The sequence below is a fragment of the Arachis hypogaea genome, chromosome 17 (genome assembly GCF_003086295.3).
Source record: "Arachis hypogaea cultivar Tifrunner chromosome 17, arahy.Tifrunner.gnm2.J5K5, whole genome shotgun sequence".
Lineage (NCBI taxonomy): Eukaryota > Viridiplantae > Streptophyta > Magnoliopsida > Fabales > Fabaceae > Arachis > Arachis hypogaea.
Window position 1 is genome coordinate 4801449 of NC_092052.1, and position 141201 is coordinate 4942649.

Below are 141201 nucleotides of genomic sequence, written 5' to 3' on the forward strand. Positions count from 1 at the left end.
AGTAGGGAATGAGAATGCCGTAAAAGTAATGAATTTAATGCAAATAATTAACTTACTTAGTAAAACTATTTTGTTAACCCTTTGAAAATACTTTTACTGCTACTTTAGATAAATAATTACTTTTCTTTAAATTTTTAAACTCAAAACAAATTTTAAATATAAAACTAGTCACATTTTCTGTCTCTCAGCCACATAGTTAATCATCAGTCAAATGTCAACTCGTAATCACTTTAATACACTCACAAACAAATAGTACAAGCAAGAGATTCAATTCAATGTACAAGCAAGTCACAACAAGACAAACAATACAATCACAAAGTAATAAAACAAGTAAGCCCAATCAAATGCAAATGTATGTGCAAACAACATGATACATGTCTATCCCTAACGCAGGCCATGAGCTCATGTGTCGGTTGCCTACTCGCTCCCGACATTACCCGGGCACGAGTCCCAGATATGGTTTTCCAGATGCATCAGTGTGCTTATAAGTCGTACGGCCAGGCCGCATCAGTGTGACTTTAAGTCGTACGGCTAGGCCGCATCAGTGTGACTTTCCAAATCAATAAGCGTACATCTGGAAAACAGTTCTCAATGTGTGGGCGTCCCCACTTTACATTTGGCACTAAGGCCCAAACAATGTCACATCTGCTCTCCTGTGGCAGACACTTCATTAATTAATATATTCTTTAAATCCTTGTTCTCTGCTCTCCTGTGGCAGAGATTCCTTTTCTTAATAAACCGAGCTCAAATCTTTACTTAAAACAAAATCTCTCCTTAAAATATTGGGTTTAAAACATTATGTTTTTCTTAATAAATCTAGTTTTAAAAATAGAATACACCTTTTTCTCAATTAAATAAATCTCAAATAATTTAATTTTCCAAAACCAAATCTTTTTAAAATAATTTTTCAAATAAAACCTCAGATTTTTATAAAATTTCGGCAGCACTTTCCCTAAAACTCGGGGTTAGCCACCCTTTTTCGGGTCCCAACTGAACCATTTTCAACCTCTTTTCAATCAAGAAATCAAATACATATTCATCAAAATTCAGTCACAAACACAACTCAAACTCATCATTTAGTCATTTCAAACAATCATAAATTATTTACAAATACCCACTAGACTTCCATGGCATTCATAGTTTAAAAACAGTTAATTTCAAAACAAAATCCCCTACCTCCGTATGAAATCAAAATCAACAAAAGTTTCGGAAGAGCTTTTTGACCGAGCTGATGAAAAAGAAAACGTCAGAAATCATTTGTGCCTTCTAGAACTCCAGTTGGTTGAATTCAAAGGGAAGAGGAGCTACGTCACCGTCAGCTTCCACCAAACAAAAATGACGCCAATACGTAAAGGAGGAAGATACAAACACTTTTACCAAATTAAATTTTTTATTGGAGTTACAAATCGCAAGAAATCGAAGTCAGAAATTCAGGTTCCATGGTTTCTCAATCTCTTTCTCTCACGGCCTTTCTTTCATTTTCTTATGGTTTCGGTTATGAATGAGAAGAAATGAAGAAGATTAAGGATAATAGTGATTTGTGGTGGTTAAGGTTGCGTTAGGTGTCAAGGTTGGATATATACATATTGCATTAAAGCCACGTTTCATGATTAAGGGAATGGTTATATGTATTAAAGGGTTACAAGCCACGTTCCCCCTATAATGATGATAATGAATTATTATAAGTGAATAGATATATATATATATATATATATATAACAAATCTTTATTTGTTTCTTATATAGATATATAATAAATATATATAGTGGCTTATATGTATAATAATATCCTTCGGCCATTTTTTTTTCTTTTTGAACAATAATAATAATATTAATAATAGTAATAATAATATTTATAAAAATTAATTTAGACCGTAACTATCAATATAGTATTAATATAGTTTCTGATAGATAATTTAAAATAATAGAATAAGTCATAATTAAATTAAATTTTATTTTTAAATTCAAAGTATAAAATTTAATTTTAAAAACTCGGATTGTTATAATAAACAAGAACAATCGTATTATGAGTCCACTTTTGGTGTTAAACGCCAAAAAAAAAAGTGAAGAAAGAGGAAAAAGAACCACAAATGGTATGCAAATTGAACACAAAAATAATTTTTTTTCTTTTACAAATGTGGAATGCAAATTTTGATGTCAGCTCAGTTGTTCCAGTAACAGTAACATACACAATGAGAGCAATATTCTGCAATCTCAGATAGATGCCAAAACACAAAATAAATAATGTTACAATAGTATAAACTGACTAGCAATATTTACAAATCTAGGTATATTACATTCTTTTTCTATTTGCATGAGTTATTGTAACATAATGAGAGCCAGCAGATGATGATAATGCACATATTATCATCTTAATTGCACAAGCACAAGCACATCCTCACCCCTCTTCAGCATCCATGTCCCTCTTGCTTTATACATAAGATCTGAAGAAAAGCATTAATAAGAACAAATACTTCAAAAGTGAAGCACACAGGCTAAACAGCAAAGGGTATTAGAAATTTTAGAAGTATCATAATGCCTGTGAAAATAGTGACAAAAGATGGGAAGGTGATTTTTCTTAAGAATTTCCACCAATGGGGCATTCATTGCATTGGAATGCATGTATTTTCCAAATCAATAGAAGCATAAGAAAAACTGTACCTGTACAATTGGAGATTGAGAACTGGTGCTGAACAGAAAAAAATTGTTGAGATTCTAGTTTCACATGAGAAAAATCAATTGATTCAAATGGACTACCAGTATAATCTGGTATTCATCATGCCAACAGACAAATCAAATGAGATCAACCAGCAAATGAGAGGGTTTATCCCCAACTTGCATAGCCCATATCAACCCTAGAAGAAGGTCCTACTCCCCTTAAAACTCTTGCAAAATAATTTAGCAATATGTACCAGGTGATTTCATTGGGCACGAACCCGTTATCCACACCTTTATACATCATCAAACATGCTTCATTAAACAATCCCTCGTAGCAGTATCTACTGACAAGTGTGTTATACGTGATAGCATCGGGACGCATTCCTTCGGCTTGTAACCTGTTAAAAAGGTTCAAAGCTTCCTGAAGATGACCCATCTTACAAAGACCATTGATCAGACAGTTATAAGTGACTATATCAGGAATCAAACCACGATGAATCATATCCCGAAGAAATTGAAGAGCATCGTTTACCTTTCCGATTCTACAAAAGGCATTGATCAGAATATTGCAACAGTTGGTATCAGGAAATATCCCTTTCCCAAGCATTTCTTCAAAAAATGCCAATCCTTTTTCTACTTCCCCGGCCATACATAGAGCTTTAATAAGTGTCGTATATGTAATATTGTCGAGAGGGCACCCTCGAAATATCATCTCATCAACAAGCTTAAATGCTTGTTGAATTGCGCCTCTCCTAATAAATGCATGAATCAATGTGTTGTATGTCACAGTGTTGGCAATAACACCCTCCATGAACATGTCACGATACAAGCGCAGAGCCTCTTCCATCTTGTCATCGTTGCACATTCCAAATATTAAAGAATTAAATGTATAAATGTCAGGTTTACATCCTTTGCTTGACATCTCACCAAACAATTGTAGAGCTTCTTCAGTCCTCCCATCTTTACACACAGCACTTATCAGGCAATTGTATCCCACTGTGTTTAAACTGAGACCTTTAGCCCACATGGCATTCACGACTTCCACAGCTTCATCTAATCGACCTTGCTTGCAGAAACCATTTATCAATATAGTGTATGTGACCACGCAGGGCTCAAAACCTTTTGTTACCATCTCATGTAAGAATTCAAGAGCCGAGACCAGCCGCCCCTTCTTGCAAAACCCATCAATCATTATATTAAACGTGAAGCCATCGGGTTTGTAGCCTGAAATTACCATGTTATTGTACAAAAGATCCTTTGCTTCGTCAAACCGTCCCCTAGCAACATAGCCATTTATTAATGTATTATAGTGAACAGCATTCAGGTTAGGAATTTTATTCAACAAGGCCCTTGCTTCATCAACGTGTCCCGTCCTGCACAATCCATTAATCAAAAAACCATAAGTCAGTTCATCTGCACTGAAACCGCGAAGCAGCATTCGATCAAGCAACTTTGCTGCCTCATGAATCCTGCTGGCCCGGCAGAGGCCATAAATAACATCATTGAAAGTCTGCACATCAGGTTCGCAACCCATCAGAAACATTTCCTCCAAGAGCTTCATCGCCTCGTTCACTCTATTATTCTGCGAAAGAGTATGAATTAGAGTCTGGTAGATGATCGAATTCGGAACACAACCATGCTTCATCATGTCCTTTAGAAGTGAGCAAGCTGAATCAACCTCATTAATCATACACAATGCCTTCATCACCACCCCAAATGTAGAAACAGTTGGTGAAACACCCCTATTCAGCATGTCATAAAACACATTCGGCGCTACCTTAGGACAATTCCCGGCAACCAGAATCTCCAGCACAACATTGTAGGACTTAAAACTAGGTTCACAATCATAAACACCCCACATATCCAACAAAAGTCGAGTCGCCTGGCCCGGCAACCCAGCTTTCCCATAATACCTCATGATCATGATAAAGATTGATTCCTTAAACACAATACCCTCATCCTTCATTTGCTTCAACAACAAATCTATAGTTTTGAAGTCCCCATTAGAACCAAGTTTATCAATCAAAATGCAGTACACATCAAAGGAGTGGGAATAACCATTTTGTGAACCAGCTTTTTCAAACAACTCCATTGTAGTTGGAATGTCAAGTGGAAGCAAAAGCAATTTGCAAAGCTGGGAAGGGCTAATTGGGGAAAGTGAACTACGAAGTTGTTTGAGGCCAAACGGTTTGAGTAACCTCTCCCATTCATTGTCACTACTCTCTTCTTCTGCACTATCCCAAAATTGATCCTTTTTTGCTCCAAGTGTAGTGGTGGTGGTGGTGCAGAGTGGGAAAGATGCGATTTTGACGGAAAACAATATTGTTCTATGCACATGGATTGTTGAAGATTTGAATGATTTCAACATGAAGATTAAAGATTGAAGGAAAAAATGGAAGAAAGAAACTGACCCAGTGAAAGGAATAGAGTGTTTCGTCGACGGTTCTAGAAGCTTCTCGTCGGAGCTATGGCTGTGCCTTCTACAGACACTGCATACTTCTTTTCGTGAAACTGCGACTGTGACTGCATTGAGTTCTTTTTTTCCCCTCTATTTACAAGACTCGAATTTAAAACCTTAACTAAGACCTAATTGGCAAACACTCAAATTCGTAGCTGAAATTGTCCTTGCGTCTCTATCTCATCTCCAATCTGTTACTCAATTTGGGATTCGTGACTCATTTTTTTTTTTTTCCAAAGATAAATATTATTTTATTAATATAAAATAAAAGTGTTTTTGAAATACAAAAGAATTGGGTATTTCCATTTATCATCAGCTGTGACTGAAAGACTAAGAGCTTAAAGAAGAGTAAAGTAAGAGTAAAGAAAAAGTAGCATCTATCAGGTATGGTTCACGAGTTCACGCACTAAATTGCTAGCTTCTTTCATTATCTCTGGTGCTGGGCTTATTACCTTCTCAAAAACACACCGATTCCTCGCTTTCCAAGTGCTCCAACACAGCGCCGCTATGAGCAGGGTCTTTTGTCTACCGTCGAATTGAGCCGCTGCCCAGGATAAGACTCGTTGCCACCAATTGAAAAAAGTTTCTTCTTCTCTCATCCATAGGTCAGGGGTTATTAAGCTTAGGCTCCATATTATTGAAGACAAGGGGCATTGGAACAAAGCATGAGAAATTGATTCAGTCTTCAACATGCATCTTGGACAAGTGGCAAGAGTGGATGCGAACCGGCTATGAACTTGTTGCAACACCGGAAGCTTTTCATGAAGACTTTTCCATAGAAAAATCTTAATTTTATGTGGTAATTTCAACTCCCAAATGCTATTCCAGTTGTGTATGTTCTGGGACCTCAATGAAGTAGGAGAATGAAAGAATCCATAAGCAATTTTGTATCCTGAACAAGTAATGAAAATATTAAATAAGGTAAATATTGGAGATGTAAGATGTTTATTTCAATACATACTCAGATGATTATGTTCATTATTTTTAATTGGATAGTTATTTTTTTTATTCGATTTATTCATGCACAATTAACAATAACTGGATGTTCAATTTATTAAGTGCGCAGATAATTATCCTAATATTAAAGTTTAAGAAATAATTTAAGGATGAAGTATTTTTTTACTTTATTAGACTGTTTTACTTTTTTATTATGTTTTTATCACCGTTAACCGCTTGATAAAATAGAATGATTAAAGTAAAAAGTTTTCATTATCATCTCAGATAATAGTTAAAAAGTTTAATGCAATAACTATCTGTATCTTAACATGGCGCTAAGGACTGAGAATGAAAGACTAAGATTGTGAAACAGAAATTGATATTGTATTTAGTATAAAATGTATTGGACTGAGTTATGATTTAATATTATGTGTAATTTAAAATAAATATGAAGATTAGAGGATAAATTTAGAATTTGAAAAATTAAATTAAGATATTTTTGAGAATAAATATTATTAAAGTTTCAGTTCCCTTATGTGCTCACTTTTTGGAAATACTGAAGAGACTACAACTTTAAAAACAGAGACTAAAATTTTAATTTCATTCTTTAGCTACCAAATATAATACTAAGTCACAGTCTCCTAATCTTAATTTTAGTCCTGCAACAAAAACAATATCAGAGACCAATATAGATAAAAAAAATACTAAATTAAGAGACCAAATTAAATAAATCGAAATTTTAGAGATCAAATTAATATGCGAAAATAATTTGGAATCAATATAAAATTAACTCAAATGATAAACCAATTAGTCACCAAAAAAAAATGATAAACCAATTATTACCTTATAACACGATATTTACACACTAAATTAAGAATTAACTATTATATATATATATATATATATATATATATATATATATATATATATATATATTCTCATGTGATATTTTATATATTTTTTATTTATATTTTATATTCTAAAACATATTTTATACAAATAATTAATTTTATGATTTTTTTTATATACACATAATATAATTAATAAATAAACGCGTAAAATTTTACAAATCAAATTAAGAATTTAATCTTGATATATTATGTAAACCAATTTTACTTATGTATCTAATCATGTAATATCGTATCCAAAAATAATTATTTTTAACATAACCTACATGAATAGTCACGGATGTAATTGAACAACAAATTGAGAATATATGAAAATTCATTCAAATTAATTTTACCCTTCCAAATGAATTCGATCTAGAGGTTCTTTTCTTCATGCACTCCTGTATAACTTATCAAGATTTTCTTCTTAATCATGTAAGATCCTAAACAAGAATCATTATTTATTATGCAATAAAATAACCAGTTAAGGTGGTCAAGATATAATTGAATATCTCTCAGAACCATCTCCGTTAACGGAAATGTTTGGTAACCAAAGAAAATCAGCCAAAAACAGCCATAACTTGCCTTATTTAACATTCATTAATTGTTGCAATAATTAATTAATGCTAAATAAGGCAAGTTCTAGATATTTTTTTGTTTACTTAGCATTACCCCTTTGTTAATTATGATGAAATAAGAATTAGCAACACATATACAAATGATCCCAAAGTTTCAATTATAAGAGCCTTGAAAAAAAGATATGATTATGATAATAATAATAGTAACTGCTATAAGGAACTAACCATTACAGGAACATGTTTCATTCACCTACTATAATTTACAGTCATTTGCTGTTGATCTGTATTAGGCACTTCAGAAGCAATAATACATCTCAACCATTCATGTTTCATTTGTATAAGAATGTTGTGCATGTCCATACAAGGAAAAAAACAGGTAACATAAAAAATATATATATATTCTGCCACCATAATAATATTCTTAAACTAATGTAATATATTCTATTAGAAGTAGAGAATGTGCTAATAGTGAAGGGACCCCATTGATGCCATACCATTGCTGGAACTTCTCAACTCTTGTTTACCAACACCATAATTATTGTCACAAGAATTGGTAGTAGCAGTAGAAGAAAGCTTTTGAGCTGAAGGGGCAGAAGTAGAAGGAACAACACCTTTCCCCATTTGTTGAACTTCAAGTGGAGATAGTATCTTAATGGACCATACACTGTTCACAAACTCCCTGCAACAACGACGACGAAAAATGAAGTGTAAGTCTTTCGAATATGAAATAAGAAATCGGCAAAATCTCGTGTAGCGGTTTTATTTTTGCAGAATTGATTTAGCTAGAATTGAACTCCGCCTATGTTACACTTGCGGTACATAGCCGGTCCCAAGCCCGGATAAAGGAGGAGGGTTGTGTTAGGTCTTCGGCAACCAACATAAAAATATAGCCGAACCCCCATGACATGAATCAAAGACATTATTGCGCTAAAGCTAGGTCGTTGCCCGGAAGCAACGCGCCGTATGGCTCGAGTACGGTGTCGAAGCAAGAGCCGCTGCATCGGTGCCCGGATGTAGTGTTAAATGAGCAAGGGTTCTCGCGTTTTCGTGAACGGACGAGGGTAAATAAGCTAGTTCACAAAGGAAAAGGTAAAGGTCGAAGCGACAGAAGGTTGAGATTTGGGACATGGAACATAGGCACTCTAACAGGAAAGTCCATGGAGGTGGTGGACACCATGACAAGGAGGAAGATTAACATTATGTGCCTACAAGAAACGAAATGGGTTGGTGCAAAGGCTAGGGAGTTGGATACTTCTGGTTTCAAACTTTGGTATACAGGAAAGGTGAAGAATAGGAATGGGGTTGGAATAATTGTGGATAAGCAGTGGAAGAAAGACGTAGTGGATGTCAAGAGGGTGGGAGATCGGATCATCTCTATCAAACTTGTGGTGGAGGGAGGTGCTTTCCATGTGATTAGCGCCTATGCACCGCAAGTGGGTTCGGATGAACAACACAAGATAAGGTTTTGGGAGGATCTAGAGAGTTTGGTTCAAGGCATACCTTTGGGAGATAAGATTTTCTTAGGAGGAGATTTAAATGGCCATGTTGGGAGAGAAGTGACTGGATATGGGAGTATTCACGGAGGCCATGGTTTCGGGGTGATCAATGCCGAGGGTAAAACTATTTTGGACTTTTCCTCAACTTTTGATCTTCTCATTGCAAATACATGTTTTAAAAAGAGAGACGAACATCTTATAACCTATAAGAGTGGCATGACAAGCTCTCAAATCGACTTCTTCTTGTTGAGGAGAGTCGACCGGAAATTTTGCATTAACTGTAAAATTATCCCGGGAGAGAGTTTGACAACACAACATAGGGTGCTCGTCATGGATTTTCGCGTTGAGCAAAAGTTGAGGAAAAGACATTATACGAAGAACCCAAGAACGAGGTGGTGGCGGATGAAAGGGGAGGAACAAAGAAGCTTCCTAAGACGGGTAGGAGAAGAGGCAAAGTGGGATGGGAATGGAAGCGCGGAAGAGATGTGGAGGGAGATGGCAGAAGTTATTAGAGGAACAGCAAAAGAAAGTTTTGGTGAATCTAAAGGAATAGGACCAAGAGACAAGGAGTCCTGGTGGTGGAATGCGAGTATACAAGAAAAGATAAAGATAAAGAGGGGATGCTTTAAAGAGTGGTCTTTATGCCGCAATGCAGATAACTGGGAAAAATATAAGGCGGCTAAGAAAGAGACAAAAGTGGCTGTAAGTGAAGCAAGAACAAGAGCATATGAGGGTCTCTACCAGTCTTTGGGCACGAAAGAAGGAGAAAAAGGTATATATAGAATCGCAAAGAGTCGGGAAAGAAGAACGAGAGATTTGGATCAGGTTAAGTGCATAAAGGATAAGGATGGAGAGGTGTTGGCCCAAGAGGAGAAGATTAATGAAAGGTGGAAGAGCTACTTCTACGAGTTATTTAATGAGGGACAGAAGACTCTTCCGAGCCTTGGTCGATTATGCACAAGGGAAGAAGATCAAAACTTTAACTACTATCGAAGGATTCGAGACTTCGAGGTAAAAGAGGCTCTAAAGCAGATGAAAAATGGCAGGGCAGTAGGACCTGATAATATCCCGATTGAGGTTTGGAAGGGTCTTGGAGGAAAAGGCATCAACTGGTTAACCAAGCTTTTTAATGAGATTTTAAGGTCAAAGAAGATGCCTGATGAGTGGAGAAAGAGCACCTTGGTACCTATCTACAAGAATAAGGGGGATATACAAAGTTGCGGAAACTATAGAGGGATTAAGCTTATGAGTCATACTATGAAGTTATGGGAAAGGGTGATAGAACGGAGGTTGAGAAAAGAGACACAAGTAACAGAGAACCAATTTGGATTTATGCCAGGCAGATCTACCACTGAAGCGATATACCTATTAAGAAGGATGATGGAGAGGTATCGTAGTAATAAAAGGGATCTACACATGGTGTTTATTGATTTGGAAAAAGCGTATGATAGGGTACCAAGGGAGGTCTTATGGAAGGTTTTAGAGAAGAGGAGAGTAAGGATCGCATATATTCGGGCAATTAAAGACATGTATGAGGGGGCCACAACTAGTGTGAAGACTCAAGGTGGTGTGACAGAGGAATTCCCTATTGGTATAGGATTACACCAGGGATCATCCTTAAGTCCATACCTTTTCACATTAGTCTTGGAAGTACTCACAGAGCACATCCAAGAGCCTGTGCCATGGTGCATGCTTTTTGCCGATGATATCGTCCTTATGGGAGAGTCAAGGGAAGACCTAAATAAGAAGTTGGAGTTATGGAGAGAAGCTCTAGAAGTGTATGGTCTGCGCATAAGCCGCAGCAAGACGGAATATATGGAATGTAAGTTCAGTCTGAGAAGGGAAAACTCCAATATAGAGGTGAAGATCGGAGAAAACATCCTGCGAAAAGTTAAAAGTTTTAAGTATCTTGGGTGCATCATACAGGATAATGGAGAGATTGAACAGGATGTAAATCATAGGATCCAAGCAGGTTGGTCAAAATGGCGGAGTGCATCTGGTTTTATATGCGACAAAAAAGTGCCTTTAAAACTTAAAGGTAAATTCTATCGCACCGCTATAAGACCGGCTATGCTGTATGGTACGGAGTGTTGGGCGGCTAAAGGGGAGCACGAACATAAGTTGAGTGTGGCAGAGATGAAGATGTTGAGATGGATGAGTGGTCATACGCGATTAGATAAAATAAGGAATGAAGATATAAGGGAGAGAGTTGGAGTAGCACCCATTGTGGAAAAGATGGTTGAATCGCGTCTCAGGTGGTTTGGACATGTGGGAAGAAGACCGATAGAACATCCAGTCAGGAGGGTGGATGAGATGGAAGATGGACAAAGGGCGAAAGGCAGAGGAAGACCTAAGAAGACCATCCATGAGGTGGTCAAACGAGATCTACACGTAAACGGTCTCTCTGTAGACATGATACATGACAGAGCACAATGGCGTCGTTTGATTCATGTAGCCGACCCCACTTAGTGGGACAAGGCTTTGTTGTTGTTGTTGTTGTTGTATTTAGCTAGAATTGCTTTTGGAGTAATTTACATGAGTTTTACTTTTCCCACAAACAATTGCCTCTATTGATTTTGAGAAAAGAAAATCAAACATCATAGAAAAATTACAATAAATCAAAAAAATAGAGAAACAATAGTTGAAAAATATCCATAAATTCAAAATTTCAGCAGTCGAACCGACGACAAAAAATGTAATACTCCCTCCATTTCAAATTAACTGTCTCTTTTGAGTTGTGCACAAGTATTAAGACAAACATTAAGTTTTGTAGAAAATATAAGCAATCAAAAGAAAAAGACTAGAGTATCCATAATACTATTTTCGCTCTCTATTAATTCTTTTAGTGTTTTAACTTTCTCTTTCTATTCAATAGTAGAGGGCATAATAGATAAAAGTTAATTAATGACTTATTGAAATTAGAAAGACACTTAATTTGCAACAAAAATAAAAATGAAAAGAGAGTTAATATGGAACAGGGGGCGTAAATCGTTTATCAACAAAACATAGAGAGACATTCGAATGAGGTGACTTACTGCCAGGGATCATCACCAAGAAGGAGAATGTCATTCTCCCGGTCAACAAATACAAGCTGCCAGCCTGATCTCTGAGGATCCTCTAGTTGGCCTTCAAGGCCAAATAACCGAGCAAGTTCACTGCGCAGCTCGTCATAGCTGCTGAACTTCGAAATGTCCAGTGACCTGCCTAAGGACCTTGACTTGTGAACCTGTCAAGATTTCACATTAAAAAACAATGCGAATTTTCTACACATAAAATATAAAAATAAAGGCATAACAACAATAAACGAAAAAAGAAGCTAGTCATCATCACCTTGACAAAGGTTCCAGTTGGAGTATTGGATTGGTCTACATTTTCGGAAGACTGCAAGAATCCCGATTCATCAACACAACTTGAAGTTGTTACGTTTGAACTTAGGGGGAAATCGGAGCCAGGAGCATTAGCACCACCACAATTTGGAGCAGAAAACGTCATTGACAATGAATCGTTCACGTTGCCTAGATTTCTAAGGTTTTGCATGCCATTTTGCAGCATAAGAGAAGAAGGATCTATGTTTATCCCAAACAAAAGATTGCTATGAGGATCAGCTGCACCTTGATATCCAGAATGTTCTCTTCCAGGAAACGGAGGCAAAGCGGTAAGTTCGGACACATTTGATTGTGATGTTCCCAAATTTTCCACCTGAGGCAATACACACTGAGCACCAGCTGATGGTACCTGAGATTCAATGGTTATTTGCTTCGGTAGTAAGGCTCCAGAAGACATGACAGAGTTCGGTCCGTTCCGGTTAAGTAACTGTGATGCTCCATCCTGAGAGAATGAGCCTAGTAGACTTTGCATAGGGGAAACATCAGAGCTTGAAACATGATTCCTGATTGGCTCGGGAAAGCTCTGCTGCTGGCAATGTGAAGCAAGGGCTTGCAAGGATGGAGATTGAGGTTGTGTAGCTGATGCAAAATTAGACAACGGAGAGACTAAATTCTGTAACTGCTGCTGAACAGGCACAGTTTTTAGTTGCTGCTGCTGTTGCCGCTGATCGCTATATGGGTGGTAACGATGCAACTGCTGTGGTGAAATCTGTGACGGTGCAGGAGTTTGATGTTCTTGAAAATTTTGTAGAAGAGTGTTTTGGGGCTGAGACTGTGGTAACACTTGTCTCTGTAACTCAGATGCAAAAGCAGAAGGAACATTTGAAGGCTGCTGAAACTGCAACAGAGATTGGGATGAAGGTTTCGAAGGATCCATCGTCCTCATTTCCTGGAATGCAGCAGAAGTCATTGCTTGGTATAACTCCGGTTGGAGTCCTGGCATGGAAGCATCAAATCTCGGTTGCATCCACGGTGTAACACCAATCCCCTGGAAGTTCAATGATTGCATTCCTTGATCCCCAAGCCCACTTTGGAGCCACATGAAAGGAGAATTAATGCCCATGTCACCACCATCCTTGAGACCTGAAGCACACAAATCGAATGGCAAAATGGTCTTAACAGATACCATGTCATGTACCTCGCAGCATAAAATAAACCATAGCATACTATCGTAAAGATCCGAGCGGATGCCATAATAAATTAACAATCCACCATGTACCGTATAAAGAAGGTAGTCCAGATGGCCAAGGACGCCTCAACCTCAAGGGGAATGGAGATGGATACATTGGGAATGTTGTCAAAGGCTCAATCTCCCACAAGGAGACTCTTGGTTGCCTATCTCCTGCAGTAGACTCATCCCAACCAACCTAAACCAGCAGGCAAAAGTTAAAGAACAAAATTCAACATTATCATTTAGGAAGGTATAAGATACCTCTAATTGTGATAAAATCTATCATGGCAAAATATATTGCTAGAAGAATTAAACAGTTGTAACAAACCTTCACAGAACGCCAGTGTGAATTTGGCCAGCGGACTGAATCTAAATCACTAATGCCTGTTATAGTACCCATATATCTGTTCGATGGTATTCAGTGAGTAGATATATCAATGCATGTATGAACATCATATCAGCAATACATCATTTGGAGCCTACTAAAAAAGAAGGGATAATTATGATAAATAATACTTACCGACGGACACTTGACTCTTCTGTCTCGAAGAGCATCCTAAACCGCATACCAACAGAAACTCGTGTATGATACACTGCTTTTACATACTTGGTCAAGGGAATGACAAATTCAGATGGGCTTGCCCTAAAGCAAATCAAGTAAACTTAGTAAGGTTTGAAATATTATGCTTTTGAACAGTAGAATTATAGCAACCAACCTAGGATTATAAAATATAGTAAAACGGCTGTTTGTGGCAGCTGCATGAGCTGCAGCAGCGAGGAGACCAATGTGCATGCTATCACTTGACAGAACTGATGATGGCATGACAGTCTGCGGACGATTTGCTCTCCGTATACCCAAAAGTAATTGATTTTTTTCATTCCTGTAATAAGGTAAAAGAGAGGTTATGATTATATCTGCTTTGAATAGAATTTCCTTTAGATTTTTGAAACGTATAACTGATGGATGCAGATTGACATATTAGATAATGAAATAAGAGAAAAAGAAGAATAATCTCAGCTAAGGTAAGTGACACAACTAGCTTAATGGCAAGTTGGAATATCACGGTTATAAGTACCATATGAAAAGAACAGAATCACCAGCAACAAGCCTCTTAGCACTGACAAAGACACTCCACCCAGTAGTAAGAAGATGCCTTTTTGGCTGACCTGCAAGAGAAAATTGAAAACTACTAAGAAGGCAGCAAAAATAAATATTTACGTTATAGGTCATAAAGAAACTAATGCAAGGACTTCATGAGCTACTAACCTCGAAATATATGTCTGAATTTCCATTCATTATCATGAAGATCTCTAGCAATCAGTTCTTGAGCAGGAGGCTGCTGTGTGTAATCCTGAGAAACAAAGAAAAGCATCAACCAGATCAACGGTTCTGACAAACTAATAACTGTATCTCAAATAACACAGACAGAATCACTAAGGCAATATGACCTACAAGAGGAGGAAAGACTTTTTCAGCTGCTCTTCGAGGAACAGAAAATCCTCCGTGAGTGCTGGTATCACTAGCAGTTAATGTCTTACAGAAGTAGTTGGTTGGTTGTTTGCTGGGAGTACCCAATTCGGCCGGAAGTAGATACACATCCTTTTGTTCTTGCTACAAAACACAACTTGTCAATATATGATCATGAATTGAAGAAAGTACCAAACAAGAGAAAATTACATACTGGATTTAGAGGTTGCAGAGTCATCTGAGCATATACTTCATCTGTTTCAGCATCAGCCTGAAATCAGCATGCTTTAAAAGGCTTAGTGTAAGCACACAAAATTGTTCTTAATCAGATTTACTTTGAAGTTTTAAACAATTAATCCTACATGCATCGTCACGTTGTGGAGCTGACAGATAAGCTGGGGCGGCAGGTTAGGGTAATTCGGAATATGTGCATCTGCTTCCCTGTTGGTCGAAGCAGCTACCTGTAACAACATATAAATTTGTCAAACAAAGAACAGCAGATAGAAATGAAGCTTTAACAAGCTATCCTGTGGCTACATGGGCATAACTATCACATAATGACTTCACAAATATCAATGAGAAGCAACCAAACGAAGAATAATGAGCTCAATCAAACTTAACGACCGAAATAGCATTACTGACCTGTTCGCTGTGACCTTGAGGAAAGTATACTACACGACTTCCAACCAGTGGTAGAGAAACCAGAGGACCAGCACATGCATGCCATAGTTCAGAATTCAAAGTTTTCTTCTCCCCTACACAATCACAGGTTAAAATGAATGCACACGACTTTAAACTGTTAACGACGTTGGTCATCAAATGATGGAACATAACTCAAAAGGACACCATAGTCCATGAACTACCTACCATGAATGCATACACTGCATAATTTTGCCCAACAGATAGGAACTTTGAAACATCATAACTTATACTCAAAATTAAAAAACATAATGCACAATAACTACGTATAAATAGGAACATGAACCTTAAACTAGAGATGAAAAATGCACATACTTGCAGACCAAGCTTCAACTCATAACAAAAATTAGTGTGAATTAAATGCTAAGTTGGCACATAAATAAAAACTACATCAACAAAATGAGGTAAGAAAAGATTGAAAATTTATTAAAGTAAACAAAAGTGGGGCATCAAATATTAAAGAGCTTACCTTCTTCTTCAGCTGGTTGATTAAACCCAGAGGAAGAAAGCTTCATGCTTTCAGCTACGGATAAAGTTCCAAGCTACTAAAAACAAAAACCCTCCACCCTTTTCAACCCCAAGTCCAATAGCATTCAACAATTAGTTTAGCTTCATTGAATCACAACCCATTCATATTCTGATATCTCATAGCACAAAAGTACATAACAGTAACACACTCCACCCCGCCCCCCCACCCACCACCCTCCCAAAAAGCTCCAAAATTGGAACAAGAAACAAAGCTTAGCTCAGCTACACGAAATCATCATCCAAAGCCATTTCCAATGCAATACCCAACCCTTATGGTTTTCATAAGACAAGGGATCCTCAGCACCAAGCAACAGCCTTTACCACATTCAAATCAAGCATCATCCTGGAAAATGAGAACCCTTCAGCCCCACAACACAAAAAAGCCCTAATTGAACAAGCTCTCAGCACAAAACCCTAGGTGCCCCAGATCTCAAAATTTGAGCTTTATGCAAGAAAAGTGGCATAAACAGTGGAGTTTAACAGGGGGATAACGAAGTTCAGACTTCAGAGCTCAGGGTGGAGAAGGTGTGTGAAGTGAGAGTGACATTCATGCTGGTGGATTTATGAGGACCAGAGAAAGAGAGTGTGAATGTGATGTAAGAGAGAGCAGAGAGAGAGAGAGAATAAGGAGTGAAACCGAGAGAGGAGTACATGGCTATGTCTCAGCTTTTTCTTTTTTATTTCTATTTTGACCAAAGAAGACTCTTTTATTTTTTTATATGAACAGTGAGAGTGGTAATAATTGACTTCATTTTTTACTCCATTTTGGTTACTTAATAACTTAAAATGTGGGCTAATTTTTTTTTGCTATGGAAGTAGAAGTGGTGATATACCTTAATATTGTAATTTTTGGTGTATTTTAAAATTGTGGAAGTACACAAATCAGAGGGTCCGATTTCTGTACCTAAAATTTTTTAATTTTTTTTAAACACAAATCAGACGGTCCGATTTGTGTACCTCTCACAAATCGGACGGTCCGATTTCTGTACTTCTAATAAATCGGACGGTCCGATTTCTACTTTTCTAGTTAAACGATTCCACATTTGAGTATAACCCCCCAACAATCCACATTTTAAAAAAACACCATTACCATTCCAATATTAAAAATAAAAAATTCTAAAATGTGTCAAACAAGGCAAAGAAATTTTGAAATTTTATGTGAAATCGAACAAATAAATTAAATATGTAAATTATAAAATTATAATAAGATTTAAAATATAAAATTTTTAAATTTATTAAAAGTTTTATAAAATTGATTTATTCACTTAAAATTATAATAAATCGATATTTTAACTATTATATGGTATCAAGAATTAATTTAAATTTAAGATTAATAAAATATGGACAAGAGTATTTTAGACTTTATTTTATCGGGATTTTTTTTAAATAAATATTTTAATTAACGAAATATACATTTTAGAATGTTTTTATTGAAAAGTATTGATAAAAATCTAATTAAGTAGCAAAATATTTATATTTGTATTTATTAAATATCTGAGTAAATTATGTTTCGCATAAAATTTTTTTGTTATTTAAACTAAGTTATCAAATTGATGGTGTACCTGTTGGTTATTTAAGTAAATATTTTCACTTAATCTACCATGTATATGAAATGCAAAATAAATTTTGTTATTCACTATTTAACTAAATAATTTTATTTATATTAAACAAAATAGACGTTTATTAGTGTAGTCATTAATTATTTTAAGAGATATTTTTATTTGCATTATATTATACACACGTTTAAGTTAATTATTTTACTAAACATTTTCATTATTCAAGTAAATTTTTTTATGTAAATAAAATTATAATTTAAATGTTTGTAATTATTTACTTAAATAGTTTACTTATAAGTCGAATTAATTATTGATTCGGTATTTTTATTATTTACCAAAAGCCTCGCCTACTGCTTTTGAGGAGAGTGAGTCAGACACTCCCACCACCGAATGCCATTGTCTCGTATATGAGGGAAGCCAGGTTCAGTGACGCGCTGCCACTCAAGGATTTTGTGTTCGACAACTCCTTGATCACGGCATTCGTTGAGTGTTGATGCCCAAAGACCCACACCTTATATCTGTCGTGGGGTGAGTGCACGATTACCCTATAGGACGTCGCATACCATATCGGGCTGTAGGAGTGAGCATGGGTAGCGGGTACCCGATTACCCATCCGAACCCAAACCGAACCAAATAAATTGGTTCTGAAACCAACGGATAATCGGGTCCAACCCAAACCAAACCAATGGCTTTTGTTAGTGATTGGTTCATATATGGGTTTTGGGGGTGCGGAACCCGAACCAACCCGCGAACCCGATCATATATTAATTAAATAAAAAAATAAATAAATATATATGGCTTTTCCATTAGACAATGATTATTCATTATTAATATGTTTGGATTTTAATGAATTTAGTTTTTAATGTATTTGGTGTCTAACATGTTTGGATTATTTCTATTGATGTTACATGTTTATTGTACTTGTTGAATTTTTAAGATAAAAATTTGGTTTTTTTTATGAATTTCAAAGTCATCGGGTACCCAATTACCCGAACCGAACCAATCCGTTCTTAATCGGTTTGGTTTGGTTCGGGTACATATAGAAAAAAATACAAATCCAAACCAAACCGAACCAATTATATTTTGATCGGTTCGGTTCTAATTTTACCATAAACCCGAACCAAACTGATACGTACTCACCCTTATCGGGCTGCACACTAATGGAGAGCCCGTAGGTAGTTGCTTTCGTAACTTTCACACATGGTATGGGACCGGAGTCTGGGAGTTGGTTGAGAAACTACTCAGTGTCAGACCTCCTGTAGTCCAACAGTAGGGAGCACAGAGGAAGGAGTCTTTTTTCCTGAAGTTGACATGACTTCAGGAGCGTGTTCGACAGATGCCAGTTGGTACTGGTGACCCAATCACCTTCCGACAGTATGCGAGGTGCTACATATTGTTGATGATCGGGGGTTACCTGATGACTGATAAGTCCAATAATCAGGTTCATCTCTGGTGGCTCCCATTACTAGACGACTTTAAGAGGTGCCGAAGTCTGTCCTGGGGATCTGCGGTGCTAGCATGGACGTACCATTTTTTATGCTCTGTGGCCCACTGCTCCACCACAGACATCGACGGATACACTCCTCTACTGGTATCTTGGATATACCAGAGGTTCCCTAAGTGGTGTCCACCTGAGCGACAAATTTACATGTTCCTTATGGCTGCAAGGTAACTGTTTAGTTTGGTTTTACTATTCTTCATTTTTCGCATAACATTATTAAGACAGATTGATTGAATGGTGGTTAATGTTGCAAATGTCCACAGGTTGATCGGCATGACACAGTAGAGCAGAGACCAACACGAGGGTTTGAAGTGATAACTCTGTCTAACTGCACCTTGTAGGAGTGAGATGCTGACGAACGGGTTTGATTGTATCAATGGGAGGATGACACGGCAAATGAGACTGATGTCCAACTGTCGGTGGTCTTGCAACATTGTGGGTACCAAACACGTGTGCGCTCCTCCCACCCTACGCACCTCCCTAGCAAAATAGAACAACAGTGGTAAACAGGTTCAACAAGCATGACAATGACAATAGAGAATATAGAACACAATGAATCTTTAACTTACCAGTATCCGAGATTCTGTCGGAGAGCAACACTGAGACTCTAAGGAAAACTTGTTGCATGTTATCGGCAACGCACATGGTACTTTAATCAATCCGACTCCACTATTCGGTATTCAACACTTATGCGAATGCTGTAATTTTTCATATCCTGCATTACTGCATCTCTACTTTTGAATCTGTGGCCAACCCTAACTCCACACCACTGTCCAAATTGTAATCTTCCTCACCCGTGTAGGAAAATGGGTTCTTCTCTTGCATTGCGTCTAGATCCAGCGTACCATAGTGACTGGGTACAGATGACAAGGATGGAATTGGGTGTGGGGGAGACAGAAAATACCTACGTGATGCCTCGATCGAAGGATATGGTACAAACTCTTCCTCATCATCATCATCATCCTCAGAGGAACCGCTCTTGTTGCTATCCACAACATACTCCTCGTCGGAGTCCTCCCCGTCGACCTCTATGTCTTCCACTGTACTAGCAACATGAATCGGTGGTGGTGCGAGAGTTGGGTCATCCTGGACGAAGTCTGACGACTCAAATCCACTGCCACTGACGTCACCAACCCCGCAGAAATCTTCATCACGTGCTCCGCCATGATTCTTCCATGGATGTCAAACATCAGGCGCACATGCTTATCGCCGTAGAGCCAAAATAGACGAAACCGAAAAACTCAATTTCCCATCGGTACTAGCAATCTATACCCCACCCTTCCGATCTCTTTTCTCCCGCTACCATCGATGCCACCTAATATCAGACTCTTCAATTATGCTAATGAGCTTACTGGCTGGATACGCAATAGAATGAGATTCTCACACTCAAATGTCACTTCATTATCACTATTTCTTATACGACAATTCGGATACACACTTACAACCAAGTATCTATTACTACTGGACATTTTGGCTTATTTTCGGAAGGAATAGATAGAAAAGAAGTAGTAAAATGTTTGTGGAGAATACAAAGAGTTGCACATTCTTTTATAGCTATTAAAAATTTGTCTTAACGTATCTCGTTTACAGTGTAAATATCATAATTATTTTCTTATCTCGTTTATAATGTAAACGAAATAAGATAATACGTACTTCGTTTATACTATAAACGATATATGCGCTTCATTTCTTCTTGGCCTTATCTCGATTACACCAAATATGTGATACATTTCGATAAAAATGCTCTAAATGGTATATTTCAATAAATAAAATATTTATTTTATTTATTTAAAAAAATCCCAGCTTATCTTACCTACGTAGCCATGCTATAGATAACTAAAATTATTATTTGCACCTTAAATCAATTATTATAAATAGTTTAATTTATTTTAATACATATTTTATATTTTAATGCGTATTTTATTTTAATAGCTAATTTTCGTATATATCTTATATGATTAATAAATAATCCTTTATGATAGATGTGAAAAGTTCTTTTCAATATTTTGCAGATTATAAATAGGTTAATTTGATTAGATTTAATATATTAATTTAATTTTTAAAAAAATTGTAATTTTTTATTATCTACGTCATTTTTTAACGTCACGTAACACATTAAAAGTCATAAATGACAATTTTATCAAAATACAAATTTAAATGATATAATTAATTTTTAAATACTAAATTAAAAAATTAAATTTTAAAAAAATTAAATTGATTCATGGTAATTTTTCAATAACCAATTTAAATATTAACCTGATATTCATATCCTGTGATTCTAATGTTTGTCAAAATTAATTGGATTTAGTATGACTATTTAAATTTTTATTCTTATTTCTAAATTATATTAGATGAGATGTTTAGTCAATATTTACTTTTAACAATAAAGTTAGGTGTTTAAATTGTTTTTAAACCAAGCCTTCAACTAAATTTATATGCTTTGTAATAAAATTTATGTGTTAAAGGAGTGCAGAGACAAAAACTAACCGATAGACGTATATTTTTTTGGTCAAACTTATATATCGATTTGGTTAGACTTGATTAGTAGAAATTTTGTATATGTAATATTATTGTTAAAATGTTTAAATATATCAATAAAATGAATAATTATTGTAACTAATTTAAATTGGTCGAATAATCAATTTATTTGTTTATTTAAATAAGTGTTAATAATTCAAATTGCATTTTGTGTATATAATAATTTATTGACTAATAATTTTTAAATAAAATTTAGATTCGTAATGAATTAATTTTTAATTTACTAAATTAAAAAATATGGTAACAAAAAAAATGATGGCTGTTGTCTTGGATCTTCATTTACAATTCAATGATTTGAGTGCAAGTTGCGATAAATAAAAACAACTTTCATCTAATTCATAGTTTACAAGTGTTAAAATTAGAAAGCCATATATGTAATATTGTAATAAAGCGGCATATGTGGAGAAGACATTCCTCCTTCTTCTTTAATATATGTATATGGATATGTAATACTGTAATAAAGCGGCATATGTAATATATGTAATTTTTACTCCGTTCTTTTTTCTTTTTTATTCTTTTATTTTGTTGTCGTATTCTTTTAATTTTTTTGTGTATTTTTTTAATTATCATTCTTTTATTATTATTATTATTATTATTATTATTATTATTATTATTATTATTATTATTATTACGTTTTTTTTAATTAAGATTTATTTAAATTTAAAAATAAATTTAATATATTTTTATTGGTGATCAAATCTTTTTGATCGATTATTTAAAACTGAACTAATTTTAATTCATTTGTATATTAATTAAGTAGATAATATATTAGTAAAAATTCACGTACATTTATTTTTATGTAAAGTTAATATTTAAAAATAATTAAATAATTTAACAAATTTAATTAAATTATTATCTAATAATTTTTAATTATTAATTTCACACACAAAACATAACACCTAAATCTTCGCCTATTATATTTAAAAGTAAAAACTTATACACAATTATTTTCATATAAAATTAATACTTAAAATTTATTAAATAATAATTTAATTAAATTTATTAAATTATTTAATTATTTTTGAATTATCTAATTATTTTTAAATATCAATTCACATAAGCACATTTTTTACGCGAGTTTCTACCAATTTTGAAACACACAGAGAGCATTAGATTCTTTTCTATGTGGAGAAGACAGAGCAGAGAGAAAGCAAATGATGCACCACTTTTAATGCTCCCTTCACTCTTCACTCTTCACAACCATCTACCATTCTTTTTCTTCTTCTTCTCTCTCTCTCTCTCTCTCTCTCTCTCTCTCTCTCTCTTCAATTCTCCAAATCTCACTCACAAAAGCCTAAAATGCTTCTCCCAACAACGCTCCTAACCTTACTCTGCTTCTTCTTCTTCGATGCGCTTTCCGCTGAAGAAGTGGTCACGTGTTCCAACATCGTTCCCTTCCCTCGCCGCACCGACAAAATATCCATAACGGACTTCGGCGGTGTTGGCGACGGCGTTACTCTCAACACCAAGGCTTTCCGTGAAGCAGTCTACAGAATCCGTCACCTCCACAGGAACGGCGGCACCGTCCTCTTCGTGCCACCTGGCATCTACTTATCGGAGCCTTTCAATCTCACCAGCCACATGACGCTCTACCTGGCCGCCGGTGCCGTTATCAGAGCCACACAGGTTCCTACTACAACTAACTAATTAAATGCGATACATGATTCTGCGCTTTTTTAATATTTTAGTTAGAATTCAATTTTGATGTGATAGCTAAAATAATTATTTTTACATTGATTTCGAAATATTTCGTGAATGTTCATAAAAAAAAAACGATATGATTGGAGGAATGAGAAAAACATATATATATATATATATATATATATATATATATATATATATATATATATATATATATATCAAAATTAAACTCTTTTAGTTAATAATATATTTCAATTAATAGAAATGAAATTGAAACTTAGCTAAAACTTGAAGAATGAGGATTAAACATTTTTTTTCAATTCATTGATTAGTTTATAGTATTCATTGAAAATAAGATATTTGTGAAGCATAATTATAAAAAAAATATAATGTGATTAGTAAAATAGTATTTTAATATAAAGATATTCAAACAAGTTTAATTGTTCCGTGTAAAACTAAAAATAACCCCTCAAGTTTGATTGACATTGGTGCACTCTAATAGGAGCAAATAAGATATGGAAATCATAAAATTATGTAGAAGATAAAAAATAAAAGAGAGTTTTATTGTTTATGCTGTTATGCATAATGTTAGACTTTAGTGCATCCAATGAGGTGTTGTAACTTTTAACATTACATAGATAAAAGTGGTTTCTCTTTTTTAGATTGGGGTGAAAGGTAATTTAATTACTTTTATTCATAGTAGAATAGTGTAAAAAGAGTTTTACACGTAAATATTAAAATCAACAAATTCCTTTATTTGATGCGATCATTTTTTTTTTAGAAAAAAATAATTTTTCTAATATTTATATTTAAACCGGTATCTTTTATTTTGACTGACATTTAAAAGTTTGTTTAGACTTCACAGAAAAAAAAATATTTTACTTGATTTTTAGAAGTTTTTTGGTTTTTTGTGGGATTTCAGATCAGGTTAATTAAGTAAAATGCTCTACGAAGCTGTAAACTAGTTCAAATTAATTAAGGCTGGATTTAATGTCACACGACCTAACCTATCGTTTAGACATTTTTTTCCCAAAATAAATATTTAGTCATTTATGTTGCTGTTAAACATTTTAGGAAATAGTATCAAGTTTTATGATTACTAAGGTTCTAATTAAAAACTTTGGATAATGACTTTATTGGAAAATATTTGAACATGAGGTTTATCCATATTATTTTAGCTTTAAGCAGGTCCATTTGTAATTTGTTATCTTGTCTGTATGTGTTTATTACATTGCTATGTGAAAACTCTTGCTGGGCAATACAGTGAAAGAAAAAGACTTAAGGTCTTGGTTCTATTCATACTTGACAAGCGTCCATTTTTTGCTACAAGTACCAATGACATTAATAAATATTCTATGGGAAAACACTATTTTAAGGTCACAGATTAAAATTACAGTAGCAATTTACTACAAAGCATTCCTTCTTATATATGGTTATCATGATGGTTTGGGTCCATATGACCACGTTTATTAATATGGTTGGTAGCAATGTACTATAAAGTCATAGATGATTGTATAATGGATCATATTCATTGGAAACGGACAATCTATAATGGCTATGGCGGGTCCCTTTTTAGTATGGGTGAGATTGAAAAAGCATATTGATGGGTCTTTGTCTTCATCACTAGCATGGCAGCATGTGCATGACATTTATAGCCTTTAGCAAAAATAATTTAATGGGGCAGCATAGATAGCTGGCACTGCTGTCTTTTTCATTTGATGAACAAGTAAGTGTGTAAATACTGAATAAGATACTGACTTATAGGAGGTTCCATATATATGGTGGACTAATTTTAGCCACTTCTCATACTTGTTCAATCTTTGCTCATTGAAGCAATTTGTATAATGTGACATTATAAAATTGACTAATAGAATTTGGGAAGGTGAAAAATCATGGTGGGTAGTTATTTGGGATTATTTGACACTAGGTTATGCACTGTAGTTGCATGGAAATTAAATCCTTTATTCTTAGGCGTAGGAATGTTGACATTGTAATACTTAAAACTTAGGCAGCTTATAATAGCAACGTTTTACCACTACTTTGGTCAATTACTTGTTGGAGTACTCCTTAGTTCTTTAGCATTGCTCCTTGCATAAACAATATTGAAGTATCCATTTTTATCTTCCTCATGAATGCATGGTTATCAGCTAGCCAGTGGCTACACACAAAATCAACATATATTCGATCACACTCAACAACATGCCAGGTGGTATAAGTTCCAAAGCTTCTGAGTCTGTTTGGACCTTCAATATGTATCCATGAACCATTATAGTGTTGAATATCAACATATCTTTTTTCAATAAATTAACAAACTTAACAAATGCTTTCTCTGCTAGTAGGTGAATATAATCTCCATTTCTCATAGTTAGAAACTTAACAAAGCCTTTTCCCACTAGATGGGATTGGCTACATGGATCAAAACATCGTTGCATTCTGTCCATGCATTGGGATGCGACAAAGTTTTACGTAAGTTGTCGCAAGCCTAACACAATCCTCCTCATTTTTCTGGGCTTGGCACTGGCTATGTAAACATAGGCCGAGTTCAATGCTCATTGTTAGAGATTAAAAAAGGTTTAAAAGTAAAAGTTCAGATGAACAATGACTTCAATGATCCTAAAACTATTTGGTGCTCTTCTTTGCATTCCTTAGGATTTGTCAACTTGGCCCTTGATTGCACCATTGCCATCTTATGGCAGAGGAAGGGAGCTCCCCGGAGGAAGGTATATGAGTTTTCTCCATGGAGATGGACTTGAGGATGTGATAATCACAGGTTTGTATCTAATAATATTCAATATCTTCTGAGGAAACTATGAAAAAATATGTTGCTAATGCTTAATACTAAATCAAATTTTCATTTTATATAGTTATACCACTGAGTGCACCATATAACTTTCTATAAGTATATAAAGCATGATATCTAGAATAATTAAGAGGAGTGAAAAGGAAATTGCATGCTGGAAAAGCCTTGTATTCCATGGTCATAATTTTATTGATTGCATATGGAGCAGTAAGCTTCTCCGGTTATTTTAAGTCTTTGGGCTATCATGTAAAAACTGGACTGATTCTCTTTCTTATCCATATTTATATGTTCATAGGGGAGAACGGGACAATTGATGGTCAAGGAGAAGTGTGGTGGAACATGTGGAGAAAGCAAACACTTAAGTTTACCAGACCAAACCTTGTTGAATTTGTGAACTCCAAAAATATTATAATTTCAAATGTGATTTTCAAGGATTCTCCGTTCTGGAACATACATCCAGTTTACTGCAGGTATTGGTCAAGTATATAGGTCATGAAGAGTTATCTTTTTCTTTCTAACGTTGGTTTAACATGATTATGGCCAATTCTTTATAAGTTTGTACTATTACTTAATAGTTCATGCTCTTGTTACTTTGTTGCTTGTGGCGGCTTGGACTAGCCATTACCTTGAAATCTGATTCGAAACTTTCTTGCTTCCTTCCAGCAATGTCGTCGTAAGATTCGCCACTATTTTGGCCCCACGTGACTCTCCTAATACTGATGGAATTGATCCAGGTTTGTATATTATAATAAATAATCAAAGGACTAATGAACCTCATTATTGTTGTATTATTGTGAGTTTTACATATTGGTTGTTGTACCTTTTCTTTCTAAGATAAACTATGCATTGTCTCATACAGGATACGAAAAAATATTGGGATTATGAACATTGATTATTCCATGAGTTCAGTTAGTGGATTGTTACCTTGTTTGAAAAGTAAGATTATCCTTGTTTTGATTTAATCTTATATAATATATATGATTCATGTATGTAGATTCAAGTTCAAATGTCTGCATAGAGGACTCATATATATCTACTGGAGATGATCTTGTGGCTGTGAAGAGTGGTTGGGATGAATACGGTATTGCTTATGGTCGCCCTAGCTCCGACATTACCATCCGGCGTGTAACTGGTTCATCTCCATTTTCCGGCATTGCAGTCGGCAGCGAAACCTCCGGCGGGGTGGAGAATGTGCTCGCCGAACACATCAACCTTTTTAAGATGGGAGTAGGCATCCATATCAAGACAAACACCGGCAGGGGAGGGCTTATACATAACATAACAGTGTCTCATGTTTATATAGAGGATGCAAGGAAGGGAATAAAGATTTCCGGGGATGTTGGGGGCCATCCTGATGACAGGTTTGACCCTAACGCCCTCCCAGTTGTGAAGGGCATAACTATCAATAATGTGTGGGGTGTGAAGGTTCTTCAAGCTGGCTTGATAAAAGGGTTGAATAAAGCACCTTTCACTGAGGTTTGTTTATCTGATATCAACCTTCATGGGGAGACAGGACCTAGAACACCACCTTGGCAGTGTTCTGATGTGGTTGGTGTTGCTCATCAGGTTAGCCCTTGGCCTTGTTCTGAGCTGATTAGCCAACAATCTGGATCATGTGGCAATTTTTCATGAGTTTATGTTGATGGAGGATTTTTCCCCTAATCAAGTATTAATAGTGGTAACTAAGTGCTTCTCATATTGATTTATTTATTATCGTGAAAGAAAAATGTTCTCAACTCATGAATATATGATTTATGATAAGCACATACTTGTAACTTGTTCCCATTGGACTACTTGTATGTACATGCAGCAGGATCTCAAGTTCGAGAAATCAAAATTAGAGGATTGAACTCTTTCTTTCAATTAATTTCCGCATTTTTTACTAGATACTAAGGGGAATGAAATTGATGAATTCAAAAGCCATTTTAAGCTATTTTCTTAACAATGGATACTAGTCAAACCATAGTTACATGAATTCACCGACATATAGCATACTAATTCGCGTCTTTTTCACATAAAGTATTTTATAGGAGGGATAATTGAGAGTGATTATCACTCAATTAATTTTTCAATTTTCGATGGACTAGTTACCAAGATATGACTGGAAACAATTGAATTCAAGGGTGAATCTAAGGGTAAAGTATGCTCTTTTTCTTTTAACATCAGTTATTGATATCACACAAGATATAGAGAGATGATTAATGTCATATTTATAAGTGAAGCTAGCACTATATCTCAAAGAAAGTCTTATCACATTTTATATAACAAAAATGCTGCATCAAATGTCATACAATCTATGTGCCAAGGACACTAGTGAAGTGATTGGATGATTGCTTACTTGAATATAAATTTTGGTTTGGTAAAATTTTTAAAGAATATCGTGTTTTTTGAAAAGCACAAAGTTTTTTCATTTTGTATTTGATGAATAAAAAAGATTATATGCTTATATTTGTAATTTTTAAAAGATATGGGTGTTTTTGAAAGTACGGGTTAATACTCAAATTCGTCCCTGAAAGATCACGCGATCTTCATTTTCGTTCTCGAATGATTTTTTTAATCAAATTAGTTCCTGAAAAATAAAATGTAAGTCAAATTAGTCCTTTTGTCAGAAAGTACCACGTGGCATACTTGACATGTAAAAAAGTTTTTAATAGTCAAAATAGTCCTTGAAAGTCCAGACGTAAGTCATTTTCATCCCTCAAATTTTAAAAATTAGTCAAACTAGTCCTTATATAATTTTTTTTATTTTTTTTTCATAATATTAAATTTGAAATATTTTTTGATACTACTAATTTTAATAGAAATGTAATTGACAAACAAAACATTAGTAATCGTATCTTTTCTTCTTAAAAATTTTTTCAATAAAATTATCTCTCTCCTTTAATTCTTCTCAAAATCTCTCTTATTCTTTTCTATTCTAAAACCTTTTTCTTACATTATTACATTTTGCTGGAATATATATATATATATATATATATATATATACTCAAAATTAAAATGTATGTATTTATTAACCTAAACAAAGTTATATGCTCAAAATCAAAATTTATGTATGTTAAACTAAACAAAGTTGTACCACTATTTTTTTTCTACTACATCTTTTTAAAACATATAGGATATAATGGTATAACTTACATATAGGATGTAATGGTATTACTTACATAGGATGTAATACCATAATGGAAAAAAAAAGATGTAGTAGAAAAAAAAATAGTGATATAACTTTGTTTAGTTAAACGTACATAAATTTTGATTTTGAGCATATAACTTTGTTTAGGTTAATAAATACATACATTTTAATTTTGAGTATATATATATTCCAGCAAAATGTAATAATGTAAGAAAAATGTTTTAGAATAGAAAAGAATAAGAGAGATTTTGAGAAGAATTAAAGAAGAGAAATAATTTTATTGAAAAAAATTTTAAGAAGAAAATATACGATTACTAATGTTTTGTTTGTCAATTACATTTCTATTAAAATTAGTAGTATCAAAAAATATTTCAAATTTAATATTATAAAGAAAAAATAAAAAAATTATATAAGGACTAGTTTGACTAATTTTTAAAATTTGAGGGATGAAAATGACTTACGTCTAGACTTTCAAGAACTATTTTGACTATTAAAAACTTTTTTACATGTCAAGTGACACGTGCCGCTGACTTGCCACGTGGCACTTTCTGATAAAAGGACTAATTTGACTTACATTTTATCTTTCATGGACTAATTTGATTAAAAAAAATCATTCGAGGACGAAAATGAAGATCGCGTGATCTTTCAGAGACGAATTTGAGTATTAACTCTTGAAAGTACCTAAGAAGGAACTTTTTAAAGATGACTTGTATTTATTAAAATTAAAAAGTCTAATATAATTTTATATTACTTAATATTTAAATTTAATTCTTATATTAATATCTATTATAGTATTTTTAAATTTTAAAAGTTATTTTATGAAACAAATTTATTGTTATTTGTGTTTATTAAAAATTATTTTTAATTTAATTTATCAAAACATAGATGTTACCATTTTTGAAAATTTATTTTTTAAAAACTAATTTTTAACTTTTTATAAACTAAAAGTTTTTATAGTTCTGTTCAAAGTTCAAACAAAGGATAACAAAATTAGCATCAGGCCAAACTAGAGTAATTTTTATTTTTTATAAGCGTAAGCAGTTATTTCTAAATTGTAAAAAGAATTATGAGAGATTTATATACATGTAATACGAACGTGATTTAAAATACATGCAATAATATTATTTTTCAACCAACAAAATCACCTAGAAAAACTCAAAAAAAAAAAAATAGGGCTCATTTTTTTTTGTTGCTAAGAATAAGCGCGAATCGGGTTGAATATGTCCAAAATTTTGATTCGATTCGCACTAAAATTATCGGATCGAATTTCAGATATATCCGCAAAATATATAAATTATTTAAAAAGATTATTTTTATTAAAAAATATCAATAAAATTATTTTTTTCACTTTTTTAAATATATTTATTCTTAAAATATTATTAAATATATTTTTTTAAATAATAAAAATAAAATAATACAAGATATATGATAATTATTAGTTGAATTTTTTTTGTGTCTAAACAAAAGAGAAAACCAAAACAAACACCTATCCTAAATCAAAAGTGATGATTTGCTGGAGAACATCACTAGGCTTTGACCAAATCACATGATTGAGATTACTTCTTATTCTATATCTAGTCATCCAATTCGCCGTTTTATTTGCTTCCCTAACTATCCAATCGACTTGAACAAGATCTTTATAAAAGCTCATGAATTTTGTGAACTAAATCAACAACTTCAGATGTGTACTCACCACCAGAATCATGCAAAAGGTATAAAACGTCCAAACAATCCGTTTCACACATAATATCTCTCAAACTGCTGTCTCAGGCTAAGACAAGCTTCCTCCAGACTGTAAAAAGCTCACATCTGGTGATAGATCAGGGAGGAGAACTACCAGAACAGTCCGAGATTCAACTCTCATTAGAGTCTCTAATAATACAAACAAAACTAGCCAAACTCAAATCAGGGAATAAACTTGCATTATAATTAACTTTAAAGCTATTACCTACAAGGGGTTCCCAACACCAGCGATTCTTGAAGGTGTTGTAGGAAGAATACCGGTGCATATGAAGTCTCAGGTCCATGATAGTGCTTCTGATAAGAGCTTTCACCTTATGACCCATCCAAAGATTCCCAACATTGAGAACATCATTACACCTATATCTCCACAACCACTACACTCCAGCCCCAAAAAAAACCTCATTACTAGGCACGACTTTTCTAAATCAAGCCTCAATGGAGGTACCTTCAAACGAGTCAATAAAGCGAGGGTCTAACATTTGCCAAAGACTCTTAGATTTAACACAGTTCCGCATGCAATGTTCAATTGTCTCTTAAGCTGCATTGCATCTCTGGTACAAATCCGAACTAGCTAGATGCCGCTTGAATCAGAAAGCCTCCGTCGGGAGAGCGTTATGAAGCCCAATCCACATAGTGAATTTGATCTTTTTCGAAAGATTTAAATGCTAAAGCCAGCTCCAATCACTATTTCCATTCCAATTCACTTTATATTTCAACAATCAACTGTAACTTTCTCTTGTACTGTACCATTTTGTCCTTGTAGGCCACCAACTCCACCCCAGATTAAGGTTCGCCGAATTTGGGTAGTAAATGAATTGCTTAACTGCAAGAGGAATTGTTGTAGCAAGCATATCTACCATCTAAGATCCATCACGCCATAAATCAGCCACTATGAATTCTGACTCAGATATGTGAACATAGGGAACAAGATTACAAAGTCTTTCAAACGGGATCCATTAATCATACTACACAGATTGATGCACATCCCTTATATTCCACTTAAGCCCATATTTAAGAGCCTCATATGTTTTAAGAATGTTCTTTCAAGTGGCCGACGCATTCGGTCCATGACTACCACCAAAACAATTCGAATTTTGGAGGAATTTTTGCATCACAAACTGCACCCACAATTTGTTTTTATTATTGAAACAATCCCAAACCAACCTGCCAAGAAGTGCCAGATTAGCACAGTATGTATATCTTACACCCAAATCACATGCTTTTTTGGGAGTAATAGCTACTTCCTTAACCAATGGCAACCTTCTCCCATTATTATGGCCTCTCCATAAGAACTGTTGCATCAGCGAATCAATCTTTTCACATGCATACTTCGGAAGGAGAGTAACTGCATGTTATAGATCGGAACAGAAGTTATTATTAACTTAACCAAATAAAATCTTTTTGCTTTATTCAGCAGACACCCCTTCCAACTAGTAAGCTTGTTCTGAATTTTCTCATTGACTTCTTGAGTCGTCCTCCTAGAAGACCTTTTATACCTAATATTAACCTTTAGGTACCTTCCCAAGTCCTGACAAAAACGAATACTAGAGACTCACGAGAGCATTTCCATCCTTCTCACAGAAATATTCTTTGAACATTGAACCCTAGACTTACTAAAATTCACCCGCAGGCTTGATGCTTTGGAGAATAAGTCCATGCACTTCATAACTTCCTCTACTTGAGTTTTCATAGCTTTACAAGATACCAGATTACCAGTAGATCATCAGCAAATATCAAATGAGATATTTTAGGGTCATGTCTGGAAACTGATACCGGTATCCACGAGTCTTGAGAAATCTAATGGGTAATAAAACAAGCAAGACACTCCATACAAAGTACAAAGTGATAAAGGGATATGGAATCTCCTTGTCTCAAACTCCTCTGAAAGTTAAAGCTTTCGAATAAAACATAAAAATAATATTTAATTAATTATTTATTTATTTTTGTAGATCTGCAGATATGCAGATACATATATAAAATCCGCAATTTAATTTTATTAGTGTGTGGACTGGATCCAATTCGATAGTCTTGCAAATCAGATTGATATCCATAATTTTCAGATCAGATTCGGATAAATATCGTGGATATACGAATTGAATCCGACACATGAACACGGAACACCCCTATTTTCTTTTCTCTCAACCACATCCTTTTGTTTCTGTTTTTTCAGTTAAAAACGTTCAAAAGTTTTATATACCCAAATATTAAACGTGAAAGTAACTAAATTTTATGTTTGTCGCAAAAATAATAATTCAAAATAACAGATATTATTAAATAATTATAAAAAAATATTTTATGTATTAAATTTAAAACTTAGAAGAAAAAAAAACGAAAAGAAAATTGGCATTTTGGCATATTCGGAATCTGTGGGGAGTAGCAGCAGTAGGTACAGCCGCAATTAGAACACAAACAAGAAACAAACGTAGCTCCAAACTTTCAACTCTGCAACACTTTCTGAACCATTAAAGCTTAAAGCTCACACCTTTCAGTTTTGGGGTTCGAATTCCACCTTCCAACTCCACAAAACGACAGAACCCTATGGCCGTTTCAGCAGCAAATTCACTTTCCTTTCTCAACACTGTCTCTGTCACATAAACAAAACAACAAACACATCATCTTCATATCATCGCATTCTCTCTCTCTCTCTCTCTCTCTCTCTCTCTCTCTCTCTCTCTCTCTCTCTCTCTTCTGATGGCTATTGTTGCCGCTGCAGCTGCTGCTGCTTCTTCTCTCCCCTCTGGTAATTTTTTCCCCGTTGCTCAAAACCCAACTCATCAACTTGAAATTAAAAAAAAGAGTTATTTCTTTTTTTTCTTTGCCCCCCGGGGGGGGGGGGTGTTCTGTGAAATTTGAGATTTGGATTATTTGTTAAGAAAAAAAAGAATGCAGAGCATAGAGAAGGTCATGTAATGTAATGAAATTATATAAAATTAGTTGTGGGAGTGTTAGGTAACTATTGGGGCCGATTTGTTTTGAATGATTGAGTTTTTGATAGTACTTATTGTACACTTAATTGCAGAAGGGATATGTCATTCAATATCATGTGGAAATGGAACCACGAGCAATTCAATGAAATCTCCTATTGATGGTAGAAGAGTGCATGACTTTACTGGCATGAGGTGCTTACATGAGTAACGGTTATCTAATATCTATCCTTATTCACAGAAAAGATTGATCTGCTCACTGTTCTCTTGCTGATATGATTGTAACTGCTCACCCTTGATCCACATGAACACAATATTCATGTGTTATTAACTATATGTTGTTGTCGTCGTTGTTTGTTGCAAGATTTGAATTCTCTCAACCAAGTAATTTTATGGCATTTCACATGATTTGAAGAGGAACCACCTAGGATCATGAAAATAAGAATGTTATAGTTTTAAATTAGTAATATAATTATTGATCATATCACAACAATATTTTCGGTTGGCCTTATTCTCTTGATTCTGCAACCAAATATCCATCCAATGTTATTCAGTGGCAATTGACAAAATCAAAATGTGTGTCTGCATTTTGTTATATCGGTTCATTATCGTCACATTTCTAATCTTAGCTTTAGGAAGTTATTGTTCCTGGAAGATATAACTTGCATTGTTTACTGAAAATCGTTTTGGTTATCTTTAGAGGCAAAAGTTCAGTTTTTGGATCATCACACTTCCTTTGGCTGTCCATGGGTCACGATCTGTGCCTTTCAAAGGTTTGTGTTGCTGCAGACTATTCAGATTCTGTACCGGATTCATCTAATTACATGAATAAACAAGGTTATCATCCTCTTGAAGAACTGAAAGTTTCCCACAATACTCGCCCAGCTAGACTCTCTCCTGCTGAGACAGCAAGAACCACTGTTGAGGTTTGTGGCTATATACTTTTTTTGTCCCCCCCCCCCCCCCTTCTTTTTTCCCCTTAGATGCATAATTTAGTGCATTTCATTTGCTGGACATATTGAAGCATCTGTATGCTTATATCAACTTGACCTTTTTGTATGTATTAGGCTAATAGAAATGCTTTGCTGGTATTTCCTGGAACTGTACACTGTGAACCACATGAACAGATTTCATGGTCTGAGTTTCAATATCTTGTTGATGATTATGGAGGTTTGTATATATGTGTGCGTGTGTATGTGAAATGCGAATTATCATGTGCTTGCATTATTTAATGATTTAACATTAATTTAATCACTGAATGCTTAAGCTTTCTATTGCCTTTTTCTGTGTAGACATATATTTCATAATCTCTGAAGACGCAAACATTTTGGAGGATCGTGGTGCAGATAACCCAGTGGTAAGAACTGTGCAGATACACCTTAAAAGCTAGCTATTAAGGAAGAAAAAACCACTTTCCTTAAATACAACATCAAACATCCCATACTACCTGATGTGAGACTTTGGACATCCCATAATATCCAAGTCTCTTAACAATATACCACCCGTGGAGAACCGATGTCCATGGCAACTTCACTCTATCAACACTGACCACAACAAAAACTTTGATTACATTGTTAAGTATATAAGGAAAGTGGGAAACTACACCTTAAAAGTTAGCTATTAAGGCGGAAGAATCACTCCTTAAATACAACATTAAGCATCCCATACTACCTGATGCGGGACTTTGGGCACCCCATAATACCCAAGTCCCTAAGAGTAGCCTTATTTATTTCATCGAAGTTGTGGTTGTGAAATTGACGTTCAAGATTTGACTCTCTTCAGAATGCTTTGATTGGAATGGACATTCCCATATATGATAATAGAAGAACAGCTAGTCAATATGACCTTTTTGATGCTGGAAGCAATGAGGAATTCCCATTTGATGATGACTATGTTGAGGTTTGCATTTTCAAATGCTTAGGTTACAGAATGTTATTAGTTGTTCTAGCTACTACTTCTATTGTATGCACAAAATTTACAATGTTATTTTCTGGTAACAGGTTCTGGAGATGGAAGAATCTAATTTCCCAGTGAATTGGGGGCTGCCAGATACTACCAGCATTGTTCATCCTATTTACTTTTCCAAGTGCTTAACAAAGGTTCTCTCCCTCCCCCCCACCAAAAACACACCAAAAAAAAAAGGAAAAAACTTTTCTTTCCTCTGTCCCCTTTTTTTTTTCGTGTTGCATGGTAGAACTGATTACTAATAGTTTCAAGAAATGATATTGAATCTTTGTAAAATTCTTATGCAGGCTTTGAACATGGAATATGACAAGAAAATGAACCATCCTTCAAATGGTGTTTCTATTTTGGGGTATCTTAGACCCGCTTTTGTTGACGAAGAGTCATATCTGAGAATGATATGTCACCCCGAAGATGTGGATGGATACAACTTGGAACGTATAGGTATCTGGTTTTTCTAATCTTGATATTCTGGATCATCTGATTTCTTGTTTATAATTTGCTATAAAGTCATTATGGTTTTTCCATGAGAAACTTTTTAAAGTTGTACTCCTTTAAAATTGTTGCAGAAAGATCTTGTGTAGTTGAGTGAAGTTGTGTATTTATTTTATTAAACATTCAAAACTTCATAGAAGTTGGTTGAGTTTCAACCACTCTTTCCTAGGATGCCAATCTAGTGTAGGAATACCTACAATGCATGCTTGTTATTTATCATTGCAATCCTATGAGTATATCACTAGCAAAGGCAGATTCCCCTCTTTCCAACCAGTGTATGAAATCTTACTTTCTGTAATACAGAATCATACATAACTTGTCTTTCAAACTTGATTTTCTTTTTTCATTTTTAAACTTTTAGACACTGAAGAATTACGCTCAAAGAGTTTTAGTGATCGAAGAGACTCTGGGTTGACACTATATCGATTGGAGATCCTGAAAATCAAGTTATATTCTGTGTATGGATGTCAGGCATGTATCTCAAACTGGCTTCATACATATGCTGAATAATGTTATCTCTACAATTTGGAGTTTTGTTTAGAGAACAGAAAATGTACAGAGCCATTCTTAATTACAAGTTATGAATGTTCTGCCTACCCAAAATATTTGCAGTCCGATATTAATTCGCTAGACTTTCAAGATGCTGAACCCGATATTCTGGTGCACTCTTCTTTGGCAATTCTGGAACACTTCAACCAAAACTGTGATGATGCTCTTAAAGCTCTTTGCAAAAAGAAGGGTCTTGATGTTGAGGTAATCCATATTTTCAACATTTTATCCTTATTTGGTTATGGTATCTTTCTTTAAAATTAACATGCAGTTTGAAAGATATAGTGTTCATAAAAGGATGAATAAAATGTCTATATAACATATTGTCATAAAAGTCTTTGAAACAGCTTAATGAAAATTTACACCATACAACCATTATGTTTGAGAAACTAATTTGACTCAAGGTAATGAAAATTAATAGGTTTTTGCTGATTTATTTAGTTCATTTTGTTACTTGGCTTTCAGGGAGCTTGCTTAATTGGGGTTGACAGCCTAGGCATGGATGTTAGAGTTTTCAAAGGGTCAGAAGTTAAAACGCATCGCTTTCCATTCAAAGTGCAGGTAAGCATCTTAGGTTTAAATAAAATGCATATTTTTTCTGGTTGATTCTCTGATGTCATGGATCCTCTTAGTTGAACTTCTTGCCTAACACAAATAACAGTTGTTTAGATAGTTTAGTTACAATCGTTTGGAAAATCTGAGACCACCACGTAGGTTATTATTGCGCACCATCTAATTGACCCTTCTCATATAAGCTTTTGTGAAGTCATGGATATGAGTTTGGTTAAAGAAAAGTGTCTCTCATTCTCTTGTGATCCCTTTTCAAACTCATAAATGGATTTTTTTCCTCTTTCCATTTGCAGGCCAACTCTGTATCTGTAGCTGAAAAACAGATTCGGCAACTTTTGTTTCCCCGATCTCGCCGAAAGAAGTGTGTGAAGTCATGGCGGAGTGCTTAGAATCCGCCAAGAGTAGACTATCCCTAAGCCGAGTTGGTCCTTATTTTCTGATTTTCCTTTTCTTTCTGCCTTAATTAGAGCCTGATCCGGAGCAATTAAGATGTACATTAAGATGTATGAATAGGTCTATAATTTGTACATTATTTCCAGGTTAGTCCTATACCTCAATTTTTCATCTATATCATGAAGTTTAGGCAAAAAGGAAGTTAAGGGCATTGCCCACTTTTTACTAAGGGGGATGACTGTATGCAAGAATCAAAACTTACCAGTCTTTTGATCCTTGCTGGCTAAACCAACCCCCATTGGCCTCTATTTCAGGTTGTAAAAGGGTTAAGGTGGTTGCTAACTTGTTTCCTTTTCACTTCTCTACTTCCTTAGTTCAAAACTCCAAAAAATTGTAACCTCTTTTTCCTGACAATAATAAGAATAATAAGTGGTGCCAAGGGTTTTCTTCTTTACAGAAATTATAGTATGGCTTTATATTATGTTTTCACAATTATAAGAGTAACACTATAGTACAAAAATTGTAATACCCAACCAAATTTGAGTTACTATTTTCATTCCTGATTTCTGTCAGAGTATATTCTAGCCAAATAAAAGCCCTCCTAGTGAAAAGCGAAATGAAGAGTTAACTATTATCTTCTTGTTTAAAGAAAGAATATTGATCAAACGTTAAACTTGATCATTGGAAGATTATCTAACGACTAACTAATTGTAAATTCAGTGCATTGATGTATCCGAAAAGAGTCAATGACTAGAATAAATGAACTTACTCCACAACTGGAAACAATTTTATTTGAAATAGTATGAGAGACTAAATATTGACATTTTTCAATTAGGAGAGAAATAAATAATCCAATTGAGCATGGCTTAGTTGTCCAGCTCCAGCCATGGTTATATTGCTATTGAATTAAATCGCTTAGTAAATTAAATATCATATTTGGAACCAAAAATATTGAATAAAAGTTGAGTATATTTGTACAGAAAAAATGTTAAAAATAAATAAAAATCTCTGCCATCATATACAGATTATATTTCAAAATTATTGTAATGTTGTAGGATACAGTTATACTCTCACTGGGAACTCACCAATAATCTCCACAAGAGCATATACCATCCTTAAAATGGTGGAACCGATTGGTGTCCCTAACGACAATTTCCCGTCCAGCAATCTTGGAGATAAGCTTTGCAGCAATATGACAATCTCCGCAAACACGAAGATTTTTTGTGATTCTGATTGGAGAATTTTGAGTATTCAGCAGAGCAAACACAATGGCTAACTTTTCGCTGTGGACAGCAAGATGGCATTCCTTGTCCTCCTCCTCCACATCATGAAGAGCAGAATCGGTCTCAGGGACATAACCTAACTCTTTCATCTTCCCCACTAGCACACCAAGCTCTTCATAGATCTCCTTTGATTGTGGATGCAACGTGTCACCTGCGAGAAAAGTATGAACCTGATTGTTCAGCTCAACATTGCTGATTCCAGGTGTTTTTCGAATTCTCCTTCTCTTCATTAATGATCGAACAGCAGTAACTTCTTTCCATCTTCCGGCCTTGGCATAAATATTGGATAGCAAGACATAGTAACCTGATTGCTCAGGAACCAACTGAAGTAGGTTGTCAGCTGCTAAAACCCCAATGTCCATGTTGGAGTACACACGACAAGAACTAAGCAGTGTACCCCACACCCTTTCATTGGGCTCCACCGGCATCTGCTTGATGAAATTGTAAGCTTCATCTACTTGACCGGCACGCCCTAAAAGATCTACATAACAAGCAAAGTGTTCAATTCTTGGTGTTAAGTTATATTTCTCTGTCATCTGTTTAAAATAGATTTTCCCTTCATCCAGTAATCCTGAATGGCTACATGCCGAAAGAATTGCGACGAAGGCAATTGAATCTGGGCTCAGACCAGAATTTTGCATTTCTGTAAAGAGTTCCACAGCATTACAACCTTGTCCAGCCATAGCATAAGCAGATATCAATGAAGTCCATGAAGCAACATCACGAAGTTTCATCCTATCAAATACTTTTCTTGCATCATCTAAACATCCACATCTAGCATACATGTCTATTAATGCATTTTCCAATAGCAAATTTGGACACAATTTCTTCCAATCAACATATTCATGAATCCTCCTTCCTAACAATAAAGCTGAGAGATCCCCACAAGCTGGAAGAACACTAGCGCAAGTGATTGCATCAGGTTCTACCCCAGTTTTCTCCATTTCTAAATACAACTCTACAGCTTTGCTAGGCATAGAATTTTTCATATATGTGGCTATCATCACATTCCATGAAACCAAACTCTTCTTGTCTAAATTCATAAACATATCCCTAACATACAAAACATTATTAGATGATGTGTTACTTACAGCTGGCATGAGACTAGCCAATGTACCTGCATCTGGTTTTTGTTTCAAAGCCTCCATTTCCCGACAAACCTCCAATGCATCATCAAACTGCATATTCTGCGCATATCCTGCAACCATTGAGTTCCACGATACAACATCCCTGCTTGGCACTTCATCTAGAGCACGCCTTGCCTCGAGCAAGCAACCACATTTCCCATACATTGCAATGAGACCATTCCCAACGAACACATTTGAATCAAGCCGAACCTTCAGCAGAGCTCCATGCAGCTGCAACCCAAAGCTCAAATTGTCAGAGCACGAGCAAGCCTTCAGAACACAAGGGTAAGTATAATGATCTGGACTAAACCCACCATTAACCATGGCCTTGAAAACATGCAATGCATCATCAAACCAATGGTTATTGACATAACTTCTAATCATGACATTATAGAACACAACATTTCTCTCAGGAATTTCGTCAAACACCTTCCGTGCAAACAAGGGTTCACCACAAGCAGCATATGCTCGTATGAGCTTGATTCCTAGAGATGGGTTGTCATGAAAATTGAGGTAATAAATCTTGGAGTGGACACTTTTCAAGGTTTTTATATCTGGGTATTGGTCTAATGCTTTGCCCAGAAGTTCCTCATAAAAGAAGGGGGTTTGTGGGGATGACAAAGTTTTTATTTTTGAAGAAACAAAGGCTTTTAACTTGGGCAAATGAAGAGGTTTCATGAATTTGAGAATGTTATTTTGTCTATGTTGGATTGCATGGCACTGTACCCACTTGGAGCTTCATTAGCACCAGAAACCAATACAACCATGAAATGGGCTTCAATCTCCATATATATAGCTTTTGCTTCGTTTCAACTTTCAAGGAGAAAATGAAGAGAAAGAAGATGAAGACAAAATAAGAGGAAAAAGAAAATCAAAAGTTTGTAAAATGATAAATATAATCTTATTGTATGTATAATAAGAAAAAGTATTGGGAATTAATATTAATTGTGTACAATGTGTATAATGAATTAAAAAAATGTAAAATTAAAATTAAAAATTAGATCATTAATTAATTATTTAATTTTAAATTTTAAAATTTGAAAATTAAGATTAGTATTTAAATTTAGGAAAAGTCTACGGGGCCAGCAGTTTTGTTGAATTTTGGCCAGCATGTAGCCAGCAGAGAAAGGTGAGTCATTGGATGAAATCTCACACCAATCTCACACCATTAAATCATCATTGATAGCTATTTGATGGCTACCAATCACAAAAGTTGCTGGCCCCCTAGCATTACTCTTAAATTTATTCACACACCATGTACGGTTATTTTTAATATTATCGTAACCTTCAATACACGTCTAAAATCCACCGTCATCTTCTCCGGTTCTCACCTCGCGTCACTAAATTTCTCACCGACCATACCGAGACCGCCGCATCCTCCCACCGACACCGTCCTCACCTCCACCGGTCAGCCCAATGCGCCTCTCCCTCCGACGCTCAGCCTAACGTTGCTGCCGCTGTTTTCGTGCATCTCTTCCGAATCGGCTTTGCTTTCTCCCATTCCTTCAAGCCTCTCACCGATGATACACCATGCTCTTCTTCTTCGGATCCAAGCATGGTTAGCTTCTTTCATTATTTGAGCCATATGCTTTACAACAGTGTCGCTTTTGTCATGATTAATCCTTCAAAATTATGTTTCACTACAATAATAGTTACTTCTATTTATTCATCTTCTTCTTTTATTTTAATGGTCAATTTAGGATGGTCATTTTAGTAGGTATGCGGGTGGTTATTTTATTTTTTTGTAGATTGTTATTTTGATTGGATTGAGTTTAGTTATATATAATTAAAATATGTTAGATGTTCAATTCATTAGGTATGCGGATGATTATTTTTATCCTTAAGTGGATGGTTATTTTTATTAAGTGTGAGTGGCGCAAGCCAAGTAGCGACGGTGAAATGTGATGATTATTGATGAAGGTGGGGTGGCCGCTGGTTGAAAAAAAAGAGAGTATTGAAAGATTTTAGATGGTTATTTTTTTGAAATAATGGATTTTTTAAAAATTTGAAATTTGAAATTTAAAATTTGATGTGAATTTATTATTTCGTGGGTAATTTTTATTTTTAACTCGTATTGGACTAAATAAGTATTGTACACATTGTACAAATACCCCGACTCGTATAATAATATATAAATGTAACCTTTTTTTTGAAATTTAAAAAGATTTTATAAACTATTATGATTATTAGAAAATGTTAAATTAACATAAAAATGTTGTATAAATTTATGTATTTACTTGTTTTAATAAAATTAAGTACGCTAAATAAGTTGCCAATGAATTATAACTCAAATGACATAATCTTTTAATACTCATTTAAGAGGTTGAGGATTAATGTACAAATATTTTTTGGCCTACAAATTAAATATCTTAAATTTATAATTTTAATATAGTTGTGGTAGCTTAAGTTGTCCAACCTGTTATTATTTGACCAGTATTCTATTTTCGTATTAAATATTAAAATGGGATCTATTTTGTTTATTTTATTGTTATCAATGTCATGAAATTTTTTGGTATTTTATGAAAGAGGGGTTATAACTTATAAGAAGTGCCTGTATAGTGGTGGCAAAAAAATTTGGAGTTTGGATTCTACACACATTTTTATTCTTTCTTTTATGATTTTTTTCTCAACAAAACGATAGAAAACCCCATTCTCTTTTCATGTTTTCTTTGTTGATTTTCTTTTCTCTATTTTTTCTGTTGAAACAAAGGAATATTAGTGTGGTGAGAAGTGAGAAGTGAGAAGTGAGAATTCATCGATGGCTATATCGAAACAACCAAATACATGCATGTGCATGGATAAAGTTGGACGTGAAAAAGCTATAATTAATCTTTTAAATAATTTTCTAAACGTTACGACAAATATAATAAAAATAATCATTAAATTAATTATTTAATATTTATATATATTAATTCAAATATTTTTTAACTAAATAATTAATTATTAAAATAATTAAATTTATTATAATAAAATAATCAAACTTATTGTAAATAAACAAATAATTAAATTTATATAAATAGTATAATAAAAAATTATTGAAATGTTAAACACATATATGCACAGTGATTGATTAATAGTTGATTTTTAATATATACACAGTATAATTATTTAGTAAAATAATACATGAAATATTTGTAAAAAAAAGAAGCATATTTTATCAAACTAAAATTATTTTTAAAAAACTACGATGTTATTTCTTTAAGATTGCTTTTGTCAAAAAGAAATTTTTTCAAGCTAAAATATATTAGGTTACTTCACTACTTGTCTTAGAAGGTAAAAATTTATGTACTATTAATTTTATGTGAATTTGATAGTTGAGAGATGATAATTTAGTTAAATTTATTAAATTATTTAACGATTTTCAACTGTTAATTTTAGATGAAATTAACTGCACCTAAATTTTTATCGTGTTAAAATTGTGTTTGGATGTCTTGAGTAAATTATAAAATAGGAATCACTCACATAAAGACACCTAAAACATCTTTTTTTAAGATATTTTTTAACAATTAAAATTTAATACATGTAATCGATTAAATCATATTATTTTTATTAAAATTAGACCGGACAAATCGATTTAGCTAAAAAAAAGTAAAGCAAACTTTAAATCAATCTAAATTAATATTTTTATATAAAAAAAGATTATAATATCCCTATTATAAAAAATGACTAAAATATTTATATTATATATAGAAAAGAATATTTTAATTATTTTTTTATAATAAAAATATTGTAGTCAATTTTTATAAAATAGAATATTAATTTAAATTAATTCAAGATTTAATTTATCGATTTTCAGTCAAAATAATTTATTCGATCTCATTTTGACAAAAACAATACAATTTAATTAATTATATATATATATATATATATATTAAATTTTAAATGTATTTATCTAAATAACTCTATTATAAAATTAGTTACCCTGAATTATGATTATCACTAATCAGATACCCTCTACTTTTTAGTTTCTACAAAAATAATAAAGATATTTCGGATAAAATATATAAAAAATGAAAGAAATAAAAATTTAAATAAGATAATACACAAAAGACTACATTGGTCATTTTCTGAAATTTCTCTTGTGATGTGAGCTGTCCTATTCGCTTGTCCTTATCCACAGTCAGCAAAGAACTATTCAATATTAAATTATTCTATATATTAAAGATACAATAATTAGTGCAACCCCAGCACATATTTGCATTTATGGACTTCCTACCTACTTCTTGGATTTTATTTTATGCAAACAAATATCAGAATCATGGAACATGAGGGCTAAATAAAATGTGCTCCCAGTCCATAAATAAATAAATAAATAAATAAAATGTGCTCATCTCTCCCAATTGAAACTTTACTATGTTAACACAATAACACCCCAACAAAAAACCTATACATTAAGTGTAAGTTTTTATTGACAATTTAATTTCTTAGATTTATATTAGCATTATTAGTGAAGATTTAATTTAATTTAAAAAAACTGTAGTTTTAAAATATTCAAATATATTAATTTTGTTCAAAACAAAAAGTTAATTTTAATGAACTAACCATTACAATTTTGTTACTACGTTATTAGTCAATATCATGAGTAAAAAACATAAGTATTTATAATCACGTGTAGTGTCTTCTATTATTAGAATATAGATTGACTTCAAATTTTTATTCATGTAAAATTAAAATAATTATATTAAATATACATAAAAAATAATTATTAAATTAATTATTATATAAAAAATATATTAAAATACATAAAAATATTATACGTATATGTATATTAAAATTAGTTTTTAGATTAATTATTATATATTTATATATAAATATATATATACATCATTTTACATATTTTTAATATATTTATGTGTATTTTATATAAACCACTAATTTAACGTTTAACTTTTAATATACACATGATAGAATACAAAATATATATTAAAAATATATAAAATAATATATATATTTAGATACAAATATATAATAGTTGAATTAGTAATTAATTTTGTGTGTAAGTACAGTATTTTTAGAATAAAAATTACCAAAATATTTTGTATTTGTATATAAAAAAATAAGTAATTAATTAGGGGGTAAAAATTGGGTGTATTGCGCATAGGACTTTTCGAAATAGTCTTTCTCTCTCTTCTTGTTTGGTGGAAGCTGCAAAAAAAAATTCAACTTCCTCTGGAGAAGGAGTAATGGAGTATAGAGGGTAGTGGCCGTCCAATTGGGACACCCTAAAATCGTTAAAAATTCAATTTTTAATTTTTGTTCACTTAAATTTTAAATTTTAAGAGTCATCTATTTTCTCTCCTTCTCCTTTGTTCTCTTCTTGCTTGTCTTTGCCCCTTGTCCTTTTTTTGCCGTTCAACTTTGATCTCTTTCTTTCTCTCTCTAACGATTTCGATTCAAATAGTGTGTGTGAGTGAGGGAGTGATGACGCCGGAGCAGGAGAAAGAGAAGGAGGAGAAGGGGGAACAGGAAGAACAGGTTTTGGTCCTTGATGCTATGAAGAGGTATAGGAATGGTGAAATTTGGGATTTTGAGGATGACATGGCTGTCTCTGATGGACATGGTGGTGGTGAGAATGGTGTTCTTTTGGGTTTGGATGGTGGAACAACATCAACTGTCTGCATTTGTTTGCCCATGGTTCCTTCTTTTTCCCATTCCCAGCTCCAGTCTCTTCCAATTCTTGCAAGGGCTGTTGCTGGCTGCTCTAATCACAACAGTGTTGGAGGTAATTGACTAATTGGAAGTTGCCTTTTTGTTTGATTTTACTTTGTGGGTTGGTTTCAAAAGTTGATTTTGTTTCTGGCTTTGTTTGGTCTGAGTTCTGCTAATTTTAGAGAATGGTTTTGGTTGTTTTGGTTAGTTAATTCAGTTTACTGTTCAGTGGTCACTGGTTATTTATCATATTCAATTCCCTTTGTGGATTGGGTAAATTGAGGAGAGTAATAGTGAGAGCAATTTAGCTTATTGGGAAGTACATTCTCCTTTACACATTTGAGGGGGATGTTGATAATGGCTTAGGTAGGTAAATAGGTGAAGGAAAATCTATTTTGTATTGGAGAAAGTTGTTGATATTTTATGTAGGTAGAATGCTAGTTTTTTAACTTATATAACAGCCTATAAGGTAGCAATGACTTGTGAGAGACTATGGCCTAGAACAAAGCTCTTGGCTATTGATAGGGAAAGTTGCAAAGTTTTGGTACCTTTTCTTTTGTTTGAGCAGTTTATAGTTTTAAAACTCTGCATTATCTACCACTCCAATGGCTGTGTTTTAGGATGAGTGTTTCTAGTTTTTTCATATTTTGTTGGGAGGGTTGTATTATTTTAATGGTTTTTGAATTTCATATTGTCATTTTTTGTCTTGAGATTTTCTTTTTTCTTTCTTTTTCTCTTTTTTTTAACTCCACTTTGTACCTTCTGTCTTTTCTCAATAATGAATTTCTTATTTTGATCTTTTTCAACTCCACAAAGAACAAAAGTTATTGGTTGTGCCTCCTTGCCAAGGACACACAGCATTTTTATTTGCTCCTTTTACAAGAAAAAATGATGCATAAATAATAGACACAAATTGATGGTTTCAGCAATTTTTTAAAAATTAGAAAAATTATGTGATAAATGAAAAGAAGATCATGTCACAAAAGTAGTTACATTGTTAGTTGTTGCCATGAATAACTTCTTCTACAGAAATTGCTGCAAGGGAAACATTAGAGCAAGTCATGGCAGATGCCCTTTCAAAATGTGGTTCAAAACGATCTTCAGTCCGAGCTGTTTGTTTGGCTGTATCTGGTGTTAACCATCCAACAGATCAACAAAGAATTCTCAATTGGCTTAGGTTGCTCAATATAAGTATACATTACCTTTTTTTTCGGATAAATAAGTCATGTTGTTTGTGTTCTTTAGCTGTTAGAAGAAACTTAACAACTATACTTATTTGATTTGTTGGTTAGTTTTCTCTATGTAATGCATTATTTTTTCTCTGTCTTATTTATAATTTAAGAATACAATTGAGTCTGTTATTTATCATGGTGTTTTTTTTTTCCTTCTATATATTAATTAAGAACAGGAATTTGTTTCTATATCCTGTCATAAATAATAGCCTCGGCTGCTTCTAGTTTTTCTATTTTGTTGTCTTACTCTAACTGATTAATACCGGATATCTTCACCTTTTGAATTTACAGAAGCAGTATGCATAAAGAATTGATATTAGGACACAATGAAATTAGGCAGCTTATCTGTAAATAATTGAAAGTTTAAATTAAATAGTTACTTGTTTGTGCATTTTCCGGTTCAGTTTTTAAAATATTTTGTGCCTTTTAGTTTCCATAGCAATAGTTTCTCCACTGCTTAATGAAGATGTGAACTATCAATTAAGATATGTTGTGACTTGATGTAACAGGGATATATTCCCAAGCCACGTGAAGCTGTATGTTCGGAATGATGCTGTGGCTGCCCTGGCAAGTGGAACAATGGGTAGGCTTCATGGATGTGTATTGATTGCGGGCACAGGGACCATTGCATATGGATTTACAGAGGATGGCAAAGAAGCAAGGGCTGCAGGTGCTGGACCTGTCTTAGGTGACTGGGGCAGGTAATCTGCCGTGATTATTTCTCTGTCTTTCATGATCTCTCTCTCTCTCTCTCTCTCTCTCTCTCTCTCTCTCTCTCTCTCTCTCTCTCTCTCTCTCTCCTGTGCCGAACATAGGCACAGACTAAGAGTTCAATTAGCTAGAAGAGGTTTATAGTTTCTAAGTTAATCTGGCCTTTTACTTTTTCTAAAAGCCCCTTCGCTCTATGCTGGCATCACTAGTAATATGTCCTGGAGAGCTACAAATAGGGACTCGGGGAAGGTCTTTCTTTTGAATTTCGACTTGATCACTTGATTTCTGCCTACTATTTTGTTGAAGGTATGCATTTTTTTTCTCTGCAGTGGATATGGAATCGCTGCACAGGCCTTAACTGCAGTAGTAAAAGCGCATGATGGTCGAGGTCCTAGTACAAGGCTTACGAATAGTATTTTACAAGCACTCGGTCTTTCTTCCGCAGAAGAATTAATCGGGTACAGTCAAATGATTCCACATTTCATATGTTTAAGTAAACTAGTACATTTTTTGCTCATTTTGTGGAGACAAATGATGAGGTCCTTAAAAATTTGGTATACATTAGTCCCTTGCTTGTCTGTAGGATAAATGCAGCAAGTTTTTAAAATTTTATTTCAGAGAACCAAACTTATAAGTCAGAAATAATTTTCTGATTGATATATTGGTTATTTTATGTTGTTGGATTGAATTTTGAAGTCTACAATTATATGGCTTCATTTGGCTTATTGATTATTGTCTTCTTTCAATGAAAATTTATCCATCCATACAATTGAGAGAGACATTGGATCACAAAATCACAGTATCTTTGGTTGTCACGTTGAAAATCAGGTGGACCTACGCAGATCCATCTTGGGCGCGCATTGCAGCACTTGTACCGCTTGTCGTGTCCTGTGCAGAGGCTGGGGACGAGGTTGCAAATAAGATTTTGCTAGAATCTGTACAAGAGCTGGCTTCAAGTGTCAAAGCTGTTGTAGAGAGACTTGGATTAAGTGGTCAAGGTTAGGGGTTATCTTACTTCAAATACTTGACTTTTATACCCATTAGATAGGTATATATAGGGACGAAAAAAAGGTCTGGGAATCTGGTTTTCTAATGTAATCTATATTAATAATACTCGGAAGATATTTATGAAGCCTGTTCGTAACTCTTTTGAGGTAACAGTTTGATTTTAGGGTGATCTTTCAGCAGTAACTCTACAACAAACTCATGTTTAGTCGTAAAAGCAATTCAGGAAACGTTATTTAAAATTGCATTCGATGCTGCGCGTGGAGTTTAAAATGGAATATACCAAGGAAATTTAACTCATTGACTAGGCCTCAAGAACGTCCTTTTAAAACATGGAAACATTGAAAGCACGAAATGTTGGATCATTAACACGAGCTCTAGATTTTTCCTGTCTGTTATTGACATATGATGAGAATTTTGGCAGATGGCAAGGATGCTTTCCCGCTTGTGATGGTTGGTGGTGTTCTTGAAGCGAATAGGAGATGGGATATCGGAAAAGAAGTAGTAAACTGCATTTCTAAGTACTTTCCCCGGGTACTTCCAATTAGACCAAAGGTCAGTATAATATGTCACTTGTTTTTATATTTCTGCACAGTCCTGCTTTTATATTAGAATTTATTCTAAAATTATGTTGAATATTGTTGCAAACTTTTAATAATGTTTCACAGGTAATTAACTGTACACATAGACAACAATTTTAAATGTATTAACTTGCAAAGCAAATTTATGTTGTCATCTAATAAAAATCAAAAGGAACTGCCAATATGATCCATTTCTATGTAACTTCCATATGACATGGCGATTTCTGTAATTTCTATTGAATAACACTGGAAAATTAAACTACCAAAACATGAAAATTTGTAATTTTTTTTTTTTTTGGAATGTAATGAACCTTTCTGCAAAGCATATAAGTGTCAAGTTTTCTCAATTGAATTGCGACTTTAAAAATCAAAGAGCACAAATCATACCTTGAAGAATAAATTTTGAAACAACTTTGGTTTATTGAACAGGTTGAGCCTGCTGTTGGAGCAGCATGGTTAGCTTGGAACTTTTTCATGAAAGAATGTTATAGTTAAATATGTGGTTGCTGACAAATGTTGGAGCGGAATAAGAGAAAGAAGACACTCTACAACCTCCATTTCTTAGTGATTAGAATTAGTACACAATGCCTAAACTGAGAAGCTAAAGGATACAATTCATGTAACACGCAATTTATATTAGCACATGGCACTTGCCACTTGTTAGACCTTAGTTCCTTTCCCACCCTCTTGATTCCCTCGTATACATATGCTTGTGTAAATAGCTTATAGTGGTTAAACAGAGTTGTGTCTTAAATTCTTATTTGTGATTAAACTTCTGTCATTTTTGTTCTTGATTGTCACACAGTTGTATTTTTTTTGTTTTGTTTTAACTTTTCATGCAATCAAGATCAGAAGGATGCATTCATAAATTTTATATTTAACATGTGATTTTAGTGTCCATTTGAGCTTCAGTAAAGTAAGAAATATTGTTAGTTTTGCGAGTCATTAATACCATCTCCAATTCAAAATTATTCATGTGCCTGAATGCAACTTATTTTAGTCTACTTGTGACTGTAATTCATACAGCTCAGTTGTGCAAACCACCAAGAAAGAAAAAACCAATGTAGACTTTAGACAATCTAGGAATTGTGTGAAGATTACAATGAACAAAAAGACAATTGAAAATATCAATTAGAACCAATGCCAAGGTGAAGGAAACAAAAAGGATTACTGATTGATAATATTACACATCAGTTAGTTTAGAATTTCTTTTCATAATAAAATGTAAATATAGTATAGAACAGCAGAGCATCCTACAGCTTCCTAAAGAATTTTATATGGCCCAGGAACTACTACCATAAATACATTACTAACTGGATAACCACTCCATAAAGCTGCCTCTTCAAGATTGCAATATGCCTACAACACAAATGCAAGGCAGATGATTGGAACCCGGAAGCATAACAGGGTCGTTCCCGTTCTTTTCTTTCACTTCTAGAGATGGAGCATGAAACAGCCCCAGAAAAGAGAAATCCAATACCTATAGAATTTTATTGTCCTTATGCAATAACTTCTCCACTCTTTAGTGATACGATCATTTGCCTAAATGCCTTAAGTTTCCAAGAAAATGACAGTAAATAGAATCCAAAACTAAACCACCATGAAGCGAAGGTGGTGGTGCCCTGATAGCATTTATGAAGTTAGAATCTTCCCTTATTGTTCTGATCAGCAACACCAAAGGCACTAGATTGACTTGAGCCAAAAGATCCAAAACCACCTGAACGATCTGAACCACCAAATCCCCCAAAACCACCACCACCTGAACGATCTGAACCACCAAAACCACCTGGACGACTGAATCCTCCGGATCTACTCCCCGATTGACCTGAACCAAAGCCATCAGAGGAGCCAAACCGACCAAAGCCTGATCCCCCAGATGAATCACCTGAAAATCCCCCCCTGGGTCGACTCATACCAGAGTCACCAAAACGACTAGAAGTTGACCCAGAATTTCCATAGCTAGAGCGGCCAAACCCAGAGTTTCCATAGCCGCCTGAACGACCAAATCCAGGACTACGACCAAAACCTGAATCACCAGATCGACGATCCCTTCCACCTCCATAAGAACCGAATCGTCCACCACCCATGTCCACTGATCCAGGATCAACAGCAATCCTTGGTAGCTGATTAAAAAAAATAAATTAATAAATAAATTCAGCCATCTATTATGCACAAAAGGAAAAATAACCTAACAAATAATGTAAGTTAGCAGAGGAACACCACAAATATATGACAACAACAAAAGCCCTAATATAAACAACTTAGAAATGGTAGCTCACTGGCTGCTTAAGTGCAAAAGTGTATTAGACTAAATATTTCAGCAACTTAGTACTGTAGAGGACTATCGGGTGGTTAGCATATCATGGTAATCGAAAAACTTTAGTTACAAACTAACAATAAACTTTTTGGAACATCTCTGAAAGGGAACCTTAACAGTTCAACAGTTGAGCCAACTTTTAATTTCATAGAACCAGAAAATTAATGCTAAACACACTACATCTTCAAGTAAATAGAAGAGACAGGCAGAAATGGGTAGGGTGCAAATAGATCACCTCTGAAAATCTACATCCCACATCACGCTCAATGGTCTTAACAGCCCTGGATTGATCTTCAGTATAAACAAGAATAGCAGTTCCTTTCTTACCAGCACGACCTGTTCGTCCAGATCGATGAACAAATATCTCCGATGAATTGGGAAGATCAAAGTGTATTACCTATTTGAAGAAACCATGTTAAGTGGTCACATGTAAAGAATTGAGTAACTTAACAATAGCGTTCTCTATCTCAGTATTTGCCTATAGTCCTATACATAATGCAATACACAAAGATGGCATACAACATTGACAGAGACTAGATGCATACAACACATAACACAGTAAAAGTGCAGGACTTACAAGATCCACATTTGGTATATCAAGCCCACGTGAAGCAACATCTGTTGCAACCAAAACGTTAAAATGTCCATTTCTGAATCCAGCCAGAGTTCTTTCCCTCTGAGCTTGGGATATGTCTCCATGCAAGGCCTCACATTGAACAGTTTTTGCCAAGCCATATGTTAATCGATCGGCGTCACGTTTGGTTTGAGTGAAAACAATGCATTTTCCTCCTTTTGCATGTTCCTGGCAAGGGATATACTTTAGGGAAGACAGCAAAACAAGTCCATTAACAAGATTAATTGTACACGAAAGAAGACATACTGTTATTAGAGGTCCGAGAATTCCTGCTTTAACATACATATCAGTTGCAATAGAATATAGCGAAATTCCATCTGCCAACTTCTGATCAGATTCTCCAACCTATGGCACCAATAAGTTCTCAGTTAAAAAATGATCAACATGCCATCATAAGCAAGCAACTTAATCTCAAACAGATTTTCTTTCAACATCAAACAGTTTGACTACTTTGCTAATAACCATATCAACACAAATGCACCAAAACCCCTGTTGTTTCATATGAAAATCGATATTCCAATCCTCGACAGAGACAAAATGAGTTCTGTTGGGGGGAATTTAGCCTTAATGCTCCAAGAAATTCTCCTAGTGCTTAGAACATGATTGCATACTTACAAGATCAATGGTCAGGGGATCCTGTAGGTAGTTACGAGTAATCTGCTTTATCCAAGAAGGCATTGTTGCAGAGAACATAAGAGTCTGACGTTTAGGGGGCAACCTCTCCAAGATCTTTTCAACATCTTCTTGAAAGCCAACTTGAAGCATCTGATCAGCTTCATCGATAACAACATACTTAACTTCCTGTAAATTCAGGGCACCTCTGTTTAGAAGGTCGATAATTCGGCCAGGCGTGCCTACAGCAATATCAACACCGTAATCAAGCTGCCTCATCTGACGAGAGATGGGTGTACCCCCGTAAACACAGATGGTATCCAAGTTAGGTGCTGCTTCCTGGAATTCCTTCTCAACCTGTCGTGCAAGCTCTCTGGTAGGAGCCAAAACCAAAGCCAAGGGATTCCTTCCTCGCCTGGCACAAATCACCCACAAAAAAACTTCTAAGTTAAACATACAAGTGAATATTTTATAATTACTAGCCACACCAAATCACCTGATCCATCTTCAATACAATCAATTTCAAACAGAGCAACAAAATAGAAATTCAAGTGGAGAATACATAAATAAACCAACCCATGCTTAGCATTGAACTGAATGATCTTATCTATGATTGGTATCCCAAACGCAAGAGTCTTTCCAGTTCCTGTTCTAGCTCGACCAATCATATCACGTCCTTGCATAGCAGGTTCCAGCACAGCTCGCTGTAATTCCACCAAATTCAAACCAATAAAAACAAATAAATATACAAAGTCATCATCAACTTAAAGCCACTAAATTTCTAAAAAATTTCACTGTTTTTCATCAAACCACACCGAAAATGATTTTTCATTTTACCTGAATAGGAAAGAGCTTGAAGATTCCTTTCTTTGCAAGAGCAGAAACAATATCCTGCGAAATCCCAAGCTTCGCGATCTCAAGACCTTCATCGGCGCTGTTCCCTCTAGACCCTTCTTCGTAGGCGTAATCCTCAACTGCAAACTCCGCGCGAGAACAGAACGAGGAGCGGAAATTCAATGGCCCTGAATTAGAGTGAAAGGCTCTCCCTTTCAAAAACCCAGTTAACCCGGAGAATCGTCGGAGCTCGCCGACGGGTGAATCTCCGGAGGATGCGGAGGAAGAGGTGAGTTGGGGGAGAAAGGGGTCGGTAGCGGAGGTTACGGCGGCGGCGAGAGAGCGCTTCGTGATAGCAGAAGAAGAAGTTCTTCTGAGGATTGTGGTTAACATTTTGAGCTGCGTTTGTATGGAACAGAGAGAGTGATGTGATTATGTGAAAAGGGAGAGACTTTATTTTCCAAACCCTATTTAGGGGTTTAGGGTTTTAGGGAGAGCAGCGCGAAGCTTGGGGAGCACAACACTGAACAGAGTGAAGAGAGAGAAACACAATTCAGAAGATTTTTGTTCGACTGAGAGCTCCAATCCTCTACGTGCAAGACTACTTCACTACTATGCTACGCTCTGCTTTTAGATTTTTTTTTTTTCTCTTAGAGTTTTAAGTCGAAGAATAGTTTCTCTCTCATATTTATTTGTACTTTAAATTTTAAATTTGTACTTTAAAGGGTAAAGTATGATCTTCTATTTTTGAATAGTTTTTCTCTTATATTTATTTTTAGTTCTATCTATAAAATAAATGGTGAGAGATCGTACTTTATTCTCTAAAGTGAAATTCAAATTTTAAAAAATTCAAATTTTAAGTCAAAATTAAGCTCTGTTTAAATAAATAACTTAATTAATTTTTAAAAAAAAATTAAATAATAAATATTTATATTAAAATTATTTTATATTTAATTTTTAATTTTAAAAAATTATAATTTAATTTTAAAAATTATATCAAATATTAATGCTATAACTTTTTATAAATTAAAAGTTAAAGAAAATTAGTTATACATTTATTTAAACTGGCTTTTAGACTTCTTTAAATTGAAAAAAATTAATAAAATGAAAAAAAATCAATCATAATACGTGTTTATAAAAAAAATTCATTATTAAATTAATTATTTTTTAAAATATATTATGTTGGCCCTTAAGCTTCGTATGTTTTTTCTTTTCGGCCCGCTCAATATTTAGAACTTCGTCTCGGCTAATTGGGTCCCAACCCGGGTCGTATAAAATGAATGGAGACCAAGTCACTTTTCAGGTTCGGTCCAAATAAAAGAATTAGTCATAGGTTACACTATTAACAATGGGCTTACTTATATACACTTGTATTTGGATTTTGGACTGAATCTCTCACCAAAAATAAAATTTTCAAAATCAACTTAAGGTCCAAAAGAAACGGTAAAAAAATTAAAAAAAAAAACATGAATATGCTTATATTGTTATATGCCCGTGTTTAGTTTTGATCTAAATTTAGTTTAAATATAGAATAGAATAAAGAAATGTAGATAGAATGATAGATTCTAGATAAAGATTGATTCCTTACTTTACTGACATGTTCCATTGCCTTCCCATGTAGCAGCTACTGTATAAGGAAACTTTAAAATTCATTAGTTTTATTATTTTTTATTTTTTTAAATAAAGCAAGACCATCTTTGAGCTACATTATTAATGAACACCTTGTCTTTTTTCTTTTTTAGTTTAGTAACAAACTCTGTAATATTCCTTAAACTACAAGTAATTTAGAGTTAAAATCCAGCTCTTATAATCATATTTGCACGTGCATAAAAATTGATTATATTGACCACATTTGATTCAAGAATAAAATAAAATATTGAGAATAAAATATAAAAAATAAAAATATAAAAATTAATATTTTTATATTTTATTTAGTAATAAATTAAAATAAATTATAAATATTTTATTTTATTTTATTTTTTTATACAAAAAATTTAAAAAAATATAATAATAAAAATATAATTATAAAAAATTGATAAAAATAAATAAAAAAATTATATTTTTTGTTAGTATTTTTATCAAAAATAATATAAAAAATATTAATTTAATATTTTTTAATATAATATTTTTATTTTTATTTTATCTGTTAAATATAATTTTATACTTTTATATTTCTGTATGTCTTAATATTCCATATTTGTAAACAAAAAAGCCATTTAGATAAAGATATTGGTGAAGTAATATAAATCATGCTTTAATCAAATAAACAACATTTATAAATATGTAAACTTTTTAATGCATTGATGATTAATTCATCATAACAAGTCCTTACTTCAATAAAATGCTAGCTTCAAGTTGTAACCATATATATGTCATTGCATATCATATCATAAATCAGTTGGTATCATGCATTTATATCTAGATAAATAATATATATATATAAGTCTATTAAATGAGGAATCTTTGATAGGAAAAATATGATTTGCCTGCATCTTTTCTCCATTGCTGCCACCCCTTGGTCAGTGTAGGGAGGCATCAGACAAAAACATAGGGTGGACAAAGGAAGGGTTTTATAATGTGATTTTTATTTTTATTTTTTAATTCAAATTCTATCTTTGGCCCTTATAATAATATAAATGTATGTTTATCTCATTGCACATGTCAATATATATAATTATGTATGGTGATAGGATGAAGTTGGAATAGAAATATTAAATTAAGGGAATTATATAAATGAGAAAAGGACTCCCAAATTTCCTTTTTTTTTTATATAAAATATGTATACATTTTTGTTTAACCCTCTTAAAAATTTTATTTGTTTCTTTTTTTATTACAGAAATAATTTTTACTCCCTTTCAAAAATTTAATATAAGTGTGTTTCTAGTTAAAAATTATTAGATATTTAACATATTTGACTAAATTATTTAATATAATAAGTATCAATATCTTAACTATTATTTTTATATAAAAATATTTTTATTTGTAGTATTTATAGATGCCACTTTATTTTATTTTTAAAATACTTTTAAAATAAATTTATATCTCTTAATGTTACAATATTTCTATCTTGAGAAAATTATCTAACTCAACCAGGAGAGTTTATAATAATCATAATAGCTAGAATCTCAATTTAACTTCTAAAATCTTTCGATATTACGATTTTAAATGAGTCAATCAATTTTACAAAATTTGTACTAGATCTGATGATTTTATGATTTAAATCTTGTTAAAATTTTATATTATACGTACTTAATTTATTATTTTTTTTTATCTAAAATCTCCATTTTCTGTACCTTGATAATTACTATTATAATAGAAGATTTAGACATCCATAATCTTCCAAATAATTCAATTTGAGACACAAAAAGTGTACCTAAAGTACTTGGTGTTAGTGGCATAAATAGTGTTTAAATGGTAGAAATTAAAATGGGTCCAAACCCCACTAAAACACAAAAGAAAACAATGAATTCCCAGAATGGGACCAACATGTTTTCCAATCAGTATTCCAGGTCCCAACTGTCATGCCTTGAATTGAAGCATATACATGACCATGCCAATCTTAGTTTACTTCCATTGACCAATTTCAATTTGATAATAATAATTTAATTTTAATATATTATAATAAAGAAAAAACAACTAAGGTGAGAAAATAATAAATAAATAAATAAATAACTAGGATAGGAGTTTCTAGTAAGAAGGAAAACTGAAAAAAAAATATTGATGAATTTCTTTAAGATTATTTAGAATATTTAGTTAAAAAAAATAAAATAATATATCAGAAAAAAAAATCAGGTGTTGAAATAATTATTAATAGATTATTTTTGAGTTATAAGAAATAACTGAGTGTAAATCTTTTTTATTATTGATAATCATATAAAAAATAACAATAAAATAATTTTTTTTATTAGTTTTATTTACTCGATTGTCTCTATTTTCTATTTATTCTATTTTATTGTGTTGAGTTTTTTTTTTTTTAAGTAAATAAATAAACAAAGAAAATATTCAAACTGGTCCACATTTTGAAAGGGGATTAAAATGATGGATCCCAACATGCTCTTAAAAGAAGAATCAATGGACTTTGCTTTTATCTTTATTCACGTTAAAGTGAAAGGGAGTGATATATATAACTGATAAGGCTATAGTCTTAGAGCACTGTGCTTTTATTCTTATGATGAAATTGTAACTAAGCAGTATATATACAACAAAAACTAATTTGGATCGAGTAGTCAATTCACTCGTCTGTTTAAATAAATGTCGGAAGTTCGAATTCTACCTGGTGTATGCAACAATTTATTGACTAGCGACAAATCTTTAAATATAACTCAAATTCGCGACAAATTAATCCTTCGAGTTAGGAAATACCGTAAAAAAAAAAAAAAACATATATACAACAAAGTAGATAAATAAAATAAAAAATTAAAAACAAAGGTATTGGGGACCAATGGTATCTACCTAAAAAGAAATTAAACTGTTTGAATTTTGGAGCTTATGAGCTGACCAAGGTTGATTTCATCCTTATATCCTCATTATTTAACTATAAAGATTGTCTCTTTCTTTGAGTTGGCTTCCACTCAAGTTGTTGTTGTTGTTATTGTTCTTCTACTAAATTTCTTTCTAAACATCATATTAATATTTTCTCTGAAATGTTGTGTAGGTCCACTTAATCTCAGGGTATATAATTCATTGTTATTTTTTAAGAAACATAGTAAGTAAATCACTATTGAAACCATTATAATTTATAACCAACCACTTTTAGACATCTTGGAAAGAAAGTAATTATAGAAATGGTAAAAAAAAAGTATGTTTTATATTGAATTCCTAAAATTATAATTAATTAAACGATATATTAAACTTTTTAAATTGATGATGTAATTTATTTTCTTTTTGGTGATTTAGTTAGATATGTCGATTGGATTGGTGATGAGTGCATGATCTCAAAATGAGAGATTAATGCAGCTGGATCCACCCCCACTTTTTAAATTTCATCTCTCAACCTTGTTTTTTTTACTATATACGAGTAAAATAATAAATAAATTTCTAAAAATTTATATTTCGAATAGATTAATCTCTAAAAAAATATAAATAAAATTTTGTATAATAATAAATATGAACAAATTAGTTTAAATTAAATTTTTTTATAATAATTGTAGAAGTTAATTTAAAAATAATGTGTTTGCTTTTATTATTTTAAATAATTTTATTTATATTTTTTTTAAAAAACTAATATATTTAAACAGTAAATTGTTAAGAATTTATTTATTATTTTACTCTATATATAAATATAATAATATATGCATTAATGCATATATGTAGAGAGAGATCATTCATAACACAATTTATGGAAAAGTAAACCTCCAATAGTTAAAGATGGCTCCTTTACTTCATCTTCATCTAATTGAGTAACCAATTTTTTAGTAACTTTTCCATAATCATTCCTTGATTTAAATCAATGATTTGATAATATGTTTGATATGTTTAATGTAAACATACACGTGCTAGTGCTTCTTTAATCTGGTTTTGATTGATTACTAACCTCATAATGTTTTTTCCCCCCTCTCTTTTGAAAACATAACATGAATTCTTATAATATAATAAGGGCTTGAATTGCCATACAAGATGATGAGGAAAGATAATTAGAAAGACATCCATCGATAAATGTAAATATAAATACTACACTTTTGTTAACACACAAATTATTACATATATAACCATTGTTACTCTTTCGTATTAGCTTAAACTTTTGAGATAAACGATTTTATAATATAATATCAAGAATTTTTTGTTTGAAAAATTTAAAATTTGATTCTTAATAAACTCTAAAAAATAAAAAAAAACAACATAAAACAAATAACAATAGAACTGATAAAAAAAAGAATTTTTTTACGAAAGAATTTTCAAAATATTTTTTTAACACTTAGATTAAATGGCTGAAATTAAAAGAACTAACATTAAAAATTACTTTAAATTAGATATAATTATAGTTATTCATATAAAAAAATACAACTAATCAATCTTTAGTTAATCAATATTAATTTTTGTTAAGATTTATAATTTAAAATTTAAGATAAACAACTTTATATTAAAAAAAGTTAACTAATTCATCAATATTAGTTCATCTCAACAATATATGTTACTAATTCATCAATATTTAAAAAAAAATCAATATTATCAAACTGATAAAGTTTCTAATAGAGTATAACAATAAATCAATAATAGACTTTATTTAAAAAAAAATGCATTTTACTAATTAAAATTGAAACAGAAAATATCCATTTTCATATTTATGTTTTTGTATTTTTGTTTCTATTTCAGAGAAGTAATATCCAAAAGTTACCAAGCCTCAGAATCACAAGGTAAGATTGAAAAACATTATAACATTATTATGTCACAATGCAATGTATGTTTTAACATCTAACAATAAAATATATAATATAAATCTCTTCCACACATTTAAAAACAAAAATAGGTACACTCACCTTGCACATTGTTATGATCTCATTGATTCACACGATTGGTACCTAAAATATATGGTTTAAGATTATATCGTATCAGCTGCTTCAAGATTCCAAAATCTTGTTCAGCATCTTATTGGACCAAGTAAAGATAATGTTTAATTATTCAGTTAGTTTTTATAATTTCACAAAATTTATAATTAAATTTTTATATTTTTAATTAAGTATTTATATTATATTTAATTTAATAATTAATTTTTTTATATTAAAAATATTAAAATTATTAAAATATTTTTATAAAAATATATATATATATTTAAAAATTTAATCAGATTTTTAATTGTAGATATTTTTAATTGATAAAAAAATATTTATTTAGTTTTTAATATTTTTTATACTAAAAAAATTTAATTATAAAATTAAAAGTAATATAGAGACTTAATTAAAAAAATATATAAAAATTTAATTATAAATTTCCTAAATATAATGTATCAAATAATAAAAGTAATTGGGCTCAAGAACCGACAGAATACCAAAGAAACATTATTAACTGGTTATATATCAAAAAATGGTCTGTGGTTATGCATTTTTCTATCCAAACACCACTTTTGCTTTTGCTTTTTAGAAAGCTAAAGATGACACCAAAGTTGTGTGTGTTTATGTATGTGTGTGCGTGAATGTGGGGAAAAATAAAAAGAAATGAGAGTGAAAAAAAAAAAAAGGAGAGACATAGGATGCTGTTGCAAAAAAAAAATATTTACATAATATTAGAATATATTTTTTAATGTGTATTTCAAAAGTACTTAAAATTATTTATTTATATTTGAAAGTTATATGTAAGTTTAAGAATGAGTGAATGTTAAATAAGACCTAACATAAACATTTATATGTATTCTATATATAATGGGAATAATTAGTTTTTTTGAAATATTTTTATTATATATAATTTATAAATTTTTTGTTATTTTCAAAATTTGAAAACAAAATCTTTTAGTTAAGTTATAAATCACTTATCATTTTAATTAACTTTTTTTATTATTTTTACACATATTTAACAAATAAAAGAGTGAATTAATATGCATGTTAGTGTATGTCTATTTATATACTAGTAAAAATAAAGAGAACAAAAATATTTTAAAATGGAATAGTATATTCCAAAAAATAAATATTTTGTCTTTTTAAAAAATACAAATAGAAAAGTTGTGTAATTTTTATATACATCATGAAAAAAATTAATTATTTTCTTATATTAATTTATCTACACAAAATAGTTAAAATAATAAAAGATTTTTTTTTTGTCAATGAGTTATAGCTCAAATGGTATAGTCTCCACATACTCAATTAAGAGGTTGCGATTTCGAGTCTCCTATCTTTGATATAAAAAAAATAAAAGGTTTTTTTTTCCTTTCTATTTTGTTTATTTATAGAAAGTTAGATGTGTGTGCAAAGCATATGTATATGTTTGCTTGTTATTTTGGTTTGGTTTGGTTTTGTTTATGCATCTTCCAATTTCATCACACAAACTTAAAGCTATAACCTTTCTTCTCTCTGCATCTTCTTTTGCATATTCATATTCCAACTTCACTTCCACCCTCAATAGTATCTTCTTTTCTTAGCTTAGCTTCCTCTAGAATACTAACATGGCTGCTACTCCTTCTTCTTTCAGTTTTGCACTCTTTGCCTTTCTTTTTCTTCTATCTCTCACTTACCCTTCTTGTGTTTCTTCATTTCCTATGTCCTTGAGAAGTCAAGCTTCAATCTTGGTTTCTCTCAAACAAGGTTTTGAAGTCAACAACAACACTTCTATTTTGTCACTCAAGACTTGGAACATGTCCAACTACATGTCCCTTTGCACTACTTGGGAAGGTGTCAAGTGCGACCACAGAAATGTTTCTGTGATTGCACTTGACATATCCAACCTCAACCTCTCCGGATCACTTTCGCCGGCCATCACGGGACTAAAGACCCTTGTCAATGTCTCTGTGGCCGGCAACGCGCTCTCCGGAGAGTTCCCTAATGATATCCACAAACTACCATTGCTGAAATACTTGAACATATCCAACAACATGTTTAGTGGAACTTTGAGTAGTTGGCAATTCAATGAACTCAAGGAGCTTGAGGTTCTTGATGCCTATGACAACATGTTCAACGGATCACTCCCTCTTGGTGTCACTAATCTCCATAGCCTCAAGTACCTGAGTTTTGGCGGGAACTACTTCAATGGTTCAATCCCTTCAAGCTATGGAACATTGTTTCAGCTCAATTATCTTTCTCTAGCAGGGAATGATTTGAGAGGTTTCATACCAATTGAGCTTGGAAACTTAACCAACTTGACACAACTTTTCTTGGGATATTACAACCAATTTCATGGTGGAATTCCAAAAGAGTTTGGTAGGTTGACCAACCTGGTCCATCTGGACCTTGCGAATTGCGGCTTGCAAGGTCCAGTTCCGGCCGAGTTGGGCAACCTTGACAAGTTGGACACACTTTTCTTGCAAACAAATCAGCTGAGTGGAACAATCCCTCCTCAATTGGGGAATTTGAGCAGCTTGAAGTCTCTTGATCTTTCAAACAATGAGCTAACAGGTGAAATCCCATTTGAGTTCCAAGGCCTAAAAGAGCTTACACTATTGAACCTATTCATCAATAGGTTGCATGGTGAGATTCCAAGTTTCATTGCTGAGATGCCTAATTTGCAAGTGCTGAAGCTTTGGCAGAACAACTTCACTGGTTCAATTCCTTCAAGGCTTGGACAGAATGGTAAATTAACTGAACTTGATCTTTCAACAAACAAGCTCACAGGACTAGTTCCAAGGTCTCTTTGTTTTGGTAAGAAGCTCAAGATTCTGATTTTGCTCAACAACTTTCTCTTTGGATCTTTGCCTAATGATCTTGGTGAATGCTACACACTTCAGAGAGTTAGATTGGGACAGAACTACTTAACAGGTTCAATACCAAATGGATTTCTCTATTTGCCTCAACTATCTCTTTTGGAACTTCAGAACAATTATCTGAGTGGTTTTCTTCCAAGAAGCACTGATGCACCTTCATCAAAGCTAGGACAGTTGAATCTTTCCAATAATCGCTTATCCGGGACCCTGCCGGCTTCAATCGAAAAGTTTCCTGATTTGGAAATCCTTCTTCTTCATGGAAACAGATTCTCAGGTGAAATTCCACCAGATATAGGCAAGTTAAAGAGTGTTCTCAAGATGGATTTGAGTGTTAACAACTTTTCAGGTACTATTCCTCCTGAGATTGGTAAACTTTCATTGCTGACATACTTAGATTTGAGCCAAAACCAATTATCTGGTCCAATACCAATTCAGGTTTCTCAGATTCACATATTGAATTATCTTAATGTCTCATGGAACCATTTGAATCAGAGCCTTCCAAAGGAACTTGGATCCTTAAAAGGCTTAACTTCAGCAGATTTTTCTCACAACAATTTCTCTGGTTCAATCCCTGAACTTGGTCAATTCTCAGTGTTCAATTCAACTTCCTTTGAGGGAAATCCTGAGCTATGTGGATATGACATGAATCCATGCAACAATTCCTCATCATCAGTGTCACAATCTCATGTCAAGGCCAATTCGAAATCCGGGGTTCCGGGGAAATACAAGCTTCTATTCGCGCTCGCCCTTTTAGGCTGCTCATTGGTGTTTGCCACACTGGCAATCATCAAGAGCAGAAAATCGAGGCGAGGCGCGAATTCGTGGAAGCTAACAGCATTCCAGAAGCTTGAATATGGAAGTGAGGACATCATAGGTTGCATCAAAGAGAGCAATGTGATAGGAAGAGGTGGAGCAGGAGTTGTATATGGAGGAACAATGCCAAATGGAGAACAAGTAGCAGTTAAGAAGCTTCTAGGAATCAACAAAGGTTGTTCACATGACAATGGTTTATCAGCAGAGATTAAAACTCTAGGGAGAATCAGGCACAGATACATTGTGAGATTACTTGCATTTTGTTCAAACAAAGAGGACAATTTGCTTGTTTATGAGTACATGCCAAATGGAACCTTAGGTGAAGTTTTGCATGGCAAAAGAGGTGAGTTTCTTGGTTGGGAAACTAGGCTCAAGATTGCAATAGAAGCTGCTAAAGGCCTTTGTTATTTGCACCATGATTGTTCTCCCCTCATCATTCATAGGGATGTTAAGTCCAATAACATTTTATTGAACTCTCATTTTGAGGCTCATGTTGCTGATTTTGGACTTGCCAAGTTCTTGCATGACTCTGCTGCTTCTCAGTGCATGTCTTCCATTGCTGGTTCCTATGGCTACATTGCTCCAGGTATATTTCTATATTCAACTCTGTCAAAATTTACTATTATACAATATATATATATATATTAAAAATAAATTTAATTATTTTGTTAGTTCTTATAATTTTATGTAATTTAAATCTTTATATAATTTTTTTTTGGAATATTTATTTTTATGTTTAATATAGGATGACTTGTGAAATATTTTTAAAGTAAATATTCTAAAATATTAGTATTTTACACAAATAATAATTAGTACAGATTTAATTATAAATTTTTATTTAATATAAAAATTCAATTACAAATTTTTAAATTATAAAAATCTAATTAAAACTTTAATAAGAGTATAAAAATTAATAGAATAATTAAATTTTAAAAATATTTAAAATTATGTATAAATATGTGATAATTGATTTACTGATAATTTTTTTTAGAATAAATTACTATTTGTACCGTGAAAGATACAGACGCTAACAAATGTACCCATATAAGAATAAAACGACAATTGTAACCACATAAGATAGTTTATGTGTGCTAAAAGTATCCTAACAGACTAATTGCGTAACCAATGTCCGGGTACTTTTGGCATACGAAGACCATCTTTCGTGGTTACAATTGTCGTTTTATTCTTATATGAGTATATTTGTTAATATCTGTATCTTTCATGGTACAAATGATAATTTTTTTTTTTTATAAACTAGATGTTGTTTTTAAAGTTATTTCAAAATGAAAGGTCAAAGGGAATCTTGAAAGAAAATGTTGCATGGTTTATATATTCTTTCTTCTTTAGCAGTGCTGCAAGAATAGCATATACTTTGGATTACTTGTTGTTTTTCTGGGTCCACATGCATACACTCTCTGCATCTACGTGAATTCCTAGAGACTAGTTACTCAGCCAAATTAAAGGTTCCACTAACACAAAGGAATTTTCTTTTGCTTTTTTTTTTTTTTTTCTCTAAATGGGTTTTGTGTTTGTGCTTTTGCATGCCTTGAAACCATAAATACTCTGAATTATTCAAAACATTGCACCTTTTTTTTCTTTTTATTTTGACCAACTCCCTCTATATTATTATTACATATCATATATAATTATATATGGTATATGCTTATATATATTTATATTATATATATATAGTTCTTTCATCAAGGTTCCTGCCTGGGATCTAAAAGATATGCTTTCCCAAAACCCAAGAAAAAGAAGCATGAGCATGGTACAATAATAGATTCATCTAGATTATCTTTTCATAAATTTTAATTTAATTTACAGTAACTTTTTTATTATTGTTTCAAAATTCAAAATGAAGCTTCTTCTCTAGCTTTTATATATAATAAATATTAGTTTCTATTTATGTCTTCCCACCCTCACTCACATGGTGTATGTCCTTAGAATTTTATTTATAAATAACTTTAATTTCCATTAAAATAATTAGTGTAATTTGTCTATATATTCAATAAAAATTTAACTATGTCATATGTTGTTCTATCTTACTGTGTTGAGCTTTTTTGTTTTAAAAAAATATTTAAAATAATATGCATAATTTTTGCAGAATATGCATACACATTGAAAGTGGACGAGAAAAGTGATGTGTATAGTTTTGGAGTGGTGCTGCTAGAGCTTCTCACCGGAAGAAGGCCGGTGGGCGGCGATTTCGGCGAAGAAGGGCTAGACATAGTTCAATGGACAAAGCTCCAAACAAATTGGAACAAAGAGAAGGTGGTGAAGATCCTTGATGAGAGGCTAAACCAACACAATAAAATTCCAATGGATGAGGCAATGCAAGTGTTCTTTGTGGCAATGTTATGTGTTCAAGAACAAAGTGTGGAGAGACCAACCATGAGGGAAGTTGTTGACATGCTTGCACAAGCAAAACAACCAAACACATTTCAAATAACAACAATATGATTGAAAAAAAGTGTATGTCTAGGGTTTATGTTGGGTTAAATTTTTATCACTGCTAGTAAAGGGTGCGTTTGGTTTGTGTTTTTATATTTTATTTTTATTTTTAATATTTTCTGTTTTTTGAATTTTGTGAAAAAAAAGAAAAACAGTGAAAACAATAAAATTATATTTTTTGTTTTCACTTATTATTTTTTTTTCATAAAATTCTAAAAAATAAAAATTATTAAAAATAAAAATAAAAAATAAAAATATAAACCAAAGGCAGCCTTAATTTTGTCCTTTGAGTTTTCAATTTTCTGTTTTTTTTTTAATATTTTTTTATTTTAACTTTTATTAACACTTATTAGCACTAGAGTGAGAGTGAAGCAAGAGAAATGTGTTGTGAGAACATTATTGAAAAAGTCACTATATATATAGTTGGACCATGATAAATTAGACAAAGAGAGGGAGTGGGATCAATGTTAATACCAAAACTCAAGTTTGTACCATACATTGGGATTGAGAATGAAGTTTGACTTATTGGTTTGTGTTTGCTAATTGAGAAATGTTTATTTCTTCAGTTCTTTTTTTTAGGTAAACCAAGTTGATGAGATATATCAGATTCATAAAAATTTTGTTCAGCATTTTATTTAAGAATTTAATTTTAATATATTAATAATATAAAATATTTTATACAGTTATGTAATCTCAATTATTTTTTTAGCTAACTATTCACGCAATCAATGTAAAAAATAATTATTTTTACTAATGTGATGTTATGCGATTGGATGCATGTGTAAAATGATTTATATTCACGGTACATAAAAATAATTTTTTTTTATTTAGTACTATTTTCATTGAAAAATAACTACGCATGTTTTAAGATTTTAGTATACGTATATTAAGAAAAGTATACAACTCTAAAAAAAATTAAATTATTTTATAGAAAAATATTTTTTTTAGTAAACAATTGTGAAATAATTATTACAAATTGAAAGAGATAATTAAAACATAGGGTAATTGAAGAAAATAACTAATTAATGTTGTATTAAAACATCAAAATGATAAATATTATTTCACAATAATTTAATCTTAATTAATAATTATTTATGGAGAGACAAATTATTGAAATAATGGAGAATATCGAGAACTTTTTCTTTTTAATATTGTATTATTAGAGGTGAAATCCTTCATCATGAATTAAACTGTGTGTTGAACACAACTATGGCCATTTACAAAACGTCAATGACGTTTTGTGTTTCTTCAATTAAAATAATATTTTTCTAACAAAACGTCAGTAATGTTTTGTGTTTTAATAATTAAAATAATATTTTTTATTACAAAACGTTAGTGACGTTTTGTTCTTTGATGATTAAAAAAAAAATTTTATTGCAAAACGTCAGTGACGTTTTGTACTACTACCACAACCCTGTAGAACACCAAAATCATCAAATATTTTTGCATTTCACATTAAAATTATCCATATATAAAAATTTTAGCCGAATATCGATTGTGTATACATAATAATGTATTCAGGTGACTTATCTATAGCTTTCCTGCATAATTATATATTCACCTTATGCATCTGATGAAAATAATAATGAAATATGATGATGTCAAATGTTTTGGCATGAGGTAAATTTTTGTTAATAATTATTAGAGACATTTTTTTTAATCATCTCTGGTACCCCATAATTCAAATGTTTTGGCATGAGGTAAATTTAACTAAGTATATGTCTTGTCACTTTCGTAGGAAATTATTTTACGTGATGGAACATTATTACTTTTCTTTTTTGGTCCGCATGGAATTACTTTTTTTTATAATAAGAAGTATAATTTTTCATTATAATATATTTATTTATCGATATAAAATAAAATAATTACATAAATTTCAGTTGAAAATGCTATGTTATCTTTTTAATAATATTTTAACTAATATTAGTTAGATTTTTACGTTCTTCAAAAGATATATTTATCTTTCTAAAACTATATGAGAATATATAAATTTGTAATCTTAAACTTTTTTTCGGATTTTCTTTCTTTTCAAAGTTTCAAAAAACACAGAAAATTTGTTTATTTTCTGATTTTTTTAAACACAAAAAAAAAGAATAAAAAATAAAATAAACACTAAAAAAATATGTCTTTTATATTTGAAACTACATTAAGTCTGTTACATGTACATTTTTTATAATAGACATTATTTTGATATCAATATATTTTTAACAACTAATATGTATTCTTTTTTGTTAATTAGAAATAGTTTTAAATATAGAAGGAATCTCTCTTCTACATAATAGAATTTACCTTTAAATATATAATTGATTAATAATAATTAATAGCTATATTTTTATATGAATGTCAAAATATGTAGTGTACACATAATATTATTGAAAATATATAATCTAACTGCCTTTTTTATTTTTTTGGTGTAGATTGTAGAATCTAACTAGCTAGGTACCATACTTGTGTTGTAGTTTATACGGAGGTGGTTTGGGCCTACTAGCTAGTAAGTACTTTTTTTTGTTGGGACTAGAGCTAGTAAGTACTTTAAACATTTGAGCCACCTAACACTGATCCCTAGAATCCTTTTCCAGGAACCTGGGTCCATGACCAAAACATCTTTTTGGGCCCAATTTTTCTTGGTTGTTTAACCCAATATTAGCTCAATTAATTCTCTGACAAAAAGCAAATCAATTAATTCCGACCAAAAATATTTACTAATTAACTTGAGTACCATTTGTACCTGAGGAAAGTTTTTGATGCTGACAAATATATCACGAAATAACGAAATTAAAATTATAATCATAAAAGATCAGTTCCGTATAACAAAACTATTCAAATCCTAAAAAACTATCTAGAAATCCAAGATTATCCTTTTTAACCTAATCCAGCCTATCTTAATCCTTAACCCTTTATCTCCGAAAAAATTCATCCTCTTCATATTGCCATCATCACCACTGTCGTCCCCACTATTCTCTTTATTCCACTTCATCAACGATTTTTTAACCAAAACCAACCTGTATAACCAATTAATACTGAGAAGAAACAGATTTCTAAAACTAAAGAATCAATAGGCGTTTCCATTTCCAGAATCATACAACATTCTCATAACCTCGAACAACATGAAAGCATCAACACAAGCGTATTGAACCTGTTTTGCTGTGAGCCACACGTTATCCCACGACTCCGATTGACCTTCAAAGGCTTCTCAATCTCCAATCTGTGCACTCTCTTCGCAAGCCTCTTCATCTCACTCTCCCCCAGCATGCTCTCTGCCAGACCATTGTCGTCGCTTCCTTCTGTTTATCACCACCATTCTCCTCCTTTTCTTCATTGAAGAAATCTTAGCTTCCCTTTTCTTCTCTTTATTACTGTCTTCGCCGCGTCCTTCGGCCTCGCTGCTGTCGTCGCTGCACCTGGAGCAGTTGGCGCCGCCAAGGCACACGCAACGACGGAAGAGAAAACAGAGTTCGACATTGATCGATGAGGTTTTGAGCAACACGAGAATCGCTGTGATTAAGACTGTGAGAGAATTGATGCATGCGCATCATGTTGTGTTTTCTATGCTTTTTCATATAAGAAATCAATTCATAATGTTTAATTATGAAGTGTTTTTGGTGCTTAAGTTGGAAATTGCTTTTATTCCTTTGATTTGATGAATTTTGTAGAAAATAAGAGAAAAAGAAGCAAAAAGTACAAAACAAGCTCAAAAGAAGAAAAGAAGAAGTTTTGGACACGCTTTGAAACTTAGGATATGCTTTGAAGCCTTAGGCCACGCTTTTGAAAGCATGGCCCCTGAAGCGTGCCAAGGGCGTGTGGAGTGGCGTGCACTATGGCATGTGAACCCAAGTGCGGATGGGCGTATATGTGGCGTGTGTGTGTGCTTAGCGTGCACTATGGCATGTGAAGTGGCGTCTCTAAAACTACACGCCTTCGAGCCCCCAAAAAGTGCAATATGATCATGTGGAAGGCGTGCCTGAGAAGTGGCATGCTGGGCAACTTCCTAGAGGACAAATTCTTGCAATCTAGGCATGTGGAGGGCGTGCAAGAGAAGCGGCACACTGGGCCACACTTCAGCCACACTCCATAGTGGACACTGGATCTGAGGGTACAAATCACTATTCTTTTAGTGTTACAAACCCGACGTGTGGCTGGCGTGCCTGGGAAGTGGCACGCTGGGCCAATTTTTCAGAGGACAATTTCCTGTAAACACGCAAGGTGACCTCTTCACCTTCAAAAGATCATAACTTGAGATACAGAGGTCCAAATGACGTGCTTCTAATGGCGTTAGAAAGCTGACTTTCAGAACTTTCTAACGATATATAATAGTCTATAGTGGACACTGAATCTGAGGGTGAAAATCACTAATATGTCAGCGTTGCAAGGTTGACGTGTAGCCAGCGTGTAGAATTTCACATGCCCTTGAACCTGTAAACACGCTAGACTGACCTCTTCACCTTCAAAAGAGTATAACTTAAGTTAGAGAGATCCAAATGACACGCTTTCAATGGCGTCAGAAAGTGGACTTTTAAAACTTTCCAATAATATATAATAGTTTATAGTGGACGTTCAGTTTGGGGCCGCGAATGACCCCATCTTTCAACATTGCAAGGTTGGCGTGTGGACTGAAGTGCGGAGTAAAGTAGCACACCAGACCAACTTTTCAAGGAGAGTTCCAAACCTTTAAAAGCCTAAAGTCTCACCAAAGTACTATTTCAAAGGCACTCCACATTGAGCCACTTCTACGACCTCAATTCCTTCATTTATTCTTCAATTCTTCAAGTCTCCAATAAGAGAATAAAAACTTCACAAGTCCAACTTTCAACCAAGTTGTAACGACCCAACTTCTAGCCTGTCATGACCAAGGCTAGTAGCCAGGTGCTACTATTTAGCTGACTTTAGATACTTTAGACCATATATTAAGTGTATACATATGAGCCTGTAGCGCTAGTCGAGAATCGTGTAGCTAGTCGCGCATGTTGGAATAATTGTAAATTAAGCAGTTAATACAAAAAACAGAAAAGCATAGCTTAGCATACACATATCACACATGAAAATGCCCGGAGGCTTAGTTCATCACAAAACACAAATTCATACTTAATTACTTACTATATTATGTACATACTCCATCTGTAATGCTTACAGGCCTCGGCTCACAAGAGCCACCCTAGACTGGGACCCGTTCTACATTATTAAATAAATAAAAGACCTAGCCCTCTAAAAAGACTACTCAAGAGTGAGGGCAATGACCACTACTACTACTACTACTACTACTACTACTGATGTTGCTGTTATTTTATCTCCAGAAACTGCTGTCACAATATGCTAAAGCGAGGGAATCACTTTGACGCGCCGGTGATGTTGCTGCTGCTCGCATCCTTTGTGGAGTCCTCTTCCCTGGTCTCAAAAGAACTAGAGTACAGATCTGCCATCATCTGGTCAATCCACGCCTCTGAGCTAAACTCGGTTGAAAGTGCAGAACCAGAGCTTTCAGGAACCCATAGCCCCTGGAATCTTGGCTCAGCTATAGGGGATGGTGGTGGAGCATCGGGCATAGGTACATCAGAAACTACTTGATCCTCTTCAGGATTGAACCATGGTGGATACTCAGGTATGTCAATGATCAAAGATTTCGGTTTTGGCTCTGCCATATTCAGAGGGTAAGGCGGAAAAGGATACTGGCCTCTGCCGGGGTGAAGCTCGGATAGCAGTGTACCATAAGGCATGTCAGGGTCAAACTCCTGGCTGAGCAGAGGGTGAAAGAAAGGACGGTCGAGAAGATAGTAGGTGCGTGTACGCGGACTACCCCAAAACACCGCGCTCTCCGTCGCGGGGTCCACGTATCTGCCGTACGATGGGTACTCAAAGAAGATCACGCCGGTCCCCATCTCCGGACATGGGAAAAAGGGGGTGAGAACCTAGGGTTCCCAGTAGAGTACTATACGAAAAACCTAAGGAGATCCGCAGCCTAAGTCTAGTCGTTCATAGGGTCACCACAGTAATCAATCATATAAACAGATATAATTACAGTATAACAGTCACATACACAAGTAATCGAACACAAGCAAAGAAATGCAGAAACCAAATATGATGCATGTCTGGTCCTACGCAAGTCATGAGCTTATGCGTCGGTTGGCTACCCGCAGCCCGATGTTACCCGGCCCAAGTCCAGATATGGCTACTCCACTGGGTCGGTCGCGCACCGATGCTCGAAATACAATCGCGGCACTAATAAAGAATGGCTCAAAAATACAAGGTGCTCCCAGTGAGTAGCAGTCCATATGGCGGGTGTCCCCACGTTCATATAATCTCTGGCCAGGCGGGATGGAAGTCTGCTCTGCCAGGAACTTCTTAGCACCTTGGGGTTTACAGTTTCTTCTTCCGCGGCACATCTCAACAGAATTTCTTTCTAAGGGACTTCTCCTCCCTCTTTTTATAAAAACTTGTGCCCGGATCTTTCTTAAAATGTCTCAACCTTGTCACATTTTACCATTTTGCCCCTTTTTATTTAACTTTTCTTTTTACCGTTTTCATTAGGTTTTTAATGATGCTTTCACCCCTAATGTTATTATTTTATCATTGTATCTTCATATTTTTTTCTAATATACTTTTTTTCCTTGATTAATTTAATTATTTATTTTTAATTTGACTTTATGCCTGAAATTACTAATATGCCCCTAAGTACTCTAGTTTCTACTGTTTAACCTTATTTAGCATCAAAATTTTACCGAATTAATCCTATTAGTTGCCTATGATTAAAATTATTCCTAATAATTTTATTAAATGCCAATTTTCACTCTAAGGGACCTAAAACCAAATTTACCATTTATTAATTTTATTTACTTATTCTAATTACTACTTTTTACCGTTTTACTTCTAACTTTTACTAAAGCTTTTATTTAGGTCTGAAACTTTTTTATAATTATAATCTTGACCCAACTAATTTATATAATTACTATTTTACCCTTAATGATACTAAATTCAGAATTTTACTTATTTTTCATTTAAATTATATTTTTGACTCTCTTTTTATCCAAAAATTATCATAACACCCTTTTTACCCTTCCTCTTTTGTTCCATAGGATTAAAATTATTTTTGTGAATACTTTTTAACTCTTTTCTACCATGATTTTCGTGCTCTTAGTGACTGAGATTTCAGAGGTGCAATTTTTATGTTTTTCTTCACTTTTTGTGACGTCTAAAACTTGAAACTTAAACCCTAAGCGCTTCCATGTTTCCAACTGTTTTCACACAAAATCCAGAGGCAATATAACATTATTTTACACATATTTATCAAGCCAAAATAGTGGTAACTCACAAAATTTCAAGAAATTCAAAACAAACATAAATTCACCACAAAGCGGCTCATATAAGCACCGAAAACAAGCACAACCATACTCTAGCTAATCCTAACCGTTACCTCTTATGTAATTCAGTTAATAAACCTTTTTCACACTAGAAAACGTGGATACAAGGGCAGAAACACAGCTGGTGGTGGTGAGTTTCATTTTTGGGCCTAAAGTATCGCAAAACGTCAGAATTTAGCCACTGTGAGCTCGAAACTCCTTAACTCCCTAGGCGTGCTCCATGGATTCTTCAAGAGAAGTTCTCTATACATAGAGGAGAGTAATGATTCATAATAGTTACTGTTTCTTTTAAAAAGAAAAAGAAAAGGAGAAAGAACAAGAGTTTACCTAGCCGAATTCGGTAAAAACGCAAAGATTGGTGAAAACGGACAAGAGTTTGTACTTGTATGGTTTGAGTCCTTGAAGAAAACTTGGAGAATAGTGTATAAATGGTTATATAAGGGGCTAAAAACGCAGGTATGGTGTGCATAATTTTCTCTATTTCTCCTCTCTCATTTATGATTCTTATCTCTCTCTTTATGGTAAAATGTAATTGAATTTTTGCTTTCGTAATTCCTTAAATAAAATCTGAATTCTAACTTAATTAAAGGTGGCAAAAGAGGGCTGAAAAAATTAGAGAAAAATGGGCTGATATCAAGAGAGAAGGGGCGTGATTTCGAGGAAACACAATCAGCGTCATAATGACGTGTTTATATGCAGTTAACCGCGGTTAATTACTCGTGGTTTAAAACACAACAGAGAGGGGTGAGAGGCTGAGATAATCTCGGCCTAGAGGCTGAGAGATGGGGGCCGAGTTACTTGGATAGTAAGCAAGAGGATTCGGGGCCTCTAGGAATCGTCTGCGGAATGCTAGACAGAAATTCGGTTCAGATAACTTTTACCGGGCGTTAAAACGATTAATGGCTAACAATTATTTTTAAAGAGGTGAATCATAAAGGGATAGCTAATATAAATCTAGAGACACATTTACTTGAGTAGAAATTACTTTTACCACTGGTTCTGAGGTTTCCAGTTACGAGAATTTTTTTCGGTGCACGCACAATCGTCACTAAAAGTGTTTTTGCGGCTCAAAAATTTCTGGTGTGGTAATTAGCCAATGGTAAGATAGTATTTAATATCCATTAGTCAAATTTGACTTAGAGGGATTAATTACTCTCATAAAGCCAAGTTTGACCTCGTAACTCTCTTTTTTTTATTTTTTGCGAGAAAAATCTTTTTACCGATAACCTGGTTCTTACACAAGTCCACTCTAACCTTCATCCAAGCCATAATTCACAATCAATCAAAGCCTAAAGACCCACTAACAAGCAATCAAGGCCACAAAAATTATCTAGAAATAGTTAGAAAATTTACATTTGATGTAATTTGAATTAAATTTCATTTAAATTTGTAATTTAGAATAGCTATAAATAGGATTTTAGATTCATCTTTTAGACCACCACCTTGGAGGAGAGTCTTCTCACCCTCATTCTCTTCTTCTCTTCCATTTTCTTTCATACACTTTTTTAAATATTTTGTTACGAGTCTCTAACTCTTTTTATTGGAAAAGAGAACTCTATTGCAATTTAATGGATTAATTTATTTTCATTATTTATCTTCAATTCTTTCTTTCTTATTTCTTTAGAAAGATTTTTCGTTCTTCATTTTAAAGATTCAAATGTCTTGAGAGAGAATTTGAATCTCACATGAATTCCATGAGAATTGAAAGAGGATTATGGAATTGGGGCTTGAAGATCTTTCTCCCAATTCTTATGAATTTGAGTTTGGGATTGATATGTGACATGTAATCAACTTATAACTTGATTCATAAAATTGTGCGGCTCTAAATTAGAGACTAATCTCCATCTCTTCTCATAAGCAATTATATCAAGACATTGGCAATTGATTAAGTTAAGAGAAATTGAATTGCCAAGACATTGGAATTCAATTACTTATAATTTGCCAAGAGATTAATGAATGCATGATTGAAGAGGAGATGAAATTTATTAATCTTGACAATGCAATATCGCTTGATCCCAATCCCAATGTTCTTTTCATTCTTAATTCTAGTTATTTACCTTCTTACACTTTACTTTCTTACACTTTATTTTTCTGTACTTTACCGTCAATTTATTTTCTTGTCATTTTATTACTTTTATTTACTTCTTGTTCCTTAATTACTCATTATTCAAATATGGCCGTCTAACTAAAATAATCAATTAACTATTGTGTGTTTAATCTGTTTAATTTTGTGGGATTAACACTCATTCACCGTGAATTTATTAGTTGATACTTGATACGACTAGGGGTGTTCGCGGTGCGGTTTAATTCGATTTTAAGGAAAAAGTCATCCGATCCGAACGCTTAATTTATGTGCGGTGCGGTTTGGATTGGATGAACCTTTTTAGAAATTCGATCCGATTACAAGCGGTTTGAATCGGTTTGGATTTGCGGTTTTTTAAATAAAAAATTAATTACATATAACAAATCTCAACATCAAATTTTAAATAATCAACAATGACATAACAAGTCTTAATAATATCTTAAAAAGCCAACGATAACATAACAATAGAAATAAAATTATAAGTTAGTTAAAATAAATAAATAAATAACATTTTAAATATAAAATATTTATTAAATAATAATAATATATGAATAATAGAAAAATGTATAACAAATTGAACATGTTATAAGTATAATTATAAATATAATAATAAAATAATAATATTATAGCACATTGTGCGGTTTGGATTGGATTGGATCGGTTATGAAAAATAGATTCGAAATCCGATCTAATCCAACAATTTGTAAAAAATAGAATCCAATCAAATCCGAATTAGTACGGTTTTAATTGGTTTTCGGTTTAAATTGAATTAAATAAGCAGTTTAATTTGGATCGATTTGAATTTAAATACCCCTAGATACGACTCGATGCACTTACCGATAATTCTACAGAATATTACCTTTATAAATTTCGTATCAAGGATTGACGAGCCTTGTGCTAAAGGAAGTGAAGGAATTGATCGAAGGTTTGCCGAAGTAATTTAACGAATAGGTTTCGAAGGATGAAGCTGATGAAACAAAGAAGTAGCTTGAAGAAGCTGGTGCCAAAAAGGGTTAGGGATTATGTGTTTGTTTGGGTATTATTATCTGGAATAAAAAATATTTTTTAATAAAAAAATATTTTTTTTTTATTTTTTAGCGTATTTGAAAAATTTTTAGTAATAAAAGTAAAAGTAATAAAAAAAATATTTTTTTGAGAAGTTATAATTTATATCTTTTTTTAAAATATTTTTTTTTTCTTAAAAAATAATATTTTTCATATAATAAATAAACAAAAAAGTACTTTTATATTGTTATACCCAAACATAATTGATAAATAAAAATATCTTTTTACATAAGATACCTAAACTTAAAATTACTTTTACTTTTCCATAAGATCTTTTAAAAAAGATAACTCGAAAAAAGATTTTTTTCTTAGAAGCTCACCCAAACAAGCTCTATAATGGCTTGGGTTAGGTTAATAAGGATAATTTGAGATTTTTTATTTTTGGGTAGTTTTTTAGGATTTTAAAAGTTTTGTCTTCCAGAATCAATCTTTCGTAGGTATAACTTCAATTGTATTGTTTTGTGACTATAATTATCAAATACAATTAACTCACTTGGGTTGGTTAAGTGGTCAGTTTATTTGTCTGCTTAAGTATGTGTCGAAAATTTGAATTTTTTGTATATAGCAATATCATTAGTTAGTAACAGACCTTTAAATAGAATTTAAATCTGTGACTGTTCTATCCAAAGATTCTATAGATAACCAAAAAAAATTTAAATACATTTGCATGAGAAAGCATCTAGTCCTTTTCACACACAAACTCAGATGAATGCTTTGATTTTATGAAGCTTGGTCACTAACTCGCTATCAATTTATATATATAAACAACCAAATTTTTTTTTTATATATATAAAAAGTTCACGTTGGTCAACATCAATCTATTATCTATTATATATTAAATATGAATAAAGTAGGATTTATCAACTTGTAAGATTTGTATTTATTGGCCATTATTAACATGTGATATCACGTTATTAAAAAATACTTAGTAACATTTGTTTTGAAGTATTGAGACAGAAATTAGAAGACTAAAATTTAATATCATGTTTATTGGTTCAAAGGCTGTTATTAAAATTTCTGTCTCTGTCATAAAAATTTCAATATTTCAATACCTTCAAAAAATGGAGACACATAGAACTAAAATTTTTAAAAATAAAGATTAAAACTTTAATAACATTTTATACCTAAAATATCTTTATTTTAATTAATTAATTTTAATTTTATATTTTGTACAAATTAAATTAAAATTTTATTCTTATTTTAATTTCTTTCTTATACTTTACACCAAATAAAATATTAAAATTTATTTCAATCTCTATTTCCCCACCAAACTCAAGGCCTAAGGGATATGTTCTAGACTTCTAGACAAGACAATCCTTGTTGGGAATTTGTGGCTTCACATCTTAAAGTGAAAGGAATAAACTCTCTAGCGGACAAAGTACCATCCAAGATTTGTGTCTCTACTCTCCTAGTCATTTTGTTGTCCTTAATAATATTTTTAAGATATTAGTTAGATAAATAAATTTATGACAAATTTATAATATATGGGATTAGTATTTTTTTTATGAAACTAAAAGACTATTCTATTTTAAATACTTTTAGAATAACAAAATTTTATGTATTCGATTTTAAATTTCAAACAAATTTAAGTGTTTACTAATAGATTATTAAGATACAAACCAAAGAAATTTATGAACAAAACCAAGTTAGTTGTTTACTCTTGAGATTAGCGAGTTTTAAAGGTACTTGTACTTGTTCATATCTCATGCACAAAGCACAAACCTTTGATGCATCTCTTATCAAGATTTGCCTTGAGAACAGTGTCTACCATTGCAACCTTGTCATCCAATCTTTCATGCCAAACACCAATGTTGTCTTTGTTTCCCACAACACCCTTTAGTAGTGATCCCCATTCATGGAACATTGCTATTTCAAGATGTCTCAAGAATCATAGAAACAAAGAAGCCATGATCCTTTTCCTCAAAATGAGGAACAATACTATTCTTGTTAGGCCAGATAACTTCACCTATTCCATTGTACTCCCCTGTTGTGATCATCTGGGTCTTGTTTATCAAGTTCATTGTGAAATGATCAAGCTTTGTTCGGTTTCAGACACTTGTTTGTGGACTAATCTTATGCAGATGTATGCAAGTTTTGGTGTTTTTGAAGATGCAAAGAAGGTGTTCGATGAAATGCCTGTTAGAGACTTGGTTGCTAGAAATGCTTTGTTGTCTAGTATCTCTAAGTGTGGGCTGAGTGATGACTGCTTCAATTTGTATAAACAGCTATTTGAGGAAGGAGATTTTGGTGATGAGTATACTTATTCTATTGTTTTGAATGCGCTAGCGTCTCAGTCGCAAGTGGTGGAAGCAATGCAAGTCCATTCGAATGTGATCAAGTTGGGGTTCTGTTCTGATGAGTACATTTGTAATTCTTTGTTGGAGTTGTATTCTAAGCACAGTTTAGTGGACTCTGCAATGGCATTGCTTGAGGAGTTACCACATAAGGATGCGTTTTCATGGACAACTATTGTTACTGGCCTTTCACAAAGTGGAAATATGGATGATGCTATCTTCTTGTTTCATAAAATGCAGTCATCTGGTGTGGAGCCTAACTCATTCACCTTTGGCGGCTTGCTTAGCGCATGTGCCGCCACCAACTTGCTACAGAGAGGAAAACAACTCCATGGTCTTGCCGTGAAACATGGATTTGAAGATAACTTGGTGGTGGGGGCTGCAATTTCGGATATGTACTTTAAATGCGGCGAGATGGACCATGCATTGATGATGTTTAAGATAATGCCCGAGAAAGATATTGTTGTTTGGAATGGAATGATATGTGGGTATGCTCAGAATGGTGAAGCAAGAAAGGCCTTGAATGTTTATGATGAGATGATGCTATTAAGTTCATCATCAGCATCCGAAATTTCGCCAAACGATGTAACTTTCACTGGTGTGCTTAGTGCATGTTGTCACAGTGGTTTGGTGAAAGAGGGTTGTGAATACTTCAGCCAAATGATTCATAAACATAGGATCAAACCCAAAATAGAGCATTATAATTGCATGGTTGACATGCTTGGAAGAGCAGGGTTACTTGAAGAAGCTGAGGCTCTTATGCTACAAATGCCTTATAAGCCTGATGATGTAATGTGGAGTACACTATTGGGAGCATGCAAGATGCATAGGAATTTAACAATGGCAATGAATATATCTCAAAACCTTCATATTAATGGACCATGGAGTTCTTCAAACTATGTGCTGCTTGCAAATTCTTATGCCAATGTTGGTGAATGGAGTGAAACTCAGGAGGTTAGGGAAATGATGAATTTGAGGGGGCTTAAGAAAAGTTCAGGATGTAGTTGGATTGAAATTGGAGGCTACCTATATCCATTTCTTGCTGGGGATGATAAATCACATACTCAAATTGAAAGAGAGCATCATCATGCTTTAAAGAGCATGTGTATTCACATGCATGGAATATATGAAGAAAATAATGTGCTGAATTTTGATGCTAATGATGATTGATGGTTCAAAATAACTTATATTAATACCATTGAGCCTTTATTGTAAATTTATTTCATGTCCTATAGGCTATATTTACATGTTCTATTTTGGATTATATTCACTAGTATATCAATATATTCACTTTATTTATTTATTTATTAAATGTGTGTAAAAGTAATAAAAATGAATTAACTGATATGAGTATGACAAAAGTCTTATTTGGGTTGGGCCTCATGAAGTAATTGTTGGTACTTTTAAAAAGTTTTGAGAATCTGTGCAGCTGTGCTATAATATAATAAAAATTAAAGCAAAAATAGAGAAACACTACATTAATGTGTTTAGTTTTTGGTCCAGGCCTAAACAATATTTTCGACCCAAAAGAGAGGGGAAAAAAGAAAAAAAAAAAAAAGCAACTTTCTTTCAACGTGTTAAGCTATACTTAAGCTTAACCTTAACACTTCATTATCATTAAAGAAACAAAGACAAAACAAACACTATCATTATTGGGTTATTTTCATCTTAGGACAAAACTAAGGAGAGAATGGGATGGTACATATGTGCATTCAATGTCCCCTTTTCTTCTTTTGAAGTGTAAAAAATAATTTTAAAAAAGTTACCTTCAAAATATATATCTTCTATCCTTTTGATGGGTATCATTAAATCAATAAAAAAAAATATTTTTTTAATATATTTTTTTTATTTTTTAGTGTTGTACCGTATCCTAAAAACTAGGAAACATCCGATGTATAACTCGGCCACGTTGTGAAAATCCAAATTCACACTCAACGGAAAAAAAATAGCATATAAACGTAACTCCCCAGAGAATTTCGGATTGCGCCGAGATTCACTCAAACCAACCGTTACGCAACTCACATCTTAAACCTATAAGAGCAATGAGATCAAACATACAGAGATAGACTTCATTCGCTGAAAGCCATAAAGACTTCAGAGCCACAATTCTACTTCAGAATTATATTCTCGACAATACACACTTCTTACTTTATTTATCTTATTTATTTCCTTTACTGACTTGAGTGTCGGAGTCCCTTTTGCAGGTACCACGCTCGGGTCTAGATTCACAAGGGTGACGTCTGCTCAGCCGAAGCTACCTGAAGACGAGGCTGACAGCAAGTCGAAGCATAGCTCGGACGTTGTATCCTTGTAAGAACATTTGGCGTCCACCGTGGGGCCCTGGTTAATTCCACCTCACCCCAAACTCAGTTCCTACTAACGCACATCTTCTTTGTTATCCTCCCTTTTTTCCTTGCAGATAACAAGAGTATGATGGACTATTCGGAAACTCATCAATCCAGTCAAGCCCACGCCGATCTTCTGGCCGCTAATGCCGCTCTCCAAGCGGAAAATCAGAGAATGGCCGAATTGCTGGCGGCAATGCAAAACAAGGAAGATCGGAAAGATAGCAAAAGAACAGACGCTGAACAACACGACGAACATCAATCGGAATCCAACGCAAAGACTGGGGAGACACCCCCAAAAAATGGAAGACGGTGAACCAGCCATGACCCTAGCACCATATAAGGGGATCTGGGATCCTAAAGTCCACGTCACCAAATTTGAGTCTATGATGTTCCTCAACAGTGACTCCGATCCAATCTTATGTCGATCTTTTCCTACGTTTTTAGATGGAGCTGCCCTATTATGGTTTTCTAACTTGCTTGCAGGATCCGTAACCAGTTTTGATGACTTCGCCAAGATGTTCATTAATCATTTTGCAGCATCTAAAATCTATGTGAGGGACCCGGATTATCTCAGCACAATCAAACAAGGGCAACACGAAAGCCTGAAGGATTACATGACGCGCTTCACTATAGCAGCCATAGAAATCCCCGATCTCAACCCGGAATTTCAGCTACATGCCATAAAAAGCGGTCTCCAACCCGGAAAGTTCCAGGAAGCTATAATTGTGGCAAAACCGAAAACACTGGAGGAATTCCGAGACAAGGCCACCAGACAAATTGAAATAGAGGAACTCCGTGAAACACGAAGAAACGAACGACTACCATCACGGAAGAAAGATGACAGGCCGACGAGGTCAAGTAACAGAGATTTTAAAAAGCCTTCTAAACTAACACCGAAATTTGATTCATATACCAGGTTCAACACCAGGAGAGAGGATATCATCAAGGAGATACTTCACAACCGACTTATAAAGCCACCAGTCAAGGCAGGGACATACCAGGATCAGAAATACGTGGACAAGAGCAAACACTGTGCATTCCATCAAAAGTTCGGCCACACCACAGATGAATGCGTCGTGGCCAAAGACCTACTGGAAAGACTAGCGAGGCAAGGGCTACTAGACAAGTACATCGGCTCTAGAAATCGGAAGGACATAGCTGAGGAGCAAACCGAGATATAGCACGGAACGCAAAGACAAAGGAACATACCGAGACCCGGTAGAAACCCCTGCCTCGAAAGGAATCATAAACTACATTTCAGGCGGCTTCGCCGGGGAGGAAGCACAAACACAGCCAGGAAACGAAGCTATCGAGCTATGATGTCAGTGGAAGGGTCCAACCAAAACCCAACAATACCGACCTCAACAGCAAGTATCAGTTTCAATGACGGTGATTTCAAATCGCAGGCACCAAACTTGGACGATCCAGTAGTCATCTCAATACATACAGGAGAGCTAACCATAAAGAAAGTTCTACTTGACCCAGGAAGTAGCGCCGACGTTCTTTTTTATTCTACCTTCAAAAAGATGCAGCTAAGTGACAAGGCATTACAACCATCAGGAGGAGAGCTAGCAGGATTCTCGGGAGAAAGAGTTCCTATATCAGGTTATGTATGGTTAAGGACAACACTAGGAGAACCCCCAAACTCCAAAACACTATACGTCCAGTTCTTGCTAGTCGATTGTGCCAGTCCTTACAATATCATCCTAGGACGCCCTTCTCTTAATTCATTTAGAGCTATTGTTTCTACTATTCATCTATGTGTCAAGTTTCCCTTGCAGGATAACACAGTAGCAATAGTCCATGCCGACCATAAGGAAGCCAGACAATGCTACAACGCGAGTCTGAGGAAAACCACAAAAGAAGCCATCTCGAGGATCCATTCAGTGTACAACTCAGAAAACAACCCTACCTTGGCAGAAATGGACCCTAGGGACAACAACAGTTGCCCCTCTCCAACGGGTGACTTAGAAAAGATACAATTAAATGAAACAAACCACTATACTAATATCGGTTCAACTTTCTCTGCAGGAAGAAAATAGAACTTGGAAGACATTAAAAACCAATGTCGACTTATTCGCCTGGACTCCAGCGGACATGCCAGGAATGGACCCAAACTTCATATGCCATAAACTAGCAGTCAACCCCAACGCCCGACCTATAAGACAAAATAAACGTAATCTGGACACTGAAAGAAGAAATGCAGCAGCAATAGAAACGCAAAAACTGTTGGATGCTGGTTTCATCCGAGAAGTCCGATTTTCCTCATGGTTAGCAAATGTGGTTATAGTCAGAAAAAGGTCAGGGAAATGGAGGATGTGTATAGATTTCACAGATCTAAACAAGGCCTACCCAAAGGACTCGTACCCGCTGCCGAACATTGACAGGCTCGTAGATGACACCTCAGGTTACCAAGTGCTGAGTTTCATGGACGCCTACTCTGGATATAACCAGATACAAATGCACCCGGATGACGAGGTTAAGACAGCATTCGTAACCAACCAAGGTAACTTTTGTTACAAAGTAATGCCTTTCGGTCTACAGAACGCGGGGGCCACTTATCCACGACTAATGAATAAAATATTTAAAAATCAAATCGGACGGAATATCGAAATATATGTTAATGACATGGTCGTCAAATCCAGTTTAGAAAAATAGCACGAAGCCGACCTTCAAGAGATATTCCAACAACTCCGAACATACAACATGAGGCTGAACCCGGAAAAATGCATATTTGGAGTACAGCAGGGCAAATTCCTTGGATTTTTACTAACTAACCAAGGCATAGAAGCCAATCTCGACAAGTGCCAGGAAATCCTGAACATGCAATCACCAAAGACGATCAAGGAAGTACAACGACTCACAGGATGCCTAGCAGCCCTGTCAAGATTCTTACCAGCTGCAGCAACACGATCATATAATTTCTTCAAGACTATGAAAAAATCAGACAAATTTGCGTGGACAGAGGAATGTGAAAAAAGCATTTTCCGAATTCAAGCATATCTTGGGATCACCACCCATACTCAAGAAACCAGAACAAGGTAAGCCACTCTTCTTATTCCTTTTAATTACAGCTAACATTATTAGCTCTGTTCTTGTAACAAAAATGGAAAAAGAACAACATCCGGTGTATTTTGTAAGCAAAGTCTTACAGAATGCCGAGACAAGATATCCAATGATAGAAAAATTGGCATACGGACTAGTGATAACTGCTCGGCGTCTGAGGCATTATTTTCAAACACACCCGATCATAGTTCGGACAGGCTACCCTCTGCGACAAATACTATCAAAGTCGGACCTAGCAAGACGACTGACAAAATGGGCAATTGAACTCTCTGAATTCGATATATCCTACCAATCAAGAGGATCACCTAAAGCCCAAGCCTTAGCCGACTTTATCTCAGAATTCACAGTCAAGGCAGAACACATCAAGACATGGAAACTATATGTGGATGGCGCATCCAACGAAAGCGGATGCGGAGTAGGAATCCTACTTAGATACGACGATGGAGTACACGCCGAATAGTCAATCAAGTTCCTCTTTGAAACAACTAACAATCAGGCCGAATATGAAGCCCTACTAGCAGGCTTGAGGTTGGCCAAAGAAGCAGGAATCTCCAACCTAAGAGTACACTGTGACTCACTCCTCGTAGTACAACAGGTAAACAGTCAATTTTAGAGAACTAGGAAACTTCCGACGTATAACTCGGCCACGTTGTGAAAATCCAAATTCACACTCAACAGAAAAGATTAGCATATAAACATAACTCCCCAGAGAATCTCGGATTGCGCCGAGATTCACTCAAACCAACCGTTACGCAACTCACATCTTAAATCTATAAGAGCAATGAGATCAAACATACAGAGATAGACTTCATCCCCTGAAAGTCATAAAGACTTCAGAGCCATAATTCTACTTCAGAATTATACTCTCGACAATACACACTTCTTACTTTATTTATCTTATTTATTTCCTTTACTGACTTGAGCATCGAAGTCCCTTTTACAGGTACCACGCTCGGATCTAGGTTCCCAAGGGTGACGTCTGCTCAGCCGAAGCTACCTGAAGACGAGGCTGACAGCAGGCCGAAGCATAGTTCGGATGTTGTATCCTTGCAAGAACAAGTGTATTTAATAAAATTTTAATAATAAAAATAAAAATATTTTTTACATAATAAATAAACTACAAGTACTTTTATATTGTTATATCCAAATATAATTGATAAATAAAAAGATATTTTCTTAGAATATCTTTTAAAAAAAGATAACTCTAAACAATTTTAATTAATTTCTAAGCATATTTTTATCTATAATATTTCTGTCTCATCGATTATCTTACGATATATAATCACATAATATTTAACAACATTCTTTTTTTAAATATTTCAGGTAAAATCAGAATATCTAATAAATTTATCACTAGATCACACCAATATAGGTGAACTTAACAATAATATATGTTATTTAATGTAAAAATATTATGTGTATATTAAAATGGTTTAATTATTCTGTTGGTTCCTATAGTTTCACGAAATTTTCAATTAAGTCCCTATACTTTTTTCCCTTTTAACTGAGTCTTTGTACCAATTTTTTTTTAATTGGGTCCCTACAGGTTTTTTCCTTTTATTTAGGTCCCTATACCAATTCTTTTTTTTAGTTGGGTCCCTATAAAATTAAGCCAATTACTACTAAGAAGGACTTAATTGAAAAAAAAATTTAGTATAGAGACTCAATTAAAAAGAAAAAAAATATAAGGACCTAATTGAAAATTTTACGAAACTATAGAGACCAACAGAGTAATTAAACTTAATAAAATTTAGCTATTAAATTAGTTATTATATATGAATATATTATTTTATTATATATTTATATATTTTTAATATGTATTTATATTTTTTTATTAAAACTTATGTGTATGTAAAAATATTATGTTATTATATTTATATATTATTTTATATATTTTAAATTGTATTTATTATATAAATTTTATATAAATAACTGATGTAGTAATTAATTTTTTATACATAAATAATATAGTTGTATTTAATGATAAATATTTTCTTTTTGTTTTTTAACACGTCAAACACTAATTCGTTGTGAATCAGAATTTAAGAATTCGTGATTAGCCAATAAATTATTATATACAAGTGTCATCGAACTCCAACAATTATTTAATCATATTAGTGAGTTATACACTTGATTAACCCAATTTGGTTTGCACATTTTCTACACATATAGTGGGGTTAGGTCATTTTTGGCCTATAAACCAAAACGTTCCTACCCCCACGCCCTAGACCTTACCAAAAGTTACCGGGATGAGAAACACCAACACGTTGCTACAAAATAAAACACCCTCTTCCCTTTTGGTGATTGATGTATCCTTGTTCCACACATGCCCTCTCCAAATTACAAAACACCCCTCCTTTTTACTATTATTATTTTTGTGTCTAATTATGCATCAAAATATGACAATTCACATAAATTTTATTGGATGTTAGAGTAAATTAATTATGTGTTATAATTGCATAAAATTATATAAATTTGAATATACTTTTTTTTTATATGTCGATCTACAATCTAAAATTTAGATTGTGTAATTAATTGATGATATTAAATATTTCACATGAACAATTCATAGAAATAATGTATCTCTTTTCACATCTACAATTTTATGATGATGATATCGTTTTACTTAAATAATAAATAGATAATTAAAACTAAAATAAGAAGGTGCTAATTTACCAACACCGTTTGATTGTCACGTGGACCTATCTCGTTGGTTAAAGAGTTAAAAAAATAAAAACGAAATGCCTAATTTTATTTATTTTTTTCACGTCATTATTATTAATGTGCCCTTTTTTGCGTGTCTCTGTAGAAAAAATAAAAAAATATAAATGAATAAAAATAAATTAGGGAAAAGGGGAAAAAAAGGACTTTGGTTTTTGTTTTCTCTCTCATTCGCCTTTCCATTCTTTCGTTCTTTCTTTCATCTTCACATCGTCGTCGATTAATCCAAATCCCTCGTCGTTTCACTCAAAATCGGAAGTTACCGCCGCCGCCGTCGCAACCGGCGATTCTCAGCCACTACCTCCGCCTCACCTGCCTCATTCTAAATCTCACTTTTTAGCGTTTACCTATAAACCGTAAACTGATTTTTTTGCTCTGTTCCTCCGTTTTCCCTTATTTCGATTTCCGCCACCGGCGATTTCGTTTCCGGTGAGTCTATTGTTCGGAGGAAGAGGTGCGCACGATTATTAACCTGCGCACCGTCGGTTCATCGCGGTTCCTTTCCTTTCGGAGCCGAATTCCATAGAACTCTGTTTCGCTCTCTGTTTGGTGAAAGGTTAGAGCTGCGCTTATTCTCTTTCCTTTAATCGCTCTGTGCTCGCTTTCGATTCGTTCATTGCGTAGTGATTCGCTTTCGGAAATTAGGTTTTCCGATTGTCGATTTAGGTTTGTTTTTTTTCCCTCTGGTTAGGGGTTTTAGCGATATGCTTCGTTGAATTTGCTTGTTGATCCGTTGGTTTCCCTGCCTTGATTCTTTTTTCCGTTGATTTTGGGAGATTAACTTGTTTTTGATTTGGTGTTGATGGTTTTGTGCATTGCAAGGGTGTGGGTTTTAGCTGAATTCAGTTTTGACCGTTAGACACTGGTTTGAAGCTGTGCTTACACTCGTTGCTGAATGGGAGAATTTGTGAACTTTCTTTGATGTTGACAGGATTGATTTCTGCCTATAATAAGTTCAATTGAGTTTGCTTTGCCAGCTTCAAAATTGAATTTGAACTTGCCTTCCCTCTTGCCAGTTGCTTGGTGGCAGGAGGTGTGTGGAAAACTAATAGCACAGAGAGTTTAACTCACTCATAAACCATTTGCTTGCAATGATTTTCAGCTAAACTGTAATTTGTTTTTAAAAACTGTGCACCTTATTAGTTCTGTGAAAAGAAGAAATGTTCTTAAAAATTGTTGTAATGCATTTTCTCTTTGTCCTTATTACCTCGTGTTTTCTCTTTTGTGTATTGAAATTAACTTGCATTATTTCTGTAGTATACCTATGTTATGACTGCGTGTATCTGCTCCAGCTGAGCATAATTCAAGACCCTACTAAACATTTATCACTATTCTCCAGGTTTTTGGGAGACATCATAAACAAAAGCATCAAGCAATATATAGGACTAATTTGTTTACTATGATTAATCACTTTCACTGCGACGGAGATTGAAGTTAAGAAAATTTAAGTTAGTTATACATCACAGGATGGCTTTCTTTAGGAATTTTCTAAATGATAATGTCTCCCATAGCGTCATTGAAGATAAAGACCAAGAACAGAATGCTGATAGAGTACATAGATCAGTAGGTAATGAGTGTGTGGATGCAACGTCTGGTGAGAAGGAATTTGATATGAACATGGAGGCACAATACCAGAGTGATGGTGAGCCAGATGGGGTTAATGGAATGCAAAATGAAGCAACAACTGATGATGGAGTTGGTGAGAGAGAATCAAACTTAGAGACTACTGGTAGTAAAACAGCTATGGTTGGAGAGTGGGGTTCAACATTTTTTCAGGACTGCCGGCCTATGTGCCCTCAGGATGGTTCTGACTCTGGGCAGGAATCGAAAAGTGGATCAGAATATAGAAATGAAGATGGCTCTGAAGAAAATTCGTTTGATGGAAGAGGGGACAGATTAGACTCAGAGGATGATGAAGGACAAAATGAAGCAGGAAAAGCTCCAAGAGGCCAGTCTGATGTTCCTGCTGAGGAGATGTTGTCTGATGAATACTATGAGCAGGATGGGGAGGAGCAGAGTGATTCGCTGCATTACAAGGGGGCACATAAAGCAAGCGGGTTGAATTCATGGCCTCAACGGATGTCCAACAATGCCAACAGCACTGGGCGTAGGAGGTCTAGAATTGTAGATGATGGCGAAGATGATGACGGTGATAATGATGATGATGACGGTGATGCTGATTATGAGGAGGAGGATGAAGGAGATGGTATGTTAGCACTGCATTTGTATAACAATTTTTTCTTAGAAGGAAATGCTGCACTTAAAATAATTTCTTGTCGTTGTTACTTATTATGGTTTGTTATATACCCATGATGCATTTTTAATATCTTTTTGTCACTTATTGCAGAAGATGACCCAGATGATGCAGACTTTGAGCCTGCAGCAGGTGGTCGTGCTGCAAACAAGGTGCTTTGTTTTTCTTTTTTCCTTTTTGTGTGTGCGGTCATTCTTGCTACCCAGTTCTAACATTTTTTTTAATTAATTAAATTTTCATATATCTTGTTCCTTTTGGGGGACAAAGGGTTTATATATGTTATTTTGAGGTAAAAAATTGCTGTACTATTAGCTTTGAAGTTAACATATGTTTTTGTTCTGGTGAATTTCTAACTTATTATGCTGAACTGCTATTCCAGGATAAAGATTGGGAAGGTGAAGGCTCTGATGAAGATGATGACAGTGATGTAAATCTAGATGTTTCAGACGATGATGATGATGACGACGATGACGATTCTTACTATGCCAAAAAACCTAAGGCAAGGCAAAGAGGTAAAGTTGGACGAAGCATAAAGTCTAGTAGAGATCGCAAAACATATGCTTCGTCTGGTCGACAGAGAAGAGTTAAATCTTTTGAAGATGAGGAATCAACAGCAGATGATTCTGACAGTGATAGTGATGAGGATTTCAAGAGCGTAAAGAAGAGAGGAGCTCATGTCCGCAAGAATAATGGTCGCTCTTCTGCAGCCAGTAGTTTATCTTTGCGCAACAGTGAGGTTCGCACGTCTAGTAGATCAGTTAGGAAGGTATCATATGTTGAAAGCGAAGAAAGTGAAGAAGCTGATGAAGGGAAGAAGAAAAAGTCACAGAAGGTACAGCCTACATTTGACATATTTGAACATGGTTTTTGTCTATCTGATGTCTGTATTGTACTGTTAAATCTTTAGGTGTTATTAATGTACTAAAATCAGCATTGCACTGTCAATGTGATATCCTAGAGGTTACTTTAAACATTTAGTAGAATATTGTGAGGAAGTTATATGCTTCTTTGGAAAGGAATTTTTTGCAGAATTTGTTTTTTTAATATAAATAGAAAAAGGTTTTATTAGATAGAAAATACAGAAACACAAGCCTTCATGAATAGGTGTATTTTGCATAAGAATATTGTGCAACAAATTAAAAACGATGATAAAATTTGCCTTATTTACTTAGAGCTTACAGTGTTGCGACAAATCTACAATTTGCTTGTTTAAAATTTATTTATGGAAGATTGAGTATTTTAAGGGGTGCAGTTTAGAAATTGATGCTTTTATCCCATTCATATTGCTTTTTAAGTGAAAAAGAATGAATCCTTATTGTGGTTTGAAGAGGGTTACTTTTGTTGGCTTATGAATTTGAATGTTTTGTCTATAGAGAATGGTTTTTGGCCACTTTGATAACTATCCACATTAGTAAAAATTCAATTGGGGAAAAGTATTTTTATTTTATTACATTTTTAAAATTTTTTTATTTGAGGCGTGGTGGTGGAGAGATCTCAATTGTTAGGTTTTGTTGGCATATTATGGAGCTTAGTGTAAAGTGGCCAATTTCATTTGTTGTGGCTTTCATGATGGAGATTTGTCATTTACGCACTATACCACTTTTCCAGAAGAATTGATAAATTGTATGTCAAGTGGGTATATATCTTTGTTGTGTGCTTCACCGGCCCTTGTAAAAAATCTAGTTAATTGTATCTATCAAAGGTTCGACATACTCTGATCTACCCATGATGATTGCTGGATGAAAAGAGTTTTTGGTTCTTGAGCAAACTTATTATCTCTTTTACATTACTATGATTTCACCCTACTTACTTTACACTCCTGAATTATCTATATTGGTGTGATCTTTTTTATAGCATGCACCTTCGATGAAATTTTTTATGACAAGCTATTTTAATGGGATATGACTAGATATCTGGAATCTATATGGTGTAAAAGTTCCCAATCTTTATATAAGATTCCCTCTCAGACATGCTGAGAGTTTGGAAAGTTATGCTTTATAGATAATTCCTTTGATTGGCTTTTGCTCTTGTATAGAGGAACGCTTATCCTCTATCTTGTAATTTCCTACTCTATTTAATGAAATTCTTCTTTTATATATACACAAAATTGGCATGATCTTTTAGAATATTTTTCAGGAAGAGATTGAAGAGGATGATGGTGACTCTATTGAAAAAGTGCTTTGGCATCAGCCGAAGGGCATGGCTGAAGATGCTCAAAGGAATAATAGATCAACAGAGCCTGTTTTGATGAATCACTTGTTTGAGTCTGAAATTGATTGGAGCGAGATGGAATTCTTGATAAAATGGAAGGGCCAGTCGCATTTGCACTGTCAGTGGAAGTCTTTTGCTGAGCTGCAAAATGTATGAAATTTTTTCCTATAGTTTATTTTGTATTCTCTATAGTTTTGGTTCTATTAATCCTTCATCTTTCAGCATTCTTCTTCTATTACTACCTTTTTTCTTTTCCGGTTGAAATGTAATGCATTCTATTTGTGTGATATTACAGCTTAGTGGTTTCAAGAAGGTTTTGAATTATACTAAGAAGATAATGGAGGACATTAGATACAGGAAGACAATCTCAAGAGAGGAGGTAATATTTGCAGGAGGATATTTTAAGATACTATTCAATTATTGTTAGGGCACTATAGATAGTCAGATACTGCAATACTACAAAATCTTTTGCGGAAATTTATTTAGGGAAGTAGTTTATTTTATAACTCCATGTTGTTGTTGGAAGGTTGCTTCTGGTACAGTTGCCTTACGGGTTATTCTTATAATACCATTATTAGCACGTTGTAGTGAAATCTTCTTTGTGGAAGGGTCTATTCACTGGATTGTGCGAAGTGGCCGATCATCCATTATAAATTATTCTTGCCCTTTAATGTTGTTTTCATTTTTACTTTTATTTTTTTCACCTTAATTTCTTCAATTTATTTCTTTTTTGTATCTGCAACATGAGAGAGGCGTCTTGCATCTGGCCTCATCAATAATTCGTTGAAGCATGTAGACAATCTTTTTTATCTTTTAAGCTGTTGGGTTGGGGGGTTAACTTATGAATGAGTTTTTATTTAATTATATTTATTTTTAAAAGTGTTGACATTGTATGTTAATCTGTGTTCTAGCTCCATATAGTTTTGATGAAATTTTAGATAGCAACTAGGAACTTATATTTTAACTTATCTTCTAAGATGTCTTTGTGCATGTGCTTTTATCCAGGATTTTCTCTTAACATTTCCGCAAATACAAAAACAGTTAATTCGGTATTTTGGGTCAGTGTTTACTTTTTAATGGCTTCTTGGCTCCAAATGCAGATTGAGGTCAATGACGTGAGTAAGGAGATGGATTTAGATATTATTAAACAAAACAGTCAGGTTTGCTTTCCTGCAGTTCATGATTGTTATTGCTTTTGTAATCCCTTTTACTTGTTATGTTTGAAATATTCTTACTTTGAGCTTTGGAATTTCAGGTGGAAAGAATAATTTCAGATAGGATCATTAAAGATAATGGTGGCAATGTTATTCCTGAATACTTGGTCAAGTGGCAAGGATTATCCTATGCTGAAGCGACCTGGTACATTATACTACTGATTTTGTAATGCTTTTTTTCCCAGTTAGTTTTATCTGCATCCAGTTTCTTCATAATAGAAAGGAGGAAGGATTAAAATCTATGCATCATTGGTGCATTTCTTTTTACAACTTCATACCCCTATTGCATATGGAGTTGCTTTTTACAGTTGAATGTGGTTTAACTGTTATTAGGTATATTTTCACACTTAATTTGGTTTTGCTCAACTGATATTAGGGAAAAGGACACTGATATTGCTTTTGCTCAACATGCTATTGATGAATATAAGGTATTTCTCTCTCTCTCTCTCTCTCTCTCTCTCTCTCTCTCTCTCTCTCTCTCTCTCTCTCTCTCTCTCTCTCTAGGGCTGGGTATGCAACTATACAGAAATTAGTGTGGCATGTGTATAAGGAGTGTGACACACATGTTGAATGTTGGAACGGTAAAAACTAAACATGACTTTGGATGGGTATGATATAGCATGGATATTGCGCAAGTTATGATTTTGATTAATTCAAACAATTATGTGGTATGCTATATGGAAATGGAATGGCGTGTTGGGCAGTAAAAGGTGGACATAAGCATAAACTTAGTGTGGCTGAGATGAGGATGCTTTAGGAGACGAGTTACTATACTCGAATGGATAGAATAAGGAAGGAGGACATAAGAGAGAAAGTCAAAGTGGTGACTATTATTGAAAAGATTCCATTCGTCATGGTATCAATACTTAGTAGCACATTTTTTGAGCCGGTAGATACTTTGCTGATACATAGCAATTGGTAGTGAAACATTGACATTGGAATCAGTGTGTGTGTTCCCTTTAACTTCTCGTTAGGGTATCCTTGTGACTCTAATGTTGGACATATCACCAAAATCTAAATGCTTACATCTGATGTTAAGTTGTATTGTGTATTTCTGCCACCAATCCCCTTAAAACTACTAAACTAGGCTGTTAATAATGCTTGGTGACTACATTAGTGGATGATATGTCCCGGGTAGAGTATTCTTGGTGTATCTTCTAATATAAAACCACCCACTGGTGTAAGGCTGGACGGTGGTTGGTTTTATTGTGTTGCTTGGATGTCTTATCAGTTGTCTGCTTGTATACTTTACTGTGTACTAAATTTTTTGTTCTATCATATTTGAACAGGCTCGTGAAGCTGCAATGTCTGTTCAAGGAAAGACGGTAGATTCCCAGCGCAAGAAGAGCAAATGTTAGTATCAATTGCTGTTTGCATGTTTCAGTATTTTCTGCCCTACTCTTCCATTTTTTTCCAATGGAACCCTTGGCATTTCAATTGATCCTTGCTTTACAGTTGGCATGGTTGTTTGCACAGTGCTGTTTATTTTCTTATCATTCAGCTAGTACATATCTTTTATCCTCCTTGATTTGTTGGAAAAAAAGCATCAGTAGTCTGGTAAAATTTTGCTAATTTTTCTATGTTATTGCATAGCTTCTCTTTGTAGTTCTGAAGACTACTATAGCTGAAAATCATTAGCATAATATAGCACAAAGCTGCTATAATTCCCCCCACGGCCCCACCCCCTCCTCAAAAAAAAAAATCACATATCACAGGAGCAGTATCAGACATGATTAGTCTCTGTTTTTTAGTTTGCATATGTAATTTTCAAGGATAATATTTTCTGTATTCTTTTATTAAGGCATGAGGTTGAGTGTTTGATTTTCCTATATTTGGTCACTTTTTGTTTCTTTTAGGTGTTATGTATTCCTTTGTTTTCCTGATGGAGTGTTGTTATTTATTATCATTATTAATAACAGTACAATTATATCATGTAATATTACCTCTCTAAATTCTGATTTTCGAACTTCTACTTTATGGATGAATTGTGTAGTAAGTCTGCGGAAGCTTGAGGAACAACCCGAATGGTTGAGGGGTGGAAAGCTCCGTGATTATCAGCTTGAGGGTCTGAATTTTCTTGTTAACAGGTTTGCATGTTTGTAGGTTTACATAGGATATGCTTGTCCTTTTTGCGTTCTGAATCTATCTATTCTATTTTGCAGCTGGAGAAATGATACGAATGTCATTTTAGCTGATGAAATGGGTCTTGGTAAAACTGTTCAGTCAGTTTCAATGCTTGGTTTTCTACAGGTACCGTATCTTCTCTGTTAGGTTACAAATACACTTGCAGAATGTTAAATTAATCCACTTGTTTCTTTATACAGAATGCCCAGCAAATCCATGGCCCTTTTCTTGTAGTTGTACCACTGTCTACTTTATCAAACTGGGCCAAAGAATTCAGGAAGTGGCTTCCTGATATGAATATCATTATATATGTTGGAACTCGTGCAAGTCGAGAGGTGAGGCATATATGTGTGAATTTTGGTTTATATGGGAATGAAGTATTATGTTCTGTCATATATGTTAGTATATTATAAGTAGATTTATCAGCCTGGCTAAGTATGCTAACTGCCAAGTGAGTAACATCAAAAGGAATCTTGCACTGACTTAGTTATGAACATTTTTATGTAGCTTATATTGTGAATTTTCTTGAATCTGCATGCTTCTGTGTTTTCGTCCTAGTATTTTTTATTATCTTGCTTGATGTTAGAGAAGATAAGTAAGCTATCTTTTATGTTGTATTACGGTGTTATTGTAATCAATCTTGATTTTTTCTGTGTTGTGATAGGTTTGTCAACAATATGAATTTTACAATGATAAAAAGCCTGGAAAACCTATTAAGTTCAATGCGCTGTTGACTACATATGAAGTAGTTTTGAAAGACAAGGTTGTTCTCTCCAAGATCAGATGGAGTTATCTGATGGTAGATGAGGCTCATAGACTAAAAAATAGTGAGGCGCAGCTATATACAACACTTTCAGTATGTAACTTCTCACTTAATGTTATTGTTAAGTAGTTCTTATGATACTGAGGTCCATCTCCTTCTTATGATGGTTTGTGTTTTCTATTATGTTTTAGGAATTTAGCACCAAGAACAAGTTACTTATCACTGGAACTCCTCTACAGAACAGTGTTGAAGAACTATGGTATTAATAACAGTTTCCTTTTATGTTATGCTTGTCGAAATGGAATTTTCGTTTTCCTGGATTTGTATGATTTATTGATGTTCATGTTCAGATAATTGTCAGAAAAATGTTGATTGCACATTATATTTAGATTATCCTTCAGCCAGTCAGATGCTTGATGCCTGATTAGCTGAGTCGTCCATGATTGTTGGTTTATTGTCATATCACGTCCACTTGTCTGGGTTGTTTTTTGCCTTTTCTTTTTCCCTTTTTTTTTTCCTAAGTAGGTTCTGTTATTTTGTTTGTAATTTCTTTTTTTCCTTCTTGTCTGGGTACTAATACCCTTCCCCTTATTCCTTGTTTATAGGGCTTTGCTGCACTTCCTTGATCCTGACAAGTTCAGTAGCAAGGATGATTTCGTACAGAACTATAAGAATCTGAGTTCTTTCAATGAGAATGAGGTATAAGTTGTCACCAATACCCTGATCTTTCATATTAATTATTTTTTCTGGTTTTGATATTACGCTTAGTGTAATTCACTGTTGATATATTACTTTATCATTAGCTTGCAAATCTTCATATGGAATTGAGGCCTCACATACTGCGAAGAGTTATCAAAGATGTCGAGAAATCGTTACCCCCTAAAATTGAACGTATCCTTAGGGTTGAAATGTCTCCTCTTCAGAAACAGTAAGTGGAAATTTTAGTTTGGGGAAGATTTTTGTGTTTGAAAGTTATTCCTGTAAGTTACCTTCTAAGTTTCTGCTGGTGTTTCCATTCTTGTAGGTATTATAAGTGGATTTTGGAGCGCAATTTTCATGATTTGAACAAAGGAGTTCGCGGGAATCAGGTTGTAATTCTTCTACTGATTCTATCACAGCAAAATTTGTAAATAAACCTACATTTATCCTAAATCCATTCTTAGCATTGATGTTTTAGATAGACTGGGCTGTAAAATGTCAGTACTGTCCTTGTTATAAATATTGTCTATATTCATTTTCATTTTTTTTAATATAATGCTTTTACTTGGATTTCATGTGTGGTTTCTTGATTCCATTCACCATTCATTCTTATAGGTAATAAGCTGAGCTGTTGGGGTTTCTTTTATTATTTAGAAGTTATATTTCTTTCATTTAATGAAAAATAGGTGGTGGATGGACATGCATTAACATTTACAGTGTGTCAATAAGATAAAATATCTTTCTTTTTAAACTGTAATACAATGCTATTGGAGTGGAAGAATCTAGAAAATGTTGATCTCTATATTGCCAGTTGAACTGAAAAATTTTCTTGTTTGTGTCCACTGTTGAATTGAGAGGATTGATTTTATATTGCATATATATACGTCTGAATATTTTTCTCCTTATCTTCATTACTAAATTCAGTTGTATTCTGTTTCTTCTATGTTTCAGGTTTCCCTTCTAAATATTGTAGTGGAATTAAAGAAATGCTGTAACCATCCCTTCCTGTTTGAAAGTGCTGACCATGGCTATGGTGGGGACTCTGGAAGTAGTGACAACAGTAAGCGAGAGAGAATTGTCTTTAGCAGTGGCAAGCTTGTCATACTTGACAAGCTACTTGTCAGATTGCATGAAACCAAGCATCGTGTTCTGATTTTCTCTCAGGTTTGTTTGTTGAAATTGATGTGGACTTGCTTGTTAGATGGCTTTCGGAAGCTTCTAGCTCACAATTTTACATTGTACTACTACTGTCGTTTATTACTGAGGTTGCACACACTCTTTTAAGTTCGGTTGAAATAATCGTAAAGGGTGAATCTAGTTTTAGGTGTTTTGGAGATTGTCTATTGTTGTTTACACATGCAATTTGTAAGACTGTAACTATCCTTTTTTGCTTTAATTTGCAAACATATATAAAATGCTTTAAGAATTGGTTCATCAATTACTGAGTTATCATAGGTGTAATGCAGATGGTCAGGATGTTGGATATACTCGCAGAGTATATGTCGTTACGCGGGTTTCAATTTCAGAGACTTGATGGCAGTACAAAAGCTGAGCTTCGTCAGCAGGCAATGGATCACTTTAATGCACCTGGAAGTGAGGATTTTTGTTTCCTCCTTTCAACACGTGCAGGAGGTCTGGGTATCAACCTTGCAACTGCAGATACTGTCATTATATTTGATTCAGATTGGAACCCTCAAAATGATCTGCAGGTAGATAACTCATCTGGTTCATTATTAATCAACAAAGAATAATGGGTACTTACAGATTGCTGCGTGTCTTACAGGCAATGAGTAGAGCTCATAGAATTGGCCAACAAGAAGTTGTGAACATATATAGATTTGTGACAAGCAAAAGTGTTGAGGAGGATATTTTGGAACGTGCCAAAAAGAAGATGGTATATTCAGAGCTATTGGATATCCAACTTTTATCTCGTCTTCTAAAATATCTTTGCTCCCTGACCTTTCAATTATATTTGCTTTTACGTGAATATCATATATCTGCCTGGTTATTGACAATGCCATATGGGTAACATTTTACATTTTCTTTTTCATGTGAATGTGTTCTATAGGTTCTTGACCACTTGGTCATACAAAAATTAAATGCAGAGGGTAGACTGGAGAAGAAAGAAGCAAAAAAAGGAGGATGCTTTTTTGACAAAGTAAGGGCATTGTGAAATCTTTCTACTTCTACCTATTTTTGTCACCCTCTATCAAGTCTTAGTACATAATTTTAAAAAATGAAACTACTGGTTGATACCATATTTGTATAAATTGTGGATTCAATTCAATTTTCGTTTTAGTTTGTATTTAATTACAATATCAATTGTTTTGTTTTTTACATGACAGAATGAGCTATCCAAAATATTACGATTTGGAGCAGAGGAGCTTTTTAAGGAAGAAAGAAATGACGAAGAAAGCAAGAAACGACTCTTAAGTTTGGATATAGATGAGATTCTTGAAAGAGCAGAGAAGGTTGAAGAGAAGGAAGCTGAGGGAGAACAAGGAAATGAATTATTAAGTGCATTTAAGGCAAGATATTTGGATGGGACTCTGGATATTTTTTTGCTCAACTTTCATATAATTCTTTTTGATTTCATAAAGGGTTAAAATCATTCTACAGGTTGGTAAATTGCTTAGGTATTTCAACTGTTTAATTTTCTTGTTTCCAGGTGGCCAATTTTTGTAACGATGAAGATGATGAAAGCTTTTGGAGTCGTTGGATTAAGCCCGATGCTATAGTCCAAGCAGAGGTTTGATCCTGTTCTTCTCCATGGATATATTTTTCTTCAAAAGAAATATGCTTCCTTTAAAAATGGGTTTATTTATTCTTTAGATGTTTCTTGTTGAGTTTTGAGGATTATATATACCTCCATGGTTATATTTTTCTATTTCCTTTTTTAGGATGCTCTTGCTCCGCGTTCTGCAAGGAATATTAAAAGCTATGCAGAGGATAATCAATCTGAAAGAAGTAATAAAAGAAAAAAGAAGGATCCTGAACCACCTGAACGAGCTCAGAAACGCCGGAAAGCAGAGTACTCAGCTCCTGCAGTACCAATGATTGATGGAGCATCTGCCCAAGTGAGAAATTGGTCATATGGGAATTTATCTAAAAGAGATGCACTCCGTTTTTCTCGTTCAGTAAGATTCAATGACTCAGTTTTCAATAATTTCTAAGCAAAGTCTGTTGCATTTGGTGTGCCCCAATGGTTGAGGACCCTCTTGTATTTACATGATAAGTATGTTGATAATTTTAAGCAGTTAAGGCAAATCAGTCTCATGCTAAAGAAATGGCTAGTTATACACTGTAGGATCATCAGTTAAACTTTATGCATTTCCACTGTAAAATGAGTGGAGGTAGGGCTGTAGGGGTGTAGATGCTCAGAAGGAAACTAGATTGCTGGAGCCTTTACTTGTCCTGAGGATATGATGATGTGAGGCTCGAATTTTTTACTTAGTAGCTTGTTGTGGCTGCTGGCGCCAAACTAAACTTTGGTCGGAGTTTGGGTAATGGGTAGTTATTTGCATGCAATTTAGCAGAGATAAAGCACATTCTATTTCCTGTGTGTGAATCTGAAACAATTGATGTTTGGTTTTCATTTCCTTCCATGAATTGTATAAGGAAGTCATTAAAATGCATCTGGAAAGTATCTGCCTTGTTTGTGTAGTTTGCTACACTTGTTTCATTGATGGTATTTTATATGATCACCTGTATTTGTTTCTTGACATCTATTGTAGCGGAGTATTTTGTTGGCATTTTGAAGTTGGGGTAGGGATGGGTTGTATGTCTTGTATGCTTGTAAGTGCTTGGCTATGTATCTGTCCGTCCTTGCTGTTTTTGTACATGTGTAATGTATGTGCTCCGTGTTAGTTTCTTTGCGCTTAATATTTTGTATGTTCTACCCAATAAAATGACCAGGTTATGAAATATGGGAATGAGAGCCAAATTGACTTGATTGTTGCTGAGGTTGGTGGTGCACTTGGAGCTGCTTCACTTGAAGCACAGTGTGAACTCTTCAATGCTCTAATTGAGGGTTGTACAGAGGCAGCAGAACTTGGCAGTCTGGATCCAAAGGTTGTTTATATATATTTTCTATACAAATTTATTTTATTTATTTATTTACCTAATTTCCTTTGATACTTATACCGTCTAGTATTGCAACCAGGGGCCTTTGCTGGATTTTTTCGGTGTCCCAGTGAAGGCGAATGATCTACTTGCCCGTGTCCAGCAACTTCAACTCCTAGCAAAGCGCATTAGTCGGTATGAAGATCCCATTCAACAGTTCCGTATTTTATCATATCTCAAGCCTTCAAACTGGTCGAAAGGTTGTGGATGGAACCAAAGTATGTCTATCCTCTGTAGTTTGTATTGTGCATTCCAATGGGTTACTTGTTTGTTGCTTTTGTTGACTCTATCTTGTTCATGGACAGTTGATGATGCAAGATTGCTTCTTGGAATACATTTTCATGGATTTGGTAATTGGGAAAAGATTAGATTAGATGAACGGCTTGGTCTTAACAAAAAAATTGCACCAGCAGAACTCCAACACCATGAAACTTTCTTGCCACGAGCTCCAAATTTGAGAGATCGCGCAAATGCCCTTTTGGAGCAGGTCTGCTATTTCTTCAATTATAATCTCAGCATTATGTTCTTTTGCTTTCTCTATATGCAGTATGTATAGCTGGAAAATCTTTTAAGGGATCTTAAACTTGTTCCTTTCATCTCTATATGCAGTATGCTCTTTTCCACTATCATTCTTTCTCTCAATTTCAGTAAATACTTGATGCTTGCATGCCCAATAATATAGGTTTATACTCGAAACAAATAAATAGGAGGCATAGAAGCAACACTTAGAGCAAGGAGGTCTTAATGGGATTGGAGGGCTGGAAAGTAGTGGCACGAGAATGGAATTTGGTTTAGGGGATTAGGGAATGAGTATAAAAGGAGGCATGTGGGGATGGAGATGGGGGGAAGGAGTGAAAGCATGGGACTGGCACGGTTTGAGTGTTGACTTGGAAGGGAGGAAAAACTTCTTTAAAGTGTGAATTGACTTTCTTTCTATTCATCAAATGTACTTTCTATGTATATAATCAAGTTGATAGTCTTTTCTTGTTTGTGTCTTTATAAGATCTCTTGAATCCTCTCCCTTTTCAATATTTATGACGTTGAATGTGCAGTGCTTTTCAGTTGTTTCTTTGGTAGTTTGGTTCTTCATTGTTGATTGATGCTTCAACTTATTCTGTAATCAATTTTATTGCTTGTGACCTGCTGTGATGTTTTCATTCTTCTTTCTGTCTAGGAACTTGCTGTTCTTGGTGTGAAAAATGCTAATACCAGGGCTGGACGGAAACCTTCCAAGAAAGAAAGAGAACATATGATGAACAACACGCCACTGTTGCGTGGGCAGGAGAAGAAGAAAATGGGTTCTGCTAAAGTCAATGTCCCAATGAGAAAGGATAGACCTCAGAGACCGCAGAAGGTTGAACCTATAGTAAAAGAGGAGGGCGAAATGTCAGATGACGAGGAAGTATATGAGCAGTTCAAGGAAGTAAAGTGGATGGAATGGTGTCAAGATGTGATGGTTGAAGAAATGAAAACTTTGAAACGGCTTCACAGGTTGCAGACAACCAGTGCAAATCTTCCAAAGGAAAAGGTATATCTTTAGCAGGATTACGTCTTTCCTCTTGTTATGTACATTTCAAATATGTTGTCTCTATTTACTTTTCGCCCATCAACTTTTAGGTGCTTTCAAAAATACGTAACTATTTACAACAACTTGGGCGAAGGATAGATGAAATTGTCATTGATCATGAAGAAGAGCCATATAAGCAAGATAGTAAGTTCTTTTTCCCTGTTGAAATTGAGTTTATTCATTTCAATGAGAAGATACTGTTCTTTGTATGTCTCTGGATCCTTTTTTTTTGCGCCTGGTCTCGTATTTCCCTCTTAAGGACAAGTATTGGCCTGTCTAGATCCCTATTAAAATTTATACTTTCTTGCCGATTTACAGGAATGACTGTTCGGCTGTGGAAATATGTCTCCACCTTTTCCCATCTTTCAGGGGAGAGGCTTCATCAAATATATTCCAAACTTAAACAGGAGCAACAAGATGAGGCAGGGGTTGGCCCCTCAAATGCCAATGGTTCAGCATCTCTTTCATTTGGCAGAAATGGAAACCCATTTGCTCACCAACTGGAGAGGCCAAGAAGATTCAAAAATGTTACAACCTACCAAATGCCAGAACCAGTTAATAGTACAGGGAAATCTGAGGCATGGAAACGAAGAAGAAGAGCTGAAAGTGAGGACCATTTCCAGGGTCAGCCACCACCTCAAAGAACCATGAGCAACGGTATTCGTGTCACTGATCCTAGTGCACTTGGTATCCTTGGTGCTGGACCATCTGACAAACGTTTTGCCGGTGAGAAACCGTTTAGGGCACAACCTGGTGGGGGCTTTCCTTCAAGGCAAGGCTTCTCTTCAGGTATAAAGTAGCTAGCTTTTTGGGTTCAATGTGGCTGGTTCTTTGAGTGTAGGCAGCTAGCTTTCACTCAACATGCACACAGCTTCAGCTATTGTATATTCTCTGGAATTTTTTTTCCACCCATGGGAATAAGAGCTTGCAGATCCATTTTTGGTGTCCTTTGGTGGGTCTGAGAAATATCCCAGCATATGGGATTTCCATCCTTGAAACACGTGGCTGAAGCCGATGAAGATCTGGCGCAAGATGAAATTGAGTCTTGCAGAGTTTCTTTGTTTTTCTACTTTCAGTTACTACCCTCTTGTGAAGATGAGCCAATCAAAGTGTTTAGAAAGCAAAAATCTTGAATAGAACAAAGAATATTACCCACTTGCTATAGACATACTTAGGAAAGTGTACATTGTCAGTTTTGCAATTTCATTGAACTTAACTGCTCACTCCATAAAGTATTTTAGTTGATGCCGACAGAAGTGTATTTGATTTTGTGGTAATTATTAAAATCTCAAGATTTTGTAGCTCTTTCAAGTGAATGAAAATTAAACTAGGCTTCTTCCCTAGTTGCTACTTTTCTCGCTTTTAGTCAGAGGGATTTTGGTGCTTTTCCTGTAATTCATAAAACGCATGTACCTAGGTGATTCGTAATACATGTTCCTCATGTCTAGCAAATTTCTGTTTCTGACTTTCTGTTGGATATTTTTTTCCCCCTGTTGGTCTGACAAGCTATCATCAAGGTAGTTGTTTTGCCGTAGGATACTGTGAACCTTGATTTGAGTTGCAAGCTTGTGAGTTGTGGACTTGTGGAATATATTATGTTGTAATATATTTAGAATACACATACTGATTGACTACAGGTAGTTGTTTGATGTTTAAGTTAATAGAATTTGACAGGAGGTATTGAAGTTAAAATGAATTGGTTTCTTGTTAAACATTGTTAGATTTGATAAATTAAAACTAGTTTTACCATAAAGTATTTGACAAAACTTATCCCCGTCCCTCTTTTTCCTCAGTTGCTGGAAATATTTTTTGCATTGTATAACTAATCCAACGTAGAATGTGATGCATCTCTTATATGTATAAATATTTCTTTATGAGAATTTAGACTCCATAGAAATTATTATCACTTCTATAAAGTACAAAGGAAAAAATCCTCTAAAGTTGTAAGAAAAATTGTAAAGTGATAAAATAAGAAGTTCACCATCAGTAAATTTGTAATTGTTACTATGTAAGAATTTTACTATCTTGATTTAAAGATGATTAGATTTTTATTTTTTATTTTTTTTACTTTATCAATTTTTTTTATTTCAGAAGAGTTTGATCCAATTACAATCAATATGTTGGTTAAAAAAAATCTCAAGATATATCAGGAGGAAGCGAAGCAAATTCTATACTGAAAATCGAAGCCACTTCACTTTCTGGGAGCAGAAAATGAACTGAACAATTAACATAAAGGACAAAGTTTAAGATGAGGGAAGAAAATAGAGACACTATTGTGAGTATTGATTATGAGGCAGTTCCGTGGTCACAGGTGGATCTTACATAAGCAGTCTCAAACTTGGGAGATAAAGCCAAACATTGAAAGGAAATCCATAAAATCACAAGACACATTGCTGTGTGGCCTCATTTCCTTCCACAGCACCACCCAAGTGTGGTTGACATGCTATTATCTCTTTATCTCTCATCTTGCTATCTCAGCCTCACACTTCATTGTTCCAAAATTCCAAGCTCTTTATATGTATAGAAATTTCACAACAGAGAAATGTTGTTTATATATATAATCAGACTTTTAACTGATATAAAAAGAGTTTAATTTTGATGCACTAAATAGTATAAAATATTTTATATGGTCATCCAATCACATATATTTTTTTGCTAATGTAATATTATATATAAAACTATTTTATATTGACACGTTATATTGGTGGGGATTTAAAATCCAAAAACTAAGAACATTACAACGTTATTTTGATAACTAATGTTTGAATAACTTTTTTCTCTCATTTCTTAATCTGTGCTTTATCCAATAAATCAAGGAACCTAAGTATATGTCTCAAGGCACATGAGCTTGGATGCCATGCCTTTATAGTTTGGACCAGTTTATCATGTGTTCAATAAAGTAGGTATAAATTTTCCAATATAAAAGTACTTTGCCTTCAATCGATATGCCAAACATATGATCATATCAAAGATTTAAATGATTGATTTGGTTTAATGAGTTTATCACTTCCCCGAAATGATGGGACGTGATTAATATTTAATAAACATGGTGCACTATATAGTTGGAAAAGTATAATAAATAAAAAAAATATCTATATATAATATATTATAACGTGCCAAACAAGATAAGATGAAAATCAAGCAACATAAATAGTTGTTACAAGAAAAAATATATGAAGAAAGAAGCAGTGAATTTGGACAAAAGAGAACAGATAAAGCATAGGAAGAGGGAGAGGCTGAAAACATATATGATGTGTCTTTCATGCGAGTGTAAATCCAAGCCAGAAACTGAGTATTCACATTCCTGGCCTCATGGTAGCAAAATCTTGTTCCCCCTTATCTGCCACGTGTGCAACTCAGTGGGTCCCACCCTTGCATTTGATTGGTTCTTCCGCTCTCTTACTTCATAAATATATTGTTATTGCAGTTTGCACTTTTGGTATGTAACATAAGCTTGTTACATGTTACATACTAACAAGGGAAGAAGAATTAGAAAAGAAGAAGAATTGCACGTCTTATTATCTTCCCTTAACCAAATTCCACACAACGAAGATCACTGAATATTCTTCCTTATCAAGGTACTCTTCTAAATTCTAACATGCTTGAATTATTGTTTTCATACTTCATACATGTTCATACTTTGATTAATATGGTTGAAGTTTGGTGAAATTCACTGGAAATCGCTTTTCTATTCGTGTTATGTTACCAAAATTCTAAAAATAGAAGAGAGTTTTGTTGAACTTCACTAAAGATTAGAAAAAGTGAGTGTAATTTTTTTTCCTTCTTCTAAAAACTGTTCCATGTGTTTATACATATGATTCTTTCTATGAATTTTGTTAAATATCTTGTCTCTGTCTCTGAATATGAGTTGCTGTCTCTGGTTTTGTTCATATTAATAGAAGATTGTGTCATGTGTTAGCTTTGTTATTGGTATGAAAGTTACAGCATGAAAGAAAATGAGAAAAAGAAGCTATTTTGTGATGTTCTTTCCACAGAATATATATTATGCTTTGTTTAATGTAAAACTTGGTGAGGATTCAAAGAGTTTTTTCAACTAAGATTTTCAGTTTCAGTTATCAATAAATGGTTTTATTATATAGGATTTTGTCCAAGGAATATGTGTTATGTCTATGTAATTTTGCTTTAATTTCAAGCAGCTTAATCCTATTAGCTTATGACCAACTATTCAAAAAGTTGCCAATACTTACAATTAAAATTTTTATAGGTGGTATCTTTTTGAAGGAAGAAGCCAAGAACGGCTTGAATTCTAAAGAAGGAAAAGATGGATTACGTTTACGCGCCAGGAAGAAACCATCTCTTTGTTCCAGGGCCTGTCAACATCCCTGAGCCGGTCATCCGGGCGATGAACCGAAACAACGAGGATTACCGTTCTCCGGCGATTCCTGCATTGACTAAAACCCTGCTTGAGGATGTCAAGAAGATTTTCAAGACTACTACTGGAGTCCCATTTCTCATCCCTACAACTGGTATTGTATAATAAATTTAGAACTACCCAAATTGTTCATAATAACCTATATTATCTATTTTTTCATCTAAAGGATTTTTATAGTTACCTTATTTGTACTCAGTTCTGCCTTGTATTACAAGAAAACAAAAACCAGTATGTTGACTTAGTATACAAGATAAAATAAGTACACAGAATATTTTTTTAGAGGATTTTACTTCTACGAAAACGTCTTTATTTGAAAATGGTATTGCGAATCGTTAAATGGTTCAATCAAACATATTCAGTTAAATTATCTAACAATTCGCAATACCATTCTTTACATGAACTCGTTTCGCAGAAGTAGCCACCATTTTTCTACAAAATAAGTATATAAAATAATTAATAAATGCTAACAAAAATTGTAATAATTCAAGCTCAGATTACTTATGCATTTGGAATCATGATTTGTGAATTGGAACCAAGTGAAACTTGACTGCTAAGTTATTGGATGAGATTGTAGAAAAACTAGTAGACGGATTATAATTAGGGTTCTTAAGAAGTAACGGTTGCGAAGCTTTGTTTCAGGTACCGGTGCATGGGAGAGTGCACTGACAAACACATTGTCTCCGGGGGATCGAATCGTATCATTCTTGATCGGGCAATTCAGCTTGCTGTGGATTGATCAGCAACAACGCCTCAACTTCGATGTTGATGTTGTCGAAAGCGAATGGGGCCAGGGTGCAAATCTTGATGTTCTGGAATCAAAGCTTGCTTCGGATACTTCTCACACTATAAAGGCAATTTGCATTGTCCACAATGAAACTGCAACTGGTGTCACCAATAACTTGGCCAAAGTTAGACAACTTCTTGGTAAGTCTTCAATCGAATCGAATTGAATTGAATTTGTATTAGGGTTTCATCCAAGGTGAAAAACTCGCGTGCAGTTATTTTTACGTGAAGCTGATAGTTAAGAACAATTAGATAGCGATTCTCAACTATCAACTCAACTGCATGCGAGTCTCCACCTTTATGCAATTGTGTGATCTTGTTTTGATTTTGTGTCTTGTATAAACTACATTTCTGAATATGAGAGATTTGAACGCCAACAATTATAATCATGAAAGATGTGATACTTATAAAAAATGTCTTAGTCCTACCATTTGTCAAAGTAATCTAATCTTTGAGGGATAATCAATTTACATTCTTTTTATGATTAGATTTGTCAGCGTTTGAGTCTTTCATAATCAGAAATGATAGTTTACTCATTTTGGTTTGCTCACACACTTGTTCTTCGATGGCACTGACAATGTATAATTGTGAGAATCAGATGACTACCAGCATCCAGCTCTGTTCCTTGTGGATGGAGTTTCTTCGATTTGTGCACTCGATTTCCGCATGGACGAATGGGGAATTGATGTGGCCTTGACTGGCTCCCAGAAAGCTCTTTCGCTTCCCACAGGGATGGGTATTGTGTGTGCAAGCCCCAAAGCACTTGAGGCTTCAAAGACTGCTAAATCAGTGAGAGTTTTCTTTGATTGGAAGGACTACTTGAAATTCTATCAGATGGGAACTTATTGGCCATACACTCCTTCCATTCAATTGTTGTATGGCCTCAGAGCAGCTCTTGATCTCATCTTTGAGGAAGGACTTGAAAATGTTATCATAAGGCATAAACGTTTAGGCAAAGCAACCAGGTGAGATCAGATATATTAAAAGACAGAGCCTAAATTACACTGACTTCTCAGCATCCATGGATTTTTCCATGTCATGTTTATAGATGAAGTTATTGTCACATTTTGCATACAAAGGTGTCAAATGTTTATATAGCTTAAATCCCAGCGAGATTAGTGTATCCTACTCATAAATATCTTTGAAAATTAGAAATATTGGTAGAGTTTTTGCTTTTGATCAAAGGTATGTAATAAGGACTCAATGTGGTAAATGCAGGCTTGCAGTAGAGGCATGGGGTTTGAAGAATTGCACCCAAAAGGAAGAGTGGGTCAGTGACACTGTGACTGCAGTTGTTGTTCCACCTGACATTGATAGCGCTGAAATAGTGAGAATTGCATGGAAGAGATACAACATGAATTTAGGATTGGGATTAAACAAAGTTGCTGGCAAGGTTTTCAGAATAGGACATCTTGGCAACTTGAATGAGGTAACATTTATTTTCTTATAACCAACATCATATTGCAAGACATTAGTACATGAAATTTAGAGACCTAGGCTTCATTTGGTAAAGCTTTTTGGAGAGTTGCATGCAAGCACCACGTTTTGTGTTTGATATTTAAAAATATCATTACTTATGCTCGTAGCTTTTAAGTTTGATTTATTGAACATAGGTGCTACGGCTTTTAGAAAGCTGTATTTCGAAAAGTAAAAGTTTTACCAAACCGACCTTTATTTATCATGTACTCTTTATCATGGAAGAGAAACTTTGATTCCAGAAATTCAGAAACTTCAGTTTATTGCTCACTCTATCTATTCTTTACTCTGTACTAAACTATGATAAATGTTTAACAAAAAATTTAGCACCTAAATAATAAATTCCAAATAAATGCCATACCATAAAAGATTCAACAAAGATTTTACATTGTCAAATTGCTAATTACTACATTGTTTCTACCTTTTCAAATGTTACATATTTCTTTTGAATCATATGTTGCAGTTGCAACTGTTGGGTTGTCTTGCTGGTGTGGAGATGATACTCAAAGATGTTGGTTATCCTGTGAAGCTTGGAAGTGGTGTTGGTGCTGCCAGTGCTTACTTACAGAACAATATTCCTCTGATCCCTTCCAGGATTTGATTGATTACAGAACCAGGCTACCTTAATTTCTTTTACTACTACTGTTCTTTTAATGCAAGGTACTTTCTGTAAGATATACATGTTATTGTGAGGCTGAAGAAGCTGAACATATATTGTGCTACTTTAAAATGCATTGCTTCTTTCATTGTCTTGTATATCAGAAACTACTACTAATACTACTTCATCTTATGATGATGACCTTGTTTTATGTACATTAAATTCATTATCATTTACTATGATGTCACCTTTGCATAAATATAGAAAGATATCATTAGTATAAGAGTTAAAGAATGTCACCTTAGAGGATGAAAGAGTATATGTATAATAATTTCTTAGCTAATTTTCTCTTTTTGCTCTGAATATACGTATAATGAAAGAATATATGACTTACAAAAATTGTTTTAATTCGTTAATACTTAGAGAAACCAAAATGATTCATACTTATACCTAACAAAAGTAAGCATTAATTACATTATATTTGTGAAAATAAACCCTGATAACTATCTTTAATTCTTTTTTTTTTAATGGGTTCTGATAAAACGTGCGATATTGTTTAAAAGAATAATTTTTTTTTTTCCAATATATTCAATTCATAGAAAATTTAGAAAATAAACATTTAAAAGTATACCAATGAGTTATAACTCAAATGACATAGTCTTCCCATATTCAATTAAAAGGTTGCGGGTTCGAGTCTCCTATCTTTGATAAAAAAAAAAAAAACATTTAAAAGTATGCCTGATATTTTCTACAATTGTCCTAAAGAGTAAAGACACTTGTTGGCAAGACCTTTTTTTTTTTTTTTATTTCTGAAAAATAAGCACTTCAATTCAACCATTAACATCATTTGAGTGAGAGCATCTCAGTTTAGGGTCTAAAACGTATAAACCACAAATTTCAGGGTGTTAAATGCAATTATTTCTATTTTGCTGCTGTCGGCGCGGCTTCGCGCTTCGTGGTGTGAACTGTCTAGGAGCAGTGATTGGCGAAGCATAACAGTTTAGCTGTTTAGGGGACTATAACACAAAAAGCATTAAATTTAAGGAAATTAGTTGCAAATATTTTTATTTTGCTGCCGTCGAGTTTTTTCGTGGTAGCTTTGGCGCAACCATGATACATACAAGCTGCACTTTAATGCTATCATGATTCATGCCTTCTTTCACTATTTTTTTCGTGTCTAAACATGGAAAAAAAAAAAAAAAGCAAACTCACCTTTTTTTCACTATTTGAGAGTGTTGAATTTAGTTTAACTATTATTAAAAAGGAAAAAAAAAAAAAACCTACGCCATATTTAATTCAAATGTTTAATCAGTATATTTTAATTTTTAATTTTCTAAAGATTTTTGTTTTACCCCTTCCTCTTATTTTAACCAACTAACAAATATATATTGCTCTTTCTCTTTCATTTATCGATATTTTAATACGGAACAGGAAAAAAAGCACAAATAGTATTTTATATCTTCAATACTATACTTAGGAAATAAATACTTGCATAGTTGCATGTTGACACTTGAGTGCTATTCATCAATCAACGTATAGACACTAGTTTGTAATATTTTCTTGTGCTCCCTCCTTAGTTCTTTATTATTGCATATTTTTTAACTTCTACCTGTTGCACCGTATTTATTCATGTTCTATTTTTAGGATAAAGGAAAAACTTTTAATTTTCTACGATGTAACTGTGCTAAATTTTTCCAACTAACAATCTATGATAGAAAAACTAGAATGAACTAACCGTTGATCTTCATGTCCAAAAACCACAAAAAGCTATGCTCCCCTAGTTAGTTGTAATGATAAGAATTCAAGTGTAGGGAAGAGAGGTTGTTGGTAGTTCAAACTTTAAATTTGATTGTCCATAATGCATGCACTAAAAAGCTAATGATATTTTTATCTAATTTTAGTAATTTTATCTGAGTAATTAAGGTAAGTGTTTTTGTACAGATAGAAAAGGTGTAATATAAAAATAACTGAAGAAACTAAACATTATTGTTGATAACAGAATAATAGATTCAGGTGCAATAGATGTACACCGACTTGATATTCTGTACAAAATAACAAACTCGCTAATACAAGAATTGTTGTGCAAAAATAGTGTATTTGTTGAAAGAATCACAAACCAAGCTATCCAATGATTTCACTCCTACAACAAGAAAAAAACAATTTCTGCTGGTATCAAACTTCCCAGCTATGCCTAAACCATTTTCATTTTTATTAAATCTATATTTCCCAGACATCGATCTTTGCATTGTGATTGTTTAATTTCATAAGGTCTCTCTCAATTTACAAGCATGAATTTTCCTTCCATTTTGACGCAAAAGAACCATCAATTAAACAGTAGTAGTAGTAGTAGTCCATTTGAGCTTCTCCCAGATGATGTCATACTCATAATATTCAACAAAGTTCAAGATGCCAAAACCCTAATCAGCTGTTTCTCTTTCAACAAGCATCTTGCATCTATTGTCTACCAAACCAATATCATATCACTCTCATTCCTTGCCCCTCATCATTACTCATACCTTTCATCTCTTTCCTACTACAAAAGAAATGCTAGAAACATAAAAAGAAGATATAATAATTATAGGAAACTCACCAGTGCTGATTCCGTAGACTTGGTCAACTCTGCTGTCATCAATTTCCTAGCCACCAACCTCCTCGAAAGCGGAGGCGGCGACGACGAGTTCGACGATGATTCTCCCTCCCTGCGCCTCCAACCATTCCACCAAATCTCGCACCTCAACGTTGAGATATGTTCAGATCTGATCACAAGTTCCGACGATGTCTTCCGATGGAAAGCTAGATTTGGCAGCAAGATGAAGAGTTGGTCCTTGCTTTGCTGCTCAATGGTGCTTCAACGATTCGTGGTCGGTGATTGGTTGCCGGAATGGCCAAGAGCGATGGCGTACAACAGATTCCGATTCCGAGAGAATCGGATGAATTCGTGCTTCAAATCAGCGTTTGAGAGGTATGAGTTGGTAAAAGAGATGGCGGCGCAATTTCCGACGCTAAAGACGATGAAAGTGAGTGATGTGAATAAGGAAGGAATGTTAGCGATGACGGAGGAAGAGATGCGTGATATGAGGGGTTGTTCATCGTTGAAGGAAGAAGAAGAGAGTAATAATCTTTTGTTAGGGATGTGGTATGTGCCATTGTTGGAACTACCAATGGCGAATTGCACGTGGAAAGATGCAATGATGATTGTGATTCTTCCTGTGGAAAGTAAGGGTAGAGAGGTTGATTGCATATTTGACGGCAATGCGGAGGAGAAGATGATGTTCTCGGAGGCCATAAGAGAGATGCTCAAGCCAAACAAGGCTGACCACCGTGGCTGGAGATTGCAATCCGCTAAAATTCAATTCCGATGACCAACCTCATACACATCTAAGTGCTATCAAATCTCTCTTTATACTTATTTCTTTATGTATATACTAGCCACTCAAAACTACTTATTCATGGCCATTCATATGTTATTATGTTGTATATATTGTACATGTAGATACTTGTGTGTGTTTTTTTCAAGAGCAGCGAAAAAATTATTCATCATTCTTCAATAAGATTAATTATGACATGCTCACAAATGAATAAAAACACCCACAAAACTTAATTCTTGCAATTACAATTGTTTAATTTCTATACTCTTAAATGTTAATTACAGCAGTTTTATCAAGTAGCAAAGGATATAGAAAGGGGAGCAACAATTTTTATTTGTATACCTAACATTATTCATAATTTATCGTCAAATTAACTCCTATATATGTATGTTGTGCCACTAAAATTAAGTCATTAGAAATATCATAAATGATCACAAATATTTATAGGAAATTCATAGTTAAGCACCACATACATTTTATTTGCCAGTAAACAGTTCACTGATGTGTCAATAAGTTAAACATGACCAATGTCCAAAACTATATGAATTATATATGAATAGGAAAATATGATTTAATAATATTTTACTTTTACCTGTATTGTAAATTTACTAAAAAAAAAAGTAAATTAGTCACTAGTATTTTTCAAGAGAATTTTGTTAGCCAAAAGAAAAGGATCGATAGATGTATCCCAAGGAGTTATTGCAACAAGAAAAAATTTAATACACCGTTAGTATAAAAAAAATTTATACGTAGATCTAATTACATAATAACACAATAATAAAAATAATTATTTTTTATATTAATTATATAAATATTATTTAAAAAAATAAATATAATTATATAATTATATAAAATATTTATGCATCCAATTAAATTAAAAAAACGGTGGATGGTGGAATAATTCTTGTTTTCAACGTATCCTTAACTTGGTTCCATCCCACAAAGAAAAAGGATATTTTCTTCCTTTCTTTAAAAAAAAAATATATTAAGGGGAAAGGACTTATTTTATTGCAACTTAGTAGCAAAATAGCAATACTCAGTACTCACTTATCCAATATTTTTGTTTGTTTCTCAAATTCTCAGTCCTAACCCCGTTTCCATTCACAATTCCCATTTGGAAACCGCTAACTCGAATCTTCCTACAACCTTCGCTCTCCCCTCTGAGAAAACCAGGTTCAAAACCGCGTTCAAACGCTTTTCCTCTCCGTTACATAACCATTATCAACACTCCTATTTCACCATCATCTATCTTTCTCATACACGCAAATATCTGACATCCCCAGTTTAAAGTTTTAACCTCTCTCTTTAACCTTTCCGTTTCAAACTTTCAATTCTAATGGGTTCAGTTTCTACTTACAAAAGAAAAGAGCCAGAGCCAAACAGCCCCTTTGACACACTACCGGACGATGTTATCCAGCTTATACTCAACAGAGTCAAAGACGCTAAGACCCTCGTTCGTTGCCTCACACTAAACAAGCGTTTCGCTTCTATTATCCCCCAAACCGACGTCGTTTCACTCCCACTCTTCGTCTCTCAACGCCCTCACCACAACAATAATCAAAATAATAATGGAAATAATAACAATTTCAGCAGGGGCAATCCTGTAAATTTAGTTAAATCAGTGGTCAGTTACCTCATCGCTAAATTCCGCCGCCGCAACAACCGTCACAGCAACCGCGGTGGTGAAGGCGATAATTCTGTCCCTGATTCTCTGTGCCAGTGCGCTCCGAAGCTACTCAAACCGTTCCGCCGCATCACGCACCTTCATTTCGAGCTCCACACCATTGGCGGCACCGTCGACAAGGAGTTCCTCAAATGGAAAGCGATCTACGGCAGCGAGCTCAAGACTTGCGGTGTTCTCTGCGCGACTTCGTTTCGCCGATCTAACGACGGCGAGTCGGTGCCGTTGAAAGAGGAACAACAGGAGGATGAAACGGTGCCTCATCCGCCGCCGTCGGTGCCGACTGAAGAGTTCAAGGCTCGGATCATGTGGACAATCTCGTGCTTGATCTCGGCGTCGGCGAGGCATTTCTTGCTGAAGCAGATGCTAGCGCAGTTTCCGACGCTGAAGACGGCGACGATAAGTGATGCGAGGAGGCAGGGGAAGTTGTCCATGGGGGAGGACGAGATCCGAGATCTGAGGGAGTCGCTGAAGGAGGAAGGCGCGACGGAGCTAACGGCGGAGCGTGTGGTGCCGGACCTTAGGATGAGGATGTGGTACGCGCCGGAGCTTGAGCTTCCGGCGGCGAGGTGCGTGCTGAAAGGAGCGACGCTGCTCGTGATTGGACCTGCTAACAGCAAGGAGGAGATGGTTCCTCCAGCGGATATCGGTTATGACGGTGATGCGGCAGAGCAGGCGTTGTTCGCGGAGGCGCAGAGAGAGATCGTGAAGATGAAGAAGCGGAGTTGCTACGTGATGGAAATGACGTCGTTTTGACGGTGTGTTACGTAACTATCATAACTGAACGACGACGTCGTTTCAGACTACAATAATAAATGCTCAGAAAACGTGGAATTTTAGCTAACATGAATTAGAGGATAAAATTTTGCGTTATAACAAGTTAAGCATCGTGTAAATAACAAAACCATATGTTAATAGCTATAATAATAATAATAATTAGTTGCGAATAAGGTAGCCTTTTACGTCATTGTATCTGACTAATATCAAAAGGGTATGACATTAACATTGAGTTTCATTAAAATTCTTGTCTAGGCTTTGCTTAATTTTGAGTTCTAATTAGTTCATGCAGGGAGTAATTGTATGCATGTGAAGAGGGGTTTCCCGTTACGTCACTTGAGGATTCGATTCATTGAATCAAAAAACTAATCACTAAATGCTATGAAAGATGGGGCGGTAATCAAAAGGATAATGCTCAGAAAAATAGAGAGCAGCTGTTTTACACACCATATACACACATGCCAATGCCATGGCATGTTTTGTCAATCTGAAGGCTCCTTGGGCTCTTGTGCAAATTGACATTTCTTAACGAAGGATGATATGTGTATATTTTTTAATATATATTTTATTTTTATATTAGAAATGATGGATAAGAAGTATATAAGAAATAAAAAAATGTTGCTTTTTGCTTTTATACTATAAAAATAAAATATACAAAAGATATATAAACTTTTTGCTTCCAGAAAAATTTATTATTTTTTATCAACAATTAGTTGACAATATTTAAAAATATGTTATTAAATTGTTAGACTAAAAAAATTAAACTAATAATTAAAACAGTCATGCTATATATACAAGTTTTTTTGGCTTACAAATCTTATAAGTTAGGCTAAATTCAACAAAAACTACTCTCACCCAATTCAAGCGTGTTAAACACGCGCCTTACTGAACCGTTTTCAAAGTACGCTACTCACATTATGACCGACTCTTCTTCTTTCTCAATCAAAAATGCAACCGTCGAGATTCAAGGCACATTTGGAATCTCTGAAGAAATGTTTAAACTCCTCGCCAACACTCGACGAAATCAACCAGCAAACATCAAAATCTCCATAAAAAAACACCAAACAGAAAGAATAAACATTATTCAAGGTACTGTTTAACTTATCTTCTAGGTTTTTAAGATTTCTCTTTCTGTTTCACTGTTCTTGGTTTAGATTTGATATTGCTGTTTTAATGAAACTGTTCAAGTCGTTTACGCTGTTTTACGTGCTTCTAGTGAATAGTTTAACGTGTGTTTTCATCTATTTTTGTGCATGTTTGCATGTTTTGAAGTGAGTTTGTATACATATAAACTCTGCATTGTATTTCAAGTGAAATCATTTTTGGGTGTATATGGCCGATTTTTTGGTGTATATGTCGGAATTCGAATGTGACTGGTGCTTCTAGTGGCACTTTGAACTTAAATATCATTCTGAACTAATATAATGTCATATAATCCAAAAAAAATAGAGGTATATGGGACTGATATATATATTAAGAGTATTGAAATGTAACTGCTGCTATTGTACTTATGCTTGACTTTGTAGTGTCATTAAATGCATTGTTGGTTGAGTTGAATTTCATTTTGAACTCATTTAATTTTGTGTAATCCAAAAAATAATAAATATGTATAGGAGTGGATTTGGGTGTATGGGACTAGTATTTGGATGTATGTGGCTGTTATTTAGGTGTATATGTCTATTACTTGGCTGGTATATTTATCTATTGACAGTATTTTTTATTCCTTACAGTAAAATGACAACCAAGAACTAAGGTGAAAAAAATACAATGTAAGCACATATATATAACTTAGAACAAGTCAATTTTTTCTAATATAAATATAAGTTATTTAAATCACTCTGATTTTGCTTTGTTGACAGCAAACCAAATACTTGAAATGTGCCACGCGACTATTGAGTGAAAAATTTGAAAACATGATTGAGGAAAAGAAGGCCATTGTTCGCGAATCAAGATTTGGTGGTCTCATGCACATCCCGCCAATGAATATTCCGCACAAACTGTTAAAGGAGTTGGCAAATTCCTTTAATTTGGACAAAAACAAACTGGAAACAAGCCATGGTTCGTTTAAAGTTAAACCCAAAATAATAGGGGCTGCCCTTGGTCTCAATGCATCAGGTAACCGATTACAAAAAATCTCTATACTTGCATTCTCTGTAATCTATTCTTTGTAATATCTTATTCTGATCTCATGTAATCAAGTAATAAATGTAGGTGTATATGAGTGATATTTGGGTGTATTTCAAGTGATTTGGAGTGTAATTTTTTTTCTTTTTTATGGGAAAATCTATTTTTCGATAAAGTGAGTTTTAAGGATCTCTCGGAGGAGAACAAAGTGATTTTTAGGAGGTTCCAGGAGAAGACATTAAAGAATCTGACCGATGAGATGATGAATATCGGTGTTGGTAACAACCAAGATCGCTTGATGTTCAAGAGGATTTTCATCTTCTATATTCAAATGACATTTTTGTTGCCAACTACGATTAATAAAGTATCTCCTATCCACCTAGCTCCAATTTTTCGGATGGACAACATAACGGAGGGCAACTGGGGCACCCATGTGTTGAATTTCATCATCAACGGCATAACTAATTACCATTTGAAAAAGAAAAAAATCAATTGACGGCTGCCTCTATACCTTGATGATAATCTATTTCTATCTAACAAAACACGCAGACAAGAAGGCAGAAGCAATTCCTGGACCTCCCTGAGTTAGCCACTTGAATAGAGAACTGGTGATTGCGAGAATCAGAGCAGAGATTGATGGTCATATGGTAACTGAACAGAATACTTCTCTCTAGTTTGGGTGTATATGAATATTATTTGGGTGCATCTCATCTGAATTGATGTGTAATTGGTTTTAAATGTTTAAGGGCATTATCAAGAAGGCGGAAGTGAAAAAGAAGTTGAAGGAAATGAAAGAAAAAGAAAAGAAAGAAAAAAAGAAAAAGACAAAAAGGAAGAAGGCAAGTTCATCCGAGAGTGATTCATCGGAGAGTGAACTTGATTTTTCCTCTGAGTCTGAGTCTGAACAAGACTCAGAGGAAACAACAGAAAGAAGGAAACAACCCACCCGTACAGCTAAAAAGTTTGTAATATTTTGGGTGTATTTTGTCATTTTTAGGGTATTTTTTGCTAATGATTGGTTGCCCTCTAGAATGGTATCCAGAAAAAGGAAGCAAATTTTGGAGGATTCCACTTCAGAGAGTGAAAGTGAATCTGTGAAAGTGGAATCTGATAATGAGTAAGATTCTAAATTATTATTGCATCGCTTTCTTTTCTGTTTATTATCAAAATTTGATGTTTTAACATAGTGTTTATTATTTAATTTCAGAAGTGAAGAATCGCCACCAATAAAAAAACAAAAATCAAAGAAAAAAATTCAAACTCGACCGAAAAAGTATGCACTGCTTTCGATAGTATTTTATCATCAATTTTGTTGTGTTTGTATGATTCATACTTTTTTATTTCCAGGACACAATCTGATAAACCCCAATTTGTGGTTTATCTTGTGTTGAATTTGGTAGGTTTTATCAACTTTTCTCACATTTATTCATTGAAATAGCATGGTTTTGTGAATCTCTCCTCATTTGTGCTTAAGAGTGAAAACATGCTTTTCAGGCCTTAAATTTGCTAATTTTAATTCACTTTAATTCCATTCGATGCCTTGATATATTTGTTGAGTGATATCAGATTCATAAGGCAAGTATTGGATGGAAGATGTGAAGAGAAAAGCATGCAAAGTGGAGAATTCATGAAGAGATGAGCATTTGGAGAATTGAAGGTCACGCGCACGCGTCACTCACACGTACGCGCGAAGAGGACATTTAAGCCACGCGTAGATGGAATTTGCCAGCGAAGCACACACGTGACACTGATCACGTGACCTCATTAAAGTGAAAACGTTGGGGGCAATTTCTGAGCTTCCCAGATCCAAATCCAACTCGTTTCTGAGGCTATTTGATGCAGAATTCAAGATTGGACAAAGGGGGAGCAATTAGATTAGCTTAGGACCATGTAGGGTAGTTTTCTAGAGAGAGAAGCTCTATCTTCTCTCTAGAATTAGGGTTTTAGGTTAATTGCATCTTAGATCTAGGGTTTAATTCTTACTTTCATCTACTTTTTCTTGCAATTTATTGTTCTTTCATCCTAGCTTTTCTAGTTTTACTTGTCATTTTCTTTATTTTGTTTCTTTTATGTTCTTATGGTTAATTTCTTTGTTTATTGTTGATTCCTTGCATTGGGTAGTTGTAGATTTTATTATTCTTGTAATTTTACGATACTTTCTTTTTATGCCTTCTAAGTGTTTGACAAATGTTTGGTTGGATGTTAGAGTAGTTTTTTGAGTATTCTTGGCTTGGAAAGAGAAATTGGGTGCTCTTGAGTCATTAATACCCAACTTATGTTGGTGACCTAGAGTTTTAGTTAATATTGTTTCCATTGACTTTAATCTCTTGCTAATTCAATTAGTAAGTTAATTAGGACTTTTGGATTGAGATTAACTAGTCTTATTTGACCTTCTCTCATGTGAATATAACATTGTACTTTCTTCAAATGTTGGAGATGACTAAATAGGATTAGCTCTTGTTAAGTATTGTTGTATGATAATTAATGACTAGGATAGAAAGCCTTTATTCTCAATCCTTGCCATGAATGTCTCTCTTTATTACTTGCTTCTTTAGTTGTTTGCTTTACATTTCTTACCATTTATTTTGTTGCCCTTTTATCAACCTAACCCCCCATGATACTCGTCACCAATAATTGAGCACTCGATTGTAATTCCTATGGAGAACAACTCGAGACTAATACTCTCGGTTATTTTTATTGGGTTGGACTTGTGACAACCAAAATTAAACTTTGATTGAGCATTACTTGTCGGTTTGGAACTATACTTGCAACGAAGTTATTTTCTCTAATCGAGAAGAAATTCTTAACCGACGATTCTGCTCCATCACAATCCAAAAAGAGAAATCACATTGTTCAGCATTCGTCTTCTGAAGAACAAATTCAATCCTATGATAGGTAAGATACTTCGTAAAACTATCTTACCCTTTATCATTAAAATTATATTTGTTAACATGTTCTTTTGCATGTACTGTCAGAACTGATATTGGAACTGAAGTATTACAAGAATTCTTAAGAGAATCAAAAAAGAAGAAAACCAATGAAAAGGCTACTGCACAAGGTTTGTTATATTTGGGTGTATATTACTGATTTTAAGGTGTTTTGGTTGCTGATTATTGTTTTTGGTTTCCCAGGATGAAGGGAGTTGGGCTGCCATCGACGGAAGGTCACTATGACTCATTCGAAACGTAAGATCCTTTATTTGATAGAATTTTGATATCCTGATTTAACTAAATAATGTTTTTACTGAATGAAGTTTATTCTATGCTTAGAATGCCGGAGGTGAACTTAGGAAGCGAGAGTGATCCTTTGTTTTAACGACAAACTAACCAAAGCAGCGTAAACAAACCCGCAGATAGCATGTATTTTTTGTTTCTAATATTGGTTGCTTAATTCCTTTTTTACCATCTGCTTCTAATTTTGTATATATTTTTTTTAGCAAAAAAAAGCCCTTTAATGTTTTATTCAAGAAAAAAAGGCAGAAAAAAAAATCTGCAACTAAGTAAGTTCTCAAAAAATAAAGCATGTGTTTCTTTTCAATTCTTTAGGTGTATGACATTATTTGGGTGGATTTTAGGTTGAGATTGGAAGAAGAATCGGTCAGTGACCCAGCTCAACAGAAGATGATCGTTGTTCGGATGGAGACATATTCGCAATCTGAACTGCTTGATATGTGAGTTTTACAACTAAATTTCGACCTTCTAATAATGTATTTTAAGGGAGTTTCTTAACTTTTTATTTTTGTCTTATTTAGAGTTCCGATTCAAGTACGCATGCCTATGTCCCAGACAACAGCAGTAAGCCATGTGCCACCAGTTGAACCATCCCCCCCAAAGTCCCCAAGTGAGAAAATTAATGAAGAAACAACCAAGTGGTAAGGAATGATATTTGAGTGTATTTGGTTATTATTTGGGTGTATTGTTTTCTTATTTAGGTGTATCTCTTTGGAATCTTTTTCTCTTACCCTACAGCACTCCACAATCCCAGAAACCTGCTGAAAGCACATCCATAGTGCCACCAGCTCCATCTAAAATGTAAGTTCTACATAATATAACTCTCTTTCGATAATATTCATCTATTCTTATTCTTATAATAATATATATGTCAACATGCAGTAATCCACCCCCTGAAGCCACTACTACATTAATGATGATCTTCAACACAGCATCCTATATAGCAAAACAATTTTCGGCGCCGTCATTCAGCCTCGACTTCACTGATTCAAGTCAAGAAGAAACCTTGACTCAAGGGGGCAACCAAGATCTCAGAAGGAAAAAAAGTCCTGAGACACCTATACTAATTGAAGAATTAGAGGAGCTGGTGAAGAAAATTGCAAGCGCTGGGGTTAAGGTAGCAATGGACTTTGCAGAGGGTAAAAGTCCCCCGCACGAAAAGCAACCTGCCGACCAAATTTTTAAAAAAATTGAAGCTCCTACAAGGAGTAAGGAATTGTCGGCTGAAATGAAAGAGAAGTGCTACCTTTGGGCCACAAATGTAAAGACATACTGGGATGGAAGTACTAATGAGTATGACCCAGTGTGCACCCTCAATGCCCAAGAACCATTGATACTATCAAAAATCCATTTTGCATCTCTAGCAGCTAGCAAATATATCGAAGTTGAGGTAAAATTACGGCAAGATTAATTATTTAATTATGACATGTGAATGCAATGTTGATTGATTTAATTGATTTGAGTTTTTTTTTATAGATTGTCAATGCTATGTGTCTGATTCTGAACAAACAAAATATTAAAAGATTTAAAGAAGAAATTTACTGTCTGCCCCATAATATTGTGGTAAGGTGTATTGGACTCAATTTTGGGTGTATTTGTGTAATATTTTGGGTGTATTAAATATTTCTTCTGGTGTTTCTCAAATACTGCGGAACATGGCTATTGGGAATCATGGCGGTGGCGAGTTCTTACAGCCAAAATAAAAAAAGCCATTTATGATTGAGGACTACAAAATGTTCATTCCTTTTTTGGATTTGAAAAAATTGGCATCGCATCCATATGTAACTTTTCTTTCTAAAACTTCTAATCATAATTCTTTTGTTTATGTGCCAATTAAACTAATACTTTTCAATGTGGCCATACTTTAGATATTTGCACCTGTTTGCTATACGGAGCATTGGTGGTTATGGGTGGCTGATGTTAGAAAGAAAAAATTTTGTGTCCTTGACCCATATCACAAGATATGTCCCTCCAAACCTAGAATGATGCTTAATAAATTTGTTGTAAGTTGATTTTGTCTTTTGTGTTTTAATATTTGGGTTATTTCTATTCAAAATAAGGTGTAGTATGTGATCCTTTAGGTGTATTCATTTATTCGATTTATTCTTTCTTATATTTTGCTTTCTTTTTTGTTTTTAGGGGTATGTGATTTTTCGAATGAGGGTATATACTGGTGGAACCTCTCAAGAAAAATGATCGTGAAATTGAACTGCCATACATCAACATTTCAGGGCAAAAGACAAGGTATAAATCTTTCTCTCTGAAAATTGTGTTTTCTGTTGCTGTGCTATTTTAATTTGCTAATTTATTTTTGGTTTTGAGCTATGATTGTACTATTTATGTAATGAAATGGCTTGAAATTATCGAGCCTCAAAATATTAAAAAGGGAAAATATGACTGGGACAATTGGACATAGGTAATTGTGTTTAAAACTGTATAACTCTCTATTACTTTACTAAATTAACAGAGTTCATTAAACGCTTATTCTTTTAAACTGTAGGCGGAGGTGGACCACTTTCGAGTTGAATATGCTTCACGAATTTTGTTTCATGAGATGAATCGAGACAGAGATACAGCAATTAGAGAAAGTGAAGCAATAAGATTGTCTAAGCCATCTGCAGTGTTATTGAATCCATATTGTCAAATAGAATCAGATGATATTGACAGTGATTAGTTTAAGTGGTGTATAGTCTTGGAATAGTTTGAACAATTTTTATAAATTTTCTGAATATTTAATACAATCTTATTATAAATTATTTTTGCATAAATAAAACTGGCTGTGCTGCATTCAAAAGCTGGCAATTACAGGTTCAAAAAAATAAAAGAAAACAATACTATACGTGCTAATACGCCCATTTTCATTAATAATATACCCAAATATAGTCGGTATACACCCAAATTGAGTACACACATATTTCCATGAAGAAACCAACAAGGAGGTATGGAAATTCTAGAATTTGATTGTATATGTATAGTAAATTTAAAACAAATAAATATAAACAAAACACTAATTTCTAACACAAACAGCAGCATCTGAAAAATATATATAAAAAAAAAAAGAAAATGTCAAATATAAGAGAATGCAGAAATACACCCAAAAAATTAAATGTTACACTCAAATAGTGTCACTATACACCCAAAATTCTATCCCCTGCTGCTGGATCCCTAAACTGATAATTCATAACATGTCCGTGATATTGGTTGGAATTCGGTTGCACCACTGATGCAGTATCAAAAAGGTTTACCTGCAAAAAATAAAATCACATATTACCAAAACTATTAACAAAAAAATTAAACAACACTATTAACAAAAAAATTAAACTCAATTACCACCTATTTAAAGAACATCACTTTTACCTCGCTTAGAGGTTTCGTTTTCTTCTTCTTTGAGGCATTTGCAATCTGTTTGTCCAACTTTGAACCTAGCATATTTTTTGGACGTCCTCTTGTTCGAACCCTTGGAGGGCTTTGAAGCTCATTAACGGATTCCAAGTTAGCATCTTCGTGAGATAACGAACAAGTTCCCTTCCTTTTGGCTTTCAATTCTTCCATCTCAACCACGACGTTATCGTAGGCACGGTGCAGAATGACGGTGAGCTCCTCAGATTCTGATGCAAATTCACATATATTTTGCGAACGAAACATCAATTTGTCAAACCTCTTGCTTCTTAGTGCCAACAATGGCTCGTCGTGGCTGCTCTTGATGTGTGTGGGTCTCCTCTTTATATTCTTGCTCCATCGTTCTAATAAGTATCTTGTTGACACTTTGGTTACTCGTTCAAAGCTCAACACGCTTAGGGAGTGACGACACAATATCCCTATTGACTTGAATAATAAACACTAGCATTTCACTTGGGTTGCTACCGAGTCGTACGTTACTGTAAACTTGTTGAATGTTGAGCTAGAAACTTGTTCAGCAACTTCGTATACTGAATAGCCTAAAGCGGAGTTCGTTAATCTTGTGATGTAATTCACCTTCCCTCTGAATTGTGCTTGGACTTCCCTGAACTTTTGCTGAGTGTACACATGTTGAAACTGGGCTTCTATGGAGGATTTTGTTGTACACGGTAGGGGTGCACATGGGACGGGTGAAGCCGGGTTTGATGTGACCCAGACCCGGCCCGAAATATATACCGGGTCTATTTATTAGACCCGAACCCGGTCCTAGACCCGATGAAACCAATACACTTTCGGGCCACAATTATACCGGGTAAAAACCGGGTGAAAACCGGGTGAAAACCGGGCCGTTAACATTACATTACGTTGATACCTTCTTGTAAGCTAGCATGTAAAAATATCCAAATTTTCAAGACTTCAACCATTATTTAACATGGTAAAATTCACTTAGAAAAATATAACAAGAACCAACCATTCTTCAAAATTAAAGCATAACCACAATCAATACTAAAGTATAACCACAATCAATACTAATATTGTCTAATAATACCAAATATTTAAATCAATACAAATAACACAATATTATGCATTAGTCTAAAGTCTTATGCATTCTAAACATAAAACATTAACTTATAGTTTTATAATGACTAATAACACAAAATATTAAGATTTACAATACTTAAATTCCACATAAGAATAGTCATGATCCATCACTAATAACACAAAATATTAATTGTGTATGATGACCGGGTCACTGGGCCGACTTCGGGTGACCCGAGCTATGGCCCGGACCCGACCCGAAATAATGACCGGGTCTATTTTTGAGACCCTTACCCGACCCTAAACCCGATGAAATCACACCAAATTAGTCCCAAAAGTGTTCGGGACCGGGCCGGGCCTTCGGGCCGGGCCGGATCTGTGCACCCCTAGTACACGGTATGACGGTTTGAAAATCTGCAGCATCCGATTCTCTCTCTCTTTGCTCCCTACTTTCAAGGCAATTATCGTATTGTTTGATGAATTGGATAAGTGAGCTGTTCCGCGTAATGAACTTGTTAAAAAAATGCATGCATGCTCTCGCTCCTTTGTGTGCTTCTCATCCCGACGCAGAAGTGGTGATCGAGATAAATTGGAATCCATATATGACGGTCTTCGTATAGCTCTGCAAAATACACCCAAATTAGACTATAATACACCCAAAAATATGTAATTTATACCTTTGCTGCAGATTTTAAACGTCATTACCTGAAAGCCACTTGTTGTCCACAAGACCATACTTCAATAGAAAATCATTCCAATTCCTATCAAATGATTCTTTAGTATGAGAGTTCCAAACAACATGGCTCATTTCTTATTCGATTTCTATGTGTCTCTTGTAGCTATTTAATTTGCCTGAATCTTTTTCATGATGTGCCAGATATACTAACGGTGAATTGTTGTGGGCATACAAGCCTCGATAGCCATTTGCATCGATGCGTATTGATCGGTGAGAATCTCTTTCAGAGCATTTCCTCCCATGCAACGAAGCCAACATTGAAATAACCATTTGAATGATTGAATATCTTCATTTTTCATCAAAGCGCATCCAAGAAGTGTTGACTGACCGTGGTGATTTACTCCGACAAAAGAATCACAAACCAAATTATACCTGAAACAGATTACGACAAAATAGAATTAAAATCATTAAATGCACCCAAATAATTACTTTATACACCCAAAGACCTCGAATATACAACTCTGTAGCAAATTCATACAACAATATTAATTCAGCATCATAAACCAGAACAGCGTATTACCTGTTTGTATTATAGGTGGTGTCGAATGAAATAACATCTCCGAAATACTCACAGGTAGCTCTGCTCCTTACATCCGCCCAAAAAGCAAGCTTAATCGACTGATCATCCTCGAGTTCGAGATCGAAAAAGAAATTCTGATTCTTTTCTTTCATTCTTAATAAGTATTTTCCAAATTTTTTTGCATTGTCTAGTTCCAAAACATTCCGCACTTCTCTCGTGATGTAATTTCTCACGTATTTTTCGATAAAATTTAACTCGCGGTGACCCTCGGCTGCTGCAACAAAAGATTGGTAAGTTTTGCTTGGTCTAATACTGGCTTCCTCGTTATTCTCTATGGTACGACGCACGAACATGCTTAGTTTCCTGTGTTGTTTGAGCATCTCTGCTTGATTTGGACAGCAAGAATGTGAATGATGCAACACGACATTCGAAATTATCTAAACACCAACGTCTTTCAATATGTGTACATAAATTCTTACAGGACAATTTAAACCAGCAGAGAGATTTGTCTTCTCGGTGAGAGATATTTTCGATTTCCATTTTTCCTCTCTGCTACATGTAATCAATTGATTCTTAATTTTGTTTTCCTTCTTATTTGTGCTTCGAACTCTTGTAGAAAAACCTGTAGCCTTCGCATAATCCTTGTAGAATTTTGCAGCATCTTCAAGGGTGTTAAAATTCATTCCAACCTTGGGAATAAACTGCTCATCAACAATACAGAGGGGCTGTAACATACACCATATTAAACACAAGCATAAACTATATAATTTAAATACAACTATAAAACCATCATAAAAAATAACAAAATCAGATTCATGAATCATCATTAAACAGAAACTAAAACAATTCAACTAAAAGAATAAGATAATTCACCCTCAGTCAGATGAAAAGTCATAAACTGTAAATACACCCAAACTCTCCTAAAATACACCCAAATATTCCTGATTTACATCCGAACGTCTGATATAAAATACAAAAATTCATCAGAACTAATACATTAGATTCAATTCAAACAAGGAACAATGAACAACAAATTTCACAGGCAAGGTTCACGCATTATTCAGCTACACAATCATAAACTACTAACTGGATTCAAATTCAGATTCAATTATTAACTAGAATTAAACCACACCTCAGAAACTTCATTGGATTCAAATTCAAAATCCACTTCACTCTGGTTCAGCTGAAAATCTTGTTGAGTTAAGAAATTAACTAACATGATTAATGATGACAAATATTATTTTATTGGGCTAATTATCTAATTAGTTTTGATGATTTTGTTTAAAGTGTTGCAACCCACTATGGAACAAAATGAATCTGCTGATGGGCTGTATAAACAAAGGAAGCCCAAAGAAATCAAAGCAAAAATTCAGCTGGGTCAATTGGATCAAAGCAAACATAAGCCCAATGAAATTCTCTCATGCCAATCCCTCTAAAGTGCTTTCACCAAAGGCAACGTTCACTTTTTCACTTCGGTCAGAACTCAGAGGAATGAGAGAGAAAGCTTCGTTCTTCAACTATTCACCAAAGAAGAAAGAAAGAGAAGGATTAAGCAAGAAAAGTTGAGGTCTAATCACCCAAATCAAACTACATCAAGCTAAGTCAGAGGCTAAAGGTGATTTATTTCCCTTTGTATGCATCTTACTTTCTTCCCTCCTTCTCTAACTCTCTGCTACTTCTTTTTTAGATAAATGAAAAAAGTGATTTCTGAGACACACTGCTATGAATCAATGGCCAAGATTGTTTCTTGGGGACCAAGTAGTATCTCAAAAGTTCAGATGTGGGATTGCCATTGAAAATATTTTTTCTTTGCTATTCTGAGGACTCGGTCAAGAAAAAGGGATCTGTCTCAAAATTTCAAATTGGGGATTAATGAAAGAAAGTGAAAGGCTAAGTTGATAGCACACAGCTCGAGGAGTTGACTTGGAAAAGAGCAACTAACCAACATGCAAGGAGATACAAAAAGAAAAAATTTTGTTTCTGCTGAGGTAAGGAGAGAGAATCAGCGTTTGAAGTTCATGTTCTGAGAAGTGTTCTTTGAAGAAGTTCATCAACTTGGACAATGCTTCCTAATCAAAGGAGCATTCTGCCAGAATGAGGAACTAAATCAGAGTCAAGCAAATCTGATTCATCACATAGCAACAGAGGCTGTTGAAGCATCAATTTCCTTCATGTTTTACAGATTGTACTTTTAATTTTCAATGTATATCTTTCTGTAATTTCTTGAGTGGTAAAAGGCTGAAAGGGAGAGCTTAAGAAAAAGCCAAAGAGTGAAAAAGGCTGAGTGATACACTTGAGTAAAAAGCCTAGAGTGATTACAGATTTCTATAGGTTTGTTTTGTGTCTTGTATCTTGTACCAGTGAGGTACCCCTTTCTTAGTTGGGTAAGCACTAAGAGTGAAGAGTTAGGTATTAGCATAACCAAGTCAAGTTAGGTTAGAACTTGAGTGTGAAAGGATTGTGTCAATCCTATGAAATTGGTGTATGTAATACTTTAACTATAGTGGAAATTCCACCACTGTTGTGGTAGAGACTGGATGTAGGTTGCATTGCACATGGCAACTGAACCAGGATACATGATGGTGTCAGTTTCTCTCTTTCCTTCTTTGTTCTGTTTTCTGATATTCATGAGACAAAATGAAATTGTCTCATAAATTTTTCGCTGCTGAGTTCAAATAAATTCAGACTGAAAGTTTGTTTTAAAAGGATTATTTTATTAAAGTAAAAGAAGGTCATAGATTCAACCCACATTCTCTACGCCTTCTACAACCTTCAAATATGAAGTTGAATCATCCATTATCTTCAAAACGATTATAGAGCTTGATTTCAGAAACAATAGAAAAGGAGAAAAACGAAGAAAGAGAATAAAGAGAGAAACTTACGTAAATGACGACAGAAAAGGCAGAGAGAAACACACAAAAGAGATCGAAAGAGAGAAGGCAAGAAAATGCAGAAGAAGAAAACGAAATCCTTTCGAAGAAGGAAGTAAAATATTCGCGCGTTGATTGATTGAAAAATCTGTTAAGAAAGTGCGTGAAACATACGTGTCATAAGAGAAGCGTTTTAGGACTAAGAAAATTTCAAGACTTGTAAAACTTATATAGTAAAAAAGTTTGTATGTAGAAATTAATTATAGCTAAAATTACTGATATAAAATAATAAACTCTACTCACTCTTTAGTTTTTTTTTTCTTTCTGTAATTATAAACACAATCTTAGATTGGCAACGCATAATGAATACTTGATAATAAAATATAAAGTTGTAAGATGATGAGAAATATAATCATTTATATGGATATATTTTTTATTGGCAACTACTCCAATTAAGATGCCAAAAATATTTTTTTATAATAATTTTTATTTAAAAAATATAACTTATTTGTTTGACCACATACACTTTAAATAAAAATAATATTTTTATAATATATAAAAATTAAACCTTATAATTTATCATCTAATAGTTAAAATAAAATATTTTTACATGATGATAACGATAAAATCTTCATTAGAGTAACTCCCTCTTTTATTAGTCTGTGTGCAAAAATTTGTAAAACATACAAAATTTGGTGTATTTATTAACTATTGGTTATAAACTATTGACCCTCTTAAATTTCAATTACTGACTATTAATAAAAAGTAAATTATCTGACTTATCTTTTATTTGTACCAATTATATAATTTTTGAATTTAGGATGTCTTTGTTAATAATAGATTATACATTATCTAAAAACTATTTATGTTTATATGTTATATACATGTTAATTTCTTCCAATCTTTTGTTTGGTAATGGAATAAAGAGGCATTGAGCCTAACTTTTAATATGTAATTATGTATATAGCGTGACCATATTACCATAAGACCACTTTTAACGAAAAAGAATACACTATTCTTTTCTACAAATTAAGAATACTCAATAAATAAATTCACAAGTAATAGTGGAACTATTAATTAAAGTATGATTCGGTTGAAGGTACAATTTTCTTTTTTAATTAACGGTCTTACATAAAGTAGGGTAAGCACGGGTAGCGGGTACCCAATTATCCGTCCGAATCCGAACCGAACTAATTAAATTAGTTCTAAAATTAACGGGTAATTGGGTCAAATCCGAACCAAACCGATAATTTTTTTTAGTGATTGGTTCGAGTATTGATTTTGGAAGTGCAGAACCCGAACTAATCCGCAAACCCGATCATATATTAATTAAATAAAAAAATAATATATATATATATATATATATATATATATATATATATATATGACTTTTCCATTAGACAATGATTATTCATTATTAATATGTTTGGATTTTAAGGAGTTTAATTTTTTTTTGCCAATGAGTTATAGCTCAAATAGCATAGTCTCTCCATACTCAATTAAGAGGTTGCGGGTTCGAGTCTCCTATCTTTGGTAAGAAAAAAGGAGTTTAATTTTTAATGTATTTTTTGTTTAACATGTTTGGATTATTTCTATTGATGTTACATGTTTATTGTACTAGTTGAATTTTTAAGATAAAAATTTGGTTTTTTTTTTATGAATTTCAAAGTCATCGGATACCCAATTACCCAAACCGAATCAATCCATTCTTAATCAGTTTGGTTTGGTTCGGGTACATTTACAAAAAAAATGCAATTCCGAATCAAACCAAACTAATTACATTTTGATCGGTTCGGTTCTAATTTTACCATAAACCCGAACCAAACTGACCCGTGCTCACCCCTAACATAAAGAAAATAATTTTTCTATTGTATTTTTCGACTCCACAAATCAAGAAATAATCTTTCTCAAATTTGAGTTATATTTAAAAATTTATTATTGGCCAATAATTTTTTACACACAAAATAAAATTCATATATCTGGATAATTATTTAAAAAGATAAATAACTTAATTATTTGATTAATTTAAATTGACTTTTTTTGGGTTCATTAGAGAAAAAGTTTGCTTTTTTTTTGTTTCGGATACTGTACAGGCAAAGTGGACGACCCTCCTAAATAAGTAAATTTCATTCCCATCTTTCATCTGTGCCAATTTACATTGGTAAAAAAGTTCTCTTTAAATAGTGTCTAACAGAAGAATACAAGACCAAAATGCACTAGTTGAAAACAAGCAGCCACGGCCCAAGGTTGGTTTTCATTTTTCACCAATTAATTGTACGGAAACATCAAACACTACAATTGTTGTCATTTTCAAAGTTGGTAAGATAGGTTCACCTAATTTTTTATAATTCTTATTTTTAAATTCTTCTCAAATTATCAAAACTATCATATAGTCACAACCTTGTATTATTATCTCCGCTTAAAAGACGTGTTTTACCTTAATTTGCAAGGAAACAAAATCAAAGTAGAAAAGTTGATTAAACCCTTTTGATATTATCATAAATTAAACAGCATTATTCCCACAGTCAAATTTTCATTGTTTGCCGACATTGGGTTAACGAACAAAATATTCTTTCCAATGGGCCAAGTGTTTTTCATAGGCCCACATTTGAAAACGACCAAGACTAAATAGTGACGATGAACTCGCACATAGGACAAAATCCATCTACCAAGACCAAAAAAAAAATAAAGAACAAAATTCACATCTACCAAGGAGAAAGTGACACATGTCAAAAATGGTTTTTGACATGTGACTCTGTTGGCCCTACTGTACAGTTGCCTAACAAGTAATGATACCCTTCTCCATTAGATTGGCCAGCTCAAAAGTTTTAGCAAAATAACACGTGTTTAAATCTGGCTCTTTAATTTGCTGCGCTACTCCACACAGGACCTTACTGTGCACTACACTCTCTGCCCATTGAACCATCTTCGTCAAGTTCATTAAGAATTAAAGAACACAAATTGGTATATTTTGTAGAGTATATAATATAAAAAGTTTTCAAATGAATGTTTCAATAATTTTAATCGTTGATTTTAATTAATATATATTATATATATCTTTTATAATTTAGATTAATAGTTAAAATTATTAAAACATTGATATAATTAGTACATTTAAAATTCTTCTTATAATATAGGTATTTTAAGAATGATATTTTTTTTATTATTTCATTACCTTAATCCATGCATAATTAGACTCAAATTGAGTAGTTATTTCTAGTTGAAGCTTGTAGTAATTAGTAAAAATAAAAAATTGAAGGGATTTGCCGTGGCACTGGATTTGACCATTTCATAATGACACAAGCAAGTTGAATTCTTTGTATTTATTTATTTATTTTATTATTCGGGGGTACACAAATTGACATCCAGAGGATAAAATGGCTCCAATTAAGGGTTGCATTTAAGTTGGTCAATATGATTGCATTGGAAGATTCAGGTTTGATACTTTGATTCAAAAGCCATAAAGCCCACCACTTTAATATAGGATTCTTTTTCTATTGGATTTGGATTTGGCCCTAAATTTTGGATATATGAATATTTATATGAAGATGAATTTTAAAAGGGTCGTTCTACGGTACAGATACAAGTTGATACAGATATACAGATATTTTCTCTCTTTGAATATGAGATTAACACGTGGTACTGTGTTTCAGAGCTTGTCTGCTGCCTTATGTTAGCTGTGGATCGTAGCTGAGCCAACTAACGAAAATAGTGTGATTTAAATATAAGCTGATAGACTTGCTGAAGTGGGCTTTGGCAGTGAATTGGGTATCTAAAAACTGAATTGGACCCAAAGCCTTTTTTTTTTAATTTGTTAATAGGAGGAAAAAAAGAGAAACCAGGTGTACTAGCCATGGATACTAAAATAAAAATGAAGATCTTCTCCCCAAAAATAAAATCTTAGGTTGCAGGGAGACAGATACAGCCGCCATCGTGGTGCTGTGGCGGAGGTTGACGTCTGGAAACCGATTCTGATCGAAGTCACGGATTCATCTCGGACTTCCCACTTTTCCCTATTAATAAGAAAAAATTTTTCAATAAACCTGCCCGGACAGCCGAGTGATAAGCAACTGTTGACAAAACTGCCATAATGCTGCATGACTTGGCAATGTTTTCCATTTTTGTTAGTGCTTGTCCACTTCTTTGCATTGGATCCGGAGGAAGAACTGGAACTAGTATGGCTCTAGCTCTTAGGCATTCAAAGAAGGCGTCGATGAAGTCTAGACCAGGCACATAAACAACAAGAACCTTGTCCCAAGACTTGATAACCGGCTTTTGGCTTGTTAAGAGCTTATAAGCAATGCAAGATGCATTAAGATGTTGTTCTGCATAAGTCCTCTGGCCTATCGATGCACCTTTTTCATTAATCCAAGTGTAAATTGTTCTGTTTTGAGTAATAGGATGAGTTCCCCATTGCCTTAAATAGCCATCCAAATTAGGCAAATTAGGAAAAGGCACTCATAGGCGTGGGGCGGCTGTCGGCGAACTCGTATGCATCAGCGACCACGGTATGGTGGGGAGACCTCCGTTATGGGAAGCGAAAAGGAAATCTGATCGAAAAAGGGGTGGAGACGCCGCGTTCTTCACAGGTATGACTACGGCGGTAGCACGAAATTTCCGATTGTGGACTGCCGATGATGGTGTTGCCGGTGATGGGTGATGGCAATTCTTCTTGTTGCCCGTTGTGGAGCCTCTTGGTCACCCACTTCTTCTGGTTGGCGATGAGTTTCGGGTCTCTCCTTCCACTAGATGGAGCAACAACTTCACTCCCTTTACAGTGATAAGGGTATTTAGCAATTATAAAAATTAAAAGATACCAAAATTCACATATATTTTCAAAGTTTTGTTTACAGGCCCACAAAAATTATATTTTATGAATCAATCATATAGCCCATGAACCCCAAATTTTAGGATCATGAAAAAAAAAAAAAGCCCAACACTAATACCCCTAACAACGTTTTAAGCTACTCATGCGACTCGGCTTCTGCTGTTACACATCCTGCACCAAGTTCTGCAACTTGTTCAGTAAGTTCTGCAAGCTGCTCTCTCAGGACCAGCACTATGACGCGTGTCATCGTGGTATTCAACCAAGAAAAATCTGTACAAAGAACATCTGTACACTATAATTGACCATTTTAAAATAGCAGTTTGTTTCCATTTTCAAAAAATTATCGAATTGTATTTTATAAAAGCGTGAATTTTGACTATTAAAGATGAGTTATATCTCAAATGATATAGTCTCCCCATAAGATTACAGGTTCAAGTCTCCTATTTTTGGTAAAAAAAAAAAAGATCGCTACAATAAATTAAATAATTGAAACATTTATTGTAAATTTTAAAAAATAAATATTTATGTAGATAAATTGGCCTTAGGACATAAACTTCAGCTAGAATGTCACTTTTTTTTTTATTTTAATTATTTTCACGTATATTTTTTTAAACTTTCATGTAGACTTCATTAGAATTGTATTTTCTAAAATAATTTCTGTTTAGTTTTTTTTTCTAAACTTTATATTTCGTTATCTATCAAAAAAAATATAATACTCCCTCTTTTTAATAACAGGTGTCTATTTTAATGTTATTTTTACTATTGAATTAATTATCGTTTTTGCATTTTTATAATTTATATTTATTAAAAATAAAAAATATTATTTATATATTAAAAAAATTATTAAAATTAGTCATTAATATAATATATAAAAATATATATAATTTAATTTATTTTTAATATATATTTATATTTTAACATATATTTTATGTTAATAACTAATTTTGATAACTAATTTTAATATCTACATGGTTGATTTAAAATATATTGGTAGATGTTATAATTTAAAAAATAAAATTTATTGTATTAATAAATTTGGTATGATACATATTATTTTTTGATTCCGCTTAAATTCATGTGAAATTATAATAGGAAGTGGGGCCCAGAAGAATGCAGCAACAAATAATTGGTGATAGAGTGGCACGCAGCGTATGATTCCCAGCTCGGCGTCGTTCCACAATCATGAAAACGAGCAATCATGATCTGACCTTCCGATTTTGTCTCAGAGACGCATCAACTTATCGATGAAGAGACGAAGACGAAGAAGAAGAACGAAACAACATCTTCATCATCATCATCATAATTCAGAATAAGAAAGCAACGATTTTTTCATATGGCTTTGTCAAAACAGAACTTCACTGGTCTCGTCCTAGCTTTGGTTTCAAGTGCCTTCATTGGTGCTAGCTTCATCATCAAGAAGCAAGGTCTCAGAAGAGCTGCTGCTATTTCTGGTGTTAGGGCTGGTTCGTCAATTCCAATTTCTCATCCTTTTCTTTTTGTTCCCTATCGATTTCTCAATTTATTTCTTTATTTGTAGGTGTTGGTGGCTATTCTTATCTATTGGAGCCACTCTGGTGGGTGGGGATGATTACAAGTAAGCTCCCAATGTTTGTTTGATTTTATATTTGTTAGCTGGATTTTCTGTTACTTCACTGGATATTATTCTCCTCGTTATTGGTTTTGATTTGATTCAATGATCTTATTATGGCTTAATTGGATCAAAAGGGAAAGTTTGTATTAAATAAGTTAGGTTGAAGTCATTTCATTTTGCATTGGTCTCTGGATTCTGGATTTGATATAGTATTGAGTATTGGCTATTGATGGTTATTAGAATAGAGTCAGATTTAGCTGACTTCTTGCAGAATCTATTTCTTTGTGGTTTTTCTTTAGTGATTGTTGGAGAGATTGCAAATTTTGTTGCCTATGCATTTGCCCCAGCAGTTCTAGTTACCCCTCTTGGCGCATTGAGCATTATCGTGAGGTATTCGGCTTTACCTTTTCTTCTCTAGTTGGAGTGAAGACAATATTAACCTCTAACTTCGGCTTTACCTTTTGCATGGCGATGGCATCTGTTAGTGCTGTTTTGGCTCAGATTATCCTGAAAGAGAAGCTACACCCGATTGGGGTTTTGGGATGTATAATGTGCATTGCCGGTTCCATCATTATCGTGATTCATGCTCCTAGGGAGCAACCTATCAAATCTGTTCTGGAAATATGGAGTATGGCAACTCAACCAGGTTAGAATTGTGCTTCCTTTCTTTCTTTCAAATCATTATAGTTCCTTGATAACCAAGGTATTGTCCCTGCATGCAGCATTTCTGGTATATGTTGGATCGGTGGTTGTATTGGTATTCATTCTGGTCTTCCATTTCGCACCAAGATGTGGGCATACCAATGTGCTAGTTTATACTGGCATTTGTTCGTTAATGGGTTCCCTTTCTGTAAGTGAATTAACTTTTCTCTATCTTGTTAAATCATCTGTTAAATAAATAAATAAATAATTGATCTAAACTTCAAAAGTTTGTTTACTCAACAATATTTTTTGCAAAACGCACATATGCCTGAGGAACATGGTTTATTATTGAAAATAATTGGCTTTTTGCTATTTGCTGGCATTATATGTGTAAGACCTGTGTTCTAATAGTGAATTTCATTAATGAAGCTTCAGCTTCCATGTAAGTTTCTGCGTTAAGTTATTTATAAGTACTACAATGTTTTAGAATTTCCTCCTCTTCCATCAGTTATGTGGTGAATTATTTCTAGTGGAATAACTTTTGATATTTATTGTGAAATGTTTTTTTGTATTGAGTGTGCCACACTGCAAAGATAAGATGTCTAGTCTTATATGAAATGGTTGTGATTTTGCAGGTGATGAGTGTTAAAGCCCTTGGAACTTCTTTGAAATTAACATTTGAAGGGAAAAACCAGTTAATCTATCCAGAGACATGGTTTTTCATGCTAGTTGTGGCTTTTTGTGTCATTATGCAGATGAATTATCTTAATAAGGTTTGTTAACTCGATTTCTCTTGAGATTAGCACTCGGGCCTCTATTCTTCTGCAAACATTTTTGAGATCATTTGTGATTGGTGTATAAATCTCTGTTTTTCTGTCAACATGCTCGGAAGTGATGGAATAGTGGCTGATTTTTGAAAATTTTCTATTTGATTTAGCATGTTAGAAAAAAAGAAAAAAAAAAAGGCGGTCCTGGCCCCAGTATTTAATATAATCCATATCTTTAAGTGTGACCAATGATTTATTTAGTGAATAGCAAATTTTTTCTACAACTTGTGAGTATCAATGTATCATTGACTATGTTATAAAACATGTGCGAAGTCTTGCATTGTCTACTCTTATAAGAACGATTCTCCATCGTTTGGGTTTGATTGTAAATATTATACAATAAAGCCGTATCTCACTTGGTGTAGTCGGCTATATAGATCAAATGATGCCAGAGCGCCCTGTAATAGATAATCATATTTGTCATAGATATTATGTTTTTGAGAAAAGAAAACAAAAATGAAGAAAAAAAGGAAGTCATGTATAAAGTTAAAATGAAAATGATGTTTGATTGTTTGTTAGATCAGTTATATTGATAAAACCTCTCAGTGACATAATAATCCATTAAATTCTGTGATGTTTATATTCATATATCTTGTTGAAAATGTTGTCTCAATTTTATTTAGTGGAACATGAATAATTGCCATACTTCATATTTGTTTTGTGAATTACACACAATTTTTGCAATTTGAAATCAACTATGCTTAACTAATGTAACGTAATTGTAACATTTCAGGCTCTTGACACCTTCAACACTGCAGTAGTTTCTCCTATATACTATGTCATGTTCACAACACTTACAATCCTAGCTAGTGTGATAATGTTCAAGGTATCATCAACTAATTTTGGCATTTAACGTAAAATGTTCTTCTTTTCTATGGAGTGCCTAATTAGCTTTCAAAATAATTCTCACAGGACTGGGATGGCCAAGGTGGTGGAACTATTGTTTCAGAAATATGTGGCTTTATCGTTGTGATTTCCGGCACGATATTGTTACATGCAACCAAGGACTTTGATAGAAACTCTTCTTTTAGAGGTATGGTGAATTTGATCATGAGACCTAATTTGGGTACTATTATCGCGTTGGCCAGATTGCTGTCTAGGACCATAACTAATATTTTCTTGATTGCATACCTTGAACCAAATGCAGGTAGTCAACCTTCGTCGCCTACGTTATCTGTACGCCTTTTTAACGGAAATGGAGAATTATTACTTAAGGAAGATGAGGAAAACATATCTCCTGGTAGTATGTGTGCAAGAAGACAAGAATTGTACTAGATTGTTCAATGGTTTGATCCGCAAAAGGAAGTCCCAATTCGTTTAATCATTGAGGGAAGATAAACCCCCTTTGACCGGAGAGTCCAAAGGACTTGTCAAGTAGATGATACCAGAGAGGTAGCTGCATGTACTAATGAAACCATAGAATGATGGGGGATTTCAGAAGCAATGCAGGAATTTTTTCACTGAGATGAGAAGATGGTTGGGGTTCCAAACTTCCGTATTGTACATTGGTGTCTACATTTGCAGGTTTTCTTCTGGCAAACGGTTTTGCTCTCTTTTTTCAAAAAGTAGTGAATATTTCTGTAAGTAGTCACTGGCTTGAGACTAGTTCAAATATTGAACCTAGAAATTTGAGCAGGGAATAGAGATTATTAGTTTGTCAAAACCATCTGCATAGTGGGTTTGTTTTTCCTTTTTCATATATTATTTTTTAATTTTTTTGTTTGGCTTAGCATAAGGATTTTCATTTGTGGCTTTGTAAGTATGATTAGTTCAAAGTTGTAAACAATATTCTTTTGATGCAGTGATAAACAGCTCGTTAATGTTTCTTAATGAATGAATATTATGGCATAAGTAGGTAGGTATGAAGCATAGGCTCATAGTTTGAATTTTGAACATGTTTGAAGAAGCCAAGAAGGGAACCTTTCCTCTAAGAGGTTTGTTCCAATGTACCATACTACCATTCAATGCTAATTAGACACATCTCAAAGCAATTTCCATGGCCTTTCCTCACCTAAACCTTTTTGCCTGTCTCACTTCTCCACCAAGTACAATCTTCTCTTGAGAAAAGACAAATATCATGGCAAGAAGTTCATTAGTTTTGGTAATACTACTAGTAATTGCAAATTACACTTTTTTTTTCTACTCATCATTAAATACTTATTAAATAAAATATGTGTTAATGAAATAAATTTTATTTTTTTATTTATTATATTTTATATCAATCATTCAAATTTATAATTTATGGTTTAAAATTTAAGATTTAAAATTTAGTATTATTAAAAAAAGTAAAAAGGATTGGATTTTAATAAACATAAATATAACAAAAATAAGAATAACTATAATAATTCATTATTATATAAAATTACATGAGATTTTTTAATTCTTAAAAGCAAAAATTAGTTTGACAAGTATCCACGGTTAAAAAAAATAATCTTAATTTCTTAAAACTAAAAAATACGATCACAAAACTTCTTAAGACAGCTTCCAATTGGTATGTACAAAATTTGACGTAAGAAGAAAGTCTTCTCTTCTCTTTTCTTTAAACCCTTTTTTAATTATTTTATTATCAGCGAAGATTTTTTGTCGGTCATTTCTGCAGCGATTCGTGAAACTCAGCTCAACTCGGTGGAAACTCGGTGGTTGTTGTTGAATGGCGAAGCTTGAAGCGAAGCTCGGAATGATAGTTGACTCCGTTGGTAACTTCTTCTCCGGCAAAGACCAGCTTCCCTGGTGTGACCCTGACATCGTCGCTGTAAGCCTTTTGTTTTTCTCGATTCCATTTTCTTCATTCAGAATTGATATCAACTTGTGATTTCTTGTTATCTATTGGTCGTGATTTCAGTCTTGATGTTTAGGTCAAAATCAAGTAAGCGCTTGCAATAGGTTTAGGGTTTAGGGTTTAGATATAAATCAATCACATATCTTTTGTTACCTTAGTTAAGGAGGAGGAATTGCAGCTTCTATGAAACAATTCCCTGTTGTGATGGATCATTGTGTAATCAGTTAAAGCTATAGCTTGGAGCATGATATGTTTCGTTCACAAAAGAAATTGTTGATAACAATTGAAACCTCCTTGTCTTTTTATTGTTCCTTTGCTGCTTTTTATAACTCGAGTTTTTGTGCAGGGGTGTGAGAGAGAGGTTGCTGAGGCTGGGAAGCAATCTGATGAGTTCTTGCAGGAGTGTCTCTTGCGATTATCGTGGGCTCTTGTTCACTCCAAACGATCACAGGATGTACAACGTGGGATAGCAACGCTTGAAGGTGGCTCCGAATTTCCTTACCTTTTGAGTTTTAAACATAAGAGTGTATATTCTGCTTAGTATTGCTGTTGAGTTCTGTTTTTTCATGCAATTTTGATTATCTCAACATGACACATGAATGCCAGGATCTTTGCCTAATACATCCGATCCACTACAGCAAAGGGAGAAGCTGTATCTTCTGGCTGTTGGATATTATCGAAGTGGTGACTATTCAAGGAGTAGGGATCTTGTGGAGAGGTGCCTAATGGTATGCTCTATAAGCAAATAATAAAATCTTTAATCCGTCCTTTTTTTCATGGTTAGATCAACCCCTTTACTTATATAGCATGCTGATTTTAGTGTTATTTTAGTTAGAAAAAATCACCTCCTGGCAAGTTCTGCCATTGATTTAAAAATAGTCCCAATAATCAGCAGAATAAGCTGAGGTGTTTCATTATTTATGAATGAATGTTTTAGCAGAGGTCCTGATTTTATTTTGTGATTATCTTCCAATATAAATTTCAATGTATACCTGCCATT

The 141201-nt window shown here is 33.9% G+C and overlaps 17 protein-coding genes and 1 long non-coding RNA gene across 28 annotated transcripts in view; 14 read left to right on the forward strand and 4 right to left on the reverse strand.

Moving 5' to 3' along the window:
- Positions 1–2101: 2101 nt before the first annotated feature.
- LOC112765265 (uncharacterized) lies at positions 2102–5234 on the reverse strand. Of its 2 annotated transcripts, none has more exons than XM_072223326.1 (2): positions 2661–5234; positions 2102–2443 (listed from the first exon to the last, which is right to left on the reverse strand). In XM_072223326.1, exon 1 carries the CDS (start codon positions 5023–5025, stop codon positions 2824–2826), a length of 2202 nt encoding a protein of 733 aa, XP_072079427.1. In that variant the 5' UTR covers positions 5026–5234; the 3' UTR covers positions 2102–2443; positions 2661–2823. The 2 variants fall into 2 exon arrangements, with proteins under 2 accessions (XP_072079427.1, XP_025666968.1); XM_025811183.3 differs by having other exon boundaries at positions 2102–3055; positions 3190–5070.
- Positions 2102–16954, reverse strand: LOC112765264 (auxin response factor 6). Of its 3 annotated transcripts, XR_011875533.1 has the most exons (15): positions 16206–16954; positions 15680–15792; positions 15400–15498; positions 15252–15308; positions 15023–15181; positions 14837–14921; positions 14646–14736; positions 14286–14450; positions 14090–14212; positions 13898–13973; positions 13618–13765; positions 12343–13481; positions 12048–12238; positions 5069–6007; positions 2102–2443 (listed from the first exon to the last, which is right to left on the reverse strand). XR_011875533.1 is itself a non-coding variant. In XM_025811180.3 (14 exons), the coding sequence occupies exons 1-14, from the start codon at positions 16249–16251 to the stop codon at positions 7979–7981; spliced, it is 2709 nt and encodes a 902-aa protein (XP_025666965.1). In that variant the 5' UTR covers positions 16252–16954; the 3' UTR covers positions 7744–7978. The 3 variants fall into 3 exon arrangements, 2 of the variants coding, with proteins under 2 accessions (XP_025666965.1, XP_025666966.1); XM_025811180.3 differs by lacking the exons at positions 2102–2443; positions 5069–6007 and adding an exon at positions 7744–8195; XM_025811181.3 differs by lacking the exons at positions 2102–2443; positions 5069–6007 and adding an exon at positions 7744–8195 and having other exon boundaries at positions 15252–15322; positions 16206–16913.
- Positions 16955–22930: 5976 nt separating this feature from the next.
- On the forward strand, positions 22931–28163 carry LOC112764779 (probable polygalacturonase). Its single transcript, XM_025810551.3, has 5 exons — positions 22931–23485; positions 26150–26270; positions 26596–26770; positions 26964–27034; positions 27295–28163. Exons 1-5 carry the CDS (start codon positions 23159–23161, stop codon positions 27930–27932), a joined length of 1332 nt encoding a protein of 443 aa, XP_025666336.1. The 5' UTR covers positions 22931–23158; the 3' UTR covers positions 27933–28163.
- A 5340-nt stretch (positions 28164–33503) lies between these two features.
- On the forward strand, positions 33504–38526 carry LOC112766205 (uncharacterized protein At3g49140). Its single transcript, XM_025812094.3, has 12 exons — positions 33504–33913; positions 34193–34292; positions 34798–35023; positions 35165–35267; positions 35390–35454; positions 35880–35996; positions 36098–36196; positions 36350–36503; positions 36916–37025; positions 37167–37307; positions 37569–37664; positions 37967–38526. The coding sequence occupies exons 1-12, from the start codon at positions 33865–33867 to the stop codon at positions 38060–38062; spliced, it is 1356 nt and encodes a 451-aa protein (XP_025667879.1). The 5' UTR covers positions 33504–33864; the 3' UTR covers positions 38063–38526.
- Positions 38527–39001: 475 nt separating this feature from the next.
- On the reverse strand, positions 39002–41359 carry LOC112766385 (putative pentatricopeptide repeat-containing protein At3g49142). Of its 2 annotated transcripts, XM_025812277.2 has the most exons (2): positions 40791–41359; positions 39002–40707 (listed from the first exon to the last, which is right to left on the reverse strand). In XM_025812277.2, the coding sequence occupies exons 1-2, from the start codon at positions 40845–40847 to the stop codon at positions 39148–39150; spliced, it is 1617 nt and encodes a 538-aa protein (XP_025668062.1). In that variant the 5' UTR covers positions 40848–41359; the 3' UTR covers positions 39002–39147. The 2 variants fall into 2 exon arrangements, with proteins under 2 accessions (XP_025668062.1, XP_025668061.1); XM_025812276.3 differs by having other exon boundaries at positions 39002–41353.
- Positions 41360–45546: 4187 nt separating this feature from the next.
- Positions 45547–50552, forward strand: LOC112764912 (uncharacterized). The gene is made up of 7 exons (XM_025810737.3): positions 45547–46198; positions 47155–47302; positions 47867–48058; positions 48398–48526; positions 48897–49066; positions 49498–49628; positions 50084–50552. Exons 1-7 carry the CDS (start codon positions 45898–45900, stop codon positions 50147–50149), a joined length of 1137 nt encoding a protein of 378 aa, XP_025666522.1. The 5' UTR covers positions 45547–45897; the 3' UTR covers positions 50150–50552.
- A 251-nt stretch (positions 50553–50803) lies between these two features.
- On the reverse strand, positions 50804–54970 carry LOC112764911 (DEAD-box ATP-dependent RNA helicase 53, mitochondrial). Its single transcript, XM_025810736.3, has 7 exons — positions 54055–54970; positions 53794–53921; positions 53221–53632; positions 52852–52950; positions 52549–52773; positions 52207–52368; positions 50804–51777 (listed from the first exon to the last, which is right to left on the reverse strand). Exons 1-7 carry the CDS (start codon positions 54442–54444, stop codon positions 51295–51297), a joined length of 1899 nt encoding a protein of 632 aa, XP_025666521.1. The 5' UTR covers positions 54445–54970; the 3' UTR covers positions 50804–51294.
- A 6993-nt stretch (positions 54971–61963) lies between these two features.
- LOC112765503 (uncharacterized) lies at positions 61964–67201 on the forward strand. Its single transcript, XM_025811401.3, has 2 exons — positions 61964–64793; positions 66312–67201. Exons 1-2 carry the CDS (start codon positions 62144–62146, stop codon positions 66665–66667), a joined length of 3006 nt encoding a protein of 1001 aa, XP_025667186.1. The 5' UTR covers positions 61964–62143; the 3' UTR covers positions 66668–67201.
- An 11882-nt stretch (positions 67202–79083) lies between these two features.
- On the forward strand, positions 79084–80622 carry LOC112762640 (pentatricopeptide repeat-containing protein At2g34400). The gene has a single exon (XM_025808507.2). The coding sequence runs from the start codon at positions 79084–79086 to the stop codon at positions 80620–80622; it is 1539 nt and encodes a 512-aa protein (XP_025664292.2).
- A 1321-nt stretch (positions 80623–81943) lies between these two features.
- LOC112762641 (uncharacterized) lies at positions 81944–82981 on the forward strand. Its single transcript, XM_025808508.1, has one exon. The coding sequence runs from the start codon at positions 81944–81946 to the stop codon at positions 82979–82981; it is 1038 nt and encodes a 345-aa protein (XP_025664293.1).
- A 4687-nt stretch (positions 82982–87668) lies between these two features.
- Positions 87669–103891, forward strand: LOC112764407 (protein CHROMATIN REMODELING 5). 4 transcript variants are annotated; one of them, XM_025809977.3, is made up of 31 exons: positions 87669–88143; positions 88927–89793; positions 89935–89993; positions 90221–90673; positions 91966–92202; positions 92348–92431; positions 93153–93212; positions 93308–93411; positions 93643–93694; positions 94556–94619; positions 95260–95353; positions 95429–95516; positions 95591–95725; positions 96055–96246; positions 96345–96412; positions 96759–96852; positions 96957–97081; positions 97178–97241; positions 97804–98016; positions 98319–98561; positions 98636–98746; positions 98921–99010; positions 99198–99380; positions 99521–99601; positions 99753–99989; positions 100768–100923; positions 101003–101192; positions 101280–101461; positions 102149–102502; positions 102592–102685; positions 102860–103891. In XM_025809977.3, the coding sequence occupies exons 2-31, from the start codon at positions 89055–89057 to the stop codon at positions 103339–103341; spliced, it is 5328 nt and encodes a 1775-aa protein (XP_025665762.1). In that variant the 5' UTR covers positions 87669–88143; positions 88927–89054; the 3' UTR covers positions 103342–103891. The 4 variants fall into 4 exon arrangements, with proteins under 4 accessions (XP_025665762.1, XP_025665764.1, XP_025665763.1 ...); XM_025809979.3 differs by having other exon boundaries at positions 101015–101192; XM_025809978.3 differs by having other exon boundaries at positions 91978–92202.
- A 1194-nt stretch (positions 103892–105085) lies between these two features.
- On the forward strand, positions 105086–109989 carry LOC112765513 (serine--glyoxylate aminotransferase). Its single transcript, XM_025811408.2, has 7 exons — positions 105086–105856; positions 105969–106119; positions 106767–107028; positions 107574–107858; positions 108316–108682; positions 108936–109146; positions 109657–109989. The coding sequence occupies exons 3-7, from the start codon at positions 106824–106826 to the stop codon at positions 109792–109794; spliced, it is 1206 nt and encodes a 401-aa protein (XP_025667193.1). The 5' UTR covers positions 105086–105856; positions 105969–106119; positions 106767–106823; the 3' UTR covers positions 109795–109989.
- A 2090-nt stretch (positions 109990–112079) lies between these two features.
- On the forward strand, positions 112080–113153 carry LOC112767305 (F-box protein At4g18380). Its single transcript, XM_025813178.2, has one exon. The coding sequence runs from the start codon at positions 112080–112082 to the stop codon at positions 113151–113153; it is 1074 nt and encodes a 357-aa protein (XP_025668963.1).
- Positions 113154–113562: 409 nt separating this feature from the next.
- Positions 113563–116251, forward strand: LOC112767304 (F-box protein AUF2). 2 transcript variants are annotated; one of them, XM_025813177.3, is made up of 2 exons: positions 113563–115598; positions 115901–116251. In XM_025813177.3, exon 1 carries the CDS (start codon positions 114496–114498, stop codon positions 115594–115596), a length of 1101 nt encoding a protein of 366 aa, XP_025668962.1. In that variant the 5' UTR covers positions 113563–114495; the 3' UTR covers positions 115597–115598; positions 115901–116251. The 2 variants fall into 2 exon arrangements, with proteins under 2 accessions (XP_025668962.1, XP_072079428.1); XM_072223327.1 differs by having other exon boundaries at positions 115910–116251.
- A 1344-nt stretch (positions 116252–117595) lies between these two features.
- Positions 117596–119956, forward strand: LOC140181030 (uncharacterized). The gene is made up of 4 exons (XR_011875534.1): positions 117596–117732; positions 117918–118388; positions 118488–118858; positions 118949–119956. It is a non-coding gene; the product is annotated as an uncharacterized lncRNA (long non-coding RNA).
- Positions 119957–120872: 916 nt separating this feature from the next.
- LOC140181031 (uncharacterized) lies at positions 120873–123770 on the forward strand. 2 transcript variants are annotated; one of them, XM_072223329.1, is made up of 8 exons: positions 120899–120926; positions 121011–121100; positions 121316–121411; positions 121493–121612; positions 121710–121772; positions 121854–122361; positions 123111–123215; positions 123472–123770. In XM_072223329.1, coding segments are annotated over exons 2-7 (846 nt in total). In that variant the 5' UTR covers positions 120899–120926; positions 121011–121098; the 3' UTR covers positions 123168–123215; positions 123472–123770. The 2 variants fall into 2 exon arrangements, with proteins under 2 accessions (XP_072079429.1, XP_072079430.1); XM_072223328.1 differs by lacking the exons at positions 123111–123215; positions 123472–123770 and adding an exon at positions 122448–122752 and having other exon boundaries at positions 120873–120926.
- Positions 123771–135458: 11688 nt separating this feature from the next.
- On the forward strand, positions 135459–139273 carry LOC112765483 (probable magnesium transporter NIPA3). The gene is made up of 9 exons (XM_025811382.3): positions 135459–135825; positions 135900–135956; positions 136253–136343; positions 136439–136599; positions 136676–136803; positions 137231–137368; positions 138156–138248; positions 138335–138455; positions 138570–139273. The coding sequence occupies exons 1-9, from the start codon at positions 135696–135698 to the stop codon at positions 138695–138697; spliced, it is 1047 nt and encodes a 348-aa protein (XP_025667167.1). The 5' UTR covers positions 135459–135695; the 3' UTR covers positions 138698–139273.
- A 517-nt stretch (positions 139274–139790) lies between these two features.
- LOC112765916 (mitochondrial fission 1 protein A) overlaps positions 139791–141201 on the forward strand; it is a 2295-nt gene continuing 884 nt past the window's right edge. Inside the window, exons 1-4 of one of the 2 annotated variants that reach the window (XM_025811782.3) lie at positions 139791–139931; positions 140022–140174; positions 140548–140683; positions 140808–140929. In XM_025811782.3, coding sequence (XP_025667567.1) covers positions 140073–140174; positions 140548–140683; positions 140808–140929 — 360 coding nt within the window. In that variant the 5' untranslated portion in view covers positions 139791–139931; positions 140022–140072. The remainder of the gene's footprint in view (positions 139932–140021; positions 140175–140547; positions 140684–140807; positions 140930–141201) is intronic. The other variant, XM_025811783.2, reaches the window with a different exon arrangement.

What these genes read in the sequence shown, in the direction of transcription:
- LOC112762640 (XM_025808507.2), top strand. Translation starts at nt 79,084, where the DNA reads ATGAGGAACAATACTATTCTTGTTAGGCCAGATAACTTCACCTATTCC.
- LOC112766205 (XM_025812094.3), top strand. Translation starts at nt 33,865, where the DNA reads ATGGCTATTGTTGCCGCTGCAGCTGCTGCTGCTTCTTCTCTCCCCTCT. An exon ending in TTGATGATGACTATGTTGAG is followed by an intron (nt 35,997 to 36,097) that starts GTTTGCATTTTC and finishes TTCTGGTAACAG; the next exon opens with GTTCTGGAGATGGAAGAATC. An exon ending in ATTCTGTGTATGGATGTCAG is followed by an intron (nt 37,026 to 37,166) that starts GCATGTATCTCA and finishes AAATATTTGCAG; the next exon opens with TCCGATATTAATTCGCTAGA.
- LOC140181031 (XM_072223328.1), top strand. An exon ending in CAATCTGAACTGCTTGATAT is followed by an intron (nt 121,412 to 121,492) that starts GTGAGTTTTACA and finishes TGTCTTATTTAG; the next exon opens with AGTTCCGATTCAAGTACGCA. An exon ending in AATGAAGAAACAACCAAGTG is followed by an intron (nt 121,613 to 121,709) that starts GTAAGGAATGAT and finishes CTTACCCTACAG; the next exon opens with CACTCCACAATCCCAGAAAC.
- LOC112766385 (XM_025812276.3), bottom strand. Translation starts at nt 41,154, where the DNA reads ATGAAACCTCTTCATTTGCCCAAGTTAAAAGCCTTTGTTTCTTCAAAA.
- LOC112764911 (XM_025810736.3), bottom strand. Translation starts at nt 54,444, where the DNA reads ATGTTAACCACAATCCTCAGAAGAACTTCTTCTTCTGCTATCACGAAG. An exon ending in ATCCCCTGACCATTGATCTT is followed by an intron (nt 52,951 to 53,220) that starts GTAAGTATGCAA and finishes TTGGTGCCATAG; the next exon opens with GTTGGAGAATCTGATCAGAA. An exon ending in TGGGATGTAGATTTTCAGAG is followed by an intron (nt 51,778 to 52,206) that starts GTGATCTATTTG and finishes TTTTTTAATCAG; the next exon opens with CTACCAAGGATTGCTGTTGA.
- LOC112765265 (XM_072223326.1), bottom strand. Translation starts at nt 5,025, where the DNA reads ATGTTGAAATCATTCAAATCTTCAACAATCCATGTGCATAGAACAATA.
- LOC112764912 (XM_025810737.3), top strand. Translation starts at nt 45,898, where the DNA reads ATGACGCCGGAGCAGGAGAAAGAGAAGGAGGAGAAGGGGGAACAGGAA. An exon ending in TAATCACAACAGTGTTGGAG is followed by an intron (nt 46,199 to 47,154) that starts GTAATTGACTAA and finishes CTTCTTCTACAG; the next exon opens with AAATTGCTGCAAGGGAAACA. An exon ending in ACTTGGATTAAGTGGTCAAG is followed by an intron (nt 49,067 to 49,497) that starts GTTAGGGGTTAT and finishes GAATTTTGGCAG; the next exon opens with ATGGCAAGGATGCTTTCCCG.
- LOC112762641 (XM_025808508.1), top strand. Translation starts at nt 81,944, where the DNA reads ATGCCGCTCTCCAAGCGGAAAATCAGAGAATGGCCGAATTGCTGGCGG.
- LOC112765264 (XM_025811180.3), bottom strand. Translation starts at nt 16,251, where the DNA reads ATGAAGCTTTCTTCCTCTGGGTTTAATCAACCAGCTGAAGAAGAAG. An exon ending in TCCACAACGTGACGATGCAT is followed by an intron (nt 15,309 to 15,399) that starts GTAGGATTAATT and finishes TGCTGATTTCAG; the next exon opens with GCTGATGCTGAAACAGATGA. An exon ending in CTTGGTGATGATCCCTGGCA is followed by an intron (nt 8,196 to 12,047) that starts GTAAGTCACCTC and finishes TCGTTGTTGCAG; the next exon opens with GGAGTTTGTGAACAGTGTAT.
- LOC112767305 (XM_025813178.2), top strand. Translation starts at nt 112,080, where the DNA reads ATGAATTTTCCTTCCATTTTGACGCAAAAGAACCATCAATTAAACAGT.
- LOC112764779 (XM_025810551.3), top strand. Translation starts at nt 23,159, where the DNA reads ATGCTTCTCCCAACAACGCTCCTAACCTTACTCTGCTTCTTCTTCTTC. An exon ending in ATACATCCAGTTTACTGCAG is followed by an intron (nt 26,771 to 26,963) that starts GTATTGGTCAAG and finishes GCTTCCTTCCAG; the next exon opens with CAATGTCGTCGTAAGATTCG. An exon ending in TACTGATGGAATTGATCCAG is followed by an intron (nt 27,035 to 27,294) that starts GTTTGTATATTA and finishes TCATGTATGTAG; the next exon opens with ATTCAAGTTCAAATGTCTGC.
- LOC112767304 (XM_025813177.3), top strand. Translation starts at nt 114,496, where the DNA reads ATGGGTTCAGTTTCTACTTACAAAAGAAAAGAGCCAGAGCCAAACAGC.
- LOC112765513 (XM_025811408.2), top strand. Translation starts at nt 106,824, where the DNA reads ATGGATTACGTTTACGCGCCAGGAAGAAACCATCTCTTTGTTCCAGGG. An exon ending in CGTTTAGGCAAAGCAACCAG is followed by an intron (nt 108,683 to 108,935) that starts GTGAGATCAGAT and finishes TGGTAAATGCAG; the next exon opens with GCTTGCAGTAGAGGCATGGG. An exon ending in ATCTTGGCAACTTGAATGAG is followed by an intron (nt 109,147 to 109,656) that starts GTAACATTTATT and finishes CATATGTTGCAG; the next exon opens with TTGCAACTGTTGGGTTGTCT.
- LOC112764407 (XM_025809977.3), top strand. Translation starts at nt 89,055, where the DNA reads ATGGCTTTCTTTAGGAATTTTCTAAATGATAATGTCTCCCATAGCGTC. An exon ending in ACCCTCAAAATGATCTGCAG is followed by an intron (nt 98,562 to 98,635) that starts GTAGATAACTCA and finishes CGTGTCTTACAG; the next exon opens with GCAATGAGTAGAGCTCATAG. An exon ending in AATTATTAAGTGCATTTAAG is followed by an intron (nt 99,381 to 99,520) that starts GCAAGATATTTG and finishes TCTTGTTTCCAG; the next exon opens with GTGGCCAATTTTTGTAACGA.
- LOC112765483 (XM_025811382.3), top strand. Translation starts at nt 135,696, where the DNA reads ATGGCTTTGTCAAAACAGAACTTCACTGGTCTCGTCCTAGCTTTGGTT. An exon ending in AGATGAATTATCTTAATAAG is followed by an intron (nt 137,369 to 138,155) that starts GTTTGTTAACTC and finishes GTAACATTTCAG; the next exon opens with GCTCTTGACACCTTCAACAC. An exon ending in CTAGTGTGATAATGTTCAAG is followed by an intron (nt 138,249 to 138,334) that starts GTATCATCAACT and finishes TAATTCTCACAG; the next exon opens with GACTGGGATGGCCAAGGTGG.
- LOC112765503 (XM_025811401.3), top strand. Translation starts at nt 62,144, where the DNA reads ATGGCTGCTACTCCTTCTTCTTTCAGTTTTGCACTCTTTGCCTTTCTT. An exon ending in CTATGGCTACATTGCTCCAG is followed by an intron (nt 64,794 to 66,311) that starts GTATATTTCTAT and finishes TAATTTTTGCAG; the next exon opens with AATATGCATACACATTGAAA.